Source organism: Ovis canadensis, chromosome 14 (genome assembly GCF_042477335.2).
Source record: "Ovis canadensis isolate MfBH-ARS-UI-01 breed Bighorn chromosome 14, ARS-UI_OviCan_v2, whole genome shotgun sequence".
Lineage (NCBI taxonomy): Eukaryota > Metazoa > Chordata > Mammalia > Artiodactyla > Bovidae > Ovis > Ovis canadensis.
This window is the reverse complement of record NC_091258.1, coordinates 58,893,809-59,032,096: the sequence shown is the minus strand read 5'-3', so window position 1 is coordinate 59,032,096 and position 138,288 is coordinate 58,893,809. Positions and strand designations below refer to the sequence as shown.

General features: G+C 51.1%; 7 protein-coding genes, 1 long non-coding RNA gene, 2 other non-coding genes and 1 pseudogene across 22 annotated transcripts; all 11 read right to left on the bottom strand.

The window, feature by feature from the left end:
• Positions 1 to 12,849: 12,849 nt before the first annotated feature.
• On the bottom strand, positions 12,850 to 14,401 carry LOC138419526 (free fatty acid receptor 2-like; annotated as a pseudogene).
• A 25,243-nt stretch (positions 14,402 to 39,644) lies between these two features.
• Positions 39,645 to 41,849, bottom strand: FFAR3 (free fatty acid receptor 3). Its single transcript, XM_069550607.1, has 2 exons — positions 41,473 to 41,849; positions 39,645 to 41,203 (listed from the first exon to the last, which is right to left on the bottom strand). Exon 2 carries the CDS (start codon positions 41,196 to 41,198, stop codon positions 40,218 to 40,220), a length of 981 nt encoding a protein of 326 aa, XP_069406708.1. The 5' UTR covers positions 41,199 to 41,203; positions 41,473 to 41,849; the 3' UTR covers positions 39,645 to 40,217.
• Positions 41,850 to 45,201: 3,352 nt separating this feature from the next.
• Positions 45,202 to 46,107, bottom strand: FFAR1 (free fatty acid receptor 1). The gene has a single exon (XM_069552405.1). It carries the CDS (start codon positions 46,105 to 46,107, stop codon positions 45,202 to 45,204), a length of 906 nt encoding a protein of 301 aa, XP_069408506.1.
• A 1,387-nt stretch (positions 46,108 to 47,494) lies between these two features.
• TRNAG-CCC (transfer RNA glycine (anticodon CCC)) lies at positions 47,495 to 47,567 on the bottom strand. The gene has a single exon. It is a non-coding gene; the product is annotated as a tRNA-Gly (tRNA).
• Positions 47,568 to 50,468: 2,901 nt separating this feature from the next.
• On the bottom strand, positions 50,469 to 81,396 carry CD22 (CD22 molecule). 10 transcript variants are annotated; one of them, XM_069550365.1, is made up of 14 exons: positions 81,208 to 81,396; positions 62,239 to 62,292; positions 61,176 to 61,556; positions 59,280 to 59,573; positions 57,407 to 57,667; positions 56,994 to 57,257; positions 55,633 to 55,887; positions 55,163 to 55,426; positions 54,818 to 55,081; positions 52,915 to 53,011; positions 52,684 to 52,759; positions 52,168 to 52,292; positions 51,726 to 51,810; positions 50,469 to 51,416 (listed from the first exon to the last, which is right to left on the bottom strand). In XM_069550365.1, the coding sequence occupies exons 1-14, from the start codon at positions 81,269 to 81,271 to the stop codon at positions 51,285 to 51,287; spliced, it is 2,616 nt and encodes an 871-aa protein (XP_069406466.1). In that variant the 5' UTR covers positions 81,272 to 81,396; the 3' UTR covers positions 50,469 to 51,284. The 10 variants fall into 10 exon arrangements, with proteins under 10 accessions (XP_069406466.1, XP_069406467.1, XP_069406469.1 ...); XM_069550366.1 differs by lacking the exon at positions 81,208 to 81,396 and adding an exon at positions 64,387 to 64,502; XM_069550368.1 differs by lacking the exon at positions 81,208 to 81,396 and adding an exon at positions 64,387 to 64,450 and having other exon boundaries at positions 62,239 to 62,402.
• On the bottom strand, positions 64,773 to 73,014 carry LOC138418827 (uncharacterized). The gene is made up of 3 exons (XR_011248737.1): positions 72,777 to 73,014; positions 66,331 to 66,376; positions 64,773 to 66,152 (listed from the first exon to the last, which is right to left on the bottom strand). It is a non-coding gene; the product is annotated as an uncharacterized lncRNA (long non-coding RNA).
• Positions 74,095 to 74,166, bottom strand: TRNAG-CCC (transfer RNA glycine (anticodon CCC)). Its single transcript has one exon. It is a non-coding gene; the product is annotated as a tRNA-Gly (tRNA).
• On the bottom strand, positions 80,028 to 96,485 carry MAG (myelin associated glycoprotein). Of its 2 annotated transcripts, XM_069550467.1 has the most exons (11): positions 96,049 to 96,197; positions 94,562 to 94,621; positions 93,868 to 93,935; positions 93,343 to 93,711; positions 91,420 to 91,716; positions 91,042 to 91,299; positions 89,307 to 89,567; positions 82,777 to 83,064; positions 82,356 to 82,452; positions 81,512 to 81,611; positions 80,028 to 80,544 (listed from the first exon to the last, which is right to left on the bottom strand). In XM_069550467.1, exons 3-11 carry the CDS (start codon positions 93,911 to 93,913, stop codon positions 80,380 to 80,382), a joined length of 1,881 nt encoding a protein of 626 aa, XP_069406568.1. In that variant the 5' UTR covers positions 93,914 to 93,935; positions 94,562 to 94,621; positions 96,049 to 96,197; the 3' UTR covers positions 80,028 to 80,379. The 2 variants fall into 2 exon arrangements, with proteins under 2 accessions (XP_069406568.1, XP_069406566.1); XM_069550465.1 differs by lacking the exons at positions 80,028 to 80,544; positions 96,049 to 96,197 and adding an exon at positions 96,417 to 96,485 and having other exon boundaries at positions 81,381 to 81,611.
• A 5,746-nt stretch (positions 96,486 to 102,231) lies between these two features.
• HAMP (hepcidin antimicrobial peptide) lies at positions 102,232 to 103,789 on the bottom strand. The gene is made up of 3 exons (XM_069550687.1): positions 103,525 to 103,789; positions 102,530 to 102,589; positions 102,232 to 102,439 (listed from the first exon to the last, which is right to left on the bottom strand). Exons 1-3 carry the CDS (start codon positions 103,609 to 103,611, stop codon positions 102,338 to 102,340), a joined length of 249 nt encoding a protein of 82 aa, XP_069406788.1. The 5' UTR covers positions 103,612 to 103,789; the 3' UTR covers positions 102,232 to 102,337.
• Positions 103,790 to 106,328: 2,539 nt separating this feature from the next.
• USF2 (upstream transcription factor 2, c-fos interacting) lies at positions 106,329 to 116,509 on the bottom strand. 2 transcript variants are annotated; one of them, XM_069550603.1, is made up of 10 exons: positions 115,848 to 116,509; positions 115,531 to 115,577; positions 115,302 to 115,420; positions 115,043 to 115,162; positions 114,391 to 114,541; positions 114,170 to 114,257; positions 113,826 to 113,884; positions 107,333 to 107,427; positions 107,062 to 107,190; positions 106,329 to 106,965 (listed from the first exon to the last, which is right to left on the bottom strand). In XM_069550603.1, the coding sequence occupies exons 1-10, from the start codon at positions 115,907 to 115,909 to the stop codon at positions 106,876 to 106,878; spliced, it is 960 nt and encodes a 319-aa protein (XP_069406704.1). In that variant the 5' UTR covers positions 115,910 to 116,509; the 3' UTR covers positions 106,329 to 106,875. The 2 variants fall into 2 exon arrangements, with proteins under 2 accessions (XP_069406704.1, XP_069406703.1); XM_069550602.1 differs by having other exon boundaries at positions 114,962 to 115,162; positions 115,848 to 116,491.
• Positions 116,510 to 117,078: 569 nt separating this feature from the next.
• On the bottom strand, positions 117,079 to 132,754 carry LSR (lipolysis stimulated lipoprotein receptor). Of its 2 annotated transcripts, XM_069550463.1 has the most exons (10): positions 132,062 to 132,538; positions 130,516 to 130,860; positions 124,528 to 124,647; positions 122,438 to 122,494; positions 121,754 to 121,900; positions 118,651 to 118,812; positions 118,434 to 118,493; positions 118,205 to 118,336; positions 117,294 to 117,922; positions 117,079 to 117,208 (listed from the first exon to the last, which is right to left on the bottom strand). In XM_069550463.1, exons 1-10 carry the CDS (start codon positions 132,168 to 132,170, stop codon positions 117,173 to 117,175), a joined length of 1,797 nt encoding a protein of 598 aa, XP_069406564.1. In that variant the 5' UTR covers positions 132,171 to 132,538; the 3' UTR covers positions 117,079 to 117,172. The 2 variants fall into 2 exon arrangements, with proteins under 2 accessions (XP_069406564.1, XP_069406565.1); XM_069550464.1 differs by lacking the exon at positions 122,438 to 122,494 and having other exon boundaries at positions 132,062 to 132,754.
• Positions 132,755 to 138,288: the final 5,534 nt, after the last annotated feature.

Genomic DNA, 138,288 nt, shown 5'->3' with positions numbered 1-138,288 from the left:
CTCAAAGTGTGGCCTCTGGGCTAGCAGCGTCAGCATCACCTGGGAACTTGTTGGAAATGCATGATCTTTATTAAAAAATTTATTTATTTATTTTTGCCGTTCTGGGCCTTCACTGCTGTGCGTGGGCCTTCTCTCATTGTGACGAGTGGGGACTACTCTTCGTTGCGGTGCACAGCTTTCTCATTGTGGAGGCTTCTCTTGTCGTGGAGCACTAGCTCTTGGGCGTATGGGCTCAGTACTTGCGGCTTAAGGATGCTAAAGCTCGAGGTCAGTAGTTGTGGTGCACAGGCTTAGTTGCTCTGTGGCATGTGGGATCTTCCCTGACTAGAGATCGAACCCGTGTCTCCTGCATTGGCAGGTGAATTCTTAACCACTAGACCACAAGGAAAGCCCAGAGATGCACATTCTTGACCCCTCACCCTAGACCCGCTGAATCAGAAACTCTGGGGGACCGGTGGTCTGGGCTTTAACCAGCCCTTCAGGAGATTTCAGTGCACACTAAGGGTTGAGAGCCACTGTCACAGAGGGGCTGTTGTGGGGTTGCGCAAGTTCACAGTCCTGTTCTGGGCACCTGGCGCTCATGGGAAACTCTCAGGCTTGATCGCGAAGACAGGGACCAGAGGCAGAAGAGTAAGCAGACAGGGAGCCAGCCGAGCTCTGTGAGTGCCTTTTAGCCTGGTTCCCTCCTGAACCTTCCAGAGGCAGAGCTCAGTGATGTCAGCCAGGCGGTTGGGAAGACAGCCTGGATTCCCACGTGGGCTCTGTCTTGATTAGCTGTAAAGTCTTGTGGAGTCACATAACCTCTCTGGGCTTCCTGGTGGGTCGTAACCCTCTGTGAATAGAGCAGGATTGTTTGGGGAAATAAATAAGGTAACATTTGCGAAAAAACGTGTGTGTGTGCATGCGCTCAACTGTGTCCGACTATTTGTGACCCCATGGACTATAGCCCACCAGGCTCCTCTACCCATGGAATTTCCCAGGTAAGAAATACTGGATTGGCTTGCCATTTCCTCCTCCAGGGGATCTTCCCTACCCAGGGGTCGAACCCGCGACTCTTGCACCTCTTGTATTGGCAAGCAGGTTCCTCAGCACTGTACCACCTGGCAAGACTGAAAATACTTCTGTACGGTAAATTGTAACCAGACAAATAAACTCTTTACTGGAGCGAGTCTCAACTTTTCCCCAGTGGCCACACATGGGACAGATTATGCTCACATGCTGGACAAACTCCCGGAGCATTCCAACTGCAACTTCTCCCATTCGTCTCCTGATCAACAGAGAGAATGTTGACAGCTGAGTCAGAAGTTCCAAGGGGACAGAAGAGACGTCTCTCTGCCCTGTGGCCTTGGCCTTGTCTGACCCCTCTCCCCTGGCCTCCAGAGCCCCATTCAGCACTGTGCTGTCTCCCCACTGGCATCTCTCTAGCCCTTTCCCAGAACACAAGCAGTCAGCTAAGAACTTTGCTTTGTACTGATTTGTTACTGAGCAAGAGGGTGACTGCCTCCTAAAGGGAGTCTCCAGGCTCCTAGTGAGGCAGCAGAATTGGCGCTCCCTCTCCTCACCCGACTCTGCTCCAGGGTCAGGCTTTTACCACGATGGCCATGTCATCAGCAGAAAGTTGATGACTTCTCCGTCTTTCCTCGGAAAGCCCTGGCAACCCCGTCTAAAGGAGTCCTCTCCTCCTTGTTAAGATACTGTTTGATTTTCTTCATTGTGTCTTACCAAAATCTGAAATCATTTTGTTTATGTTTATGGTCACCAGTTCTTGGTGACTGGGAGGTGCTACTCAGGCCACAGTCTTGGTTTTATATTGCTCCCAGTAAAAGCTTTTCATCAGCTCAAAGGACATGAGTTTGAGTAAACTCCGGGAGATAGTGGAGGAGAGGGGAGCCTGGCATGCTGCTGTCCAGGGGGTTGCAGAGTCAGATACGACTTAGCGGCTGAACAGCAAATAGAAATGCATACCCAGGCACACTTTTAGGTCAGGCAAACAAGGATTTTTTGTTTTGTTTTGTTTTTGTTTTATTTGCTGCCTTTCAACCCCCACCCTTGGCTCGGAAACAAGGAGGAGGAAGCCACACTTATGCTACCAAAACAACTTCATTAACTATCTGGAGACCTCTATTAGTTTGGTCACATAGTAATCATTTACAGTTCGTCTCATCCCGGGAGAGTCCGCACGCTAGACCAGAAGGGATCCTCCAACTCCATCGCACTTCTAGAACATAAACCTCGTGCAAGCTAGTAGCTTCTCTGTCTCGTTGACAATAGCATTCCCCAACCTTGAGCAAGTCCTGAATCGGGGTAGGTACTCTGTAAATACAGTTGAATGAGGAATGAAAGGCAGACAAATAAGAATGTGGGCTGCTGAGGCTGCTGTTAAGTCGCTTCAGTCGTGTCCGACTCTGTGTGACCCCATACGGCAGCCCACCGGGCTCCCCCGTCCCTGGGATTCTCCAGGCAAGAACACTGGAGTGGGTTGCCATTTCCTTCTCCAATGCATGAAAGTGAAAAGTGAAAGGGAAGTTGCTCAGTCGTGTCCGACTCTTTGCAACCCCATGGACCGCAGCCTACCAGGCTCCTCTGTCCATGGGATTTTCCAGGCAAGAGTACTGGAGTGGGGTGCCACTGCCTTCTCCGAGAATGTGGGCAGTTGTCTCCATCTCTGAAGAAGGAAGTGGTCCTTTGTCTTCCCAAAGCCCTGAAGCGAGAGCCTTTGGGGGAGCACATGAGACTTTTAGAACAGTGCCAAGTCCACAGAAAGTTCTTCATCATGCTTCCTATTGACAGAGGCCTCAGAAGACTCAGTTCCCCTCCCAGGATCCTAACATTCAGCCCCCAATCCTCTTTTTCTGGCCATGCCCCAAAGCATGTGGGATCTTAGTTCCCTGACCAGTGATAGAACCCGTACTCCCTGCAGTAGAGGCAGAGTCTCAACCACTGGACCACCAGGGAAGTCCCCAAACATTTAGCCCTATAGTCTTCCTTGCACCATACCAAGCTGCTTTTGAACAAAATTCTGTACTCCTGTCTCTGAGTTCTTCCCAATAGCTCCTGACTTTTCAGAAAGCTGGTGGAATAAAAGGAGCCCTGGACATGGAGGATCAACCTAGATTCTGGTCTAGGCATGACCACTGTCTGGCTGTGTATCTTTGAGGAAGGCATCTAGCTTCTTTGGAACTTGGAGTCCTTGCTTATGTAGGAGGCATAAGAAACCAACTTCAATGATTATCATATGAGTTGAGCCATAGAAATGCTTTTAAAACTACAGAGCACATTTCTTCTAATTTTAGTTCTTGTTGTTAACCAGGCATGTGACCTGTGAAAGCAGCTAAGGCAGCCCCCAACATACCTAGAACTACATGCCGTTCCTTGTCCATACACTGCCCCTCTAACCTTTGCATGTCAAAATGCAAATGAGTTGGTGAAATTATGAGATATAGCCTCAAATGTCCTCTAATTTATTTAAAAATATCATAAAAGATATATTTCAGAAATATTCCTTATTATTAGTTACAAACTGTTTACTGTTTGTGTTAATATCTTGATTCCAGGTGACAGAAACTTGCCCAGGCTGATTAAGCAAAAATGGGAATTTGGGGCTGTAGAACTGAAGAGTCTGTGGCAAAGTAGCTTCAGAAATGGCTAGACCCAGGTGCTTAAATGAAGCTGCTGGTCAATTGCCTCCAGGTTTCAGCTCAGTTTTCTTTGCCAGCTTCATTCTCAAGCAGAACCTTCCCAAAGACAGCTCTCTGAAACTCCAGGATTACATTTTTTCCAGCCTAACAACGCTGTGGAAAGAGTGTGCTTCTTTCCAAATCACTCTAGAAGAATCTAGAAATGATTGACTCTGGATGGACTGGTTTGGGCATGAACCCGAGTCTGGGTGACATGCTCTTCCCTGCAGCCTGGTTGGGGCTGGTCTTTTTTTCCCCCAACCCCCTACCCCCTGCCACATGGACTGAGAGTGGAGAAGGAGTGGTTGACTAAGAAAGAGTGGGGTGTTGTCACCAGCAGAATGAAGGAAGGAAGCTTGGCAGGCCAAACTCCAGGGATCCACTCACAGATGACCACAGGAAACAGGCTCAGCACAGAGGCGAGGACTGTTAGATCAGTTAAATACCAGGGTGTTTCTTTCAGACAAGGAAGCCCAGCTCTGCTTGGGACCTCCCCACCTTAACTTGTGTAACCCGTCCACCAGTTTATGTCTTCACTCAGTCACTCAGTTTTCTTGACCTTTACTCTTCTGGCATCACCCGTTCACTGGCCATGAACTCCTCACCTTGGTCTCCTACTGGGTGACCCTGCAGTCACTTAAGCCTCTCATCTTCTTCCTTTTCTGGATCAGATTTTATGGTGCCATCTCTTAGGGCTTGCTTGGTGTTTGGGGTGATGAGCCTCATTCCATTCCCAAGCAGATGTCTCTGAGTTCAGCCCTGGAGGGACATCTCCCAACTAGTGGACTAAGGCGCAGAGACACAGGTGCTTCTGCCCTCTCAGGATCTCCCAGGACATTTACACTTGAACTTGTGATGTGTCAGGAAGAGGAAGGTCAAAGGTTGAGCTCTTTCTCAAGCCACTCAGCCCTCTCTATTTCCCCCAAAACTCTGTTCCCACAAATCTCATTCATCTTTTCAAGCCATGATTATTCTTCCAGATGTGGCTCTGCTTTCATAGTTCAGGTGTCCTGTTTTACATATTTTCCTGAGCTAATCATTTGAAATGAACTTGCATATGAGTTTGTTCATGTATTGGAGAAGACTCCTGAGAGTCCCTTGGACTGCAAGGCTATCAAACCAGTCCATCCTAAAGGAAATCAGTCCTATTCATTGGAAGGACGATGCTAAAGCTGAGGCTCCAACACTTTGGCCACCTGATGAGAAGAACTGACTCTTTGGAAAAGACCCTGATGCTGGGAAAGATTGAAGGTGGCAGGAGAAGGGGATGACAGAGCCTGAGAGGGTTGGATGGCATCACCAACTCAATGGACATGAGTTTGAGCAAGCTCCAGGAGTTTGTGAAGGACAGCTAAGCCATGTGCTGCAGTCCATGGGGTCACAAAGAGTTGGACACAATGGCATCCCACTCCAGTACTCTTGCCTGGAAAATCCCATGGACAGAAAAGCCTGGTAGGCTACAGTCCGTGGGGTCGCGAAGAGTCGGACATGACTGAGTGACCTCACTTTCACTTTTCATTTCCATGCATTGGAGAAGGAAATGGCAACCCGTTCCAGTGTTCTTGCCTGGAGAATCCCAGGGATGGCAGAGCCTGGTGGGCTGTCGTCTATGGGGTCGCACAGAGTCAGACACGACTGAAACGACTTAGCAGCAGCACCAGCAGAGTGACAACTGACTGACGTTCTCCTTTCTCTGCTCCTGGCCACACTCCCTGTTTTGTTATTTTCCCTAGACAGAATCCAGTTGAACTGGCTGTTCTTCATCCCTGTCTCACAAAACCACTCTAGAATCCCTAGACACATACGCACCTAAAGAAGAAAGTGGGGCCATGTGTCGAACTGTCCCCCAGAGGGCTGGGGTCGTGACACAACCTGTCTCTGTGTGCAGGTAGGGCTTCTGATTCTGACTCCCAGTGTCCCATCTCCTGACTCCGTACGACCTCTGCCTTTTCCCCACCTCTTCTCTGCTTCAAGCATATAGATCCAAGGTGACTCCAGTTTCCTTGGAAGCCATTTGACAAAGACACATAAATACATGAGCGACCATGTGGTTCTATTGAAAATATGCCTGGTCATAGCCCACGTCATATAGTCTAGAACCAACAGGCTGCATTCTCATCCCCATGAACCAGGACACTTGACCCCCATCCCCACGCCCTAGATTCACCCTCAGAGTCCCAGCATCTTATTTTCCTTTTACTCCATTGTCAACCTGGACCAAGATTTTCTTCTGGGCACCATTTCTTCTCAGATCAGATGTACCTCCAGTATAAACAATGGAATGTGGGAGAAACACCTCTCTGCTACTATTTTACAAATTCTTGTATTTATTTAGTTTTGGCTGTGCTGGGTCTTCTTGGCTGCCCTCAAGCTTTTCTCTAGGTGCAGTGAGTAGGGGCTACCCCAGTTGCAGTGTGCAGGCCTCTCATTGCAGTGGCCTCTCTTGTTGCAGAGCGCGGGCTCCAGGCTGCTTGGGCGTCAGTAGTTGTGCCCTAGAGCACAGGCTCAGTACTTATGACCCACGGGCTTAATTGCCCCGAGGCCTGTGGGATCTTCCCAGATTAAGGATTGAACCTGTGTCTCCTGCATTGGCAGGCAGATTCTTTACCACCGAGCCACCAAGGAAGCCCTCAGCTACACTTTAAATTTTTTTTTAAATTGAGGTGAAAGTTGCATAATATAAAGCATAGTATTTTAACCATACTTAACTGTACAGCTCAGTGGCACTAAGTACATTCACATTGTTGTACAACTCTTACCATCATTCATCTTCCAAATTTTTCACCTTCCTAAACTGAAATTCTGTCCCGGTTAAACACTAACTCCTCCTCCCCCCTCCCCACCCCATCTCCATGCCAAGGATCCTGGCATCTACCAGTGTACTTTCTGACCCTATGAATTTGACTATTCTAGGTACCTTGTATAAGTGGAATCAAACAGTGTTTGTCTGTGCCAAATGAAAACTGGAATACATTTTTAAAGTTAACTTATGTCCTACAAACAGGTTGTACCTGCTTTTATTTCTCATTCCCTCTGTGCAATACAGTAGGCCCTCACCAGCCATCCACATTTAACTGTGTTGTTGTTGCTGTTGTTCATTCATGTCCAACTCTTCGCAACTCCATCGACTGCAGCACTCCAGGTTTCCCTGCCCTTCACCATCTCCCGGAGCCTGTTCAAACTCATGCCCATTGAGTCAGTGATGTCATCCAACCATCTCATCCTCTGTCATCCCCTTCTCCTCCTGCCCTCAATCTTTCCCAGCATCAGGGTCTTTTCAAATGAATCGGCTCCTCGCATCAGGTGGCCAAAGTATTGAACCTTCAGCTTCAGCATCAGTCCTTCCAATGAACATTCAGGACTGATTTCCTTTAGAATGGACTGGTTGGATCTCTTTACAGTCCAAGGGACTCTCAAGAGTCTTTTCCAACACCACAGTTCAAAAGCATAAATTCTTCAGCGTTCAGCTTTCTTTATAGTCCAACTCTCACATCCATACATGACCACTGGAAAAACCACAGCTTTGACTAGAAAGACCTTTGTTGGCAAAGTAATGTCTCTGCTTTTTAATATGCTGTCCAGGTTAGCCATAGCTTTTCTTTCAAGGAGTAAGCATCTTTTAATTTCATGGCTGCAGTCACCATCTGCAGTGATTTTGGAGCCCAAGAAAATAAAGTTTCTCACTGTCCCCACTGTTTCCTGGTCTATTTGCCATGAAGTGATGGGACCAGATGCCATGATCTTTGTTTTTTTGAATGTTGGGTTTTAAGCCAGCTTTTTCACTCTTCTCTTTCACCTTCATCAAGAGGCTGTTTAGTTCCTCTTCACTTTCTGCCATCAAGGGGGTGTCTTCTGTATGTCTGTGTTATTAACTGGGTTATTTTACCTTTTTTTATTTGTTTTTTATTGAAGGATAATTGCTTTACAGAATTTTGTTGTTTTCTGTTAAACCTCAACATGAATCAGCCGTAGGTATACATATATCCCCTCCCTTTTGAATCTCCCTCGCATCTCCCTCCCCATCCCACCCCTCTAGGTTGATGCAGAGCCCCTGTTTCAGTTTCCTGAGCCATACAGCAAATTCCCACTGGCTATTTTACATATGGTAATGTAAGTTTCCATGTTACCCTCTCCATACGTCTCACCCTCTCCTCCCCTCTCCCCATGTCCATAAGTCTGTTCTCTATGTCTGTTTCTCCACTGTTGCCCTGTAAATAAATTCTTCAGTACCATTTTTCTAGATTCTGTATATGCTCTCCTGTAATGTTGCTGAAAGTCTGGATTTGGTTAAGAAAGATGAGGAATGGGGAGACAGACCACTTCTTTACCCTAAGGGCCTGAAGAAGTTCTCTGCCCCACCTTGCCCATGCTGTTGCTGTTTAGTCCTTATGTCCAATTCTTTTGCAAATACATTGGAGAAGGAAATGGCAACCCACTCCAGCATTCTTGCCTGGAGAATCCCAAGGATGGAGGAGCCTGGTAGGCTGCCGTCTACGGGGTCGCACAGAGTCGGACACGACTGAAGCGACCTAGCAGCAGCAGCCCTCTAGCCTCCTCTGTCCATGGGATTTCCTAGGCAAAGATACTGGAGTGGGTTGCCATTTCCTTCTCCAAGGGATCTTCCTGACGCAGGGATTGAACCTGAGTCTCCTGCTTGGCTGGATGATTTTTTTTTTTAAACCACTGAGCCACCTGGAAAGTCCTGCCCATGTGTAAGATGTACAATATATGGACATACACACCTAGTCCATTTACATGTTCCTGCCATGTGTATATCTGGAGCATCTGCCACTCCACGGGGTCACTTTGAGGGTCTCAGGCCTCATTTGAGCTCATTTTCCTCTTGGCAAGTAGCACATACCTGGTCTGTTCCCTCCCACTCCCGACTGTGTGTCGACTACAGGGCCAGTGTCAGAAGAAGAGCTGCTGGGAAGGTGGTCCCGGTAGCAGGGGCTTCTGCCAGCCTTTTCTTTGAAAGAGCTGGCTTTATGCTATCACTTTGGAGAGAGTTTGGCAGTTTCTGCTGAAGCTGAAAATGCAGATGCCAATGCTCCCAGTGTTTCCTTCCCTGGAGGAATGTTCCCACAAGCGCACAAAAAAGACACGCACAGGGATGTTCAAAGTACCATTGCTATGCTGATGGAAAGTCGTCAAGTCCACAAATCATTTTGCTCTTCCCTGCCTCCCTCTTATCACTCTGCGCCCGGCCCCTGTAGCGGAGTTTCCTCCTGGCAGTGAAGTTGTAAATGCTAGACCTGGGCTCTTCGGTGGACTTCCGTAAGCCAGCAGGTCTCCACCCAAGTAGGGGTGGGAGCAGAGCCTCTGCCAGGTGAGCAGGTGAGAATCACAGGATAGTATGAAGGTAGGATGGCGTGGATGGCTCGAAAATACGTGTTTAATATAATTTTATCTTTGCAAAACAGTATTTGTTTAATGTGACACAAATGACAGCAGTTAGCAAGGTATTATTGTCAAAACGGCATGTGTTTCAAGGTCGCAGAGTGCTCGTCGTGGGGGTGGTATCTTGAGCCCAGTTCAGAGACAGAGCTCTCACAGGAGTTTACATAAACCAAGTGACCTGATTTCCTTTCCTGTGGAAGCACACCCTCCGCACCATTAACCTGAAAACCGGAAAGGGCTGAGATATGGTATTGCTAATGGTATCTTCAAACCTTCCCCTTAACACAATGCTCCAGGAATTATTTATCAGCAGGCGCAGCAGTCGTTGCATTGAACTAGATTATATGAACCAGATGTTGCTGAGTACTCTGACTGCAAAACGGGGCTCTAACTGGGGCTCTGTGAACCCCCCCCAAATAAAGGACACTAAATGTGCTCAGGACTTTTACCCTGATGAGCTTTCTTTAATCTTTGTTGACCAAAAAAAAAAAAAAAAAATCAAATGTACAGTTTTTTTTCAGGAGGACACTGGCAAATAGAATTAGTATTGAGCCTTCCCTTCCTCCAGTTACTACAACTTCTCAAATCAGAAATCCTATCTATAGTTTAGATCAATATAGTGAAAGTGAAAGTCACTCAGTTGTGTCCACCTCTTTGCGACCCCATGGACTGTAGCCTGCCAGGCTCCTCTGTGGCATTCTTCAGGCAAGAATACTAGAGTGGGCAGTCTCTCCCTACCCTAAGGCACTCTTAACATATGAAAACATCTGAAATAATCAGTACAATAATAAAGACAGAGCATATAATTTCAAATCAGTAATGTGAGAAATCAATATGAGAATGATATGAGAAACGAAAGGAAATAAAACAAAAGGAAAAAACCCAACTTAATCCCAGAGGAAGGCAAGGGAAGATAAAAAAAGAAATATTAAAATATGAGGAAAACAGAGAGCACAAAATAAGACGGTAGGTGGTTTTTTTTTTGTTTGAATATGTTCATGGTGACAATTCATCTGGCCAGTACACTTATTATCAGGCCATGCGTGATATGCACGTATGTTTCAGTATGTATGTATACTTCAATGAAAGTGTTTAAAAATAAGATGGCAGAAGTAAATCCAAATATATTGGAAATTAATTATGACATAAATATAAATGAATGAAGGGATATAGTTAAAAGACAAATACTTTTGAATCATAGGACTGGATCACAGAAAATCCAACTACTATATGTGTTGCTTATAAAGGACACATTTAAAACATCAGGATATTGAGAGTTTGAAAAGAAAAGGATGGGTAAAAATGTACTAGGCAAATACTACTAAGAAAATGCATATTGGTGTGACTGTATTCATATCAGACAAAATAGATTTTAAGGCAAATTAATGTTGAAAGACATTCAACATTCTCAGAAGACTGAACTACAGGGAGAAATAGACAAATTCACTGTCATAGAAGGAGTCTGTAAGCCACCTTTCCATGCAACTGATAGATCAGACAAAAGTAAATAAAGGTGATAAAGATTTGAACATTCCAAATTAACAAGTTTAATCTAAAGTGTATAGAGAGAACTCATCAACAATTTCAGAACCTTTATTCTTTTCACAAATGGAACATGAGATAGACTATATTCTAGACCAAAAAACAATTCTCAACAAATTTCAAGGAACTGGTACTATTAAAATAGTATTCTCTGATGGCAGTGTGATTTACTTAGCAATGAGTAACAATAATAATAATAATAATAATAATAGGGTCAATTAAAATTCATATGCTTGAAAATTAAGAATCATTTCTAAACCTAGGAGTCAAAGAAAAGAAAATTAGGTGGGAATTAGAGCCTATTTATAACCCAAAATAATGAAAATTCTGCAAATCAGAATTGCGGCATCTCCCTAAAAGTGCTCTTAATGTGCCTGCTAAGTTGCTTCATTCGGCTCTTAATGTGCCTGCTAAGTTGCTTCATTTGTGTCTGACTCTTTGTGACCCCGTGGACTGTAGTCCACCAGCCTCCTCTGTCCATGGGATTCTCCAGGCAAGAATACTGGAGTGGGTTGCCATTCCTCTCTCCAGGGAATCTTTCTGACTCAGGGACTGAACCTGCATCTCCTGAGGCTCCTTCATTGAGGGAAATTAATAACCTTATATGGGGCTTCTCAGGTGGCACTAGTGGTAAAGAACCTGCCTGCCAAAGCAGGAGACATGAGAGACGTGGGTTTGATCACTGGGTCGGGAAGATCCCCTGGGGGAGGGCATGGCAATCCACTCCAGTATTCTTAGCAGGCTACAGTCCAAGTCCACAGGGTCACAAAGAGTCAGACACAACTGAAGCGATTTAGCACACATGCAAGCAATAGCCTTATATACTTACATTAGCAAAGGACAAAGGCTGAAATAAATGAGTATCCAACCTTAAAAAGTAAGAAAAGGAACAACTGAAAAGACTCAATAAAGTACAAGGAAGGAAACAATAAAGATAAAATTAAGACATTAATGAAATAGAATACAGAGATAAGTGTCAGAGAAAAGCTGGGTTTTTGGAAAAGACAAATTAATAGACCTTTGGCAAGACTGATCAAGGAAAAAAAGCATATAAATACACCGTTTGGGGATTGAAAATAAGACATAACTACTAAGAAGTATCCTGACCCAAGTTTCTTCACACCACCACCGATTTCCTCTCAAGGACATTTTTTCTTGCCCATTATAGATGTGAGCCCTCAATTGCTTTAGTCAGGGCTCACAGGCAGCATCTCATCCTGCTCTGTAGACCTCTGCCTGTGCTGGATGTTTAGACCCAACATGTGGAAATCACCCACTTTTGATTCAGGGCAAAAGATAAAGCTAAAGAATTCTGTAGTAGATACAGCATACCTTGGCAATGTGGCAGGTTTGTTTCCAGACCGCTGCAATAAAGTGAATGTCGCAGTCAAGTCAGTCATGAATATTTTGGTTTTCAGTGCCTGGTGGCTCGGTGGTAAAGAATCCATCTGCCAGTGCAGGAGATGCAAGAGATGTGGGTTCAATTCCTAGGTTTGGAAGATCTCCTGGAGCAGGAAAATGGCAACCCACTCCAGTATTTCTTGCCTGAAAAATCCCAAGGACAGAGGAGCCTGGCAGGCTATAGTTCACAGGGTCATGAAGAGTTGGACACAGCTGAGCAGACAGACAGACAGACAGACACACACACACACACACACACACACACACAAGCTTATACCGTACTTTAGACTGTAAACTGTACAATAACATTACATCCCCCCCCCCCAAAAAAAAACCCACTTTTAAAATTTAGAAATACTTTGTTGCTCTTTGCAAAGTATTGCTCTTAGAAATACTTTGTTGGCCATATAAAGTTGCCACAAACCTTCAAATGGTGGAAACCACAGTATCTTGGAAGTACAATATAAGGAGGTATGCCTATTACTGAACTCTGCCATCTTACAGACACTGGCAAGGAATTCCACGGCTCTGATATTCCAGGATAAAAGGGCTTATAGCTTACCACAAGCAGTACTAGCCACGAATGAGGAAATGTCATAAACCGCAGGGAACAAAATGAAAACCCTCACCCAGTGGATGAGTTGGATTTAAGAGATCCACTGCTCTTTGCCCCTTAAGCTACCCAGTGGATGAGTTGGATTTAAGAGATCCACTGCTCTTTGCCCCTTAAGCTCGGCACAGGAGAACTTGCCCTGGTTCTGTTTCATTGTTCCCCTTTTTGAGCCCCCTTCTCCCCAAAACATCGTAACCCAGGCTGGCAAATCTAGTCTCATATGGCCGCACCTAAGCCCCCATTTCCTCTCTCCGCAGCTGGCTGTCCAGCTCGCCTCCTCCAGTGCCCTACCAGGGAGGCGCCCCGCTCTGCAGCCTCAGTAGCCGTCTATCAAAGGCTCTGCGCACAGCTGGGAGGAGAAATAGAAAATCAGAGGGTCAATGCAGGCACTGAGAGCGAGCATCACGGCGCAGACCCGCCACCTTTCGCTGGTCTTACGGAAGAACCCCACCACGTGAGACACATTGTAGGGCCCGAAACAGACCAGGAAATTGAACAGCGTCGCAACAACCAGCGCCACGGCTCTCCAGCGCTTCTGGGTCGCCCCTTGCGGGTGGGAGAGAATGATTCGCGCCGAACACCAGTAACAGAAGATGGTGACCTCCATGGGGACGAAAAAGAGGAGGCGGCACAGTTCCAGCCGCACCGGAAGCAGCACGCGCAGCTGCTCTTGAGTGAAGCTGTCATAGCAGACAGGGCGGCTGTTGGCCTCCCGCGAAGAGTTGGTTGGTAAGTGCTGGACAATGATCACAACGCTACAGTGTCCGAAGGACAAGAGCCAGATGGCCACGGCAGCGATCACTCCGTACACGGGCCGGCGGTTAAGCTTGTGCTGCACGGGCAAAGCCACACTGCGGTAGCGCTCCACGCTGATGCCCACCAGCAGCCGCGTGCGGCAGGAGATGCCGCAGTAGAAGCCGAAACCTGTGAGGGCACAGAGCGTGTTCCCCAGGGGCCAGGTGAAATCATGCGCAGCCTCAGCGGTCCTGAAGGGCAGCAGCAGCAGCAGCAGCAGCAGCAGGAGGTCGGCCAGCGTCAGGCTGAGCAGGAGGATGTGGATGGGTGCGGGGTGAGGCTGGCGCACGCGCCCCACAAAGGCCCACAGTGCCAGGATGTTGGCAGGGAGACCGAAGAGGAAGGATAGAAAGTAGACAAGGAGAAGTCCCAGGTTTTGGGGACTTGGGGCCATCCTTCCTGAAGAGACAAAAGATGCTGTCAGAATTCTCACTGAGTCTCCTAGCCCCAAACCAAGGTGAATCAGACTCTTTACATCTCCTCTCTGTTTCACTAAGGGATTATTGCCTACCCTGCAGAGGGAACACTCTTCTTCTTCCTGAGTGTCAGGGAGAAAGAACTTGTCCTTCTTCACAACAAAATTGTGCTTTTTTGCTTCACAACAAAATTATTTCTTTAGAATCTACACAACAGAGTTACCCAAGAAAATTACTTCTTTAGAATCTTCCTCTTCTCCATTTCCACCCTGCAAATTGAGAGAGAGAGAGACAGTCTTAAGAATTTTGATGTCTCAGAAGCTCCCACAGGAAAAGTTTTGAGGTCTCCAAGTCCCCAGTAGAAAGGGGGATGTCCCTGGTGGTCCAGTGGTTAAGAATCTGCCTGCCAATGCAAGGGACACGGGTTCGATCCTTGGTCTGGGAAGATTCGCCAGCCTCCGGGTGCTCCACAACAAGAGAAATCACCACAATGAAGAGTCGGTCGCCCCCACTCGTTGCAACTAGAGAAAACCCCCTCACAGTGACAAAGACCCAGAGCAGCCAAAAACAAATAAACAAAAAAAAAATTTTTTTTAAGAAAGGACATTGTGTGAGGGTCTGTGCGGTCCTCTGTTTTAAGTACCTAGAACTGTGCCCGACACATAGCAGGGGCTCAATCAACTTCTGTCAGTCAGTGAATGGCTGGGTGAACTGTGGCTCCTCACAAAGACTGGGTAACCCCAAGACTATCTATGAATATTTCCAAATTCTACTTGACCTGCTTGTGGCTTTTTCCTCTCCTAATCTTTGACCTCTTTTCTTTTTTCTCTCCCCGAGTCACAGGGCTTGAACACAAGATTCTCAGCTTCAGCTCTGAAAATGGGAGTTTGGTTGAGTTTGAGGGGAAAGCAGCTCAAGCCCGAGGTGAGCCTCAGATGCCCCGCTTCTCAGTTCTATGCAGAGCCATTCAAAGACAACCTGTAGGTTCCGGGTAGGATAACAGAGGGGCCTGACTGGGACCAGGATTCCAGTCCAGGCCATGCCATGGATCAGTCATGTGACTCTGGGAATCATTCTAAGTCCTCCCAGCATCGGCTTGTTTGCTTCTGGTTTACATATAGCTAGTGATTTCACCAGAACCACCACAGTTCCCATAGGCTGCCAGCCAGTTCACCCTTCTCCCCCTTGAAGAAAGCATATACGTGAGATGTATGTCAATCAAGAATAACCTTTAATCTCCTTGTACACACTGTTATGCGCTTCGTAGGTGGCTCAGTGGTAAAGAATCCCCCTGCCAATGCAGGTTGGATCTCTGAGCCTGGAAGATCCCTTGGAGAAGGAAATGGCAACCCACTCCAGTATTCTTGCCCGGAGAATTCCATGGACCAAGGAGCCTGGTGGTCTGCAGTCCCATGGGATAGGAAAAGAGTCAGACACTACTTAGCAACTAAACGACAAGAACATACTGCTATATCTGAGATGGATAGCCAACAAAATCCTACTGCATAGCACAGGGAACTCTGCTCAATGTTAGGCAGAAACCTGGATTGGAGGGGAGTTTAGGGGAGAATGGATACAGGTATATGTATGGCTGAGTCCCTTTGCTGTTCACTTGAAACTATCACAACATTGTTAATTGGCTATACTCCAATATAAAATAAAAGTTAAAAAAGAGTAACGTTTAATCTCCTTTCATTCATCATTAACAAGTGTACATTTAAAATTAAACTTGAGTCCTTAACCTGTTACTGGTAGCATATTACTGGTGGCCCACCTGTATATCTCACTTCTAAATTGGAAAAATCTCAGAAATAGAGGGACCTGTGAAAAGGGAGATGACCCAACTCATTGAGCTCACCTTTTCTGTTCCTTCTGTGCTTACCTGTGCCCTGGCCCTCACCAGCACCCTCTCTCCCTTGACTCACCCTGGCCCCCTTTCATTTCCATGACCTTCTTCCCTCCCCTCCTTCTAGAGTCAAGTTCATACTCTTCTCCCTCTTCCTAAGTTTATCTACCCAAACTCCTTCCATCTCCTTTCCACCTACAGTTGTGATCCCAACAGCCTCTTCCCTGAGCCCAAGCAAAGTCAGGAGCCTTGCCTTTTCCTGGAAGCGGATGGATGGCTTTGAAAATATGTCAGGTCTCAGAAGCAAGTGGAACCTTGTCTAACTGGGCCACCTTCCACCTCCCCCAAAAAACAAGTGTTTTTTTGTTTGTTTGTTTGTTTGTTTGTTTTTACCTAGAGGAGTCACGTGGTCAAAAAGAGGACAGTCAATAGTTGAGCTCTTGCCAAGGCAACTCAACCTGGATCCCCCACCAAATTCTGCCCCACCAAACATATTTCTTCCAGAACCCAGATCGTTATTGTTCTTTCGAGCGTTCTCCTCCTTCTGCATTCCAAGTAATCTCTTCTCTCTCCTTTCTGTGGGCCATTATTCCAAACAATTTTGCACACGCATCCACTCCCTGCTCCCTCTGCTCTTTCCTCACCTGTCCCCCCACTCCCCCAGGCCCCATCTTTTCTCTCAAGGCTACTGACCTGATCAATTTCCTGTTCTCTTTCCAGGCAGCTCTGGCGGAATCTGGTTAGCATCTTGAGCATTGCCTGACTTCCTCTGGCCCGTTAGGTCCCTTCTTAACACATATTTTCTTCCTTGGACTCAGACTATCCATGTAACACATAACATGGACCCAGTCCATGCTGCTGCCAGGCAACCTGTTTCTGGCTCTTCTCCTCTCCCTTCTTCTCCCCTCTGGAGTCATTCCCCTCCCACCATGATCTCGGTCCTGCTTGGACCACCCTCTCTTCTCACTGTTCTCTCATCAGCCTATGCAGGACCCGCATTGCTCCCTGCTAGCATCTCAAGGCAGACATGCAAGATGCTTGTCTCTCCTCAGGAAACGTGCTTGTCTGTCCACTGGCTGCCCGACGCTCCCAACAGAGGCTCTGGTTCTCTTCCCATGACCCAGGAAACATGACCCTCAGCTGTTTCTCCTCCAGAAAGGATCTCACTTAGCTCATCACTCCCCACCTTGGTGCTCACGTGGTCTCTCTACATTTATGCAGCCTGCCCTTTGTAACCCACATGGTGTGTATCCTAGAATGGGTACCTAGGAAGTGCTTTTGATGCTTGATACACAGGAGACGAAGGCAACATAATTATCTTTCATTCTCTACCAAGGTATTTTGTGCTGTTTTACTGTCTGCCTGTGATTGAGCAAGAGAAACTTACTGGAAAGGTGAAGATTGCTGGATAAGGATAAGGCTGCTTTCATTAGCTTAAAATGCTAAGAGAGGGAACTCTTTTCTCCACCCTTATCCCCCAGCCATGTAGACCGGCAGAACCCTCTCTTCTAGCAGGTGCCAGGACCCTGAGCCATTTCCGAAGCCTCAGCAATCTCTTAGGAAACCCCCTTTTGGCTTGGAAAATGGCAGTGCTTCATGAAGAGAGTCTAGGTAAGGTTGGTTCTTCTGGAAATGACTGTTTTGAAGCCTGTCCTTAGGAAAAAATAGCTAGTACAGTCCCTTGATTGTGATAGGCACTTGATCGTTGTTGTTTAGTGGCTAAGTCAGGTTCAAGCATTTTGCGGCCCCATGGACTGTAGGCCCCCAGGCTCCTCTGTCCATGAGATTTCCCAGGCAGGGATACTGGAGTGGGTGGCCATTTCCCCCTCCAGGAGATCTTCCCGACCCAGGGATTGAACCTGCATCTCCGCTGAGCCACCAGGGAAATCCAGGCACTTGATTACTTGTGGCTGGGAGTAAAAGGATTGGAGTTGGATATGCCTGTAAGAGCTTATTAGCTGATGATACTAGCAGAGTGAGTCAGAACCTGTGCTTTTTACCTTCTTTTAAAATCTCCATTCTCTTCTCCAAGTCACCAGTATTGGGACGTCCTTGGTGTCCCTAAGACCCCAGCCTTATGGGCATTTAGACTAAGTTGTTAGCTAAATCACAGAGCTTCAGTGACCCCACCCAGTGGCATCATAGGAGTGGGCAGTGCAGCATCTCCAGTCCAACTCAACTAAGTTTACCTCGGAGTGAGTCACACTGCTCCCCACCATGCCACACCTGTCAGCAGCACCCCGCTTCCCAGCCCTGTGCAAGGCGTGGTTCTGGATGCTGGGGACACAAGTGAGCAAGACACAGGGTAAACAGGTAAACACACAAAGCAGGTGATTTCAAGTGAAGGAAGGAAGCAAATCTAAAGAGAGTCTGGCACAGGGCTTTCTTTAGGTAAGGCTCTCGGTACAGGCCTGCACTGAAGAGGGGTATTTGAACTGCTGAGAAGGAGTCAGCCATATGAAGGGCATCCCAGGTAGCTGTTCAATCGCTCAGTCAGTTGTATCTGACTCTGCAGCCCCATGGACAGCACCATGCCAGGCTTCCCTGTTCTTCGCTATCTCCCGGAGTTTGCTCAGACTCGTGACCATTGAGATGATGATGCCATCCAGCCTTCTCAGCCTCTGTTCCTCCTCCTCCTCCTGCCTTCGATCTTTCCCAGCATCGTTTCAGGTAGAGGGGATGGCAAAATCCAACGCTCTGCGCCAGGAACAAGCCCGCAGTATCAGGGGAATTGAAAGAAGGCCAGTGTGGCTGGGCCTGCAAGATGTGCTGGGCCATACAGCCTCTGGGCCCCATGAGCACACGGGGTGATTCTGGGTGTGTTGGTTCATCTGGAGTCGTTTGACCTTGGATGACAGTGTCTCATTTGTTGATCTGATCTTCCTCTCTGAGGATTAGATACGTCCCCGGTAAAACTCTGTGGCCAGTCAGAATCTGATAGCTTCCTTCTGGTTCAGTGTCTTCCTGACCTCTTGACAACACAGAGCCACCACTGTCCTCTTCAGCTTCCAGCGACAACAGGTGGGGTGATGATCAGAGGTAGGGTTGCAAAAAAAATGGAGTGACTTGGAAATGGATTTTTTTTTGATGATGCAATTCTTTTATTTTTTGTTTCAAATTAATTTTTATTGGAGTCTAGTTGCTTTACAATGTTGTGTTCATTTCTGCTGTACTTTTTATTTTAGTTTTTGGATCTAGTTCCCTGACTAGGGATCAGCTCATGCCCTTTGCACTGGGAGCGCAGAGCCTTAACCTCTGACCTGCTAGGGAAGTCCCGTCTGCTGTGCTTTTTAAAATGATAGAGATGGAGGTGTGCAGCCCAGCACGTACCAACAACAGAAGTAAACAGAAAGGAAGAACGTGGGCCTGACCCGGGAGCTAGGCTAGAGTTAGCCACTAACCTCATTCAAGCTGGGGCCCTGACAGCTCACCTCACTGCATTTCCCTGAAACCCCTTTGAAACCACACGGTCTAAGATCAGGAAACCTTATCTCTTAGGAAGTTGAGGTTCACCAGATGCCTCCCCCACCCTCACTCCAGCTGCTGCCTGTCCACACCCTCATGTCCAGCACCTCAAGAATGGACTCCAGGCACATGGACCTTACCACTCCATCCTTCTGGTTGGACAGACCAAAATCCTGAGAGATCCCTTTGACTCTTTGAAAATATCTCCCAGGATCTGACTTCTCCATCAGCAAATCCTCTCCACTCTATCTTCAGAATATATTCTTAATCCAATCCCTTCTCACCACATCTCCTGTGCCACCTGGTCAGGCTGGCATCACCATCTCTCACCTATGTCCCTTTGTTCTCTCCTGTCTGGCCCCTTTGCATCTGCTGTCCCCTTCAGTCTGTCCTCCACACAACAGCCAGAATGATCATTTAAAACATGAGTAAGTCTGTCTCTCCTCTGCTCAAAATTCCATGGTCTCCCTATCTTACTCATCAAAGCCCTGGTCCTTACAATGGCCTCCAAGTTCAACTGGTTTGGCTTCCTGCCCCTGTCACACTCTGACCTCATCTGCTCTGCCTCTCTCTCCCCTTGCTACTTGGGACACGTCTCCATGGGGTGCAACTTGATGACATCTCTCAAACTTAAAAATTTGATATCATCTGACCCAACAAGTTGATATTCATGAGTTTATTGTGTGGATATACTTTCTCATGTGCACAAAGAAGTGTATTCATCACAGTGTTTTTTGTTTGTTGGTTCTCTGAGAATAAAAGACTAGGGACAACCTCTGTCCATCAGCAAAGGGTCTGGTTAATTAAAAACCATGGGGCATCCAATCAGTTGAAATACTGAGCATCTGTTACAAATAATGAGGCAGACCTACATACGCCAGGGTAGGCGAAAAAGGGTAGGAGAAAAAGCAAGTCGTGAGACTAGTGAGTTGTAAGAGAGAACAGACCTACACCCTCATATTCACCCAATGAGTTCTCTCTGAGAGCCCCTAGGTAACAGTACTGGCTGTCACTGGGGAATCAGCGGTGAACCAACCTTGCCTCCCAGAGCAGATGTTCCATTGTGATAAGCCAAGAATTAGACTGATCAGTTTAGTTCAGTTCAGTCGCTCAGTCTTGTCCGATTCTTTGCAACCCCATGAATTGCAGCACACCAGGCCTCCCTGTCCATTACCAACTCCCGGAGTTCACTCAGACTCATGTCCATTGAGTCAGTGATGCCATCCAGCCATCTCATCTTCTGTCATCCCCTTCTCCTCCTGCCCCCAATCTCTCCCAACATCAGAGTCTTTTCCAATAAACAGATACATAACCTCAAGTTGGGGGCCAGGCTGGTGCTAAGAAGGAAGATGGAGGTTGGAAAGGGGCAGAGAGCTAGGGCAGTCCAAGAAGGGCTTTCAGAGGAGGTGATATTTGAGCAAAGCCCTGCAAGAAAAAAGGGCTTCCCTGGTGGCTTAGATGGTAAAAACTCTGCCTGCAATGCAGCAGACCTAGGTTCAATCCCTGGGTCGGGAAGATTCCCTGGAGAAGGGCATGGCAACCCACTCCAGTATTCTTGCCTGGGAAATTCCAGGTACAGAGGAGCCTGGCGGGCTACTAGTCCACAGCTTTGGAAAGAGTCAGACATGACTGAATGACTAACACTATACACTGCAAGGAAGAAGAGCATGAGGGTGAGACTGTCGGGGGTTGGTCCAGGCAGAGCATGGCCATCCCTGAGATAAGCCACAGTATGTCAGAGGAGGTCAGGGAGGCCAGAGCTGCTGCAAGAGGGCTGAGGGAGAGTTGCGGGAATAAGGTCAGGGAAGTAGGCAGGGCCCAGAGTGTGTGGGGCCCTGTGTCTGAGGTCGGGATGTAGAGTGACATCTGAGGTCTGATGGGTAGAAGTGTGAGGGAACTGGGTCCACATTTCCAAAGGATCCCTGGAAGCTGATGGGTGCGGAGCAGATTGCAGGAAGGGATGCCCATGGAACTGTTCACAGTGGTGTGTCTCTGGGAAGGGGAACTGGGTATTGGAGGGGCATTGGGGTAGAAGGGAAAGTTACCAATCTCCATGTATCTTTTGTACTATTAAAAAAAAAAAACTTTTTTCTGAGTGCGTGTGTTTAAGTTTACTCAAAAAAATAAAAGCAAGAGAAAACATTCATAGCTAACATTTGTTGGGCATGTATTATGAGCTATACTGCTTGTCACAGTGAGCCCTTAGGCTTAATTGAGCTGAGACAGTCCATGTAAGTGGCCAGTTGTGTGGTCCACACCACCCAGCCACAGCCTTTTCTTCAGTTGTGCTGTTCCAGGTGGGAGAGGGGATAAACCCAAAGTAGACATAAAAAACAAAAAGGGCAGAGCTAACAGCCTTGCAAACATTGGATCTCTGAACCATATCCCCAGCGAGACTCAGCTTTATCCAGTTTCCGTGTTGTTTTGTTTTTTGCCAGTTGAATGGATTTCCAGCAGTGTCTCCTTGCTGCTTTAATGCAGCTCCATTCTTCTGATTAAGAATAGGCTGAGCACCTCTCAAGAGAATGCAGGCTTTTTCAGCCCATAATCATTATGCCACCCAGTGTCTAAGTGATGGCTCTTAATTGAAGCAACAGAGGTCAACTCTGGCTAATTTAGGGATTATCTAATAAGATGTTGGATAGCTTAGAGACTTGGCAGCAAGGCTGGAGAACCAGGCTTACAGAAAGCGTCTGTCTACAATGCGGTAGACCTGGGTTCGATTCCTGGGTTGGGAGGATCCCCTGGAGAAGGAAATGGCAATCCACTCCAGGACTATTGCCTGGAAAATCCCATGGACAGAGGAGCCTGGTAGGCTACAGTCCGTGGGGTCACAAAGAGTCGGACACGACTGAATGGCTTCGCTTTGCTTCACTTTCACATGTAGCCAGGACCACCATAAAATCATGCCTCAGATCCAACCCAAAGAGGATCCAGTAGCCCTTCCCTCACACACACACCCCCTGCCCCCACTGCCACACACACACACTACACTGAACCTTGGGCCCCAGAGCCTCATTCCTTCTCACCATGACTTCCCTCCTCTGTACCACACTGCAGCCTCACATTCAGAATTGGGGCAGGTGCACTTGATGGGCCAAACCTAAGAGGGCTGCTCAGAAAATAGGCTGATGTAGGCCCTGATGTAGGCTCACATCAGGACCTACAACTATCAGCTTCTCCAGCGGGAGCAGGGCTCTGCTTCTCACCAAGATTCAAAGTTCACATGTGGGCAGTTTCTTCAACACAGGAAGGGTTTCAAATGCTAGGCAACCAAAGGGTGACCGGAGGCCCACAGTGGGGCCTCTCAAAGGTCAGGACAATCCAGATCATTGCCATATTTTGAGGTTCCCAGTATATGAAAAAATAAGTGATGAAATGCCCAAATGAGATTTAATAGTGGGGTGGCATTCCTAACAAGAAAGAAATAGAACCGGACCATAAAGAAGGTTGAGTGCTGAAAAATTGATGCTTTCGAACTGTGGTGTTGGAGAAGACTCTTGAGAGTCTCTTGGACAGCAAATTCAAACCAGTCAATCCTAAAGGAAATCAACTCTGAATATTCGTTGGAAGGACTGAAGCTGAAGCTCCAGTACTTTGGCCACCTGCTGCAAAGAACCAACTCATTGGAAAAGACCTGATTCTGGGAAAGATGGAGGGTGGGAGAAGGGGACGACAGAGGACGAGACGGTTGGATGGCATCCCCACCTCAGTGGACATGAGTTTGAGCAAACCCGGGAGATAGTGAAGGAAAGGGAATGCTGGTGTGCTGCAGTCCATGGGGTCAAAAATAGTCAGACACAATGAGTGACTGAACAGCAACAACAACTCACAAAACAGTTTTAGAATTTGGTTTTTTTTGATGGACTTCTTTACAGATGTAGAGCTGGAAATGGGCCACAGGTTCAAAGTCAGATCGTGTCAAGATAGTCCTGTAACTTTACATTTAACCTTATTAAGTGTTCACATCAGAAGAGTGATGCTGAGCCCTGGGCCAATTGCCTTCCAGGCCGGCGCTTTCACGGGCCCTGGTGTGGGCAGATGGTCCAGGGTCCGCTCCCGGGCAGCAGCCCCTCCCTGCACGGGCAGTCCGGTCCAGCTGGCCTCAGCCAAGGTCTGCCTTGGATGTGTAGGTGCCGCATACCACAGAAGATATTACTGCACCCTGAGGCCATCTGAAATGAATGCACGCATGCACAGTTGCTTGAGTTGTGTCCAACTCTTTGCAACCCCATGGACTGTATTTTGCCAGGCTCCTCTGTCCATGGGATTCTCCAGGCAAGAATACTTGAGGGGTTACCATTCCCTTCTCCAGGGGATCTTCCCCACCCAAGAATTGAACCCGTGTCTCCTGGGACTCCTGCATTGCAAGCGGATTCTTTACCACCAAGCCACCTGGGAAGCCCCTAAAACGAATATAACCATGTTATTCAGTGGACTGGGCTGGGCAGGTTCAAGTAAACCTTAACTTTATTTTCCCCTGCATCTCTTCTTCCTGCAGCTTGCATGGATCCTTGGGTGCCAGGGCTTCTTCAGACACTCAGACAACAAAAAGTCCAGTCCAGTTAAATAACCACATAGCTCCAGGCCAGTATAACATCAAAATTCCTAATTCTATTCTAAGTAGAGCTTCTCCCTGAAGTTCTGCAGTGCCTCGGGCTCACAGCCTGGAGAAGAGGGTGGGACACTGTCCGGTTTCTCTTTCTTTGCTCCACTTTGTCTCATCTCCTCTCCTGCATGTTAATTTCATTTTGGATCCACTGATGGTCCCACACTGTGGACAGAGAGGAGGCGGAATGGGCAGTGGATGTCAGGCTGGCCTGATGCATTTACAGCCTGGAGCCAGTGCCCTCTGAATGGGACAGACATCTAGTGCCAACTCATTCTCCCATGGGGACCTTTCGCTGACTGTTGGACTTCCCCGGTCGGCACTTTTCCCTTGGATGTGGAATACCTCCTCCCCTTGGCCACTTTTGATCCACCCTCAGCCCCTGGGCATCCCTTCTGTAGGTCTGCATGGCTCCTCTAGGCTGCCCCCTTGGATGGCATCATTTATAAAATGCCTTTAGGCTGGCTTCTCAGCAAAGTGCCCCTTTTTTGGTACAAGGGAGCCTCATACGTTTGTCCCATTGTTGGTGGAGCAGCAGCTCACTCCAGTGTAGCTTCTCTCCCATTTTTGCCTGCCAGTCCCAGCAAGCTCTTCAGTTTTTATTTCTCCCAGCTAGCATCTGGCACCAGCCCTTGCTTCCCTAAACTTCAGGGGTAGGTTCAGTTCTGCCAGCAGCTGTCTTGACATCCCTCTAGGGTTATCTCATCGGTGAGCAGGAAGCTCCCTTGCTTCTTCCCACTGGGATCAGAACACAGCACACTCACAGCTCCTCCCTGCCTGCCTCTTCCACTTGCCAGCTTCTTGGATTTGGCCAGAGGTGAGTCTTGAGCTTACGTTCGCAAAGCCAGTTTCCAGAGTCTGCATCGAAGATCTAACACCATCACGTGGTCGTACCAGAGTCTGCAGAGTCTGCGTCGAAGATCTAACACCATCACGTTGTGGTTGTACTTCGTGTCTGTTGTTTGACTTTAATGCCCTGTGTCCATTCCACAGACCTGATCCTCTGTTCTGTCGTCTGTCAAGAAAGCGGAATGATGCCAACCCCTCAGAATTATTTTACAAGGTAGATCATCCCTGGGGAAGAGCTTTACCAAACTGTCAAGCCCTCCACCAGCTCTGCTGCTGTGCTTCTCCGGCAGACAACCTCATGGGCTGAGGCAATGGTCCCCATCCTTTTTGGCCACACTATGCAGGAGAAATGACACCCCTCCCCCCCACCACCATGTGCATGTAACACCTGCCTTCAGGGAGTACAGTTTTGAGCAATCTCAAGTGTATCAGTTATACCTTCACCTCTCCCCCCTCACTGAAAAATGTTTGTGAGCCAGAGTCTTGCCACCCAAGGCCAACTTTGGCTCTGCATTTTTTTCCCCCTAAGTAACTGTTTTGAAATTCCACTTTCTAGCTGTGGTGATAGGACCCTCCTCCCTACAAAGTATGACACTGTACCTCATAGGCTGTTGCCATGCATCTCAAGTCATTCATGGGAGCCCTATAATTTGGGGGAAATCTCATGCCTGCTCTTTGAGGGAACCTGGAGACCAGTCTGGGAAGAGATCGAGAGGGCATGCCAGAAATCTGACTGCCTTTTGAACTCATTTCTGATGATTTCCTGTGACTGGTTCCCTGGAGACAAGCAGACAGTGTTCTGTCTGGGTGTGATTCTCCTGATACCCTGTGGGTGCATTTTTTTTTTCTTTTAAAGTCAGTTTTATTGAGTTGTATTTTTCCTAGAACTTTGCCCTTGTAATCTTTAAAAAAAATTTTTTTATTGGAGTATAGTTGCTTTACAATGTTGTGTTACTTTCTACTGTATAGCAGAGTGAATCAGCTATACATATCTATATATTCCGTCTGCTTTGGATTTTCCTTCCCATGTAGGTTGCATTTTCTGTATCTCTGGGAGAAATGGTGGTGTCCAAGGGCATGCATGGATCGGCCCCCCGCACAAGAGGTAATGATGCTCCCAACACACATTTCCTGTGCATTCACCCTGGTGGTCATTATTTGATGACCCTCCCTGCTTGCCACCCTCATTTTTCTTAAAGAAGCTCCTGCCTTCCCTGCTTTAGGTTTGATGGCAGTGTAGCCACCTCACCCCTCCCCAGCGCTAGGGGGTGGACCCTTGGAGTCCTGAGTGGGTGGCGTGATTCATCCCCGGTCTCAGCTGACCTCACAGTGGCCCGTGCGAGTGTTCAGGCTTGAATCTCTGTGCTCTGTTCTCTGATCTAGCTTGGTCAGATCAAAGTGAGGAGTGTTCCTCCATTATTATTTCTGTATTTTAAAAAATTGCATAATCATGTTGGGTTGGCCAAAAAGTTCATTTGGGTTTTTCCATTTTTCATTTTTCCATTTGAACTTTTTGGCCCACCCAATACATGAGTATATTCTTATTCTAAAAGCATCCAACAATACAGAAGTCAAATGTGAAAGGCAACTTCACTTCTCCCTGACATATCTCCCTTCCTAGTAAACATCTCTTTTGTTTATACCCATATATGTACATATATAAATATATAATTTAAGAATGGGCAAATGGAATCATACTATATACAATATTCTGAAATGCTTCATTTTTTTACCATAAAATCTGCCTTGGTGATCTTTCCATGTTAGTACACATAGAGCTACTGTATTCTTTTCTAAAAATATTTGTTTATTTGTTTTTATTTTTGCCTGTGCTGGGTCTTCCTTGCCTTGGGCTCACAGCCTGCAGAGGAGGGTGGGACACTGGTTTCTCTCTCTTCGCTCCACCTTGTCTCATCTCCTTTCCTGCATGCTAACTCTGCTTTGGATCCACTGAGGGCTTTTCTCTAGTTGCGGTGAGCGAGACCTCTTGTTATGGAGCATGCGTTCTAGGGCACTCTGGCTTCAGTGGTTATGGCACATGCGCTCAATAATTGCACGCGCTTAGTTGCTCTGAGGCATGTGGAATCTTCCCGGACTGGGGACCAAACCCATGTCTCCTGCATTGGCAGACAAAGTCTTTACCACTGAGTCACCAGGGAAGCCGTACTGTATTCTTCCCAATAGCTGCATGGTATGGTTTTTAGGACCATCCTCGGGCTTCCCTGGTGGCTCAGAGATTAAAGCGTCTGCCTGCAATGTGGGAGACCTGGGTTCGATCCCTGGGTAGGGAAGATCTCCTGGGGAAGGAAATGGCACCCCACTCCAGTACTCTTGCCTGGAGAATCCCATGGTGGGAGGAGCCTGGTAGGTTACAGTCCATGGGGTCACAAAGAGCCGGACACAACTGAGTGACGTCATTCTCACCCTCACTGTCTCTAATGTACGCGGTCATTTAGGGCCCATTTTCACTTTTCTGTTCCTTTGTCATAACAAACAGTGCTTTGCTGAATAACAATCTCTCTGTCTGCCTAGACCTGTGTGAGTATTTTGGTTAGATCGATTTTTTAGAAACGTAATTGATATAATTCCTGGGTCAAAGAGATGCACTTTCAAATTTTTGGTAGATATTTTCATATTACCTTTCTGAAAATGTTTAGTAATGTACATTTCCACCAACAGTGTATGAGAGTACCTATTTTCATACACCTTCTCCAATGCTGGATTTTTTTGAATCTTTAACATTTTTGCTTATAGCATGGGTAAACTAAAGTGATCCAAGTTCATTTCTGATAACTATGGGAAAGGATGGGGTATTTAGTAAGTAATGTTGGATTGGTTGACTGCCTATTTGGAAGAGTTGCAGTTAGAGAGCGAAAGTAACTTCCAGTGTTTTAAAGATCAAATGTATTTTTCAAAAATACAGAAATGTGGCGGATGGCCTTTGCCACGTGGCTGGTGGCGCTGCCATCTTGGCGTTTCTTGAGTTAGAAGAGTGGAGCCTGGCCGGGAGGTGGGGAGGGGTTGCTGGCTCCATTACTATGGACAGTTTTTCTTCATCTGTGAGCTCCCAAGCCACACCTGCTCTTTCATCTTCAAGGCAGAGAAAGAGGATGGTGCCGAGCACATTCTGGTTTTGACCATGCTCTGCCTCACCAGGTTGGGGGTAGGCAGGGCGCAAAGAAGAGTGTAACATTGTATAAGTCATGGCTTGGAACCATGATCACCAGAAGATCACAGTACCTGTGGCCAGCCTCAAGTTGTCCTGCCAACCTATGCTGTTTGGATGACTTCCAGCTCCAGCCACCTGTAACCTTCCACCTCTTGTCGAGTTCTGGCTCTGTGTGGATACTGGGCAGCACCAGACTGTTATTATAAGCAATGATGTTTCTGAAGAAGAGAGCATAGGAGAGGGGAGTGAGGAGGAGGAAGCTGAGCTGTTCACCATCCTGCCTGCCAAGAAGCAGGGGGATAAGCTCTAGTCCTCCTGGTCAGCTAGCTGCTTGCAGCCTGAACCATGTTCCGTGTTCCTGTACAAGTTTCGATAATTTTGTGTGTTCTCTGTTGAAGAGGATGGACAGCCGTGGGGTGGAGTGGGCGAGGTCTTAGTCTGGTGACAGGAGAAAGAGGGTCCCATTCTCCATCGGGCCCTGGTGTTCTCATCCTGTGCCATACCCGTAGCTTCTCTTTGCTCCAGGAAGGGGAGGCGCTCTGACCTTCTTCTATCCTGACCCTCTCTCTCCACTTGCTTATGAGGTTGGAGGTCAGTATCGGATACTCAGAACTACACATTTTTTACATTTTTGGATAAAGGTTGAAATAACGTGGTGCGGAGAGTTTTGTGGGGTTTTTTTCTTTTGCAAATATTATAGAGAAGTTGCATAGATCTTATATAGGTTTTAAGTTTATTTCCTGGCTGCACTGGGTTTTCCTTGTTGCCTGCAAGCTCTCTCTAGTTGTGGTGAGCGGGGCTACTCCTTCTTGGCAGTGCTTTGGGCTTCTCATTGACGTGGCTGCTCTTGTTTAGAGCATAGGCTGTAGGCACACAGGCTCAGCAGTCGTGGCACTCGGGACTTAGTCGCCCAGAGGCATGTGGAATATTCTGGGAGAAGTGATCAAACCCACGTTCCCTGCACTGGCAGACGGATTCTTAACCACTGGACCACCAGGGAAACCCTACAGTTTTTAAGCTTTGTAAATGAGATGACTTTTTCCTAGTGTGATATAAACACAGAAGTCATCAAAGAAATGACAAATATGAGCACATAAAACTATAAAGCTGTGGAAAAAAATATCGTTAACAAGACTATCTACATACGTAAAAAGGGTTTATGTACTAGCATTCAAAGAGCTTCTACAAATCAAATAAGAAAAAAAAACAAGTATAGGTAGATAAAAAAACAAATTACTGTATATAATATAATATTCTCTACCTCAATTTTCATCCAAAAAATTAAAATAGTACTGATTATGATGTTTAATTTTATGTTCCACTTTTCTGGACCACAGTGCTCCTATATATATTTGATCAAACATTGTTCTAGATGTTTCTGGGAGGATATTTTGGAGTGATATTTAGGTTTAAATTGGTAGACTTTGAGTAAAGCAACTGTCCTTTTGTTAATGTGGGTGGGCCTCTTCCAATCAGTTGAAGACCTGAATAGAACAGAAGGTTGACCTCCCCTCAGCAAGAGGGAATTCTCCACCAGACCTCATCTGCTCCATAGCTCTTCCTGGTTTTCCAGCAGATGGCCTCTGGACTCGAACACCGAGTTCATCCTGAGTTGCCAGCCTCCTGTCCTCCTCTGTCAGGTTCTGGACTCACCAAACCACCGCAGTCTTAACTGCCCTAAGCTGAAACAACTCAATGTCCTTCATGGGGTGTACGAATAAGCAGGTTGTGGTGTAGTCATACAGTGGAACAGAGTACTCAGCGAAAAAAGAAAACAAACCATGATAGTATCAAATGAGATGAGTATCAAAGGCCTTATGCTGAGTGGAAAAGCCAGTCTCAAAGGTTAAAAACTATAACCTACAGGGTATCATTTGTGTGACAGTCCAGAAAAAGTGACACTGATGACAGGGATTAGGTCTGCAGCTGTCATCAGTTAGGGCTGAGGGGAAGATGTGACTCTGACTGCTCTTTATCTTGATCGTGGTGGTAGTTAGAGGAACCTGTGTGTGTAAAATTCACAGAACTGTATGTACATCTCTCCCTGAAAAAAATTCCTTTTTATAGTATGATTATTTTTTAACAGAAAAAAATTAAATTGTTTCTTTAAAAAATGATGCCTGGGTGTCTGGCATGGGCAGAAAAGTAGAGTTCACCATTTACAGAGGTGGGATAGGCTGGGTGGTGGGGCCAGATCTGGGGGGGGAGGCGGTGAGGAGTTCAGTTTTGGACTTGGGAAGCGGGGATGCTCCCTGGGCACAGTTGGGTACACAGGAGTCTGGGGCTGGAGATTTGGGAGTCAGCAATGATTGACGCGGTGATGAACTAGAACACCTGGGAAGAGGGTATAGAGCAAGGGCAAAGGGGAAGAGCCTTCCAGAACAATGTTTTTGGGAGAGTCAGGGCAGGAAGAGGAGCCGGGGTCGAGATGGAGGGATCAGGGGATGGTGGGGTATTAGGATCGCGTCTCCTCTGCCTGACTGTGTCCTCCAGGGGCCTTCCCTGGGAGGAGGGCTGGTGGTGTGAACAGGAACTTCTAAATGAGAACGAGGGGCTGGTAAGAATGGTTTTAGAAAGTCAGTGGTCGTCTTTGTGATGTTCTGCCCTCAGATCTAGGCAAAATTCTCTCTGAGCATTGCTTCCTCCTGCTTTCCTCCCTACCTGTCCATCCCCAACATTCTCTGCAGCAGAGGCCACCGACTGGAAGCCCAGGAGCCAGGCCACCAGCCTCAGATCTGTTTTGTTTTCACCACACACAGTCCTTTCACATTTTGAATTGGTTATCAGCTTAAAAGAATATAAAATTTCAGAAACAGTAATTTTTTTTTTTTTAATTTGGCTATGTTGGGTCTTGGTTGCAGCACTTGGGATCACAGGCTCTCTAGCTGTGGTGGGCAGACTTAGTTGCTCCAAGTCATGTGGGATCTTAATTCCCCAGCCAGGGATCGACCCCATATCTCCTGCATTGCAAGGTGGATCTTAACCACTGGACCACCAGGGAAGCCCTCAAAACAGCAATTTAAATAGCTGTATTTCCAACTTGAAAAACTAGAAGGTATGGCAGCATGGAGCCCACTGCCCTGCATGATAACTAGACAGGAATTGAGTTCAGATGAGCCGTGGACTCTCCACTCAGCCATAGTCCCTACTACTTACTCCCTACAGTGGCCAATACTTTGGCCACCTGATGCGAAGAGCCGACTCACTAGGAAAGACCCTGATGTTGGGAAAGATTGAGGGCAGGAGGAGAAGGGGGAGAGAGAATGAGATGGTTGGATGGCATCATCAACTCAATGGACATGAGTCTGAGCAAACTCCAGGAGATAGTGAAGGGCAGGGAAGTCTGGCGTGCTGCAGTCCATGGGGTTACAAAGAATCAGACACGACTGAGCAACTGAACAACACTCCCTACGAATGTCCAGTACTGAGAGCTGGTTGCTATTTATTACTGTTTTGAGCTATGGTTTCTGCCCTTTTGTGTAACTTCGGTGGTTCCACAGCTGTCCCAATTTCTGCAGAGTGGTCCAACAAAAGCAGAGACTTGCTTGGATTATTGAAACTTGGGAGGATTTTCTCGACAATGGTGAAAGTGAAAGTTAAAGTTGCTCAGTTGTGTCCGACTCTTTGCAACCCCATGGACTGTAGTCCGTGGAATTCTCCAGGTCAGAATACTTAAGTGGGTAGCCTTTCCTTTCTCCAGGGCACCTTCCCAACCCAGGGATTGAACCCAGATCTCCTGCATTGCAGGCAGATTCTTTACCAGCTGAGCCACACAATGGTATGTACAACCAATCAAAGGCACCTGAGGTGAGGTGTCACATTTTCAGTCAACTGTTTTTGACTGAAGCTTAATTTGCATATTAGCCCTTTTTAAAAAGATTCATTTATTTATTTGTCTGCATCGGCTCTTAGTTGTGGCACATGGCATCTTTGTTGCATCATGTGGGATCTTTTGTTGCAGCCCATGGACTCTAGTTGTGGTGCCCTGGCCCCAGAGCACACCGGCTCAGTAGTTACCGTGTGCAGGCTTAGTCACTCCTCAGTATGTGAGATCTCAGATCCCAGCCAGGGATCGAACCTAAGTTCCCTGCATTGCAAGGTGGATTCCTAACCACTGGAGCACCAGGGAAGTCCCAGTAGTCACTGTAATCAAAGAGTTCACTAAGTTTTGATAGATCTGTGTAACTCCCATCCAAATCCAACACCATAAAATGTCCCTCTGGTGTCCTCTCAGCCAATCCCCTCCCAGTCCCATCCCCAGTCCCTGACAACCACTGATACGTTTTTTTGTCACTTAAAGGGGTTCTGGTACCAACTCCAAGCTGGGGTGTCATTTCCTCTGCACCACCAAGCCACTCTCCCAGTACTGCTGAGTGTCCTATAATTCAACTCAATTCTGACCCCATCTACCCAGAGGTAGTGGGTCACTTCCACATCCACTCCCAGCACACCACTTTTCCCAAGTCTCCATGTGTTCACCAACCTAGAAGCTCTCCAAAGTCCATCCCTTTGGGTTTTTATGGAGGCTTCCATAGGCATGATTGATTAAATCTTTGGCCATAGGTGACTGATTCAACCCCCAGCCTCCCTCTAGTCCCTGGAGGTCAGCAGGGGTAGAACTGAAAGTTTCAATCCTCCAATCACATAGTTGGTTCCACGCACAGTCAGCCCTCATCCATCGAAAGTCACCTTATTAGCATAACAAAAGATAGCTTTATTGCTCTCATCACTTAGGAAATTCTAAGGATTTTAAGAATTCTGTGCCAGAAATGGGGATGAAGACCAAATATGTATTCATTATAAATCACAGTGTCACAGTCAGAGGGTATCCTGTTACCCATGTGACCAGTTTGTTACTTTTTACTGCCAAGTAGTGTCCCATTGCACGGCTACATCACAGCTTTAAAATCCATTCTCTTTGGATGGACACCTGGGCCACGTCCAATTTGGGGCTATTATGAATTAAAGTTGCCCTGAATATTTGCATGCAGTCTTTGTTTGGACAGGATGCTCTCATCTTCTCGAGTAATAGCTGGGAGGACACCGCTGCTCATAACCTCAGAGGTCTTGTCTCCAAAGCCCTCCTGTGCTTCTTGTCTCACGGAGCTGGGCGATTCCTCACCAGGTTGGTTGGCTTGCCATCTGCGTGCAGCGGCAGGAGCTTGCTGGCCTGTTTGTTCGGTTCACTCTGCAGTGAGCTTTTCTGCTTACATCTTTTTTTCTGGCTGACCTCTTAATTTACAGCAAATAATCTGATTGTTTTCCAAAGGATAAGCAAACAAGGAGTAATTTCAGTGGAGGCTTCTATGGTGTTAGGAAGAGAGGGTTGTGCTCTAAGCAAAGAGAACCACTAGAAAACAATTATTAGAAAGGGGGAGGGGACAAGCGAATCAGTGAACCGCAAGCCCATGACTGCATATCAATTACAAGTAAATTATGCATCCAGGAACACATATCCTCATCTTCATATGGGCAGAGTATGTGTGATGGTGACTTTATGGACACAAAGACTGCGTAGCTCTCCTGTTTCCAAGAACATACGCAAGGCCAAGTACCCTTCTATAGGGCAGTATCCATCATGATCTCCACCCTGCTCATTCAACACTGTCTTGTTTTCACTGCAACCAAGATTCCATATTGGAGAACAGTATGGAGGTTCCTTAAGAAACTAAAAATAGAGCTACCATTTTAATCCAGCAATTCCACTCCTGGATATATATCCAGAGAAAAACATGGTTTGAAAGGGTACATGAACCCCAATACTCATCATAGCACTATTTACAATAGCCAAGATATGGAAGCAACCTAAATGTCCCTTGACAGAGGAATGGATAACGATGATATGGCAGATATATACAATAGAATATTACTCAGCTGTGAAAAAGAATGAAATAATGCCTTTTGCAGCAACATGGATAGACCTAGAGATTGTCATACTGAGTGAAGTGAGTCAGATAGAGAAGGAGAAATATTGCATGACATCACTTATATGTGGAATCTAAAAAAAAAGTACAAATGCACTTATCTACAAAGCAAGTGGAGTTACAGAGGTACAAAACAAACGTATGGTTACTGTAATTAAGAGATGGGGACAAACTGGAAAATTGGGATGGACATACACACACTACTATAAAATGGGCTTTCCAGGTGGCTCAGTGGTAAAGAATCCTTCTGTCAAGCAGGAGACATGGGTTCTATCCCTGGTTGGGAAGATCCCCTGGAGAAGGAAATAGCAACACATTCAGGCATTCTTGCCTGGGAAATCCCATGGACAGTGAAGCCTGGGGAGCTATAGTCCATGGGGTCGCAAAAGACTCAGACATGACTTAGCAACTAAACAATAACAACAGATATACAAAAATAGATAACTAATAAGAACCTACTGTATAGCACAGGGAACTCTACTTAATACTTTGTAATGACCTACATAGGGAAAGAATCTTTAAAAAGAGTTGATACATGTGTATGTATAACTGATTCACTTTGCTGTACAGCAGAAACTAACACATTATTAGTTGATATATATTTATGTGTAACTGATTCACTGTGTTGTACAGTAGAAAGCAGCACAACATTGTTAGTATATCAGCTATACTCCAATATATGTATTTTTTAAATCCCATAATAAGCTTGGGAAATTTCATCAGTAAAAGGAGGAGAGCTTGCAGTTGAGACTGTCAGTCAGATGATATTCAACCTTAGAAAGTGTCCATCTTTGTCAAAGTTTTGCTCTTTGTCTCATAGTGCTGAGTCCATGCAGCCCCAGTCAGCTCTCAAAAGCCTCTTTCTAAACAAGGGGGATCCCAATATCTTGATGCCAGAGCTACTGACTGGAACCATAAGAAATCTCCCCTGAGTCCACTCGTAATAGGTAGAATAAACACTAAGATTTCATAGCTCCTACAAAGCAAACAGAGTTTAGAAATTCCAGGATCATAAAATAATTTAAAATAAGAGAAGACGTCATTGGATAGGTTCCAATAGGATACAGGATGCTTTGGGGTACAGGCTTATCCATTAGAGTTAAGATACGTTTGGCTGCAAGTTAGAAAATATCTTGCCTATAGCAAGTCAACCATAGGGTGTTTGGAGGTGGTGATCCCAGCTCAACAAGCTCAGCAAGGACCCAGGCTTGTTCCATCCTTCTTCTCCGCCACCTTTAACTTATTACATTTGTTCTTCAAGTATGTGGTCTTATGGCCCCCAAAGGGCTGCTGTAGCTCCAAGTATCACATCTTCACATAAAAGTTTCCAAATCAGGAAGGGAGAGGGCTATTCCTCACGCATCTATCTCCTTTAATAAGGAGGAAAGTCTTTCCCAGAGACCTTCAGCAGACTTCTTACCATTTTTTGGCTCAAAATGGGTCATGTGTCCATCCTGAGACCAGTCACCCATAAAAGGGAACAAGATTGTCATGACTAGTTTTAATTGTGAATCACCCCCTGGGGCTGGGCGATCTGCAACAGGGGATAATTAATTTAGTGCTCTTACTAGTCTGAATGCAGTGAAATCACTCTTTTCCAAAAATATTTCTAATACCCTGTTTCCTGTTTTGTAACATGTCCTGTCCCCTAGTTCCACCCCTCCATGGGAGTCAACTCCATGGCCCTTCCCACTTCCAACAGTATTTATCAGATTTCATTCCTTCTAGCCCATTCTTCTTCTGGTATGCGACCCCACCATCCTTTTCCCAGAACATGGACCACCATCTTGATACCTTGATCTCCCTCCATGTGGTTTTTCAGAACTGGCCTTAAAGGGAAGTCAGAAGGTTTCCCACTTCTCTTCATGATTTTAGGGGCCACAACTACCTGTATTTCTTGGGCCTTTTTTTTTTTTCAACCTGAGGTATCATGTCAGAGATAGGAAGGGAAAAATTGAGCACTCTCACATTATTTCACTCTATTTGTTCCCCCACCCAAGACTCTGTCTTCCACCTCTGATTCTCCTCTCCCAGAATCAATGGCCTAACTCTTCTTCCATGTCACTTGCTACTTTTTATTGCTGCTCTGCTTTCTCCTTTTGGATGATTCTTGCAACTAGTTCTGCAGACTCCCAGGCTTCTTACTCCTACTCTCCCTCCCCAATCTGTTCTTCACCTCCCACCTCCCTGCTCCCCCAAACACAATCGGGTCTAGTTTTTGCCCCATCCCAGGGTTCAGGGGAAGCAGACTTACCTCTCCTGCTTTGCATCACAGCTTCCCTGGTCCCACCAGGCACAGACACACAGTGGGAGGCTACTTGCTAAACTGTCCACAGGCTCTGGTCACAGGTGATGTATTCAGCTCAGCAAAAGGCCTGGCTTCCTCCCTGCTCCCTGTCTGGCCCTCTGCCCTCCTCTGACTGACACAGGTTCATGGGCAGTCTGAGCTGCAGTGGTTTCACCACTCGCTGCCTTCAGTCAGGCCGCAGTGAACCATCTTGGCCAGTTTCCTCATGACTTCTTCGGTGGCTTCCCTAGATTTCTGGCCACACTTGGCAATTTAAAGCTCCCAGCCTCCTCCCATTCCCCTACGAGCTGACGCTTGGGAACCTATGACTGAGATGAGTCAAGCCTACTCTTCCTTTCATCCCTCTGGGTTGCACTGCCCCAGGTCTTTCTGGGGTTAGGGAGAGGGTGACCTTTCCTTCTAGGAAGGAAAGTTTCCTACCCTTATGGCCACCAGTGACTCCCTTTTGTAAGCCTTTAAAAACTTGTTTTGTTAATTAACAAAATTTTACTGCTAAGAAATCTAATTCTTAAAATCACAGACTGGGAATTCACTGGCAGTCCAGTGGTCCGGGGCCCAGGTTCAATCCCTGGTCAGGGAACTAAGATCCAGCAAACAGTGTGGCATGGCCAAAAGAAAAAATTAAAATCACAGACTCTCAGACACATGGCTGTTTGAAATCCCCTCAGTGAGAATGGAACATTCCACTGCTGCCTAGAGGCACTGGGCAGGAGCCTGTGACACAGAGAAGCAGCCTGGCTTTTCAGCCTCCAGAGCGTCACGTGAGTTTTCAGACACAAAATTCCACCTTTATCTTTATTTTGTGTTTTCCAGAGAAATAAGACCCTGGGTCTGCTTCTTGGCGCAGCCCTGAAATTGACCTCTTTCCATCCAGGCCTGCTGCGCTTTGAGCCTATCAAATACGGTGTCATCAAAACATCACCTAAAGGTCACCCTCATCCCAAACCTCTAAGAACCCAGTCTCTTCATTTGTGAGATGCCCCACGCTTCCTCTGGAGTGTGTGTGGTCTCCTTTGCTCCAGCAAGATAATGAACCTAACTTTGTAGGGCTGATGCATGAGACAGGCTTTCTCACTCTGTGAGTGATGAGACCTGTGCTCATGCGTTCTCCACAGGGGCAACAATTGTTCCCAAAGACGTGAAAAATGTAGTTCTGGGGGAACCAAAAAGTCTTATAGTGGTTTATGGTCTTCCAAAGGGCTACACACATAGACAGATACAGAGTATGTCTGTTGTATTAAAATGCCATGGTGGCGGGGGAGGGGGAACTTCCCTGGTGGTCCAGTGGTATAAAATCCCCCTCGCAAGGTAGGGTAAGTGGGTTCGACCCGGATCAGGAAGCTAAGATACTACATGCTGCAAGGCCAGAACTGCTGAGGCCACGCAACCCACCAAAGATTCCACGTGCCACATCTGAGACCCAATGCAGCCAAATAAATTGTAAAAATTCTAAAAAATAATCATAAGAATTCATGGGCAGGGAAGGGAAGGTACTGAGTAGGAGGAAAATAACCAGAAAAGGTCCCTTGAGGGAACAGTGGTACAGAAGTTTGAGAAACAGTACTTTAGCTTTCATGCATTGGAGAAGGAAATGGCAAGCCACTCCAGTGTTCTTGCCTGGAGAATCCCAGGGACGGGGGAGCCTGGTGGGCTGCCGTCTATGGGGCTGCACAGAGTCGGACACGACTGAAGCGACTTAGCAGGAGCAGCTGATACTGACTAGCTTTGGGTGCTTGCTGTGAGTCAGGTCCCCAGTTGCTCTCTTTTGCAACTGGAATTGAGTTCTCTGAGCTCTGTCTTTGACCTCTTGCAGCACCCGGAGAACTGCCCCCTCCCCGCCCACGTGCCTGCCATGTCCTCACCCACTGGGGCCTCACACCCGCCGGCTCTGCCGAGTGGCGAGGGTCCGTGATGCGCCGTCACGCACACGCATGCGCCCACGCCATCTCTCCACCCGCCTCTCTCCCCTGCTTTGAAGGGCACAGGACAGCAGCCCCAAACCCACCCTCTACTGCCTGAGCACCCCTCTCCCTCGACTTCCAAGAGACGTGGAAACACTTTCACTCTACCTTCACCCCCACCCAGCCTCTGATGACTCTTCATCCTCCCTGCCCCTCAGTCTTTGGTTTATACAGACTGGAGTGGGGGTGGTGCTGGGTGATGCTCAGCCTGCTAAGCTGCCTCTTCTTCCTCAGTGTAAACGCTGAGGGAGGAGTCACATTCCTGTTCTCCACGGTTCTCTCTGGAATGCTGGGTTTCCAACTCCTCTTTGTCCTCAGACTTGGGTCGTCGCTACCACCCCTGGAGTTGCAGGATTCCACGGCACCTTTGTGCCCTTTCCGAAGCATGTATACCCATGTTTCCATGAAGGCCTGAATGCCTTGGGACAGACAGATGAACCATGGGACAGAAGGACAGCTCATGCCTTCATCTCTGCACAGAGATGATGTCTCTCTCCTTTCACCCAAGACTCAATCCCCACCCACAGCCAGTCCTCATTCCCCAGTGACCCCGGAAGAAAGCAGATGCTAAAGACATTAGTAAAGGGCTTCTCAGGTGGCTCAGTAGTAAAGAACCCTCCTGCCAATGCAGGAGGCGTGGGTTCAATCCCTGGGTCCAGAAGATCCCCTAGAGAAGGAAATGGCCACCCACTCCAGTATTCCTGCTGGGAAATCCCATGGACAGGGAGCCTGGCAGGCTACAGTCCATGGGGTCTCCAAAGAGTTGGACACGATTTAGCAACTAAACAACAACAACAAAGACAGGAGTACTGAAATCCCTAAAGTTCTGAGCCCACCCATCTACATGCAATACAGGCACAATGAATAATTTTGAGCTCAATCTGACTGGGTGTCAACAGTGCCAGCATTTCTCTGGTTGCTTTGCGGGGCAGTGGGGGAGGCCCTGATCAGCTCTTTCTCAGGTATCACCCTCCCCTCTGTGGAAAACAAAAATTTACCACCTGATCACAGTTTGATAAAAGTAGCTCTTAAGAACACACATTTGTCTTTTCGGTAACCTGAAGTCAACGTGCTGACTAATTCTCTTATTTTTTTTCAAGGAGGTTTCTTTACTGGGAAGAGGATGTATGCTCACAGATAGTCCATCTGCTTTGCATCCAGTTCTGTTTCTCTTCATGATCTGTTTACATTTGTCCCAGTCAGTCTGCCTTGGCTGACTCTGGAAGTCTGACTGGGCCTGCTTACCAATGACACCCAGCTAGTGGCAGAGTGGCTCAGGGACCTGGGTTTTGGAGTCAGCTAATTTCAGCTTCCAGTCCTGCTTCAACCGCTTGTGGGCTATGGGGTCTTGGGTAAGTGACTTCACCTATCTGGGCCCAGTCTCTCACCTGTAAAATGGGAAGAGTCATAGTACCTGCCTCATAGCGACAGAGAAGATTGAAGAAGACAGTGTCAGGCCAAGCTCTTAAGATAGGTTAGTTATTGTTCTTATTCTTCCAGCTCCAGTCCTCTCTCAGCATCTAAGCATCTTCTTGTCCATCCTTTTTCTTTCAGCGTCTAGGTGTTTTATCCTTCCATCCATCAATTCCACCTAAGATACACTCACATATACCAATCACATGGACCATTAAAAAAAAAAACAAAACAGGTTAAGAAAAAAAAAATTCTCTTTTGCTTGCTGCCAAATTTATTAAGGTAATGTTCCTTTGCCATTTTTCATAAATGTCCCTGAAGATCTGAAATTATTGAACAGTGGAAACTTTCTGGAAAATCCACGTGTGGCAGCAGAGTGCTCCCTCCCACCTGGAGTCCTGTGTCCCTACCCCCACCAGCTTCGTCAGTAATTCTGAGGGATATATTCTTCCTGTCTTCTGTCCCAAGTCACTGGGCAGCTCCCTGGGCCCCTGAACACTGCTCTCAGCTCCTCTTCTACCTTCAGCAAAGTTCAGGAGCTGGCCTGCTGCCGTGGAAAGCTCCTGTTTTCTCCATAGCTCTTCCTCACCTTGACCACTTCCTGGGCACGTCAGGGGTTGGGAAGGGAGGGCAATGTGTGGTGAGATCAGGAGCTGGGCTTGGGCACATCCTAAGGAAGGCGGGGTGCCTGCTCTGCCCCGGATGGTGCCAGTCCCTGGTCTGCCTCTCCAGGGTCCTGCCTGACTTGAGCTTGGAACTGCCCCGGGGATGATCCCCCTTGCAGCCCAGTCCACCTGCCTCCAGCTCCAGAGCGCCCACCTAGAGTCCGCTAGCTGGCCTCTATATTGAACAGCTCTTGCGGTGGCCCCTCTCCCTCGCTCTTCTTCGAGGTGACGCCATTCTCCTGCCGCCAAGGGCCCCAGGACCCAGTCAGCCGCCCCAGCAATCCCTGGAAGTCAGCTTGGAACCCAGATGATGAGAAATAGTAGACGAGGGGGTCGAAGCAGGAATTCAGGGTGCTGAGGAGCAGCACGTAACTTCTCCACGTGGGGCTTTCACCCTGGATGTAGCCCACGATGTGGGACACGTTGTAGGGCCCAAAGCAGACGAGGAAGTTGAGCAACGTGGCGGCCGCCAGCCCTGCCACTCTCTTCCGACGGCGATGGCTTGCTCCACTCCCGAGTATGCAGACCAGTCGGCTGTAGCAGTAGCTGCTGATAAACAGGGGCACCCCAAAGAGGACCACTGCCATCTCTAGCCGGACAGGCAGGAGAAGGGCCAGCTGATCCTCCCGGAACTCCAGGTAGCAGGTCCCGTTGATACCCTGGCTGGGGGAGGAGTCCCCTGAGAATTCGATGACGTAGACCACGCTGCAGTGAGCAGCGGCCAGGAGCCAGCAGGCCCCACTGACCAGGCCAGCCTGCCCCGGCCTCGGCCGAGCCTTGTACCAAAGTGGGTAGGCCACGCTCAGGAAGCGCTCTGTGCTCACAGCTGCCAGGAAGAGGGACGTGAGATAGATGGTGGTGAAGAAGAGGAACCTGGAGAAGGGGCAGAAGACGAAGGGCAGGGACCAGTGCATGGCACTGGCCGCCTCCACCATGCGGAACGGCAGGAAGAGCAACAGGACCAGGTCCGAGAGGGTGAGGTTTAGCAAGAGCACGTCCACGGCCACCGGGCGGCGCCGCAGCTTGCCCACGAAGATCACCAGGGCCATCAGGTTGAGGGGGAGCCCCACGAGGAAGGTGAAGAGGTACACGGAGAAGAAGAGCCAGTGGTTGCCGAGGAAGAAGGAGCGGTCTGGGCTGGTCATGGCCACTAGTGAGAGAGAGAGAGAGAGAGAGAGGGACAGAGATGGCAGCCCAGGTGGGGGTCTCGCACCATCTGCTTCCCAGCTGTCGGCCGGGAACACCCCCACCCCCAATCCCTCACGCTTTCCAGCAGGGAAAAGCCTGCCTCTCTTCCTGGTCACACCCGGGCTCCTGCCCCTTCCCTGTCCCTCTCTTCCTGGTCGCCTCCTGTCTCCTGTTCCCTCTCCCTGAGCGCCAAGATGCCCTCCACAGAGCCCCTAAGGACCCCATGCTCACCTGCTGCTTTGAGACCCTGAGGGTCTGCCGCTCAACACCTTGCTGGCTCCTCCAGATCAAGTCCGGTGAGCTATTATCTGGCAGAAGTGATAAAAACCTGGCAGTGCCCATGACGTCACTCGCTGGAGAGCAACGGCACAAAAGATGCCTTTAGCTCCGTTAGCAGCGCCGCCGGGCCAGTATGCAAAATGAGGAACAAATTCCACGACTGCCTGCACGCCTTGCTCCTCCGTGGCCTCGCAGGGGATGTGCAGGCTTTGTCTTCTCCCTGACCCTCCACTTGAATTTTATCTGCTCCTCTAGAATGGCACTCCTCCAGTTTGCCTTGTAAGGGCAGGAAGTGTGACACAGCCATTCAGAGCCTGGGCTCTGGATCCAGGCTGGGGTTCAGTGCTAGCCCTGTCACTTGCTAGCTTCATGATTTGGGGCCAGTGACTTAAGCCCTCTGTGCCTCTGCTTTCTCATCCATATAGAACAGGATCATCAGTCTCATAGGCTTATTGTGTAAAGTGTTAGTTAATAACCTGTCAAAGGCTAAGTTAAGTGTGGTGAGCACTGAACAGATGTCAGTTGCCCTCACCCCACTTCCTGCAGTGGACTTGTCTCTGGGCTGATAGTAATATTAATGTTGGCGGAGATGATGGAAACAAGTACCTTTTAGGGGCCACATAATGCATAGCAGGGGCTTCCCTGGTGGCTCAGTGGTGAAGAATCTGCCTGCCAAGCAGGAGATGCAGGTTTGATCCCTGAGTGGGGAAGATCCCCTGGAGAAGGGAATGGCAGCCCCCTCCAGTATTCTTGCCCGGAGAATCCCCATGGACAGAGGAGCCTGGTGGGCCACAGTGCATGAAGTCGCCAATAGTCGGACACAGCTGAGTGACTGACACTAACTATTGACTTAAGAGAAATGAAAGCATATATCCACACAGAGACTTGCTCATAAATGTTCATAAGAATATTAGTCATAATAACCAAAAAGTGGAAACATTACCTGGTGTCCATCAGCTAGTGAGTGGATAAACCATGTGGCATAGCCAGACAGTGGAATACTATTTGGCAACAAAAAGGAGGGAAATACCCGGGCATGCTGTAGCGTGGATGCCCCTAAAAACGTTGTGCTGGGTGAGACAAGCCAGACATAGAAGACCATGTAGGTTTCCATTTTTATGAAATGCCCAGAGTAGGCAGATCTGTAGAGACAGAAAGTAGATGACTGGTTGCCTGGGGACTGAGAGTGGAAGTGGGTTAACTGTAAGTGAGCATGAGAGTTATTCCATTGTTATAAAAAAATGTCCTAGATTGCTTGATAGTGATAGTTGCACCCCTTGGTAAATGTACTAAAAATCACAGGATGGTACACTTAAAATATTATGATATGTAAATTTTATCTCAAATAAGCTGTTAGAAACCGGGCAGAGAACCAAACAAAGTTTTTGCTGTTGTGGGGCTTACATTTGGTGGGAGGGGATGTCCTTGAGAGGGACTGAGGAGGAGGACAATAATAAAGACACAAATAATACAGAGGCCAAGAGCCCCCAGAGGAAACAGTGCAAGCACAGGTAATGGGGGTACACAGGTGGGCCTTCCGGGGCCACTGGTAGCAGGTTCACGGCACAAGGGGAGAGGATAACCAGAGGATGCTGGGGGCGGGCTCTGCGGGGCTGCGGGGAGGAGCTGAAATCTCCCCTAGGTGGAAGAGGTACCAGTAACCGGAAGAGGTGGCCCAGCAGCAGCACGTCCTCTGGTGCAGTGGGAGGGAGCGTAGTTGTCACTTTATGGGAGGGTCACCTGTGCTGGAGTTCAGGCTTTGACCAAGATTCTCTGGTGTCCCCACTGCACAGACAGCAAACTTGTCTCTGGCTTCAGTGGAGCCTCTGACCAGTGACTTCACTTCTCTGGCCTGTTTCCATATTTGTTTGCTATTGCTGTTGTTTAGTCGCTAAGTCATGTTGAACTCTTTGCAACCTCATGGACTGTAGCCCACCAGGCTGCTCTGTCCATGGGGTTGTCCAGGCAAGAGTACTGGAGTGGGCTGCCATTGCCTACTCCATGGGGTTTTCCCGACCCAGGGATTACCTGCGTCTCCTGAATTGGCATGCAGACTCTTTACCACTGAGCCACCATGAAAGCCCTCCATCTTTATAAACAGGGGTAATAAAACTGTCTTTGGAGGGCTGTTACAAGCATTCACTCACTCAGCAAATGTTTACTGCAAGCCTACTATGTGCTTGGCTCTCTTCTAATTGCTGGGGTTATATCAGCAAATGAAACAAGAATTCTTGCCCTTGTAGACATTTGTTTTTCTTGGCCACACAATGCAGCATGCAAGATCTTAGTTCCCTGACCAGGGAATCCAATGCATTCCCCTTGTAGTGAAAGCGCAGAGTCTTAACCTCTGGACCATTAGGGAAGTTCCCCCTTGTAGACATTTAAGCATGAAAAGATAACTTGTGTAAACCACAAGTGCAAGTCAGGCACGTAGCTACCAGTTTTTTTGCTTCTATGTGTTCACATCTTTGTCATCATTAGAGGAATAAGTCTGCTCCCTACACCTCGTCTCAGAGCAGACGCCCATGCGTGTGTCTCTCTCTACCCCTGTCCTCTGCCCACTCTCTCTTGGGTTCAGGGTGTTACCACTCACCTTCACAAAAGGGACCACAAAAAGAGGCATACCCCGATACCCCTAAGTTTTCCAGATGTACCCTGACCTTTTGGGGTCCTCCTCAAAACATCACTTTTTATGTCCACCGCTCCATTGCTGTAAGGCCTTGGGCAAATTTCTTAATTCCAAGAAATGAAGATGATGATCATACCTGGTTCCAGGACCAGAGCAAACTCCTGCAGCGCCTTAGTGCAAATTAGGAAAAGGCACTCCCTGCGGAGCACAGCCTTGCACCAGGGAGCGTGCACTGCCCGACAAAGTGGGTAGTGTCTTTGTTCAAATTAGAGTAAGTCACTCCTTCTCCTGGGTGGGAGCAGCCCCACACCAGGCTCGTGGCTTGGTGAGCAAAGCGCAGTCTAGAACTCAGTCGGCGTTTGCCCCTGTGCCTGACTCCCTTGTGCAGTGAGCTGCCTGCTCATCTGTACAGCAGCTGCACGGCTAAATCAAAGGACTGTGGGAGGATGAAATGAGACAACGCTTGCAAAACTCTTGACATGGTGACTGTCACGTATATTTGTTTGCGACTATTTCCGGTGCTGCTAGTATTTTCCCTTCTCCTTGCCCAAGCATCTGTTGCCTACCAGCTTCCTGTTCACAGTTCTAATGCTGCCCCCTTGTGAACCCTAGAGGGCATCACAGTGTCATGGTCTTGCCTCCTGCTTCTTCTTGAGAAATTTAAATGTACGTTCCTAGGAAATGATTTTGGAGTAACATCTCCCCAAGGGCACCATCAGAGTGGCAGTGCTTCTGGCTTAGAAGCAAACGTCCTCCTCCTCCACATGGCACGCTGGCAGTCGAGGCAGTCAGGATTCGAGGAGACGAGAGACAGGGGAGGTGGGAAGTCCTGTGTGCCCAGGGCAGCTTACCTTCCTCTTGCCATCCGGCTCCAGGCCTCCATCCTTCTCTCTGACTGCAATACTCTCTTCTAGGCTCAGTTCTCCCCACAAATGGCTCCAGGGATGCTCCCAGGTGAGGCCGCCCCGCCGTTCCTTGAAAGTGGCCCTCGCCAGGAGCCTGGAGAAGCAGCCAGGCTCTCCTGCTCCCTGCCCCTTTTCCCCCAGCAGCAGCTACTGTTTCTGGGTTGCCCCTGTTTTTGTTTTTGCCACACAGACTGTCCCCCGGCCAGGGCGCCCTCCCAAGTAGCCGGTCACCAAAGGGTTGAGCACCACGCTCCAAGCACCTGTGATAAGCCCAAGCTGCCGCCACTGGCCTCCGATATTGGGGTGCAGGAAGCCAGCCACGTTGGAGGCATTGTAGGGTCCTAAGCAGAGCAGCAGCGTGAGCAGGGCCCCCCCGGCCACCCAGGCCGCCTTTAGCTTCCGTCTGTGGCTCAGGCCCGAGCGGGCCAGTGCCCGGAGGCAGCCCACGTAGCAGAAGGCCGTGATGACCAGTGGCAGAAAGAAGAGCAGAAGCGAGATGCTGAAGCGAGCAGGGCCCGCCGATGCCGGGTCCCAGGCCTCCAGGCAGATCGGAGAGCCATTGACTGGCGTGCTGATGCCCAGGGAGCTGGTGGAATTGCCCAGCCAGCCCCCTGGGGCCTCCAGCCCAAAGACCAGCCCCAGGTGACAGAGGACGATGGCCCATATGGCCACACATACACCCCAGGAGTAGAGCGGCCTCCGGGCAGCTTGGTAGCCCAAGGGGAAGGCAGCTCCGAGGTAGCGGCCAACACTCAGGGCGGCCAGGAAGCCCCCGCCCGCATAGAGCGGAGCGAAGTGGACCAGGGCAAAGGCAGGGCAGAGGGGGGCCGGCAGGGGCCAGGCGCCCCCAGCCAGGGCCTCCACCGCCTTCAGGGGCAGAGATGTCGCCAGCAGGAGATCAGAGCAGCCCAGGTGGAGGGCATAGACCAGGCTGGGGGTGAGGCGCAGCCGGGCGTGGGACACGGCGCCCGCGATGGCCAGGGTGTTGAGTGGAAAGCCCAGCACGAAGGCAGCCACATAGAGAGCAAAGGAGAGCTGCGGGGGCAGGTCCATGGGACCCCTTGTTGCCCCACTCCCTGATCTCAGATCTCCCGGGACCAGGGAATGGGGGCTCCTGGAGTCACAGACTGGTCTCAGCACCGCTCAGGGCACTAGACGCCATCTAGTGAGACTGGTAGAGAGATGGATGCCCCATAGAGGGAGGTGGCAGCTCTTTAGCAGTCTAGCCTGGATTTGAGCAGGGACCACTCGCTGTCAGCCCTCCGCTTTCTCTCCACCACGTGCCCCCTTAAAATGGAGCGAGCGATCGCTGGTAACAGGGGGGAGATGGAACACAGGTGAGCAGGTCCCAGGAGAGGCAAGACCTCCTGATTCCTGAGCCTCTGGGAAAACAAAGGGTGGAGAGAGTTCAGAACCAGAGTTAAGCCCGAGAGGATGTTTTTCTCAAGAGAGGAATCTAGACTCCTGTGTTCATGCCCCTTTCCCAATTCCCTGGAAAGAGAGGGCCCTGTGCCCCCTAGCAGGCAGTGTGGGTCAGGTGGCAACTCCCAGTTGAGGGAAGGAGAAGTCAGGGTATGGGGAAGGTGAAGACTGTGGCCAGGGGCAGGAGAAGAGGGTCACCTGAGGAGAGTCCAGGGGTAAGCCAAGTCCCCTCGGTGTAGGGGAATGACTTTAGCTGACTTCAGGGGTTCCCCCTGAGCGGGGGCATCTGGGGTTCTGGACAATCATTCTTGCAGGGATCTGGGGAATCATTTTTATGGGGAGAGAAGCCACAGAAAGAGGGACTCACCTCCTGGTGCTGCCAGATGTCTGAGGCTCAGGAGTCCCCCGAGGGAGGGCGGCCAGGACGGGCAGTGAGCCGGAAGGGAGGGAAGGGCGGGGTAGCAGGGCCATTAGCCTGAAGCACTCACAGCCTGGATGAGCAGCTAATGGACCATCTCTGAAGGAGGTGAGGGTCCAGGGTGATGCGAACACAGGAAGGGGAGAGGTTTGAGGTGTGGGCTTTCGTTGGGTGGAGGGAGGCATGCCTGGCCAGCACCTTTAAAGAGCAGGGTGGGTGGGGTACAACCAGCACCCAGTTTTATTCCGCCCCACCCCCAACAGTCTGTTTGAACCTGCCCTGGGGGCTAAGTCTTCTCTACTCTTGGACGGGCTCGTGGGCAGGGCCAGGCTCACTCTCAGAGACTAAAACAGTCCTTCTGGTCACCATAGTACCTCCACTTGGCACGCAGTAGGTGGGGCAATGTGGGGTCATGAGATCACCATGCCTAGCTGGAGCTTCCGCTCTCCGCGTACCTGATAACAGGCCTTGGGCTCCCCCGTCCTCCTTCTCCTCTCCCCTCTGGCCTGATGACTGTGGCTGGGTTTTTTCATATTTATATTTATTTTTTCTACATTTATTTGGCTGTGCTGGATTTTAGTTGCAGCATGTGGGATCAAGTTCCCTGACCAGGGTTTGAACCTGGGTCCCCTGCATTGGGAGCACGGAGTCTTAGCCACTGGACCACCAGGGAATCCCCCGACAGTGGTTACTGACCCTCCCCATGTCAGCAGGCATAGGAGGAGGAGAGACCAGGAACAGGCACAGTTGAGATGGATGGCACCGAAGTACTGGCCGGTGGTCTGCCCTGCCCCTCTCTGAGCTGCACTGATGGCAGAGGGGACCCCTCCTGGGGGCACTTGTAGGGATGCTGGGTGGCACGTGCCTCCATTTGGCTGCTTACCTTTCGTCTCAGCCTCTGGGAACTCGGTCGTTCACCTCCCTGTTGGTGTCATCCTCCCTATATGCCTGCTTAGTCATTTCAGTCGTGTCCAACTCTTCACAACCCCATGGACTGTAGCCTGCCAGGCTCCTCTGTCTATGGGATTCTCCAGGCAAGAACACTGGAACGGGGAACTTCCTGACCCGGGGGTCGGACTCGCATCTCACTGCATCTCCTGTGTTATAGATGGGCTCTTTAACCCACTGAGCCACCTGGGAAGCCCCATCCTCCCTAAGTGAGATTTAAATGGCCCCAGGCTGTCTCCGCGGTCCTGTCTCTCTGTCTCTGACTAAACAGGTGTCTGTCTATCCATCTGTCTCTCTCCTGCGTGAGACTGACAATACGGCCTCTCTGGACTTCAGCTTTCTTGGGCGTGTGTGTTGGTCACCACGCCACTATGTCCTCCCCGAATTCCACGTCACCCTGAATAAGCTTCTCCGAGTGGCTCCCTGGAAGTGCTGCCCATCAGGCTTCAAGTGCGGGCAGCATGAGATTCCCAGCGGATCCACAGCTCCCTCCAAAGAAATGGTCATATCTCCCTTTGAATCTCAGGTTCTCCATCACCTCCCTTCCAAGTCCTGCATATGTCATCCAGCACCTCCCCTGGGATACAGAAGAACTCACTACCTGCTGTTTAGGGTTTTGTCTTTTGGAAACACTCAGAAATGGACAGGGCTGGGGAAAAACCTCGAGGAAAGTGCCATTTTACCTGTTGTGATGCGTGTTTGGGAGATGAACAAAGCTGGGTGCCAAGGGAGACAGCGGGTTTTCAAGCTCTTCTCCGCTGGCTCTCCCACCTTGCAGTTCAGGTGTCTGCCAAGCATCACAGAGAAGCCCTTGGTCCCTGCATCCTGTGGGCTCTGCCTCTGCTCCAGCCCTTCTGCTGTCATTGTGTGTTGTTTATTCTGAGCACCTGAAACTCTGCGACATCAGATTTGCCAACTCCTCTGCTAAAATGTACGGCTTCCCTGGTGGCTCAGTGGTAAAGAATCTTCCTGCCAATGCAGGAGATGCAGGTTCCATCCCTGGGTCAGGAAGACCTCCTGGAGAAGGAAATGGCAACCCACTCCAGTATTCTTGCCTGGAGAATCCCATGGACAGAGGAGCCTGGCGAGCTATAGTTCATGGGGTCCCCAAAGAGTCAGACACGGCTTAGCGACTAACTGCTAGAATGTTGGCCAGTGAGGGCGAAGCTAGCTGTCTGGTCTGTCCACTGCTTGTTGCATACACAGCAGGGACTCACTGAGTCGGATGAATGGTCTATTGTCTGGGCTCCGGGAGGACGGTGAGGTCTGGGGCTGGATGCGGGGCTGCGTGTGTTCCTGCCGCAGGGCTGCCCAGTCTCTGCTGAGCACATCTCAGTGGGGCCTCATGACAGCTACATCTCCTGGGCAATTGGTCATGAAGTAGGTTGATATCAGCAGCCAGGCATGGGGACAGGATGGAAGTCACCAGCTGGTTGCCAGGGAACCCCGTGCCAGGCCTCCTCAGGCTGCCTCCAGCCCCTTGGGCGTCTAAAACCCTCTGGGCAGCTAGACCAGAGACTCCTAAGTTAGGACCATGCTCTATCTTTTTTTTGGTATCCCAATAACTGGTTCTGTGATAAATGGTTGAATGGGTTCAGTGATTCTGGTTCCCAAGCCCTTCTCCTCTCATTTCAACAGTCCTCAAAGCCTTCTCTAAAAAAGCATATGGTGCTCACAAGAGGTTAACCGGAAGTTCCCTGGAAATCCAGTGGTTAAGACTCAGCACTTTCACTGTGAGGGCCCCAGAACTGAGATGCCCCAAGCCACATGGTGTGCCCAAAAAAGAAAGAAAAAAGGGGAAGAAGTCAAACTAGGGATAAAAAGTTCGACGGGGAAATCAGCGCCCCACTCCTCGGGTATCCCAAGGACAACCTTGCAGAGAGCACCTGGTGTTGGACAGTGGGGAATGTTGGGGGCAGGAAAGGAAAGTGATGTCTTCAGAACACCCATCACAGGCCAGGAATTTGCTGGACACCTTGATGATTGATGAACCATGCCTTCCTGCCCCGAAGGAGAATGGGCTTTGGCCCCTTGGGAGAAGTGGAACCGGTAGAGAGAGAACAGATGGAGAAGCAGAGGGCAAGTCAGCCAGGAAACGTACTAGAAAACGAGTGGGGGTAAACGAAGGTAGAAAGGGTGAGAGGTCCCTCCAGGTCTTCGAAAAGCCATGCAGCTGTGGGTTGCGAAAGAACTCAGCAGGGGCACTTTTTGAGAAGTGCTGTGAGCAATGAGTTGGCTTCCCCTTTTCACAGTCTTCAAGAGATGCAAATCAGATAGAAATTTGATTCTTAGGGACTTTTGGCTGCTGTGTTAGCCTTCTTATAATATGACATAAGACTCATTTCCTATCTCGAACCACCTGCATCTTCTTTTTAACAGATGAAGAAACTGAGGCTTAGAGAAGCCGGTGAACTCTGCCCAAGCTCACTTGGCTGGTCAAGTGGAAGAGTCGAGACCCAGACTCTGTCTTGTGATGCCAGTGGACTCTCGGCAACCAGGAGATGGGCTCTCCAGTCTGGTGGTTTGGTCATGACCTTTCCCTTCTTCCCAAGCCCCAGGATGCCTGCCCCACCTCCCTGTCCCCACTCGCACTCTGCAGACTGGAAATCACTCACTGGCTGCTTGATGCCATATCTGAGTCAGGTTTATTGTGCAGCTCTGTGTCTGTTACATGCGTATCCACATCGGTGTACATCTCAGACCCCGAGACCTCCAAGGACAGGGGCCACAGCAGCATAATCCTCTCTGTGGAATGCCTCCTAGAGGAGGAACTGGCCCAGGGCAGTGCCTCTCTCTACCTTGTTTATGTTCCTCATTTCCTGGGCTTTGTCCCGGAGGCAAAAATTAGGCATTATATTAGTGAGTGAAGTTATCAGAGCAGGGGTCGCTTGTCAAAGGAATGGGATGAGAGAGAAATAAAAATAATGACCAGCTGATCCCAGCGGGGACACAGCCATCTAGGGGATGGGGTTTGGGAGGGGGCAGATGGTGGCTCAGATGGTAAAGGTTTGGCCTGCAATGCAGCAGACCCGGATTCAATCCCTGGTTTGGGAAGATCCCCTGGAGAAGGGCATGGCAACCCACTCCAGTACTGTTGCCCGGAGAATCCCATGGACAGAGGAGCCTGGCAGGCTACTGTCCATGGGGTCACAGCTGGACATGACTGAGCGACTAACAGACCACACACACACAGGTGGTGACCGATGGCTGGGGAGGGCCAGGGGGAAGATTTGTGCAGTTCAGGGTAGGTATGTAGATGAGCCGCTGAGAGGAAAGGACCAGGAATGAACCCTTTGGCAGGTTACCAGTGCTAAGAAGGGAGACTGTGTCTGGGCCACGTACAAAGTTCTCTGCACCAGCTGGGCTGCAGCAACCTTGCATGCGTGTGTGCATGTGTATAACGCCCCAGCAGAGCAGCAGGGGCTGAGAAGGTTTTGGCCCATCAGTGCTTGAGGGTCACGTATTCCACTCCTTCCTGGGCCAGGGCCCGCTTCCCATTCCCAAAATGGACCAGCTCCGAGTAATGAATGCCCTCATCGTCTAGGACCTCCGGAGTCACGTTCTCATAGTCGGCCTGAGGAAGCCACAGTGTGGTGAGCAGCTTCCCACTGTCCACTCCCACTGTCCCTTCCCTCCTGGCTCCCCCTACCCCCACCCCAGGGTCCCAAGGGCCCAGGACGAAGCCCTCTTGTCTGGAAACTGGATGCAGTTGACCTCTCTAACTGGGAGGCGCCTGCCCAGGCTCTGACCATGCCAGGGCCTGGGCAGCCCTCCCCCTGCCCAGCCTCTGCCACCACGGAGCCCACCGGGTCCTTCCCATCTGGGACACAGGGACGAGGCCAGGTTCCCCCTCCCCCCGCCTCCCACAGCCCTGCCCTCTTACCACTTGACTGTTCTGCACCACAGCATAGGTGACCCTGTCGTCCCTGCTTGGGGGAATTTCCCGCATCTCTGAGCTCCCTGCGTCTCTGAGAGGGAAGGCAGATAGATAACCACAGGTGAAGACTTTTGCATGCAATTTGCTCCTTTTTCCAATTCCCCCAGCCCCTAAGAGCACCCCCAGCCTCTCAGCCCCTGTGTGTGATGCCCAGGGTTCATAGCAGGAGCTCAGGTGTCCACCGAGTGAACATATGTGTGTCTATTTTGTGAAGCCTCAACCTTGGTGAGGGAGACTGGCCCTTGCTTGAAGGCATAGATCCAGTTCCCTAGCCCATTCTCCAGGGGGTCGTTACAGAGCTGGAATGAGAAGATGAAGCAAAGAGGAAGGCAGGACAGGAGCCCTACCCCCATGTCCCTCCCAGGGCACGGGTGTCACCCCCTGGTACCTAAGTCTCTGCGTGTCAGTCTCGCCAAGAGGAAAGCTCAAGGTAGCATAGCTGACTGTATCTTCCATCACCGGGTTGTAGCACCCCAGGGAGTGGGGGCGTTCGGCTTGGGGGGTCCTTCTAGCCTGAGAGAAAGACAAAATTTCAGCTCTTATCACTCCTCTCCCCATCCTAACTCCCCCACCCACCCCCACAGTACTCTATCACCCATGTCCATTGCGTTTCTTTTTAAAGATTTTTTTTTTGATGTGGACCATTTTTTTAAAGCCTTTATTGAATTTGTTACAATATTGCTTTTGTCTTCTGTTTCGGTTTGTTGGTTCTGTGGCACGTGGAATCCTAGCTACCTGACCAAGGATGGAACCCAACATGCCCTGCATTGGAAGGCGAAGTCTTAACCACTGGACCGCCAGGAAAGTTCTTTTTTATTTGTTAATTGACACATAGTTGATTTTCCACTTTGCTTCTTTCTTGACTTCAAGACCTGCCCTGCATTCCCTCTTTCTGCCCTCCTACCTTTATATTCCTCACAAAGAAGCTCTGTCCACTGGAACTTTCCTGAAGGCCCTGCTGTCTCTGAATCCTCTTCCAACTGAGAAATAAAGATGTGATCAGGGAGGACGAAGGGCCTGGGGAGAGTGCCCTGAGGACCCAGCACGCTGGGGGCTGCAAGGCTGCGTGACCAGGGACCCACTCCCTGGGATGGGGGAGGCAAAGCAAAGGAGTCAGGTGGTAGGAGGCACTCACTTCCGCTGAAGCTTGACTCCCCAGATGGCCAGAAGGAAGATGGCCAGGCAGAACCCCACTCCCAAGGCCGCACGCCGGCTGATGGTGGCAGCACTGTCTGATGGAGAAGGGAGGTACGTCAGTTGACGACACAGCCTCAGCTGGGGAGCAGGCCTGCTCCACTCTTTGCCTGGGAGGTATCCTCGGCTTCTCTCTGAGAGGCCACTGTCCTTCTGGCCTGCAAAACTCCTCCGTGCCCCAGGCATGTGACTCAGAATAAGAGGGAGAAGCCAGCCCTGCCCTCTGGACATCTATCTCATTAGGAGGGAAGTGCAATCGGTTTTCAAGAGAAGCGCCTGCTTTGTGACAGACTCAGGCACACGAAGAGCACCCAACCCTCATAAATGGTACTGTCTCATCAGAAGGCCTCTTGAGTATGAGTGTGTGCTAAGTCGCTTCAGTTGTGTCCGACTCTTTGCGACCCCATGGACTGTAGCCCTCCAGGCTCCTCTGTCCATGCGATTCTCTAGGCAAGAATACTGGAGTGGGTTGCCATGCCCTCCTCCAGGGGATATTCCTGACCCTGCATTGGCAGGTGGGTTCTTTACCACTAGTGCCACCTGGGAAGCCCCAAGGGCCACTTGGCTTTACTTAAAATCACTTGTCCTTCAACCCAGCAAGTCCAGGCAGGAACCTAGCCTACCATTGTCCTTGTGGGTGTGCCCGGAGCAGGAGACTGTGCCCAGCCTTGAGGAGGGCACTGGGCACATAGTTTAGCAACATTGCACCCTGAGGAAAGGAGGCAGGTCTCAGGGTGTCTGTGGAGGGGAGGCCTAGGGAACGTGGTATTAAGTTACTTTTCCGAATGACACAGTGAGGTTGGCTCCCTTTAGCACCAGCTTTACATGGTGATGGTCCTCTACGTTTAAAGTCCTGGCTTCGGTCACTAATCTGAGAAAAACACAATAAGTAAATATTCCCCCCTATGTTTCCAGACTCTTCAGACACCTGTTTATGCACAAATCTAGAACAATCTCCAAGTGCCTTTATTACATGGAAAGTGAAAGTGTTAGCCGCTCAGTCGTGTCCGACTTTTTGCAACCCCACAGACTGTAGCCTACCAGGCTCCTCTGTCCATGGAATTCTCCAGGCAGAAGTACTGGAGTGGGTTGCCATTCCCTTCTCCCCGGGGGTCTTCCCGACCCAGGGATCAAACCCTGGTCTTCAGCACTGTAGGCAGATTCTTTACCATCTAAGCCACTAGGGAAGCCCCCATTACGTGAAGAAAGGAAAATTCAAGGCAATGTGTGAGCTCTTCCAAAGTCTAAGTAACAAAGAAGGGTGTATGGACCCAGGTCTCTAGAGGCCTATTGTGCATGAACAGAATATTTCTGCAAGGAGACATACCCAGCCAACAGCAAAAGCCTTGAGGGAGGAGAGGAGGCAGAGTTCTCAGGGAGCAAGAAAGAAGTGACTGTCCTTCCACTGTTTACCCTTCCATGCTGTTTCTTTTCTTTCTTTTTTTTTTTTTCTTTTTACCATGTACTTACATTGTCTTAAAGGAAAAAAACACTGCTAAAAAAAAAATCAAAAGATAGAAACAAGCAGCCTTTCAAGTGTTAGACAAAGAGGGAGAGGCAGAGAGAGGGAGCCAAGAGGCGCTCAGGGTGTCTGGAAGGAGGGAGGCAGGCAGAGAGGGAGTCCTCCTTGAGTCTGGAGAGACTGAGCAGGAGAAGGAAGGTGGAAGAGCTGTGTGTGGAGCAGGGGCCTCTGAGCGCAGGGTTCCCCAAACCCTCGCCCGCCCCCTGCAGGAGAGGGAGGGTGCACAGGGCAGGATCAGGGATGTGATCTGAACACACAGCAGCACAGCCGAGGAGAAAGCCCCAGGAGTGGCCAGGGCCAGAGAAGAAGCAGGGGGCCTTACAGTAGACAGTGAGGGTGGTCGGGGGCGACTGGCTCTGGCCCAGATGGTTGGTCCCCCGGCACCAGTAGCTGCCTGCGTGCTGCAGCTTCACCGGCTCCAACCTCAGCGTCTGGCCGTAATGGTGGAGGTCTTGGTTATTCCCATCAAACCAGTTGTAGTGGGAGGTGGGAGGGTTGGCGTCGCTCTCGCAGGTCAGGACTGCCGTCTTCCCCTCCACCACGCCATCTTTTGGGCTGATGGACACACGCAGCCTTCTGGGAGCATCTGCAGGATGAGCAAAGTCAGGATTCAGGTCACTGGTCCTCTGCCCATCTCTGCCATCTGCCTCCAGCTCCAGCCACTCACACATCACTCGGAGCTCGCGGGCCTCAGATGAGGTCTGTCCTATGGAGTTGTTGACCAAGCAGTGGTAGGTTCCCGAATCTTCTGGAGAGATGGGGTCAAAGGTAAGTGTCTTCCCTGCCTTCAGAAGAAGGCTTCCATCTTTCTTCCAGAAGACATGGATGTCCGCGGGACGGCTACTTGAGAACTCACACTGGAGGAGGATCCGCTTCCCAGATCGAATCTCTGTATGAGGGCTGATCTGGATGCTGACGTCCTTGGGGGCATCTGGAAAGCAAGGGCCTCAGGCTGACCTCTGAGATCCCTTGCCCTCCTCCTGTCCCCAAGACTCCCTCTCCCCTTGGCTCCGAGGCCTGACTCTCATCCCTCAGTTCTCTGTGAGGACTGTGGTCCAGGCTTCGGGCTCCTCACTCTTAGAACCCCGTTATCCCGGCTGGGCCACCCCCCAGTTCCCGCGGGCCTGGGGCACTCACAGAGGACGTTCAGGTTGACGGAGGGAGACCACGAACACCACTGGTTACAGGCTTCGCATTTGACTGGCTGTGCGTCCCAGGCGACTTTTCGAATCGTCAGCTTCTGTGATGTCTGGTCCTGGGAGCCTGGACTGTTCCAGTTATATCGAGTAACTGTGGGGTTACTGGAATTGAAGGTGCAGGACAGGGTCACACTGTCTCCTTCTCGAATTGGTGTGGGGCTTTGAATCACCGTGGTGACCCCCTTGGGGGGATCTGGGAGAAAACCAGAGAGATGGATGAAGAAAAGATAGCTACCTCTAATATCAGTATTCCTTCCAGCTTCCTCTCTGCTCTCCCCATGCCCTGCATTGACACAGTTTGTCAGTTAGCTGAGGGAAGGCTTGTGCTTCCCGCTTGCCCTGGCCATTTGGCCTGATAGTGGTTTGAGATAGGATGTTGCAGTGGTTAAGAGAACAGCTCTGGGCAGAGTACGTACGTATGGTGCTGAGCAAGGAGGGGCTGCTGTTTGCGGATCTCTGCATGGGTCTGGGGGCTGTCAAGGCTTGGTCATATAGCAAGGGCGTTCATTCAAATGAGAAAAAGCATAGCTCTGGAGCCAGACTGCTGGATCCTGCCACTTGGAGGCTGCAGACCTCAGTTTACTCATCTGTCAAATGGGGTCCTGTGAGTAGCTAACCTTGTGGAACCATTGTGAAGACGGAGTGAGAGGAGGCCATTAGAGCCCCATGGCAAGTGGTAAACACATTGCTGCCACTAATGTAAACCATATCCGTTGTCTAGATTCCAGGATTTGGGTATCCAGCGTATTTGAAGGAAATGGCAACCCACTCCAGTATCCTTGGCCTGGAAAATCTCATGTACAGTGGAGCCTGGTGGACTGCAGTGGAGCCTGGTGGGCTGCAGTTGTTCATGGGGTCACAAAGAGTCGGGCACGACTGAGCGATTAACACCAACACTAACGTGACACCCCAGGGTCCAAGGATCAGATATAGGGACTCTCTTTGTCCCGGGCTCTGCTCAGTAACAAGACTCACTGGTGCTAAACAGGGCCAGATGACAGAGAGGTAACAAGACATTTTGCCCCGGTTCTCAAAAACTTCGGACCCCTCCAGGGACTCAGTCGCTGCATAGTGGTGCCAAGTCTCTGTGTCCCTCATGGGACCCTGGCAGCTTGCCATTCATTCAGTCAATAAACATCTACTGAGCACCTCCCACGAGCCAGGCCCTGCTTTGTTGCTGAGGGCATGACTGTGAACTATAGCACAACACCCGCCTCCCAGGAGCTAATCTGTCGGAAGCCCCTGGTTTCTGCTTGCTGTCCCTTCTCGGACTCTTCTATTTCCTCTGCGACTACTCACACTGGACGTCCAAGTCAGCTTCCTGGCCAACAGATCCAGGCCCGAGACTATTTTCTGCCAAGCAGGAGTACTTCCCAGCATGCTTGATGAGGACTTGAGGGATCTGGAAGGTCCTGCCGTTCTTTCCAGGCAGTTCTTGCTCATTGAAATACCAGGTGTAATTCACTGGAGGAGGATTGGCGGCTGATATACAAGCCAGCTCTACTGTAACTCCTTCTTTAATTGACGAGGGGGAGAGCTGAACCCTGGAAGGTTCTGGAGCATCTGGAAGAAGGGGCCGAGGAGGGGGGTGGGGTGAGCAGAGGCCTCTATGGGTCCCCTCCTGAGGGCCTGGGTGGGTCCCCTCCTGAAGGCCTGGGTGGCACCCCTGCTGACTCCCAGCCTGCCCCTTTTGCAGCTCCCGGGAGGCTCACAGTGCACCTGGAGATCCACCGCATCTGACTGTCTTAGGCCCACATCATTGGAGGCCTGGCACGTGTACTGCCCGCTCATCATCCTGGTCACTTCGGGCAGAGTGAGTGTTGTCCCCTGCTCCTCCAGTTGAGTCCCGTCCTTGAACCAGGACACACTCCAGTGCGGCGGGTTGCTGGTGACCTGGCACCTCATGGTCACAGACTCTCCCTCTGTGACGGTGGCTTCTTCGGGGCTGACCTGGATCTCCAACTTTGGTGCGTCTGGAGGAGCAGAGGACAGTGCAGAAGGGGTAGGGAATTTTCCGAGGGTGTTAAGTGCTGAGAAGTTGCAGCCCTTTAATTCTGATAAAGTAGCAGCCTACATAGAGTGGGGTGAGAGTCTGGAGCCACTCCTTGTTGCCCTTGTCAACAAAGGTGGGCTGGTCCAAGCACCAGGGGACTGTCACAGCCTCCCGACTCATCTCTCTGCTCCCCCTAAGCCCAGTCCCCGAAGCTCTGGTCTCTGCCAGCAGCCAGCTGCATTCCCAGGAGGGTCCATCAGAGCTTGCCACTCCCCTGCTTGAAGCCGTTCGCTGGATTCCACACTTAGAGAAAAACCCAAAGCCCTCCCTGCAGCCCCTGAGATCTAGCGTCCCAATCCCTCTCAGCCTTCCTTTCCTACCATTGGGGCCCTTGGACATAGTGCCAAGGTCAAGGGCCCCTTGCTCTGATGCAGACATGCCAGGTTCCTACCTCAAGGTCTTGGACTTGTTCTTCCCTCTCCCCGGGTTGCTCTTCTCACAGAGATACTGTGTGCCCGCCTCAGTCCCTCCCTTCACTGAGTCTCAGCTTGAGTTAAGCCTCCACCCCTCACTCTCTCTGTCCTAGCCCTGATTTCCTTTTATATTCTCTCTTTTTAAATATCTATTTATTTGGCTGAGTTGGGACTTAGCTGCAGGACAGGGTCACTGTTGCATCATGTGGGACCTTCCGTTGCAGCACACAAACTCTAGTTGTGGAGCATGGGCTTTCTAGTTTTGGCACATGAGTTTAGTTGCTCTCCAGCACGTGGGATCTTAGCTCCTTGACTAGAAACTGAACCTGTGCCCTCTGCATTGCAAGGCAGAGTCTTAACCACTGGATCACCAAGGAAGTCCCTATTTTTTCTTAACTACACTTAGCACCACCTAAAATTATGTCCTGTATTCCCCTGATTATCTATTTGCTCTCCTATCCCCCACTGCAATGCTAGTGCCACGTAGGCAAGAACTTTGCTTACTGCTCTATGCCTGGCAGCCATAATACAGCTTAGCGCCGAGTAGGTTCACAATAAATATTTATTGAATGAATGAATGAGGCTCCAATAATGATGTGAAAAAATTCTTCATCCCATCCCCTCAAGGGAACAAAAACCCCTTAGCCAGGTGATCCCCAAATCATGTCATGGCTTGAGGATCGAGTAAATTATTTTATTCTGTTTGGCGTGCACGCATTCTCAGTAGCTTTAGTCATGTACAACTCTTTGTGACCCCATGGACTGTAGCCTGTCAGGCTCCTCTGTCCAGGGGGATTCTCCAAGTAAGAATTCTGGAGTGGATTGTCATGCCCTCCCGCAGGAGATCTTCCTGACCCAGGGATCAAACCTGCATCTCTTATGTCTCCTGCTTTACCACGAGTGCCACCTGGGAAGCAGACACTAACATGAATCTGTGCCCTGAAACACCAGCGCTGATGATGGGAAGGACACAGCGGGTGCTGAAGCTCTGCCTGGACCATTCCCATCTGCGAGTGCCCACAGACCCATCACCCTTCTCTGAGCTCCCCATGCCCCTTTGAGGGGGTGAAGAGATGACAGGACCCTCGTCCCTCCCACAGGAGCGTCGGGGAGACTCACGCTTCACTTCCAGCAACACCGTTTTCTCCGAGAGTACCCGCTGTTTCATGGGGTCCCAGAGCTGGCAGGTCAGGTTCTTGCCATCATGAGTCCACTTGGGCTGGAAACGGAGGCGGCTCTGGGTGGCGACCATATCAGGGGAGAGGATGGTATTGGTGGTCACAGACCCCTCCAGGGACCACTGCAAATGGATCTGGTAATCATGGCAGGCGAAATTCAGCGAGCAGGTGACAGTGACTTCCTGGTCCTCGTAGATTTCCTGACGGAGCTCTATGTGGGGCTGAGGAGCCCTCTCTGCAAAAGAGCAGGGACTCAGTGGGAGGAGAGGGTGGGTGATTTGAAAGAGTAGCGCTGAAACATATACACAGCCATGCGTAAAATAGATAACCAGTGTGTGTTTGGTGTGTGAAGCAGGGCACCCACAGCAATGCTCTTTATACGACCTGGGTGGATAGGGTGGGGAGGCAGGTGAAAGCGGGGTTCAGGATGGAGGGGACACCTGTATACCTGTGACTGATTCATACTGATGTATGGCAAAAACCATCACAGTATTATAAAGTAATTATCCTCCAATTAAACAAATAAATTTTAAATAATAAATAAAATAAATATTAATCTTATCTAAAAACATCTTCATAGAAAATCCAAAACAATGTTCGATCATATTCCAGGCTACTGTAGCCCAGCCATTGTGAAGTGAAGTCGCTCAGTCGTGTCTGACTCTTTGCGACCCCATGGACCGTAGCCCACCAGGCTCCTCAATCCATGGAATTCTCCAGGCAAGAATACTGGAGTGGGTTGCCATTTCCTTCTCCACGGAATCTTCCCGACCCAGGGATTGAACCCGGGTCTCCCGCATTACAGGCACACGCTTTACTGTCTGAGCCACCAGGGAAGCCCCGGCCATATCTACACACAGATTAGCCGTCACAGGAGTGACAGGTGAAGGCGCTGCAGTTCTTTCTGTGCTGATGTAAATGTTCTAGAGTTGACTGTGGTAATGGTTGAACATGTCTGTAAACACACTAACAAATACTGAACCGAACAATTTTAGTAGGTGAGTTGTATTAGACTTATCTCAATAAAACTGTTTTTAAAAAAAGAAAAACAAAAAGAGCAGGGACCACGCTGGAAGCCTGAGAGACGGACCCACTTTAGACACCCTGCCCCCAAGTAACCCATCAGGAATCCCCGGCCACTCCGTCCACCTCTGTCTCTGGGCCCGCCTTTCTCTGCTCAGCCGAAATACCCTCTGAAAGGGCTTGTGAAAGCTGATCCTCCTTAGGAACTGTGTCTTACAGTCTATGCTTGCTTCAGTCACACGCCCTGGTGTTTGCCTTCTCAGCGGTGACTCTCCTTTAGTGGAGAGGCCTGTTGGGCAGCCAGTCTCCGCTGTCCCCGGGGCTGGGCCATCCTCATATTGTGGCATCTCTCACCCCAAACATAAGGCTGCATGGAACCACCCACCAAATCCACAGGCTATGGAACAGAGTGAGCATGCCGCCTGGGGTGGGGGCCCCACACCTGTGTTTTGTTCACACCCTATCCGTGTGTCAGGTAGCTGCATAGGGCTAGTTAGAATTAATCCCTCACATTAACACATTGGCAGGTTTCCCTTGAAAATTCAGATCTCCATGTTTTCTGGAAAAATCAGGCAACCCAGAAGCCAGATTCTAGAATGTACAGGAGCTGAGTGGCAGGCAGTCTGCTCAAGGAGGGGTGAAGGCCCACACTCCAGTTTGCCATGGGCACCACGGGGTCCTTGTGCCACCCTGGTCTCTCTGGCATCCTCGTCTGGCCTCTGCAGGCAGCACAGTTTGTGATCGTTCCCAGGAGTCGGAAGTTTCCCCACCTTCCTCCTTGCTGAGACAAAGGGACCCATCCTCAGGGCCTTACCAGAAATGTTGAGGGCTAGAGGCTCCATCCATTTGTCAAGCCCTGATGTCATCCTCAGCCCCAGAGGGCCGCTGTCATTGACTTTGACAGGGTTGATGAGGAGGGTACAGTTGTTTCTGTTGTTTCCCAGGAACCGTACCCTTTCCTGACTGGGGGTAGGCTCCTTGGCTTTCAGGTTCGTATTATAGAGGATGGTCCCCTTGTAGTGCTTGGCCTCCTTGTCATACGTAAAATTGTGGTACACAGTCAGGTTATCTAGGGTGTGTCCACCACCTTTTAGCAAATTGTATGTGCAAGGGATCCAGACGCAGGCTCCATCCCAGGCATAGAGGGTCTCAGGATGCTTAAACTTCCAGGTTGAGTCAGAGAAAGCCAAGTATTCTGGAACCCACCAAAGTGAACAGAAAACATTAGTGAGGGACACAGAACTTTCAAAGGAATAAAGAATTTCCCCTGAAGAGACAGGGAGGGGGAGGGAGAGGTGTGTGTATACACACACACACACACACACACACACGAGCTTCCCTGGTGGCTCAGATGGTAAAGAATCTGCCTGCGATGCAGGAGACCCAGATTCAATCCCTAGGTTGGGAAGAGCCCCTGGATATGCACGTGCATGCGTGCTAAGTCGCTTCAGTCGTGTCTGACTCCTTGAGACCCTATGGACTACAGCCTGCCAGGCTCCTCTGTCTATGGGGATCCTCCAGGCAAGAATACTGGAGTGAGTTGTCATGCCCTCCTCCAGGGCATCTTCCAACCCAGGGATCGAACCCGCGACTCTTATGTCTCCTGCCTTGGCAAGCATGTTCTTTACCACTAACGCCACCTTGGAAGCCCAAACACAAGCACACACACAGATATGTATATATGTATCTATCTATATACATATATATATATATATATATATATATACACACACATATATATATATATACACACACGCACACACACTGCCTGTCCCCACCCTGCCCCACATTTACTCTTCTCTTCCCCTGTCTTTCCTCCTCCTCTGGCTTCCACCATCAGCCCAGACCCCAGGACCCACCGAGACTGCCATCCTTACCGAGAAGCAGGAGCGAGGGACCAAGGAGATGCATGGTGCTGTCTAGGCAGGAGCCTGGGCCAGGAAGAGTTTGTCTTTGAGCCACCTGGTCGCTGACATCTTCCAGACAGCTCTTCTTGCGCACATATGCCAACCCCTTTTCCCTGATCCCCGGAGGACAGTGACTGGTTGCACAGCAGGATAGGGGATTCCAGAAGCTCATGGGCCTTTTCGGGATACACCATGCCTCTCCCATCAGCCCAACACCACGTAGGACTAGCACTTTTTCCTTGCTTCCAACCATCCATCCATCCAATCCATCATCCATCCAAACTTCTATAAACTTGCTGGCTAGCTCTCAAGCTTTGAGTGGCACCAAACTGCTGAGCACCTCAAATGTCAGGCCCTAGGTGACTTGGAGCTTACCTTGGGGCAACCAGGGAAGGGTTTCACATAGGAAAGAGACAGGGCCAAACTCTGATTTTAAAGACCAGGAAAACAACAACAACAACAACTCTAAAGCCAGTCATTAAGCGTGATGCCAGGAGAGCATTTAGATGGATCTGAGAGGACTCAGGAGAATGTGGTCCAAGGGACCATTCAGAGCACCGCCCCCCTGCCCCATACCCTGGGTTCGGTAGGAAACAAATCAACCAGGTATTGACACTGGCCTTGAGTAAAGGCCATGCCTATCTCAGTTCCAGTCAGGTGGGAATGTGGGCCCAGTACTGCCCTATCTTCTACTGTTTTCAAAGCTGCAAGAAGCCAAAATTTCGTGTCTTGCTTTGAAACAAAACAAAACAAATAAACACCATGCTGGTCAAACAAAACCTGTCTGTGGGCTAGAGGTGATCCAAGGGCCACCCATGTGCAACCACTGCCTGTGTGTGTGTGCACACACACAATGAGCTGGACAGCTAACTCGCTAGACTTTTACACAGAGTTACATTTACATAGAGTTAAATTTAAGTCCCAATTTGCATGGTTGCACCCTTCAGGCCTGTCCCTGGGTGGGGGCAGGTCACCAGGACAGGCCAACAGAGTGTGTCTCCTGTCTCAGCCCAGACCTTCGTCTCCTTCCCACCCCCTCCCTGCCCAGCTAACAGTTCCCACACATCAGCACCCCTGCCCCCAGCCGCTCCAGCTGTTTATCTCCTCCGGTTGTGTGGCTTAGGCTAAGGACTGTTGGGTGTCCACAACCAGCATGGGGAAAGCTAGGCTGCCGGCTGAAAGTAACAAGGAGTCTTGTTCCCAGGCCCAGAAGTCATGCTGCTCTGGCCCCAGGCATGGATGCGGTAGACACTCCATGCAGGGACCGTACAGCTCTGCAGGTGTTAATCACATTACACAGAAAAAAGTCTTTAAGGTCAAAAGCTGGATTAAAAAATGTGAAATGGAATTCTTCAGCGTAGACCTTTTCAGGCCCTTTAACCAGCTGTATATGCCTTGTGCCTTTCCCAGCATGGAGCTTAGAGTACAGCGCAAGACCCCAGCTTCTTTAGCCAGGGGAACTATTTTACACGCTTTAGTCCCAGGGTCAGTATTCCAAGGGATGCACTTTGGGCCCCCGTTGGGTTTCCACAAGGGCCGTGGCCAGGGCCAGCGTCCATTCCTCGTGGCAAAGACTAGCCTCCAGGGTTTGGGCAAGAGTACCCCTCTGCCAGCAGCCACCAGTCACACCCTCATTGGGGACCCGCTGGAGGACACCAGGCCTGTGGGAGAGGGGCGCTTCTCAGAGCAGGGCTGTATGCTTATCCCCATGGAGCTTCAGGCGGTCTCTGGGGCACAAAGTGTGGGCCCCAGGCCTGAGATTGGAAGGCTGCTGAGGTGGGACAGTGCAGGGAGGCTGGGGACAGTCGGCCCTGTGCGCAAAGGCTCCAGACATGTGCTCTGCTCAACACCAGCCTGCATAGAGCCTCACAGGACCTCGGAGCTGGCCTCCCTGGGTCCACTATCCCCTCCTGGGCACTCCGTGAGGGCAGGGCACCCTCCTGCTCTCAGATGACTTGCCAGAAAGATGCTCAAAGACAGGGGACTGCCACCTGTTGTCTACTGGCAGGAGAAGGGAAGAGAGTCCCCACTGTGCTCCCAGCCCCCGAATTGTGCCAGCTTTCAGCGGCTGCTCCATGTGTGCTTGTCTAATGCAAAAAAGAACGAAATAGTTTTTACCTGTTTCCTCATGTGTCTTCCCTCTTCGGGGACCCTGGCAGCATCTAACAGTGAAAGGGGAAGCACAGAGGAGTCGCCAGTGACCTATTTTCACTCTTCTTGGCCACGCCCCCGGCCCCAGCTCCCTGTGACAGCAAGGCCACTTCTGGGTATTTCTCTGAAGGAAATACAACCCTAACTCGAGAGGGTATTGGCACCTCAATGTTCCCTGCAGACATGGAAGCAACCTACGTGTCCATCAATGGAAGTGTGGATAAAGAATATGCACGCAAAGGAATATTCTTCAGCCATGAAAGAAGAGTATCTTGCCATTTGCTACCACATGGATGGGACTGGAGGGAATTACCCTAAGTGAAATAAGCCAGAGAAAGACGAATACCGTATGATCTCACTTACAGGTGGAATCTTTACTGAAAATGAACCCACAGATACAAAGAACAGTTTGGTGGTTGCCAGAGGCAGGGAGTAGGGGGTGGGCAAAAGGGGTAGAAGTGGGTTAAAGGTACAAATTTCTGGTTATAAAATAAATAAATAAATCCTAGGGATGTAAGTTATAGCATGGTGACTATAGTTACTATTGCTGTATTGTATATTTGACAGTTTCTAAGAGAGTAAATCTTAAAAGCTCTCATCACAAGAAGAAAAATAGGAGCTATTCCTGCTGATGAATGTTAACCAGACTTATTGTAGTGATTGTTTTGCAGTAGATATAAATATTGAATCATTACATCCCACACCTGAAACTAACATAATGTTATATGTTGATTATATCTCAATTTTAAACAGAAAATAGGAGTGGCTATAATACAGGTGGCTCAGTGGTAAAGAATCTGCCTGCAATTCAGGAGGCCCAGGTTCCACGCCTGGGTCAGGAAGATTCCCTGGAGGAGGGCATGCCACTCCAGTATTCTTGCTTGGAGAATCCCACGGACCAAGGAACCTGGTGAGTTGTAGTCCATAGGGTCGCACAGAGTTGGACACAACTGAAGCCTTCTAAGCGGCAACAGCATAGTAGATTTCAGAACAAAGAAAATGATCCCAGACAGAGAAGGATATTATGCAATAAGGAAAGGGTTGATCCAGCAAAACATAGCACTCTAAATGTGTAAGCACCAAACAACAGAGCTACAGAATGTGTGAAGCAAAATCCAATAGAAGTGAAAGAATAGACAATCCACAGTTATAGTTGGGAACTTCAACACTCATCCTCAACAACTGATAGGAGAGCTAGACAAAAACAGCAAAGGACAATACCATCAACCAGCAACATCATCAACAAACAGTATCTAGCTGACATTCACTGACTACTACTCCACCCTAAAACAACAAAATACACGTTATTTTCAAGGGAGCGTAGAATGTATACCAAGATCAACCAAATTTAGGGCCATAAAACAAGCCTCAAAAAATGTGAAAGAATTGAAATCACGTACAGTATATGCTTTAACCACAATGGAATCAAACTAGAAATAAAAACCAGAGGCATCCCCAAATACCTGAAAACCAAACAGCACACTTCTAAATAGCCTATGGATCAAAGGGAACATCTCAGGGGAAATTTAATAATACATTGAACTGAAAGAAAATGAAAATAGAGCCTATCACACTTTGTGGGACACAGCTAAAACACAAGGGAGAAATTTATGGCACTGAATGATTCCATTAAAAAAGTAAGTCTTGAGAGTTCCCTGGTAGTCTGGTGGTTACGACTTGGTACTTTCACTGCAAAGAGCTGGGGTTTAATTCCTGGTTGGGGAATTAAGTTCCTGCAAGCCAAAAAAAAAAAAAAGTAAGCCTCAAATCAATAACATAAGATTCCATCTCTAGAAACTAGACAAATAAGAGCAAAACAAATCTAAAACCGGCATGAGGAAAGAGATAATAAATATAAAAGCAGAAATCAATGAAATTGAAAACAGAAAAATAATAGAGGAAATAAAATGCCTGGTTCACTGAAAAGATCAAGAAAATTGATGGATCTCCAGCAAGACTGACAAAAAGAGAGAGAAATTGTTAATATCGAAAGTGAAACAGAGAATATTTCTACATACCCTGCAGATGTCAAAAACATAATAAACATCATGAAAAACTTTATCTACTTAGAGTAAACGGATCAATTCCTCAAAAAGTACAAGCTACCACAACTCAATCAATATGAATCAGATAATTTGAATAGCCCTATAAATACTAAAGTAATTTAAAACATGCAAAATGAGCATTCAGGTCAATATGGTTTTACTGGAGAATTCTATCCATCATTTAAAGAAGAATTAAAACCAATTCTACATAATCTATTTTGTAGAAAATGGTAGAGAGAATGCTTTCCAACTCATTCTATGAAGCCAGTATTACACTGAAACCAAACCAAAACAAAAAAGACAAATACAATACAAAACACAGAGACTCTCCTGGGACTCTGTGGGGCCCTCGCAGACTCCGGGGATCCTCCCAGAGGACTCCACAGGACTGGAAAAGGTCAGTTTTCATTCCAATCCCAAAGAAGGGCAATGCCAAAGAATGTTCAAACTACCGCACAATTGCACTCATCTCACACGCTAGCAAAGCAATGCTCAACATTCTCCAAGTCAGGCTTCAGAAGTTCCAGATGTTCAAGCTAGTTTTAGAAAGGCAGGGGAACCAGAGATCAAATTGCCAACATCCACTGGATAACAGAAAAAGCAAGAGAATTCCAGAAAAACATCTACTTCTGCATTATTGATTACACCAAAGCCTTTGCCTGTGTAGATCATAACAAACTGTGCAAAATTCTCTGAGATGGGAATACCAGACCACCTGACCTGCTTCCTGAGAAATCTGTATGCAGGTCAAGAAGCAACAGTTAGAACCAGACATGGAATAACAAAATGGTTCCAAACTGGGAAAGGAGTGCATCAAGGCTGTATATTGTCACCCTGCTTATTTAACTCATATTCAGAGTACATCATGTGAAATGCTGGGCTGGATAAAGCACAAGCTGGAATCAAGATTGCCAGGAGAAATATGAACAAACTCAGATACGCAGATGACACCCTCCTTATGGCAGAAAGTGAAGAGGAACTCTTGAGTGAAGAGCCTCTTGATGAAAGTGAAAGAGGAGAGTGAAAAAGCTGGCTTAAAACTCAACATTCGCAAAACCAAGATCATGGCATCCGGTCCCATCACTTCATGACAAATAGATGGGGAGACAATCGAAACAGTGAGAGACTTTATTTTCTTGGGCTCCAAAATCACTGCAGATGGTGACTGCAGCCATGAAATTAAAAGATGCTTGCTCCTTGGAAGAAAAGCTTTGACCAATCTAGACAGCATACTAAAAAGCAGAGACATTACTTTGCCAACAAATGTCCACCTAGTCAAAGCTGTGGTTTTTCCAGTAGTCATGTATGGCTGTGAGAGTTGGACTATAAAGAAAGCTGAGCACCGAAGAATTGATGCTTTTGAGCTGTGATGTTGGAGAAGGCTCTTGAGAGTCCCTTGGACTGCAAGGAGATCAAACCAGTCACCCCTAAAGGAAATCAGTCCTGAATATTCATTGAAGGACTGATGCTGAAGATGAAACTCCAATACTTTGGCCACCTGATGCAAAGAACTGACTCACTAGAAAAGACTCTGATGCTGGGAAAGATTGAAGGCAGAAGGAAAAGGGGATGACAGAGGATGAGATGGTTCGATGGCAATACTGACTCGATGGACATGAGTTTGAACAAGCTGCAGGAGTTGGTGATGGACAAGAAGCCTGGCATGCTGCAGTCCATGGGATCACAAAGAGCCGGACACAACTGAGCAACTGATCTGAACTGATAGTATGAAAAGATAGTATGAAAAAGAAAACTACAGACCAATATTCTTTGTGAAAATGGGTGCAAAAGTCCTTAGCAAAATGTTAGCAGATAGAATTCAGCAATATATCAAAAGAATTATACAACTATAACCATGTGGGGGTTATTCCAGGGATGCAAGTCTGGTTCAATATTTGAAAATCAGTCAATGTAATCTCACATTAATGGGACAAAGAAGAAAACTCACCCGATCATATAAGTTGTTGAATAAAAAGAATTTGGCAAAATTCATCACCCTTTTATGATAAAAACTCTCTGAAAACTAAGAATAAAAAAATTTCAACTTGCTTACCTACAACTAACCTACAAAACATACTTAATTCTTAACAGTGTTAATACTCTCTCCTTCAAGCTTGGTAGCAAGGCAAGAATGTTCACTCTCAGTTACTCCTATTCAATATAGTTCTGGAAGTTCTAGACAGCATAAGATATAGAAAGGCAATAAGAAGCATATAGATCTGAAAAGAAGCAATAAAATCTATTCACAGATAACATAAAGGTCTGTGTAGAAAATCCCAAGGCACCTACAAAAAAATTCCAAAATTAATAAGTGAATTCAGCAAGGGTGCAGAATACAAGATCAACACAAAAATTAGTCACATTTCTTTATATTAATAATGAATATTTAGAAACTGAAATTTAAAGTACAAGTCCAGATTTCTTGGGCTTCCAGTTCCAGAGGACGGAGAAGGATGCATGCTCATCTCCTTCGAGAGCACCAAAATCACAACTAGCTGTTGAACAACCGTCAACAGGAGGACGCTGAACCTACTGAAAAAAGACACCCTATGTCCAAAGACAAGACATGACAAGACAGTAGGAAGGGCACAATCAAGATTAAATCAAATCCCATACCCCCCAGATGGGTGACCCACAGACTGGAGAACAATAATACCAAAGAAGTTCTCCCACTGTTCTGAAGGTTCAGAACCCCAGGTCAGGGTTCCCAGCCTGGGGACCTAACAAAGGGACTGGGAACCTCCAGGGATCTGACCTTAAAGGCCAGTGGGGCTTGATTACAAGACTTCCATGGAACTGGGGGAAACAGAGACTTCAGTCTTGGAGGGCACAAATAGAACCTTGCAAACACAAAGACTCAGAGGAAAGGAGCAGTGACTCCACAGGAAACTGAACCAAAACTGCCTGCTAGTGTTGGAAGGTCTACTGTGGAGGTGTGGGTTGGGTTGGCCGGGGCTTACCACAGGGACAGAGGGACCAGCAGCAGCTGTTTTGGAAGGTACCTTTTAGAGTAAAGTCACTTGGAGTTTGCCATTAATCAGACCATAGAGCCCGTGGACCCCAGGGCTGGGTCAGTTTAGCCACTCAGCCGTGTCCAGCTCTTTGTGACCCCATGGACTGCAGCATGCCAGGCTTCCCTGCCCATCACCAACTCCCGCAGCTTGTTCAAACTCTTATCCATTGAGTCAGTGATGCCATCCAGCCATCTCATCCTCTGTCATCCCCTTCTCCTCCTGCCCCCAATCCCTCCCAGCATCAGAGTCTTTTCCAATGAGTCAGTTCTTTGCATCAGGTGGCCAAAGTATGGGGGTTTCAGCTTCAGCATCAGTCCTTCAATGAATATTCAGGACTGATTTCCTTTAGGGTTGACAGTTTTGATCTCCTTGCAGTCCAAGGGACTCTCAAGAGTCTTCTCCAATACCACAGTTCAAAAGCATCAATTCTTTGGTGTTCAGTTCAGGTCAGTTCAGTCACTCAGCAGTGTCTGACTCTTTGAGACCCCATGAAATGCAGCACGCCAGGCCTCCCTGTCCATCACCAACTCCCGGAGTTTACCCAAACTCATGTCCATTGAGTCGGTGATGCCATCCAACCATCTCATCCTCTGTCATCCCCTTCTCCTCCTGCCCTCGATCTTTCCCAGCATCAGGGTCTTTTCCAGTGAGTCAGCCCTTCACATCAGGTGGCCAAAGTATTGGAGTTTCAGTTTCAACATCAGTCCTTCCAAAGAACACCCAGGATTGATTTCCCTTATGGACTGGTTGGATATCCTTGCAGTCCAAGGGACTCTCAAGAATCTTCTCCAACACCACAGTTTAAAAGCATCAATTCTTCTGCACTCAGCTTTCTTTATAGTCCAACTCTCACAGCCATACATGACTACTGGAAAAACCATAGCCTTGACTAGATGGACCTTTGTTGGCAAAGTAATGTCTCTGCTTTTTAGTATGCTGTCTAGATTGGTCAAAGCTTTTCTTCCAAGGAGCAAGCATCTTTTAATTTCATGGCTGCAGTCACCATCTGCAGTGATTTTGGAGCCCAAGAAAATAAAGTCTCTCACTGTTTCGATTGTCTCCCCATCTATTTGTCATGAAGTGATGGGACCGGATGCCATGATCTTGGTTTTGCGAATGTTGAGTTTTAAGCCAGCTTTTTCACTCTCCTCTTTCACTTTCATCAAGAGGCTCTTCACTCAAGAGTTCCTCTTCACTTTCTGCCATAAGGAGGGTGTCATCTGCGTATCTGAGTTTGTTCATATTTCTCCTGGCAATCTTGATTCCAGCTTGTGCTTTATCCAGCCCAGCATTTCACATGATGTACTCTGAATATGAGTTAAATAAGCAGGGTGACAATATACAGCCTTGATGCACTCCTTTCCCAGTTTGGAACCATTTTGTTATTCCATGTCTGGTTCTAACTGTTGCTTCTTGACCTGCATACAGATTTCTCAGGAAGCAGGTCAGGTGGTCTGGTATTCCCATCTCAAAGAATTTTGCACAGATTGTTGTGATCTACACAAGCAAAGGCTTTGGTGTAATCAATAAAGCAGAAGTAGATGTTTTTCTGGCACTGCTTTATTCATGATTCAAGGTAAGTTGGAGGGCTGGGTCACCTTAGGCCAAAAACTACCAGGGAAGGGGCCCAATCCAATTATCAGCAGATAATTGGATTAAAGCTTTACTGAGCAAGGCCCTGCCCACCAGAGCAAGACCCAGTTTTCCCCACCACCAATCCCTCCCATCAGGAAGCTTATAAAAGCCTCTTGCTAAGTTGTTTCAGTCGTGTCTGACTCTGTGCAACCCCATAGACGGCAGCCCACCAGGCTCCCCCGTCCCTGGGATTCTCCAGGCAAGAACACTGGAGTGGGTTGCCATTTCCTTCTCCAATGCATGAAAGTGAAAAGTGAAAGTGAAGTCACTGAGTCGCATCCAACTATCAGCGACCCCATGGACTGCAGCCTACCGGGCTCCTCCATCCATGGGATTTTCCAGGCAAGAGTACTGAAGTGGGGTGCCATTGCCTCTTAAAATCCTCTTAGCCTCCTCCATGAGAGGATAGACAGAAGGAGGAAGAAAAACCACAATCCCACAGCAACTAAAACAAAACCACATTACAACAAGTTAATCAGCATGAAAATGCAGGAATTTATGTCCCAGATGAAGGGACAAGCTAACCTCCAGAAAAACAACTAAATGAAGTGGAGACAGGCAACTTTCCAGAAAAAGAATTCAGATTAATGATCGTGCATATGATTCAGGATCTAAGAAAAAGAATGGAGGCAAAGATTGAGAAGATGTAAGAATTGTTTACCAAAGACCTGGAAGAACTAAGGAACAAACAGACAAATAAAACTCTAGAAGGAATCCATAGCAGAATAACTGAGACAGAAGCATGGATAAATGGCTTGGAGGACAGGAGGGTGGAAATCGCTGCCACAGAACAGAATATAGAAAAAAGAATGAAAAGCAATGAAGACAGCCTAAGGGACCTCTGGGACAACATTAAAGGCATGAACATTTGCACGATAGGGGTCCCAGAAGGAGAAGAGGGAGAGAAAGGACCTGAGAAAATCTTTGAAGAGATAATAACAGAAAACATCCCTAACATGGGAAAGGAAATAATCAACCACGTAAAGGAAGTGCAGAGTCCCAGGCAGGATAAACCCAAAGAAGAACACACTAGGGCATACAGTAATCAAACTGAGAGAAAAATTCAAGACAGAGATAAAAGATTAAAAGCAACAAGGGAAAAATGACAAACAACATATAAGGGAACTCCCATCAGGCTATCAGCTGATTTCTCAGCAGAAACCCTACAAACCAAAAGGGAATGGCATGACCCATTGAAACTGATGAAAGGGAAGAAACTACAACCAAGAATACTCTACCCAGCAAGACTCTCAGATCTGATGCAGAAATCGAAAGCTTTCCAGACAAGCAAAAGTTAAAAGAATTCATTATTACCAAACAACTTTACAACAAATGCTAAAGGAACTTCTCTAGGTAGAAACCAAGAGAATAAAAGGCCCTGCCTATAGAATATAAGCCCAAAACAATTAAGAAAATGGTAATAGGATTATGCATGGCGATAATTACCTTGAATGTAAATGGGTTAAATGCATTAGTCAAAAGACTGGCTGAGCAGATGAAAACATGCACATACGCACTTCCACTTTGTATATCTTATACTGTTAGGTTAATCATGTTCCCATTATAGCTTGAGATTGTAATTTTCTTTTATTGTTTTGTCTGGCTACTGTTTGTGAAAAGTGATAACATCTTTTACTATCGTGATTATGTAACTATTACTCACTTAATACATTGTATCATAATTGGTCAACAGTGCTCCATGGAGATGAGGTGACAGCCCCAGCTCACAGGCAGGACACAGCCAAAGACCCCACTCTTACGCCAGAGCTTGGTCTGCCTGGAACATCATCTCTGGGGCACTGGCGGGGAACCACGATTTGGTCTCAGAGAGCCTCTCTATCAAAATCAAGCTAGAGATGAGCAGCCAGAGGTATCTGTGAAGTGATGTCACCATGGAGTATCTGTCAGGCAGAGCAAGGGAATATCAGCAATAACGACAGCACTCTTTTACAGTGATGCTCATTTCATGCCCACCACCGTGCAAAGTGCTTTGCATGCTCCTGATCGCTCACAGCACACTCAGGAAGTCAGAACCACCCATGTCTGCACCATCCTTAGAGGGGAAACTGAGGGACAGCTCACAGTTGACAGGTGGCAGGACTGGGATTTGAACCCAGGTCTGTTCACCAGGTGCTCATCACATGTCGTATGTCATAGGCAGCTGAGTGCAGCGCATATGTGACCTCACTTAACCCTGTGAGAAAGGTGCTGTCGTCCTCATTGTTCAGGGCAGATGACACCCCAAAACAGAGACCACCTACCTCTTTGGAGGAAAAGATGTGAAGGCACCAGAGCTGCGTTCTCAGGAGTCCTGATTCCTTAGCCCTGCCTCTTCCGTGCAGCCCTTGACTTCCAGAAATCAGGGAATGCCCTTGAACTCCCTGACCAATTTCCTCCTGTGACCATCAGCAATTTTGGAGCTATGCCAGCAGACACTCCTAGCTGGTGAGCCAGAATATACATCCCCAGTCGGTCCCCTATTGAAGACTGGATCTTGTCCCCTGGCCTGGGAGTCCCCCACTGAGATCACTGGGTTGTTTTCTGGTTTTTTGGGTTTTTTTTTTTTTTGAACTTTTTATTTTGAAATAATTATAGACTCAAAGGAAGTGACAAAGATAGAAAAGTCTGGTGTGCCCTGTGATGAGTTTCTTCTGATGGTTACTTCTTACATAATTAGGTGTAGTACAACCTAGATGTACATAGCCATTGTAGACAAGATACAGAAATATTCCATTATCGCCAAGATCACCCTTGTAGTCACATCCACCTCCCTTTCCTCCACTATCTCTAACCAGTAATCTGTTCTCCATCTCTACCATTTTGTCGTTTTGATAATAGTACATAAAAGGAGTCACATGGTACATGATCTGTTAGGACTTTTTAAAGATTTATTTCTTTGTCTGCACTGGGTCTTAGCTTGGGCGTGCGATATCTTTAGTTGCAACCATGGCAACTCTTAGTTGCATCATGTGGTGATCTAGTTCCCTGACCAGGGATCGAACCTGGGCTCCTTGTATTGGGAGCACAGTGTCTTACCGCTGGACCATCAGGGAAGTCCTTGGACTGTTTTTTTGTTTGTCTGTTTTTTTAACTCAGTATAATGCCCTTCAGAATTTTCCAAGTTGATGTCTGTCCCATATCTCATTCCATTGCTACATAGTACTTGCTACATAGTACTCCTGGATATATAACAATTGTTGGCTGTATCCCAGGGAGTTGTGATACATCCACAGAGTATTATGTAGCAGTGGAATGCATTATGTACATTGTACTGTGTAGCACATAGATGTATCAGAATCGCTGAACCATTTAGTATTGAGGCACATGTAGACTGTTTCCAATTTGGGCTGTTACAAATAAGGCTGCTTTAAACCACCGTGTACAGGTTTTGGTGTAGATATGAATTTTTACTTATTGGGCATCAATGCCTAGAAGTGCAATTGCCAAGTCATATGGTAGGATGATTTCATTCGTTTTTCAAGAGCGGCTGTACCATTTTCCATTCCCACCAGCCATGTATGAATGATCCAGTTTCACTGCGTCCTCACCAGCATTTACTATCATTATTATTTTTAATTTCAGTTGTTTCATTGGTATGCAGTGGTTTGCACAGTCTTGATTTGCATTTCACTAATGGCTAGTGGTGCTGAACATATGTTCATGGGCTTATTTGCCATTTGTGTATCCTCTTTGGTGAAGTATCTTTTTAGGTCTTTTGCCCATTTTCTAATTGCCCATACAATCCACCTACTTAAAGCATACCCGTCAATGGTGTTAAGTGTATTCACGGCATTGTGCAAACCATCACCACAGCCAATTTTAGATCATCTCATCACCCCAAAATGCTCATCACCATTAACAGTCCCCCCCTGTTTCCTCTCGACACCTGCACCCCAGCCCTACGCAACAATGAAATCTACTCTGTCTCTACAGATTGTCTTTTCCTGGTCATTTCATAGGAATACAGTCATACAATCTGTAGCTTTTTGTGATTGACTTCTTTCACTTAATGTTTTTAAGTTCATCATTTTGCAGGACCTGTACAGTGCTCCATTTCTTTTTATTGTCAAGGAGCGGTACTTCATTGTATGGATATATCGTATCTTCTTTATTCATTCATCACTTGGTAGACATTTGGGTTGTTCCCATGTTTTGGTTTTTATGAGTAATGAGCTATCAACAGTTGTGTGCAAATTTTGGGGTGGATGTGTTTACATTTCTCTTGGGTATATACCCTAGGAATAGAATTCCAGAGGCAGATTGGAATTCTAGGTTTAACCTTTTGAGAAACTGTCTTGAGACTGTTTTTCAAAGTGGCTGGACAATTTTACATTCCCACTAGCAATGTATAAATGCTTTCATTACTACACATCCTTTTAGCTGTCTAGTAGGTGTATGAGAATGATAGTTCATTGTGATCTTAACTTGAATTTCTCTAAAGGTTAATGATGTTGAACATCTTTCTATATGATTATTTTCTATCCAAATATCATCTTCAGTGAAATGTCTCTTCCTGCCTTTTGCCCCCCACCCCCCACGTTTATTTTTTTTTTTTTTGCTCATTTTTTAGTTGTTTGATGTTTGATGTTTTTGAATGTTGAGAGTTCTTTATATACTCATTCTAGACATGAGTTCTTTGTCAGGTTAAGTGACTTGAACTATTTTCTCCTATAGTTTGTCCTTTCATTCTCTTAAAAAAAACTTTCCCAGAGCAAAAAGAAATTGATTCTGAAGTCCAGTTTATACCAGGGGTCATGTTTTGCAGAGTGAGGAAGGTGGGGAAAGAAGGAGGCGTGGCTCCTCCTGGGCAGAGCCGTGGGGTTCCTCCTCCCACCCCCAGGGGAGTCGTCAGCACATAGCCTGGAGCCCTTTCTCCTTTGGGTATGCGCAGCTGCCTGCCCCAGGCACTAGTTCTCAAGATAGGGTGGGAGACCCTGCTGGCCGCTGTGTGGAGCGTGAGCACAGGGGATCATGAGGCCAGGGGCTGTGGAAGCCAAGATTCCTGTCCAAGAGAGATATTCGGGAATGGCTTTTATCAATCAGGAATGACCCAGGAGTTTGGTGGGAGAGGAGGGACAAAGCGGTCCTTGTTGACATGCCCCGGTGCCTGGCCCCTTCTTCACCAAGTGGCCTCTCCCTCCTGACAGGTGCAGCTGCGAGACCAGCCTGGCCCGGCTAAAACTCTTCTCCTGCTTGTGTCCCCAGCTCTGAGTCACTGTGTCACGGGTGCTGACTCTCCCTCAGCTTGATGAGTCCTGAGAGAAGAGTCCTGTCAGCCTTGCCTGTCCTTGAACATACTGAGGGCTGTGCTCTCCACCCAACTAGCTCCTCCCTGCCTCTCCAGCGTCTAAGGAAGTGGCCAGCATCTCGGGCTCCTCTCTTCTTCCCCTCTGTATCAGCCGGTCTCCTCAGGGCCCTCTCTAGAATAGGTCTCTTCCCTCTCACCACCCACTTCCCCCTCTCTTGGACAGGAGTCATGGCCTCCGCAGCCACTGGCCTAATGATCCCCTGTGCTCACTGTCTAAACAGCTGCCAGCAGGGTCACCAAAACCCCTCCCTAATGCTCCTCTTTGTGTAAGTCTCCAGCAGCTCCCCAGTTCACTCATAGTCCGAGTCCTGACTGTGGCCTAAAACCCTGCTGTGATCCAGCTCCCCTGGGCAACTGCTCAGGCTCCTATACACAACTCCAGGCATGCTGTTTGGCTTCCTTCTTGTTCCATGACCACTGCAAGTACATTCCTGCGCTGGACATTTGCACCTGATCTCGACTTTCCCTGGACCCTCATTTCCCAGAAGTCGACTGAGCACCCTCCCTCCCTCCCTCCCTCCCTTCCTCCCTCCCTTCTTTCCGGTGTCTACTCAGTTGACTGCTTTCTAAATCAGCCAACTTGCAGGCATATGCTGTCCTTCTATCTCTCTTAGCTTCCTTCTTAGCCCACTCGCTATCTGACCACACATTTATCTGGTCTTTTTCTATCCCTCCCACTTGATGTCAGTCCCAGCAGCCAGAGTGTGGGTCTTTTGGTCTGTGCAGCAGCCTTAGAGTCCAGCACAGGCTTGGCACAAGTAAGTGCTCAGTAACCTCGTGTTGATGGAACAGGTGAATTCTGGGGAGTCCAGGCGCTGGGCAGAGTGTGACAGCTGAGTTGAGTGTCATCACTAAATGTTAGCCTAAGAGACGGTCTTTGTGTCAGATCACATCACTGTAACCCAAACTTTAATGGTTTGCCTGTGACCTTTAGGACTTTTGTCCTATCTGTGAACCACCTGAAGTATTGTTATCTCGTATGTTTCTTGAAATCAATTCACTTGATTGGTTTTTTAACTTACTTCTTCCTAAGCTTTTAGCAAAAAAAAATCAAATTTCCAAATATCCCTTTGGGGATGGGCATGTACACACTGCTATATTCAAAGTGGATAACCAACAAGGACCTACTGTATAGTACATGGGACTCTGCTCGATGTTATGTGGCAGCTGGATGGGAACGGGGTTTGGGGGAGAATGGATACATGTATATGTATGACTGAGTCCCTTCACTGTTCACCTGAAACTACCATAACATTGTTAATCGGCTCTACTCTAGTATAAAGCAAAAAGATTTTTGAAAAATTTAAAAACAATCACATTTGGCAAGCTAGTTTCCTTTTGCTCGGACACAGACTAAGTGAAGTATGACTATTCACCTAAAAGTCCCTCCACACTGCTCCCTGGGACACCCAGCCCACCCGGGTGGCGCTCTGGCTGCGCTTCAGGCAGCACAGGGTTACTCTGATGGCTGCAATTATTGACATTGCTCTGCCTCGCAGGGCGAAGTCCTTAGGGGCATTCCTCCCCAGCCAGACCTGCTGGAGCCAGGGGCTGTTGTCAGGGGACAGGTGCGCCAGGGCAGGTTCCCACACATGCACAGCAGAGCTGGTCAAAATGTCTAGTGGGGCTGCCTTGAAGTCCCTGCTGTTCTCTGCCACCCTCTCCGGCTTCGGTTCAGCTCCTGGAACTTTGCCAAATGTGTTTCCACTTGGGGACTCACACAGGGCGTCCCTGAGTGACATTCCTTCCACACAGACACTCCCCCAACCCTGAGACCCTAAGTCTCCTTTCGCTCTAGTCTCTGCTAGCCTTCCCTGTTGGGAGCAGGTGTCGCATGCAGGGGCCAGGTGTTCTGTCTGATGTCATTTATTTAATGTCCTTCTCCCTGAGTGACTGCCAGCAGCGGGAGGAAGGGGCAGGCCTTAGGGTAGGGTCCGCCGCTACCACCCGCCTCTCTGCCTTTCTCCTGCACGGGGACAACCCATTCCAGCTAAAGTAGCCTTGTCCCCTTCCCACTCAACATAGTTTAGTTATTTCTGCCCCTAGATCTTGACTTTGGTCTCTGATGTACCCCCCACCTTCTCCAAAAAAAAAAAAACAAAAACAGGGCCCAGCCACCTTCCTTAGGAATCGCCCAAATCCCCCATAGCCCTGCAGCTCTATTATTACTGCCCCTTTGGCAACGTCATACTCAGAAGCTCCTGCTGCTTCTCACTGAAACAGCAGTGATGTACAATGGTCAGTGCAGGGGAGGGGGGTGGGGCTCTAGGGCCAGGTCCCAGGTGGGTGCTCAAGTCAGGGCTGCACAGTCCTCAGGGAAGTCATGTCACCTTGTTGCCTCGGCCCCTCCAGATCCTCCACATCAGTGCCCAGGAATCACCAGACGTGTATGTGAGTGCTGAGCCACTCAGTTGTGTTGGACCCTTTGCAGCTCCGTGGATTGTAGCTCACCAGGCTCCTCTGTTCATGGATTCTCCAGGCAGGAATACTGGAATGGGTTGCCATGCCCTTCTCCACCAGGAAGAGTCATGAAAACACAGACTGCTAGGCCTGGGTAAGTCCTGAGAATCTGCCTTTTTGGCAGGTGCCCAGGTGAGGCTGATGCTGGTGGTGCCAGGACCCCACTTGGAGAACCATTGTCAGAGTTGTCAGGGAAGGAGGACAGAGATTAAACCAGGTAGAATCATGGGGCACGTAGTAAGCACTCAGCAAAAATGTTAGTTGTTGATACCAATTCATGCCAGAGAGTCTGGCCTTCTTTAACTTCAAGAAGACTTGAGTCCAGGGTCTGGCCACACGATTTCCTGGCTCTGGGACCCTGGGAAAAATCACGGGGCTTCTCAGAGCCCCAGAGTTCTCACAGGGTTGTCCTGCAGGAGGTGGGGGTTCCCTTCCCAGGATAGCCCGAGCTTCCTAGAGGGGTTCAATACAAAGCTGGTGCCTGATGGATATTTCTTGAGTCAAACGAGGTTTGAAAGATTGAGAATTCCCTGGTGGTCCAGTGGTTAAGACGCAGGGCTTTCACTTCCGGGGCTAGAATTTGATCCCTGCTGGGGGAAACTAAGATCTCACAAACAACATGACGCAACCAAAATAAATTCTTCATTTAAAAAGAAAGATTGAAGCTGCAGAATGCAGCATAAATGTGAGGCATGGCAGTCAAGCTGACGCAGGCTCAGGAATCACTGAGACCCGGGGTCCCCCTGGGACCCACGGGGGGAACGTCAGTGAGTGAAGCCAACCGGGTGGGGGACAACAGGGAATGGTGGGCACTGTGGCAAATCGGGAGCCAGGCTCCTTCCGAAGAAGAAGCCGCCATCTCGGTCAGTGAGACATGGTGGTACGGAAGTGGGAGCCTAGGGCTGTTGGTCACTCTGACTGTAGCACAAGCAGGAATGAGGGTTGTTAGGTGAAATCACCCAGCAGTCAAACATGACCTCCCGTGGATCAAACCCAGCCCACAGCTGCCAGATCAGAGCAAGAACAACTTAAGAATGGCTGGCCTGGGTGCCGGGCTAGAATCCCAGAGGACCCAGCGGGAGGGCAAGGGGGTGAGTGGCAGGCTTCCCAAGGATGTGTCAGAAATCATCAGGAACTAGGCGGGTATTTGGTTTCAGGGCATTTATTTCACATCCCTCCGTACAGGTCCTGGGGCCAGGTGTGGGGGTAGGAGACCAGGCAAGGGGTAGCAATAAATAATGTGGACAGACGGAGCTCCCCTCCAGACAGATGAAGTTAAAGGAGGTTAGAGGGGAGCCACAAGGTGGAGGTGGGTGCTGGCGGGGCGGGGCAGCTGGGAAGGAGAGGGAGGCCAGGCCCCCACAGCTCTCCGTCACCTGCCCCGGCCCTTCCCTGCCCCAGCCCCCATGACTTTGGGGAGGAAGGGAGCCCGCAGCCAGTGGGGGCCAGCGAGGGTCTTGGAGGGGGTGGGTGACCGCACAGAGTGCCCCCGGCTCCCTCACTTGACGCGGATTTCAGCATACTCGGCTAGCTCCTCCGTCAGGGTATAGCTGTCCTTGGTGGGTCGTTTTCCCAGGTCCGAGTGAGAATAGCTTAGGTCCAGCTCCGGGGGTTCTCCCCGAAGACCCAGGAGCCTCCTCTCTGATCCCAGGTGCCTCTCACTCTATGAAGGGAGCCAACCCATTAGGCGGTCCTGTCCCACCTTTCCCAGCTGCAGATGCTGGGGTTGCTGGCACACCCGTGGCTCCAGAGCATGTGAGCCTCCTTCCTCAAGGACCACCCACCTAGCCTATCCCACAGTCCTGGGTCACCCTTGGGAGCCCTGCCCGCACCAGTGCCCCCTACACAAAACAACCTCCTTGCTGCTAAGCCTGAAAGCTGCCCACAAATTCATTGTCTCCAAGAAACCTTCATCAACCTGGGAATTTGAGGGGCACCCAATTCAACCCATAACGCCTTTCTAGATGGAAGCTCCCTGGTCCGGAACCCACTTTTCCCAGTTGTTGTAAGTGCCTGGCTCAGCAAACTTGGGTCTGGAGTTGTCCCTCCTCAATCTGGGACATCCTCCGGGTGCAACTTCAGCTTCCCCATCACGCCTGCCATCCTTGACCTCCCTCCTTCACATACACACACACAGGACAGTGGCCACAGACAGACAGACGGGAGCAGTAGTGGGACAGAATAGACAAGGCCAGGGGGTGCTGGGCAAGGCCACACTGAACTGGGGACCAACCTGGACGCTTGATGGGAATGCACACACATGCACGCCAACCCCAAGGCCCAACACGGGCCCAGAGGTGGGCACACCGAGGCCCCCGGAACCTACCTCCTGGGGTGCTCATTCCAGGGTAGAGACCTCTCTGGACTATTGGAGAAGGAAATGCAGTCATAGACCCAGGCGGGGAGGGTCAGGGCTTCTCGTGGACCCCGAACTCTACAGCCCCGCTCACAGCCTCAGCTGAGCTCCCTGTCCCAGCCCAGGGCCGAGTCCGTCTCAGCAGATCCTTTCCTCCCTGTCTTTGGGGCCAGCTCCCCCTCCACCCAGGGCCTCCCAGGCCCCTCCCAGACCCTCAGTGTCCCCGGCACCCAGGATCTCCAGCCAGCTTGGCGCCGCGGGGCTTTGGCCTCACCTCATATTTCTCTGGCGCCCCGGAGATGCGGAAGTCGCTGCTGAACACGACGGGGGGATTGTCCCCCCCCGAGAAGCTGGGGCTTTCCGTCACGTTCTTTCTGCAGGGCAGGACATATCAGCCCCAGTGTGGCTTTTGGGTTCCCTACTCCTCTCTCTGTCTGCAATCCCCTCTACCCTAGGAGTTTGGCCCAAGGGACTCTGGAGCTGCTCCCACCCATCTCTAAGACAGGGTGGGCGGCCGCTTCGGTGAGCAGCCTCTTTCTGTCCATCCTAGCCCATCCCTCTCCTGCTAAGACGAGCCACACCTGGGCCCCAGTCTCTGCCACCTTCAGGACCCCTGCCTGGCTCCTCTGGGTTCTCTGGGGCCATCTGTACCCCCTGGCTGCCAGGATGCGGAATGGGGAGATTAATTCCTTGTTGGGAGTGCTGATGTGTGTGTGATTCAAGGAAGAGAAATAGCAGCAGGCGGGTGTGACTTGAGACTGGGGAGCGTTTATTGATACCACAGATTATGTGTAGTTGTTGGAACCCACTGTGACTGATGCTGTGGCCGCAAGCCAGGGTACTGGCTCTCCGCATCACAAGGGAGGGGCAGGAGGAGACAGCAGAGAACGTGGGGCACCCGTGATGACTGGCGGGAAGGGTCCCGTCCAGGCACCGACACCTGTGACCCAACCACGGCGGCTCCTGTTAGCCGCTGAATTCTCACAGTGGAAGCTGCCCTCTCTTACCCACACTCAGCCTCCAGCTGGTCTGCCCTGCCCCGCCCTTGGAGGCTTCCTGCACCCACCCCCTGCCCTCCCACCCCACCACACTCCAGCTCAGCCCCATAGGCCACTCACTTTCTGCGCGTCTGGGTGATGTAGCACACGATGGCGATTAGGATGGCAAAGGCCACCACGGCTCCCACAGGCCCGATCTTGGCCCACATGAGGCGGTCTGAGGAAAGAGAAGACCCAGGCGCCCTCAGGGCTGCTGGTGGGAGGAGGACACCAGGGTTCTTAGGAGACGGGCTGGGGCAGGGGTGGGAGTGAACGTATTTACACAGCAGGCACACCCTTGCCCTGACTGGTTAGTTGAGCTGTTGGAGGGGCCCACGAAGTGTCAGCAAGCTTGGGGCAGCCTCTCCTAACTTGACCATTCGATCAACAGCATAGCGGGACCATCGCTCAGCGGCCGATAATCAGCCTCGGCGAGGGAAGCTTAGATCCAACAGGGGTCCCAGCTGTCCCCTGACTCCCAGCCCCCGGCCACATCACTCACGGGCTCCCTGGAAGGGCAGCTCCAGGCTCTTGGTGCCGTAGAGGTTGTGGGAGGTGCAGATGACCCGGGGTGGGGCCTGGGCCTGCCCCCGCAGCGTCAGGATGCTGGTGAGCAGGAGGCCGCTGCGCTCTGAGTACACGAACTCGCGCTCCGTCTCGTTCACCGTCACGTTGCGCAAGGGCAGCTCGAAGGCCACGGAGGGCTCTGGGTTGGCTTTCACCACGCAGAGGCACTGCACCGTGTCGCGGGCTGCCGCACAGTGGGACTCCAGTAGGATCACAGGAGCAACTGCGGAGGCGAGACCAAGACCCGGTAGGCTGGAGATGCGGCCTTGGGGGCTTCTGGGCTGAGATGAGCTGCCTGTGCCCCCTGCACTCTCTCTTGCGTGTGCTCGCTCAGTCCTTTCAGTCGTGTCCGACTCTTTGCGACCCCGTGGACTGAAGCCCGCCAGGCTCCTCTGTCCATGGGATTCTCCAGGCAAGAATCCTGGAGTGGGTAGCCGTGCCCTTCTCCAGGGGATATTCCTGGCCCAGGGACTGAACTTAGGTCTCCTGCATTTTCTGCATTGCCAGCTGATTCTTTACCACCGAGCCACCAGGGACGCCCCACACTCTCTCTAATGCCCTCTCCAATGCTGCTCACCTTGTAAAATATAAATCAGATCATAGAGACTTCCCTGGTGGTCCAGTGGCTAAGCCCCTGCACTCACAATGCAGGGGGCCAGGTTCAATCCCTGGTTAGGGAGCTAGATCCCACGTGCTGCAAACGAAAACATCTCACATGCCGCAGTGAAGATCTCGAGCGTTGCAACCAAGACCTAGCCCAGCCAAATAAATGAATATATATTTTAAAGACATGAGGGGCTTCCCTGGTGGCTCAGTGGTAAAGAATCCACCTGCCAACACAGGAAACACGGGTTCGATCCCTCACCCGGGAAGATCTCACATGCCATAGAGCAACTAAGGCTGTGCTCCACAACTACTGTGTGCTCTAGAGCCTGGGACCTGCAACAAGAGAAGCCACCGCCATGAGAAGCCCAGGTACCGCAACTAGAGAAAAGCCCGTGCAGCAACTGAAGGCCAGCACAACCAAAGATAAATACAATTTAAACAAAAAAACCTGAAATAAAATCTTTAAAAAAGTGATCAATATAATATAAATCAATCAATCAGATCACGGTGCTCCCTGCTTAAACTCACGCCCTCCAACTGCTCCCCACGTCCCCTAGAATAAAGCCCCAATACTTTGCCTTGGTCTGCAAGGCCCTGCAGGACTTGGCCACACTCAGCTCCTCTGCTTTCACTCTGGCTCACTGTCTTATGGCCACACCAGCCTCCTTGCTGTTTCTCATACTCGCGGAACGTTTTCCCACACCCTTTTCCCACACCCGAAGGGCTTCCGTTTCTCCCTCGGCCTTGAGCACTTCCCTGACACCTGCAGCACTCACACCCTCACTCCAGGCAGCTTCTGTGCAGACCACGCTCTTTCTCTGACCACACCATGTAAGCGGCACCTCGCTGCACTAACCATTCACTCGTGTTTGCTCCTCAGCACTTACATCTACCCGGGTTACATACTGATGTGACTGCTCTCTTATTTCCATCCTGACAAGCACTTGCTCTGTCTCCACTCTGTCCCCACTGTTAGAATATCCTTTTCTTTTTTCTCTTTTTGCCACACTGAGAAGCATGCGGGATCTTAATCCCCTGACCAGGTATCAAACCCATGCCCCTTGCAGTGGAAGCTCAGAGTCTTAACCACTGGAAGGTTTCCGGAACATCCCTTTCACCTGGCAGGAACTCTGGGAAGACTCATGGGATGAGCGACTGAGTTCAGCCAGCTCCACCTCCTGGCCATCCTGCAGATGCCCCCACTCACTCCCCAGAGACCCTGCGTCCTAACCCTCCCTCCCTCCCTCATAGGACACACCAGACACCACCCTCCACCCAAGATAATTTTGTTGAGGTTTGTTGCCATTTGAATTACAAAAGTGATACTGGGATGGTTTTTCCCCTTTCATTTCCCAATAAGAGATTATAATAGAACATTGAATGTTACTTTTTAATCTATGTTCTCTTTCCCTCTGAGAGTTTGGCACTTGCCTCTGCTTACTCTAGACGACCTTCAATTTCCATACAAAAAGAATATGCAGGTAACAGGGATGGGGCAGGGAGCCATGAGACTTGGGTATTTGCAATAGGGATCATTCCACTTGGAATGGGTACATATCTCTGAGTCTAGTAAATTAAAAGTTTTCCAAATTCTGTTTAGGTAGACATGTATATGCTTGCTATGTTGTTGTTTAGTTATTAAGTCATGTCCAAGTCTTTTGGGACCCCATGGACCATAGCCTGCCTGCCTGTCTCCTCCCTCCATGGGATTTCCCAGGCAAGAATATTGTAGTGGGTTGTCACTTCCTTCTCCAGGGGATCTTTCCAACCCAGGGATTGAACCTACGTTTCCTGCATTAGCAGGTGGATTCTTTACCACTTAGCCACCAGGGAAGCCTGATGCTTACTATAGTAATAACAAATTAATACACCACAGAGTAAATTAGTAATGACCAACCTGAACTGACAGTAATTATTTTAAAAAGTAAAAACCTTTTCATGCTTGACTGTACCGCTAGTACAGCTGTGACAAGGCTGCGGGAATGCTGACACCCTGCTGTGTGCTCAGCATCTTTGCAGAGCTGCCAGCAGCCCCGAGACCTGTGAAACCCTGCCTGACACCAGACAAACCCCAGGTCCCACAAAAGATGGGAGGTCTGGGGTGTGAGACAGCTTTGGCTTGAATTCCAGCTCTGCCATCTACTGGCTGGTGGCCCGAACGAGGCCACTCAGCTTCCTGGACCTACAAGATGGACTTCTCATCTGTGCAAACAGGGGTAATGGGTGCTTGACTTGCCAAGGGCTACGGAGAATACACTCTGAAGTGGGAGTACGAGTGTGTTGAAAGGAAAGCTTAACATCCCACCTAGGGATTTAGGATTAGAGAAAGCGACTGAGCACGCACGTATGCACATAGAACTATTCCAGCAGAGGGCGCAAGTGAGCAACGCCTTGGCAGCAGGAAGGCAGCGGATATCCAGCCAGGAGTTCAGGGAGATAAGTGGGAAATTAAGAGGGTCTCTAAGACTTACAGGGCACGTGGGCTCCTTGGTGTAAGATACTGTCACACTCATTTTTCAGAGAAGAGAATCAGAGATCAGCAAAGGCGAAGTCACTCGTCTGGGATCACACAGCAAGACGTGTGTAATCCAACAGAGCTTGGATTTAGACCCAAGTCCATTCAGCTCTGTCGGGTGCTGGACACCAGTAACACTTCCACTTCTTCATATCAAACTGGAGTGACGAGCGATCCCTACCCCCAGTCACATTGTTGTGAGGACAAAACAGGTCAATATGTCCAAAGGGCTCAGACCTGCTCATCACAAGATCTCGGTGAGGGTGAGTGCCCTGCAGGTCCCCTGCTGGGACCCCCTCTTCAGGAGCACCCACTGTTGTCAGCGAGCATGGAAGCCCCAGTACTAGGAGACACAGACTTCGGGGACAGAGATGAGACTGAGGGATGGCTCTGCCCAGCAAACTGGGGCTGGACTCCCAGAGCTCATGCACTGTGACCCAGACCTCGGAGCCCAGCGACGGGCTCAGCAGGGGTGGGGGTAGGGGCATGGCTGCTTGTCCCCTCTGGCACATTGAAGGCCTTGAGTCCTTGGGTACCAGGGACTTCAGGGGAAACTGAAACAGCCAGAGGTTTACGAACTGGACAGACAGGGTCCAGAAGAATCTTGACACTGGCCAGCCTCCCAGCTGCATGGCCTTGGGGAATTCTGTCCTTCAGTTTCTCCTCGGTGAAGGGAGATGATGACAATATGCAGCTGCTTCAAGAGGTGACCAGAGAGGGGGAGGGGGACTCAGTGTTTAATGGGGACAGAGCTTCAGCTTAGGAAGGTGAAAAGTTGGGGAGATGGGTGATGGTGAGAGCTGCCCGAGAGTATGGATGTACTTAGTGCCACTGGGCTGTACAGTTAAATATGGTTAAAGATAGTGTGCTTCATATTATGTGACTTTTACAACAATAAAAAAACACATTTAAAAAAAAAAAAAAAGGAAAGAGGCCACCACAATCACGCATGCTGGGATGCAGTGCTGGGATGCAGCGCTGGTGCGGGGCAGCCCCTCAGCGTTGTTTGCCGCTGCCGCTCTCATTGTGCTTCCCTGGTTGCTCAGGTGGTAGAGAATCTGCCTGCAGTGCAGGAGACCAGGGTCCAAACCCTGCTGGGAAGATCCCCTGGAGAAGGAAATGGCAGCCCACTCCAGTATTCTTGTCTGGAGAATTCTATGGACAGATGAGCCTGATGGGCTACAGTCCATGGGACAGGATGGTCTGCGACTGAAAATGTACATGAGGTGGAGTTGTGTGCACGTTCAGGGGCTTCCATCAGGTTCTCAGGGGCTTCTCTGACTCCTACACCTAAGAAGCTCTGATTAGGGAAGTAGACATAACGGGGAAGACCAAGAGGAAGAAGGAGGGGCATGTATGAAGAAGGCAGAGTATACACAAACCATTCACATGATCACAATTGATGCTGGGAGGGAGCAAACTGGGAGGAAAGATGTCTCCAAGATGAAAGGTCAGCAGAGCAGTGATGGCCATCACCTTGCCCTGGAATAATCTGTCTCCACTTTGCTGACAGAGCCATAGTCAAAGCTATGGTTTATCCAGTAGTCACGTATGGATGTGAGAGTTGGACCTTAAAGAAGGCTGAGCACCAAAGAACTGATGCTTTGGAACTGTGGTGCTGGAGAAGACTCTTGAGAGTCCCTTGGACTGCAAGGAGATCAAATCAGTCAATGCTAAAGGAAATCAATCCTGAATATTCACTGGAAGGACCGATGCTGAAGCTAAAGCTCCAGTACTTTGACCACCTGATGTGAAGAGCTGACTCATTGGAAAAGACCCTGATGCTGGGAGAGATTGAGGGCAGGAGGAGAAGGAGACGACAGAGGATGAGATGGTTGGATGGCATCACTGACTCAATGGACTTCAGCTTGAGCAAACTCCAAGAGTTAGTGAAGGACAGGGAAGCCTGAAGTGCTGCAGTCCATGGGGCTGCAGAGTCAGACTCGACTTAGCAACTGAGCAACAACTGACTGTGGCCACTTGCAGACTATTGAGTATGGACTGTGCTCAATACCTTCTGACAAACTTGTGTGGTGGGGACCACAGTAGGTGGAATAAGTAAGTCTGGAAGTGGTGACTTTGGAGACAAGTGCCAGAGGCCAGGCTGGGGTTGGGGAGGAAGCAGAGAGAGTGGAAATATGGAGGTGACATTCCAGAAGGAGGTGCTGGAGGAGGGGAAGTGGAAACCATGACTTCGGAGCTATGACCTGAATGATGGCTGGGGTGGGAGCGGGGTGTTGGCAGTGCTGTCCAGAGAAGGGAGGTCAGGAAGGGGACTGGTTGGCAGCGGAACAATGAGCTCCATTCCCAAGACAGTTAGCTTTTTATCTGCATCCGTCTCATCTCTCTGGCTGTGCTGTATCTGTTAACATGCTTGGTGTCCTCTCGATCCTATCCCCCACCTCCCACTGAGCCACACAGCTCGTGCACATAACAAAGGCTTGATCAATGTATTCTGATGTCATAACTCAGGATGAGGTCAGCTTTGGGCATTACAGAAGAGTGCAACCAGACTCCTGCATCTGAGTCTCAGTTCTGCCTGGGTGACTCGGGGTGAGTGACATAACCCCTAAGGGCCTCAGTTTCGTTCTCTGGAAACTGGGGACAGTAAGAGAATCTCCCTCACTGCGATGTCAAAGAGGTGAAAGAGTAGGCTCCTGTCAAGAGCTTCCAGCGGTGCCTGATTCCTGGCGATGCTCTGCAGGGTTAGAGGTTGTGGTTTCTGTTTTAGTTAATGCACGTGTGCTTCCCCGGTGGCTCTGACAGTCAGGAATCTGCCTGCAGTGTGGCAGACCCGAGTTTGATCACTGGGTCAGGAAAACCCCCTGGAGAAGGGAATGGAAACCCACTCTGGTATTCTTGCCTGGGAAATCCCACGGACAGAGGAGCCTGGTGGGCTACAGTCCATGGGGTCGCAGAGTTGGACACGACTGAGGGACTAACACTTCTACACTTCAGAGAAGAAGTGGCCACAGGATTCAGAAATATCCTTGGTCAAAAGCCCATCCCAGGGTGTGGGAATATTATATTCTCAGGTGGGACTTTTTTTTGGCCAACTTGCACGGTATGTGAAATCTTAGTTCCCCAACCAGGGATCAAACCCATGCCCCTCATTGGAAGTGTGGAGTCTTAACCACTGATTGCCAGGGAAGTCCCTTAGGTGGGTCTTTTCTTGCTGTGGATTTAGCTTCCCCACCCCCATCTGCTGGAGCAAAGCTGACCCTTGGTTGGGATGCTGAGTGTCCCCCATTGAGCTCCACTGCAGGGGTGGGTGGGCAGGAATCAAGCCCACCTGCTCTCATCAGAGGAAGAGGGTCGAAGCGGTGGGGGTGGGGGGTACTCACACTCCACAGACAGGTTGAAGGCGGTGGCCCTCTGGCCATACTGGTTCTCGGCCACACACCAGTACTCTCCGTCGTCCTCGGGTGTGACGGCCGGCAGCTCCAGCTGCAGCTCACTCTCATAGATAACCGTGGCCAGAATCTGCTTCTCCTTGAAGATGGTGAGAATAGGATCCGGGTTGCTCTGTGTGGAGCACAAGATGGAGACTGTCTCGCCCTCCACGGCCACCACTGTCCCGTTCACTGTTGGCTTCCAGGGTGCATCTAGGGGGCAGGACAGGGGGCCAGTGGTCAGAAGCCAGGGGGGCCTCTTCTGCCAGCCAGCTCTCACCCCTAAATGTGACCCTCAACACCCCAGTTGGAACACACCACCTCAGGACAGCCCGGGTAACGCCAGGCCTGGCTGTCTCGTTTACAGAGATTCTGCAGACACGGTGCTTGTGTCTGAGTCCCGGCTGTACCCCTTCCCAGCTGTGTGTGGACCCATGTCTTAACCCTTTGGGGCCCAATTTTTTAAATCTGGAAACTAGACTTAAAAATATTCCCAGCTTCATAGGGGTCACTGAGAATAGACTATGACTTGCGCTGCTTTGGCCTGAACAAGGCAGATGAAGATCTCTGTCCATGTGGACAGATGCTGTTTAAGGAAATCAAGTATATAGTTGGCAAGATGGGGAGGAGCACTTTGGAGAAAAATAAAGGTGGGATGGAAGTCAGGGTAGTTAAGGCTTTAACTAGGATGCTGAGGGAAGGCTCCCGTGAGACTAGAAGGGAGCCGGGAGGAGGCAGCCAGCCATGGGGATGTCTAGGGAAAGACCATTTGTGTAGGGCACTCAGAAACTGCTGAGTAAATCAAACGCTGCCTGGCGCTGTCATTTTTATTATCCCCAGTCCTGGGCACTTTGCCTCAATAAATATTTGTGAGTGAATGAATGAATGAATGACCTCTCCTTGGCTCCTAGCCAAGAATCCTGTTTGACCCGCCGCCTCCTCCTGAAGCCCACAGGGGCTGGATCAGGCTTGGGTTCCCCTCAGCCCTCCCATTGGAACTGTAATAGGGCTCATTTTAAAATGCAGATTTCAGGGCTTCCCTGCTGGTTAAGAATCCACCTTGCAATACAAAGGACATGGGTTTGATCCCTGATTGTGGAATTAAGATCCCACCTGTGTGTGTTCAGTCGTGTCCAACTCTTTGTGACCCCATGGACTGTAACCTACCAGGCTCCTCTGTCTGTGGGATTCTCCCAGAAGGAACTGGAGTGGGTTGCCATTTCCTTCTCCAGGGAATCTTCCCAACTTAGGGATCAAACCTACGTCTCCTGCATTGACAGGCAGATTTCTTATGACTGAGCCGTCTGGGAAGCCCCTAAGATTTTAGGGCCACATGATGCAGCCAAATAAACAGATATTAAAAAATAATAATAAAATGCACATTCCTGGGGCCAAGCCCAGCTCTACGCCCCAGGAAACTGAATTTAACAGGCTTTCCTGGGTGCGCAGGGACCACCTCTGATTCTCTCTTCCGATCTCCATCTCCTCCTAGCCAGGAGACAGGCGCCCAGCAGGTGTTCAAGAATGAAAGAACTCTTTAACCTGAAACTTCCTCTCCATCTTCATCTCAACTGCAGGCATGGACCTGACCGCCATCGCTACCCTCAACCCCGGCCCCCCAGCACTGCCCTGGGCGAGGCTGGTTCCCCAGCGCGCGGTGTGCGGGGCGCACAGGGCGGCGACTCACACATGACGCTGAGCTCCACGGTGCGGTTGTCCTGGCCGTAGGTGTTTTCAGCCAGGCAGAGGTAGACGCCGTCTTCTGCAGGGGTCACTTCTTCCACCTCCAGGGACAGACTCTCGGCCACGGCCTCCCTGAGCACCGTGCCATCGCGCATCCAGGTCAGCAAAGGCGGCGGGTTGCTGTCGGCCCCACAGAACAGGCTGACGCGGGAGCCCTCGATGGCCTCGACCGTGGAGTTTATCTCCACGATCACCGGGGGGTCTGCGGCGGGGTGGGAGGACGCAGGACCTCAGGGGGCGCTCGCGCAGGCCCCGCCCCCTCCCTGGACCTGACCCCGCCCCGCCCCCCCCCGCCCCGCCCCTGGCCCGCACCCAGGCTCACACTTGATGTCCAGGCTGGCGTAGCCCTCGAACTGCAGGGTAGTGTTGGGGAACGAGGCCTGGCAGCCCAGCCGGTGGCCGTTGGTCTCCCTGGTGGGCACAAAGTGCAGCAACGACACCTGCACCCAGGTACCCTCCTCCTCGCGCAGCCGCCCCAGCACAGTCGGCTCTCCGAGCCCCTCGTGGCCCAGCCAGCTCAACTCGGGGTGCAGCTCCGGGCAGTTGTCAGGCACCATGCAGCTGACCTCCACTTCTGTGCCAGCCATCACTTCCGGGGGGACCACGATGTTGGGGGTGTCTACATGAGCCCGGGAGATGGAGGGTGAGGAAGCAGCGTTGCCCACCAGCCATCCCTCACCCGAGGCTGCTGTCGGACTCCATTCCTGGCTGGTTCCCTCCCCGCCCTTGGATGCAGAGTTCCCCACAACCGGCTCTTCTCCTGGGTACCGTTCACCCAGAAGCCCTCCACAGATCCAACGAGGGATATAATAATAATGGAAACAACAATATAGTGTTCTGAATACTCCACTGGTGTTTGACTTGCCAGTCCTTCCAGCCATGCTGAAACTAGAGGCTGGGTAATGTTATTTTGCTCATTTTACAGATGAGGAAGCTGAGGCTACAGCTAGTACCAGATAAAACTGAGCTTCAAACCCTATTGCTCTTGCTTCATCATCTGTGCCCTATGTGTGCGTGCTCAGTCACTTTCAACTCTTTGCAAGTCCATGGACTAGGTAGCCGACTAGGCTTCTCTGCCCATGGAATTTTCCAGGCAACAATACAGGAGTGGGTTGCCATCTCCTCCCCCAGGAGATCTTCCCAACCCCGGGATGGAACCTGAATCTCCTGCATCTTCCTTCATTGACAAGCAGATTCTTTACCAACTTTGCAACCTGGGAAGCTCCGTGCCCCAGACAATATATTATATTCCTCAAGAAACTTTCCTTCTTCCCATGTTTGCTTTGCTTTACCTTCCACGTGTGTGTGCGTGCGTGTGTGTGTGTGTGTGGTGTGTCCTGGAGCTGTGTCTGTCTGTGCCAGTTTGGAGTTGGGGGTGGGGTCTCTTTTGCATCAGGGCTGTAATTTGGCTCCTCACATGGTCTCAGAGCTGATGGGGAACCTGAATCTAAGGATTCCATGCCTCTCAGGGCCTCTCAGAAATGAGGCAGTGGACCCTACTCTGCCCAAACTGGCCCAGAGCTGCATTTTATTTGGTGTGAACTTAAGACATTAAAAAAATATATATCTGAAGTAGCAGCCTATGCTGAAAATACACAGCTCTGGTTCCCCTGGAAAATTCAGGGAATTTCCTGGCCATTCAGTGGTTAGGACTCCAAGCCTCCACTGCAGGGGATACGGGTTCGATCCCTGGTCAGGGAACTAGGATCCCCCATGCCGCTTGGCATGGCCCAAAGCAAAACAAAACAACAAAAACTCAGACTGCCTGAGATATATGGCCCTACATTCTCATGCTACCCCACTTAGCTCGAGCCAGGCTCCATGTGCCAGGCACTATTTTGCGCACTTGACAACTATTCCCTTATTGAACTTTAAGTGCTGTTCGTATCCCCATTTTACAGAAGAGGATAACAAGGCCCAGAGAATTTCAGCAAACTGCCTACAGTAGCCCAGCTAATAGAGGGATGCAGAGGCTTTACCGCAACCCCAGAGCCCCACTGCCTTTCGCCCGTGTGTCTCTGAAGAGTAACAGCACTGCTTTCCTCTGGGGAGGACAACACAACTTGGGGCCCTGCTTTGCCCCTTTCTGTCATCTGCCTGGTCATGTGGGCCGGAGGGTTGGCACCCCTCCCTCCAGCCAAACCAGCAAGTCCTTGGTTCTGGCGACCAAACCTCCCCAGAAGGGCACTGGGAGGGCTTCCTCTTTCCCACGCTCCCCGCCCCAGGCACAGCCCCCGAGACTCACTGATGATGTCCAGGACGCTGTGCTCTGAGAAGGTGTACTGGTTGTAGCCCCCCAGGTCCCCTCGAAAGTAGTATTTGCCGCCCAGCTCGGGGCTTAGGTTGCTGAGCAGGAGGGTGCAGTTGCGCAGGCCCAGGTCTCCCAGGAGGCGGCTGCGTCCTTGGAAGCTCTCGTGTACCACCTGCGTGCGTGACTTGAAGACCACCGGAGGGTAGTTTTTCGGATAGGGGCTATTGAAGTACCAGACGCCATGCACGACGGCCGGCCGCAGCTCATCGGGAAAGCTGAAGCGGCAGGGGATGGAGACGCACGTGCCCTCAAAGGCCGAGATGGACGATGGCATCCAGGCGCCCCACTGACCCCCACGAGAGGCTGTGGGTGAGCAGGACCGCTGAGGCTGAGAGACACATCCTGCCCGGGTGCCCCCAACCCCCACTCCCATCACCTCCCATCACCTGAGGGGTCCAGGGACCCCAGCCTGCTCAGGGGCCAGGACCCACAGACCCCCAGATCCCCAGGCATTATTACCTGAAATCATAATCCAAAACAGAGACAGTGCCGTGAGGAATATCATTTTGTACAGCAAGTGAGCAGAGCTGGAGAGGGGAGAGGAGAGTGTTCAAGGCCCAAGGAAGTGAAAAGTAAGACTTCTGGTAAGATTTTGGGAAGCAGCCCATTCAGATGTTGGCTGCTGCTGCTGTTAGTATTTATGATCACAGACACATCTATGGCATCAACCATGTACCACCCGTGGTACTCTACTATACAAATTCATCTGAGGTAGGTGCAATTATTATCCTGTTTTTGTAGCTGAGCTCCAGCAAGACTGAGTAACTTGCCCAAGGTCACACAGCCAGCAAGCAGCAGAGCCAGGATTCAGGCCCTGTCTCCCTGTCCAGGGTTGCAGACTTCACCACCAAACTGTCCTGACTCTTTATGGGTTTGTTGTTATTCAGTTGCTCAGTCACGTCCAGCTCTTTGCGACCCCGTGGACTGCAGCACGCTAGGCTTCCCTGTCCTTCACTGTTTCCCGGAGTTTGCTCAGATTCACGTCTATTGAGCCAGTGAAGATATCTACATGGTCAGTTACATGCTAATAATTATCTTCATCACCATTATGCCCTTGGGGATCTCCAGAAAGTAAGGATAGAGCCAAGTTTGGATGAGCAAGAGGAAGCAGGAAAAGCCAGGAGGAAGGGAAGTTGGAACCCTCCCCCCTCACCTCCGTCTCCCTGAGTTGGGAACGCCTTCTGGTCCCACTTGCAGCTGTCAGCCGGCCAACCTGGAGCAAGAATCAGACAGGTGCAAGGAAGTGGGGGCCCGAACATCCCCCACCCCCGCTCGCAGGATCCGCCACGACTCGTGGCGGTTGTCAGGCTGCCCACGCAGTCTCTGTTGCCCATGGCCTCTGGATGTTTGAGACCCTCCCACACAGCCTCAAAGCTACTCTGCGGTCGCCTCCCATGGCAAGCCGTGATGGAGAGCTCCAGGGAAGCAAAGGGGAGCAGCAGCACTTTGGGGTGGGGGGAGGCGAGGGGTGTGAATGGGGCAAGGGAGCACTTGTCCCACGGCTGAGGCCTGGGGGTGGCAGGCAGGGACCCAGCCCCATCAATGACTGGGTTTCACAGCATCAGCATTCCCAACATGCCGCGGGAATTCCTGCCGCCCTCTCCCGCCCCACAGACGGCCCCTGGTGTCCTCACCCTCCGGAGGCCAGAGCCCAGTTACAAAAGAGGCCTGTTCCCTCAGGGTGAGGGTGCCTCGTCCTGGGGGGCTTCTGAGGTACGTGGGGTCAAGAGAAGAGCTGGGAACGCCTGGCTGGGCTCCGAGTGGAGCCAGGAAGGACCAGGGACTGGGGTTAGTGAGTCCCTGGCACCCGGCTCCTCTGTGGGTTGCCTCGGATTGGAGCCAGGGCTTCCAAGTGGCTGCTTTTTTGGCCTCTGACACTGTCTTCCCACGGACAGATGCACGTAGTCAGACACACGCAAATGCTGGTATGAAATGTTACCGATCTGGACAAAACCAGAATGAGCCGGCTCACCCCAACAGCACTGCCCAGGACCCTGCACACCCCAACAGGCACTGGGACCCACGCGCAGCAGATGCTCACACACACCTCATGCTCCTGCCCACCACACCCCTGGACAGCTACAGGCATGGCCATCAGGCACACACTCTGCATGCCGTGCTCCCAAAGGCACTCGGACTGGCACACACATGGAGGTGTGGCCGTGGCCAGACCCACCCAGACCCATGCCGGAGAACACGCGGCAGATGCCGTCTTTGCACCTGCCACAGGGAGGTCCTGCGGGTAGACACAGGTGAGGGCCACGGGCCCAGACTTATGAACCAAGCGTGTAGACCGTGCCTTCTGAATAAGGATGAAAACTGTTTTGGGGGGATGGGGTCCAGAAAAGCCTGAGTTATTATGATGGTTTGTGGCTCTCTAAAGGGCTGTAGTACATAAACGCAAACAGTCCATCCATTATCTTAAGCTTTCATGGAGGAAGTGGGTTTAGGAAAAGCAAGTCTGAAAGGTGTCCTTAGTGAGATGTTGAAAAAAAGATTGAGAAACACGGACCTGGATTAAGGCTCACTCAGAGAGGTGCACGCGCCCGTGCACACACACCCCTGTCGCGTGCTCAGTGTTGGAACTTGCCCACTCAACCCCCCCAACCCCGATCCCCTCCCAGATGGCAGGATACAGACCTGTGATCACCTGGGCATCCTTTCGGTCTTCTCCTGGCCCTGGACCACTTCCACCCCAACTGCCACAAACCTAGGAGCCCCAGGGCAGAATCTCCACCGGAGGGGTGCCGAGGAAGGTGCCTCATTCTCTCTCTCTCTCTGTGGTTTCCTCCCAAAGCCCAGTCAGTGTCCTTGCCATGATCCCAGCCCACGCCCAGAGCGATCCTGAGCAGCGCCCTCCCCCATCCTAAATTAGTGGCAGCTCACAGCCACCATCCACAGCCCGGAATGCCCCGCATTGCACCCGCCCTGGGCGACCCTGCCCGTGCTCTCAACCGGGGTCCTCTGCTCTCCTCCCCATCCCCAGCCCTCTCAGCTGCAGTACTCACTTGATGCTCTTGCTTCTGCACCCTCTGCTCCGCCGGCCCTGCTCGCAGTCCCCTGGCCTCCCAGGGTCTAGGCCCCCACTCGCCAGCCCCTCCCCTCCCCCCGGGTGCCAGGGGCCGCCTGCCTCCAGGGCCCAGCTCCTCCCTGCCCCCGGGGGAGGGGGGCACAAAGGGCCCTTGTCACCACAGCTCGAACTGGGCAGCCTGACGCCTGGGTTCCACTAGCTCCTTCCTGGAGGGGCTGGGGGTGGCTGCCTCACTCGCTCCCTGCTCCATCCCCGCGCACCCTAGTTCTGGGTCCCTGGGAGGAGGGTGGGGGTGAGGGCAGGCATCTCTAACATCTCTAGAAGTCTCAGGCTGAGAGGCAGAATGTGTTGGCCTCAGCTTCTGGGGGATCTTGGTGGCAATAGCCTTAGGCCCAGGAGGCCACAGAGGCCAGTGTGACCAGAAGGAGGCAGGCTCCAGGGCTCGCTCTCGGCTTTAGTCCCTTCCATCTGCCCTAGAGGATGTTGTCTTTGGTGCCCACACCCTGGTCTATTCTCTTCCAGGCTCTTCTTGCCATCAGAAATGACTTATGTATTAACTGTCTCCTCCCTTGAGAACATGACCTTCAGGAGCACAGGGCTTTGCTTCCTCTCAATCTGTCCTGTGGGGAGATGGACGCCTGAGTTAAACTTCCTAGACACAGAGTGGGTGCACGAGTGTGTTCCTCAGATACCCTCACCGGAGGCCTTGGCGCTGTTCCTTCCTCCTGGAAACTCCCCTGCCCTGTTCCACTTCCAGAACCGCTGCTGACCAGCCCCTCTCCGCCAAGCCGAGCCCCCCTGTTTAAAAGCTGCCCTGGAAGCGTCCCTTGTGACTCAGTGGTAAAGAATCTGCTTGCCAACACAGGAGACATGGGTTCGATCTCTGGTCCAGGAAGATCCCACATGTCACGGAACACCCACATCCTTGTACCACAGCTACTGTGTCTGTGTTCTAGAGCTCATGCTCTGCAACAAGAGAAGCCACTGGCAAGGAGAAGCCCTCATTCCACAACGAAGAGCAGCCCCCGCTCGCCGCAAGCAGAGGAAGCCCGCGAGCAGCAGTGAAGACCCAGTACAACCGTAAATAAAATATTTTAATGCTGCCTGGCCCTTCCATGGCCCTTAGCAGCTCGTTCACCCACCTGCACCCTCAGTGAGCTGCTTCCCCACTGGCATCTGAGCTCAGGCTTCTGCCTGTCTGTCTGTCTGTCTTGTTCACCCTTGTGTCCCCTAGCACAGTGCCTGGTGCGCGAGGGTGCCCAACCCGGGCTGTGCTGACTCTCTGAGCTGGGTGGAGACCCTCTGTGTACAGATTCCATGGGGATCCTCCTGCCGCCCCAGGCCCAGTCATGACCTTTGCATGGTGGTGGTGTGACTAAGCATTCAGTTCAGTTACTCAGTCGTGTCTGACTCTTTGAGACCCCATGGACTGCAGCAGGCCAGGCCTCCCTGTTCATCATCAACTCCCAGAGTTTACCCAAACTCATGTGCAGTGAGTCGGTGATGCCATCCCACCATCTCATCTGCCGTCCCCTAAGTGGAGCAGTGGCTTGATCGTGAGCTGCTCAGCCACACTAGGGCGTCTTCTGTCCTCCTTCAGGTCAGAGCAGTCAGGGGGAACGGAGGGAGGGAGGGCCCTTTCTCCCAAGGGAGAACCCGGCCCCGAGGCACAGGGATGGGTCGAGGCGGGGAAATCCCCAGACTGGGGAGTGAGGAGTCAGAGAAGCCTGGGGGCAGAGGGGATGAGGAGTCCCACCCCCACCTCAGGCTTCATGATGTCAGACTCTGCCCGTGCCTTTCCCAGGCAGGGACAAAGGCCCATTGAGAGTGGGGTGGGGCCTGAACGCCTGGGTCCCAGAGAAGAGAGGGACCTGGTGCGTGGGCTTTGGGGGAAGACACAGAGATCTTGGAGGACTCAGATGTCACAGCCTTCCACATCAATACCAGCCACATTGGAGTTGTGTGTCTAGTTTGGGGGGTCCACCATCTCTCTGGGTGTGAACCGAAGGCTGTCCCTGGGGGCGGGCTGCACAGGTGAGTGTGTCCCACAGAGGGTGCTGTTGCTGAGATTTCCCCCCAGGTCCCCAGCCCACAGGAGGACTCAGGGACCTAAAAGCCTGTACCTGCAGAAAGGTGAGGTGCCACTCAGATCCAGCTACCAGTGCTGCTCAATCACCGGGTCTTTCCAGGCAAGGCAGGTTTGCTAGGGTGACTGTGACAAAGCCTCATAAATCAGGTGGCTTAAAAAATAGAGTTTATTGTCTCATGGCTATGGTTTCACCAATAGTCACGTACGGATATGAGAGTTGGACCATAAAGAAGGCTGAGCGCCAAAAGACTGATGCTTTTGAACTGTGGTGTTGGAGAAGACTCTTGAAAGTTCCTTGGACTGCAAGGAGATCCAACCAGTCCATCCTAAGGGAGATCAATCCTCAGTGTTCATTGGAAGGACTGATGCTGAAGCTCCAATACTTTGGCCATTGATGCTAAAGCGCCAACTCACTGGAAAAGACCCTGATGCTGGGAAAGATTGGGGCAGGATGAGAAGGGGACAACAGAGGATGAGATGATTGGATGGCATCACTGACTCGGTGGACATGAGTCTGAGCAAACTCCAGAAGATGGTGAAGGAGAGGGAAGCCAGAATCAGACACAACTCAGCACTGAACAACAGCAACAGATGGTCTCATGGTGCTGGAGACTAAAGCCTCCACATCCACGTGGTGCTCTCCTATATGTGGGTCTCTGTGTCCAAGTTTCCACTTTTTATTAGCACACCAAACCTACTGGATTAGGACCCACCTAATGACCTCATTTTAATGTGATTATCCCTGTAAAGACTCTATCCAAGGACATCCCTGAAGGTCTAGTGATTAAGACTCCGCACTTCCAACACAGGGGATGGGGATTTGATCCCTGATGCAGGAACTAAGATCGCACATATTGAGCCAAGCAATCAAAAGAAGAAAAACCAGACCTTATCACCAAATAAGTTCACACAATTGCATTGGCGGTTAAGACGCCAACATTTACGTTTAATTAATTAATTTATTTATTGGCCGTGTGGCTTGCAAGATCATAGTTCCCCAACCAAGGGTCGAACCCAGGCCCCAGCAGTGAAAGCACTGAATTGAGTTCTAACTACCAGACTGCCAGAGAGTGAAAGTTGCTCAGTCGTGTCCGACTCTTTGCGACCCCATGGACTATACAGTCCATGGAATTCTCCAGGTCAGAATACTGGAGTGGGTAGCCATTCCCTTCTCCAGGGGATCTTCCCAACCCAGGGATCGAACCCAGGTCTCCCGCATTGCAGGCAGATTCTTTGTTTCATCTGAGCCACCAGGAAAGCCCTGCCAGGGAAACCCCAGCATATAAATTTCAGAGGGACCTAGTTCACTCTGTAACAGCAGGAGTTCAGATTTCTATGTGAAATATCTCAGTCTTTAGGTATTTGCCCAATTTTTACCTAAAACATTGTACAGGCTGAGCAAAACTCACCTCAGGACAGAATCAAGCCTTTGCGCCCCCTTGCTCCACATGCTCTTGACTGGGAGCAGGTGGTTGGTCTAACCCAGAGGCGGGCGCTCTGTGCCGTCAGCCAACAACAGGAGTGTCCGAAGTCTGGCCCCCAGGCCAGCAGCAGCAGTATCAGCTGGGAGCTTGTTAGAAATGCTCATTCCAGGGCCCCACCCTGGACTTGCCAAGTCTGTCTTTCACTAGGCCTTCTGGGAGGTTTGGGTGCACACTGATGTTTGGGTACCTCTGCTTCCCATCACTAGGACCACCTGGAGGACTGGCTAAGCTGAGAGAAGAGCACTGGTGTGGGGATGATCCTGGTGGTCCAGTGGCTAAGACTCTTCGCTCCCGATACAGGGGGCCCAGGTTCACTTCCAGGTCAGGGAACTAGATCCCACATGCCGCAGCAAAGATTCCGCATGTCACAATTAATACCCGGTGCAGCCAAATAAATAAATAAAAATAAATATTTTTTCAAAAAGCCTTGGTGTCATCAAATGAAATCAGCGATTTCGAGTTTCCCACCTCCGGGGTATTTATTTATGAGGAGGGTCTGAGAGGCCCCCACCTCCTCTGTCAGTACGAATGCTTCCCGTTGATGAGGCATTGGTCGGTTCCAAAACCGCTTCACACTCCTCTGCTGCTGAGCATCATGACAGTCCAAAGAACTGAGGACTCTAGAAGCTTCTCTCCTTTTACACATGAGGAGGTGGGGTTGCAGAGTGGGGCAAGGACGCCTGAGAAATCCCACAGCTGAGAGGTGCAGCCAAGCTCCCCACACAGCTCTTCCTCTCCCTGTCCTTCCATCTCTGTTTAGGAAAACCTCTGGCAGAGGACGAGCCTCTTGTGACTTCCAAGGCAGAAGCTGATGGTGTGCAGAACCAATCTGGCTCCCAGCTGGGTTTAGCTTGGCTCCCAGAGTGTTGATTTTTTAAAAATTGGATTCCTTTCATCAGTTGCCAAGATTTTAGGAATCAGGAAATTTCACATAAAAATAAGGATCGCCACCTTCTTTTGGAAAGTAGCTCTAGTGATGTTTGGCCTGCCAGTGGGCTCGGCAGCCCTCACTGAAGGGGGCCCCCAGCCTCCCCACTCCCTATCTTCACACGACACTGAGGCCAAGCGGCTGAGGCCCTTTATCATCGTGCGAGCGCCAATGTGCTCTCACGGGCTAAGATAATAATGAAATGCATCTTGCATCTCCTCTTCTGTCAAAAGTGGGCAAATCACATAAATTGAGAGGAATGCAGTTTTCAAGAAGAAAGGGAGGGAATTCAAGCCCTGTGGAGGTGAATGGTATTGTCCTATGGGTCCTAGGCCAAGCGTGTCCTAACTGAGAGCATACAACTGAAGACGCTCCTGTGAAACAAATCCATCAGGCCTCACTCATTACTGCTCCTGTCTGCTCCCTGAAGGCCAGTGGTTCTCAAACTTTTTGGTCTCAGGACCCCTTTATACTCTGAAAACTTGTTGAGAACTTCAAAAACCTTTTGTTCTAGTGAGTCATCTTTATAGTTGCTTTATCTATTAGAAATTGAGACTAGGTGTTTTTTATCTTTTATTATGTTTTTGGCTGCACTGGTTCTTCGTTGCTGCGAGTGAGCTTTCTCTACTTGCAGCCAGTGGGGGCTACTCTCTAGTTGTGATGTGCAGGCTTCTCATTGCTGTGGCTTCTCTTGTTGTGGAGCCTGGGCTTAGCTGCCCCACAGCGTGTGGGATCCCAGTTTCTGTAGCAGGGATTGAGCCCGAGACTCCCAGATTGTCAGGCAGACTCTTAACCACGGCATCACCAGGGAAGTCCCGAAACTGGGACATTTTTAAAGCACCAGACGCAAAGCACACCATCAGCTAGCTGTCAGAAGGATAAGATCAACACATGTCATGGGGCCTCTGGAGAGCTCCACAGTCTGTTCTCAAGAGAATGAGTGTGAGAAAGATAGGTAGCATCTTTAGTTGTCTCTACTTTGTGGGGCCCTGGAGGAGTCCCCAGACCTTGCTCTGAGAACCTTTGCTAGGGATCTGAATTTACCCCTGTTTTTTAAGAAGATTTCAAAAAGGAAACTTGAACTTTCACTCCCTGCTGTTGCAAAGTAAATTCAAGGTCTTTTGAAGTGGGGGAAGAAGAGAAAACATATCCTTCACCAAGCTTCCTTGCGACCTCCCAGTACACACAGACCCTGCACACCCCACTGAGGAGGACTGGCCCTCCGAGACAGGGCCCAAGACAAGCCTCTGGGCTAGACCTGGGCAGGGAGCAAAGAAAGCAGAGACTCTGGTTTGGAAAACAGGAGCTAGAACCAGACTTTTTATTTCAAGACTATTGTTGGAGGGCAGCAGGAATAAATAAAGGAGGAGGGCACGGGGGGTGGTTTGGGGGGCGATCTACGTCTTGCAGCATATCCCACACGTGCCTTTGCGACAGCAGCCGCAGCAGAAGATGCAGATGGGAAAGTGGGTGTCTCGTCTCCGCCTCTGGAGCACGGGCTGTGGGAAGGAAGGGCAGTGAGCCGGGCGTAGGGGGCGCAGGAACGGGAAGGTGGGCGAGGCTCAGAGGGGAGTCCCAGGGGCTCTCACCGTCAAGCCAGCTGCTGCTCCAGCTGTGTGCTGAGTTTGGAGGTCTGTGAGCTGTTGTGTCTGTGAAAAGCGAAAGGGGGTACTGAGGACGGCAGGGCCCTGGCAGAGCTCTCAGTCTAGCTCCCCCAGAGCAGTGCCTCCCCAGGGGTTGGAATCTCCTGGCTCAGCTGGAGTCCCAGGAGTGGCCTCTCGTTTGAACCTTTCCTCTCCTTCCCACGGGCGGTTCTCCTGTCTGCAAACACCCCAGATCTGTCCCCTTCTCTCTGTACAGCTGCTCACTCTTCCATAGGACCCTCGGTGGCCCGGAGGCCCATCCCCACCTTGTATCTTGCTGTTCCCCACGTGTTATCAGTCAGATCTCAGCTTTCCCCATTCCCCAGGCCTGCAGGGCTTCCTCTGCATTTGCCTACAAGACTTGGCACGGCCACCCCTTGGTCTTGTCCCCAGTTACCATCTCCTTCACTCACCCAGCCCTCTGCTCCTCGGGTCCACCATGCTTGCCCCCACCTCTGTCTCTGCTGGCTGCCCCCTTCTCTTATCCTCCCAAACACAGGTCAAATCACATTTTCTCACAAATAGCCAACCCCCACCATCACTCTCCCACCATCTTTTACGTTATTCATGGAATAGCATTTCCTAAACACAAGTATTTCCTTGTTTTAAGTTCATTGGCTGGTTTCCTGCCCAGGATGTATGAGAATATTCATGAGAACATTCAAGCTCCATGAGACTATTACAGCTCGGTCACCGCTGTCTAGAACAGGACTTACTGCTGAACAGGCACTCAGTAAATCACTGTGGAATTAGATCAGGGCTCCCCAGACCCTGCCGCCTGGTACCCCATCTTGGCGCTCTGAACAGCTGCCTGTCCCCACTTCCCTTGCCCTGAGCTCCGCCCCCATGCTGGGGGTCTCCCGCTGCCCTCTGCAGTCGTCTCCCAGGGGCCGTGGCGATTCCGGCTGCCCTCCGGGGCCCCAGGCGCTGTGGGCTCTCACCTGGGGAGGGAGAACAGAGCCGCTGGTCAGGCTGAGCAGGACAAGGAGCAGAAGGCAGGTGGCCCGGGTCTGCGTGCTCAGTGCCATTGTGCCGTCTGTCTGGCTGTCCTGCCGTTAGGTCTAGGACCTGCTCTGGAGTCTGGGAGCCCAGTTACAGATGCTTTTATGGGTCCTCCTGGGGGAGGCGGGGATGCGAAGCCCTCTCCCCTTTGGCCCGACTCATTTCCAAGAAGGTGGTGGCGCCGAAAAGGCGGGAGAGATAAGCGGGAACAGAGGTGACAGGGAACAGGGTTGTGTCACCCTCGGCCGGCAGAGGTGTGTCCAGGAGGTGGGGCAGACACGACCGCTGACACACGCCTCTAGTCAGCCACCTGGGAGACACTTTCCCCAACATGACATCACCTTGTTGACTTCAGGAAAAAAAAAAATTCCCTTTTGCCCCTGCGGTAGAACGGATCGAAGGGCAGGAGTAAGGTTTCTTCCGCCCCCACCATTCCTGACCTCGTCATTCGTGAGCAGTATGACTGTCACTCTCCCACCATCTTTTCTATTATTCGTGAGCAGCATTTCCTAAACACAAGTGTTTCCTTGTTTTTAAGTTCACTCATTCCCTGGCCAGGATACCAGCTCCACGAGAGCATTCTTCTCTCATCTACCTTGTTCACTGCTTGGTCACCACTCTCTAGGCTAGGACTTAGTGGAGAGCAGACACTCAGTAACCCAGTGGCACTGGATAGATGTTGGCTTCTGGGAGGGAACCCTGGGGCGCCCATGTGCAGGAGCTCATGTCCACAGGAGCCCCCAGCACACATGGGGTTTCTCAAGGGTCAGAACCTTAAGACGTGGCCCTGTGGATCTGGAAAATGTTCCTGTGAAGTTTTGGCCAAAGAGGACAGTGGTGACGGTAACAGCAAGCATCCGATGACTGCACCTCACAAGCCAACAGATACACTGACTCATTTCTGTGTTAACTCAGCCCGCGCGACCTTGCCTCTGAGCAGCTCCTGCCCGCCCCATCCCCCGGCTCTGCTGCTTTCAAGCCCTAACTGCCTTCTCAGCCACCAACCCCCCGGCTTCCCAAACCCTGCTCCTGGGAAAGGAGCCCACCATGCCCACCTAAGACTTTTTAATTAAAGATTTATTATTTGTTTATGGCTGCCCTGGGGTCTTTCATTGCTGCACATGAGCTTTCTCTAGTTGCAACGGAGTGGGGCTAGTCTTCCTAGCGGTGCCTGGGCTTGTTGCAGTGGCTTCTCTTGTTGCACGGTAGGGGCTCTGGAGTGTGCGCGCTTCGGTAGTTGCAGCGCACAGGCTCAGTAGTCACGGAGAATGGGCTAAGTTACCCCGTGGCATGTGGATTCCCAGACTGGGGATCAAACCCATGTCCCCTGCATTGGCAGGTGGATTCTTAACCACTGGACTCCCATCAGGGAAGTCCAGAGACTCATCTTCTTTACTTTTTAGGGGGAGGAGCTGAAGGCAAAGATTTAAGACACTGTCAAAACTTGGTCAGCCAGAGGCAGAGTTGGGCCTCCACCCTGGGTCCTGTGTCCTCATCACCAGGCTTTCCTGCCTACAGAAAACACAGGAGGGCACAGTGGGTCTGCTGGACCATGTTTGTACTGGCTCAGTGAGCGCACCGTGTGCGGCCCAACTCGTCGGGAACATCATGTTGGCACCTTGAAACCCCCACTGGTGGGTGTACTTACACCACAGACACTGGCAAACACCACAAATCAGGCTTTCCTTTGGAGGGCTGGCTTCCTGCATACGATGGAAGAGGAGCTGAACCAAGGATGCCTGGCTGTGGCAATCTCATTGCTACAAATGACCGGAACCATCTTAGGGTGCACACGGCCCAGGGGAACAGCAGATCGTGACTCCAGAGATAGGCCCTTGGCCATCTTCTCTCTCTCACTCCTGGGCCATCCAGTGACAATGCTATGAGCCTGGGGATGGTGCTGCCAAGGAATGGTCTCTTCTTCCTGGCCCTGAACTGCTGCCAAGGCCCACTCGAAAAGCATGAAAACGGGGGACCCTGGGAAGTAAGTTTCCTGCCATCTGGTAGGCTCCCCCAGCTGCACACAGCCTCACGCTCCTACAGAGGAATGGCCAGGACAGGAGACAGGGCTCTCAGAGGGAAGGAAGAAAGCAGCCGGGGGTATCTGGGATGGGTGCGGGGTGGCGAGCTCAGCAAGGTGACCAGACCTAGATTCTGGGAGTGGCTGGAGTTGCATGGGGGCTGCATGCTCACCCACAGGGATACATAGCAGCACCCCCCAGGCATCACTGCATCATCTCAGCTCAGGCCAGGTTTCATCATCAACCAGGGGCAGGGGTCACAGCACAGGCGCCAGAGTCGCGGTGCAAGGCGACAGGCTGACGGGCCAAGCCTGGCTTCCTGGCCATCTGCCCTCCCTGAGGGTGGGGGGCTCAAGGCCAGGCCCCACCATTGGCTGGTGCAGAGGGGAGGGCGTTAGCCCAGAAAGGCAGGGTCAGGAGATAGTGCTGATTTTAGGAACCGGTGACATGAAAGACCCCAGCCTCTCCTCCAAAAGCACGTGGCATATCCTTGACCCTGGCTCCCCCTGCCCCCCACACCACATATGCACCACCTGGGGCCTCAAAGACACTATTCACTCCTTAATTCCTCCCTCTGCACAACCAACAGACGGGGTCCCGGGCGGCGCAGGATGGCCAGGACTGGCGCACAGCCACGGACAGCAGAGCGAGGCCCTGTCCCCGGGAGCCCTGCATAGACCCCGGACCCCTCCCCACATCTGAGATGGACAAACACGCAGACAGACAAGGCGGGGCCACATGGGGCCAGTTTATTGCAGTTAAATACCTCTCTCTCTCTATTTTTTTTTGTCCATTTTTTCCATAAAGAAAATTAGAACACACTCACACACCCAGAGGGGAGCAGGGTTCCAGAAACAAGAGGTGGGGTGGGACGTGGCCTCCCTGCTTGGATCCAGGCCCCCCGCAAGACCCCCTCCTCCCCATAAGCACCCTGGTCTCAGTACCTCGAGAGTCCGAGGAGGCAGCGGGGTGTGGCAGGGGCTCTGTCCTCCTCCCTCTGGCCTCCAGGTGAGACCACTAGAAGTGCTGGGTTGAGTGGGGGCCGGGAGAAGGGAGACAGACAAATGGGGGAGGGGATGTGGTTTCCAAATTGAGGAGGGCGGTGGGCGCTTATCCACAGAAATGCATTATTTCTCCCCATTTTTTTTTGTTAAAAATCTACTATAAAAAACGCAGCTGGGGGAGGGGCGTCTGTCCCTCTCTGTGCTAAGGGCTGGGGAAGGGGATGGTGGGGGCCCGGAGGCGGCCCCCGCCGCACGGTAGGTGGTGTCACTGCCGGGCGCTCTCGCCCACCATCTCCAGGTTGTGCTGCTGCAGCTGGGCACGGAGCACGGCGTTCTCGTTCTTCAGCTCCTCGATCTGCCAGACACAGGGGACAAGCAGCCAGAGCTGGTTCTCTGCGTCCTGGGGTTCCTGGGCACCCCCTGTCTCGGCCCTCGCAGCCCTGGGGCTCACCTGTTGCCGCAGGAGCTCATTGTCCATCTGCAGCCGCTCGGCCTCCTTGAAGGTCTCCTGCATGCGCTGGTTGGTCTGGCGCAGCTCCCGGATGTAGTCGCAGGCCTTCGACAGGATCCCTCCTTTACTCTGGGGGGTGGTGGGCATGAGTATCAGTGAGCACTGCCTGGCAGCCGATGCCCACCAGTCGTCTCAGCCCGAGACGACCCCCATGCCCAGCACTCAAGACGGAGTCTCTGCAAGGGGGTTGGGGGACCAGGGGGACACTCACCGCTCCCGTCTTGCTATTATCTGCATTACAATCTGGAATGATTTTTGAAAGCTGGACGATCCAGTTGTTGATCTTGTCCCTCCGCCTCCGCTCCACTGTGGCGAGAACAGTAGGAACAAGGCTATGTCCACAGCGCTCCCTCTGTGCCCGGGCGAGTCACCTCCCGAGGCAGATGCCACGAGAGCCGAGGCTGCCGAGGCACAGCCGGGCCCGCCTGAGGTCACATGCCCAGCAGTGCAGGGGCCCGACCAGAACCCAGGCAGCCGGCTCTAGCCCGCTCCACATGGCTCCTCAATAGGAGCCAAGAAATGCAAGTGCCACCCTCAAGTGCCACATGTACCCTCAGGGAAGCATCGACAGCTGAGGGGCTGCGGGGTTTGTTCTGTTGGTTGACCCAGCAGGTTTTGAAAAATTTGAGTCAACGTTTAAAAATTAGAAAAGTTCACGTAACAACTGGCCTCTTTTGAAAAAAGGAGTTGTGGTGTAGTGGGCACATGTCCCTGGGAGGCAAGAAGGGGCCAGAGTCCGTGCACACAGGACCCGGGTGACCCTTTCCAGTCCCCACAGCCCCTGAACTTGATTCTCCATGGCGGTACTCAGGTATTCCAAGTTCTGGACCCCACAGTCCTATTTTCCTCTTCATCATTAAAACCCCAGTCCGACCACATCTCACTCCACTTACAATCCTCAGCTTCCCTGGCTGGCACTGCAGTTCTCAGGGGCCTGGCCCGTCATCAGGGTACTCACTGGGTCACCCAGAAACACCGCGAACCCTATCTTGAAGGCCAGGTTTGATAAGCTACTGGCAGATTTTACTTGGAAAGTCCAGATGTGTGATTTATAATACACTACTGTCTCTGTCTGCTGAGTCGAGAGGCAGCTGCCCCCTGCAGACAGGGCTTCTATGCATCCCTGCTGTGGCCTGTCATGACTTATGACAGTGGCCTGGGGGCTGCCTGCACTGCAGCCTGAGACCCCTGCTTAGGGGCTCACTGAGAAAGCTGTCCCAGCCTTTCCTCACCTTCTAAGCACAGTACGAGGCACTGCTAGGGACACACAAGAAAGCCCAGTGGGCCCCACACTCTCACCTACTGCCAAGGCTGTCCACAGACAGATGCAGGTAGGGAGGGGAGACTGTGGGTGGGGTTTGGAAAGGAGGGTAAAGGAGGGTATTTTCTCAGGTTTGGGTGACTGGGGAAGAGGGTCGGGATGCGAGTGAGAAAAGTGGGGTGGGCCAGAAGGCTGTCCCTGACCCCCTCTCCTCCTGAGACCTGCACTGCCCCTCAGCCCAGCTGTTCCCTCAAAGAACGTGCCTGGCCACTAGAGGAAAACCTGACTGTCTTCCCCCGGCGCTTGCTTTTGTCCACTCGCTGCTGACCGGTCCTTTCAAGTGCCCCCACTCTGGCCTGGGTGACAACACCCCCCGACGTGGACTTGCTTCCTCCCTCATTCTCCTCTCTTGCCTCCCACAACCTCCCTTTACCACAGGAATAAGAATACTGCCCGGTATCAAGCTTCACCTGACCCTGGCCCTGAGGTAGCACACAGCCATGTGCCCCATCACTACCCTGGTGAGTGAACCTTCCCAGCCAGGGCGGCCATGTCTTACGGTCTTTGGGGATCTGTGGCCCCAAACAGCAGCTGAGCTGAGTCCGCCCTGGCCTCCACATCCATTCTGAGGTGCCAGCTGAGGAGCTCGCGAGCAGACAGCTGCCTTTCGCTACTCTCCTGCAGTCTGGCACCCTTGAGCCTAGGCCCCATGCTGCAGCCGCATCCCATGTCCACTCCTTGCTTCCTCACTGGGGGCTGGGCTGGGGGCAGGGGACACCTCTAGCTCATATTCACCTCTTCAAAACTTACTGCTTGCCCTACTGTGTGCAGAGCACTCGGCGAGGCCAGAGTCCATGGCGGACTCAATCGCTGTTGGACTGGCACTCACAACACCAACGTGAAATTCACGTGAATGGGAGACACTGACACGACAGACTGGGAGTTACAACTGAAGACAGCACCCAGTGCCTGGGGAATGCCAGGGCGCAGTACTGCTTTCCGCGAGGAGTGGGGGGGACTGTCTCTTCAGAGAGAGGTTCAGAACAGAAAGATGGGGGCTGGGTTCTGAGAGGAAGGACCATAGGCAGACAGGCATCATGAAACCCAGAGAAGGCGACATGGAAACACTCTGGCGGGCGCAGGAGTTGGGGCAGGGGGACAGGAAAAGGTGGCAGAAATAGGTTGAGAAGGCCCTGAATGCCCTGTCAGGGGTCTGGACCTTGTGTGCTCTTCCCCGAGGGGTCTAGCCCTCGAGTCTGGGGCCCCGCTTGGCCTATGGTCAGGCCTGTGGCATGGGGAGACTACTTCAGCACAACCGAAATGGAGGAAGACCAGTCAGAACCGAGGCCATGCCTGTTCTTCAGAAGGCGTAAGCCACAGCCGTATAACATTCAAAACACAGCTTAGAGCAAAACCTGCCAGGACTAATGGGAGAGATGGGCAAATCCACGAATGTAACTAGAGACATCAACACTCCTCAGTAACTGACAGACCGAGCAGACAAAAAAACGAAGACAGAAAATCTGAACACTGTCAGCCAACGTGACCTAGTTACCACTGATGGAACACTCCACACACACCCGCAGATATGCCTTTTCAAGCACACACAGAAACTTTCACCAAGATAGACTGTATTTAGGGCTGTAAAATAAAGTCTCAGTAAATTCCAAAGGACTTAAGTTATACACAGAGTATGTTCTCTGATCACAACAAAACTCATTTACAAATCAGTAACAAGAAGATACCAGGGGACTTCCCTGGTGGCCCAGCGGTTAAGAATCCGCCTGGCAAACGCAGCGAGGTGGGTTCAACCCCTGCTTGGGGAGCTAAGACCCCACGTACTGTGGAGCAGCTAAGCCCTCACACCACAACTACAGCGTCTGGGCACCGCAACGAAAGATCCCACATGACGCAACAAAGGCCCAACGCAGCCAAATAGATAAATGTTCAAAAAAAAAAAAAAGATATCCAGAAAACCCATAAACATTCCTAAGTTAAACAACACATTTCTAAATAATCCCATGGGTCAGTGAAAAAATAATCAGGAAAACAAGAAACATTCCAAATTGAATAACAAGAAAACACAACGTATCCAAACGGCACGACGCTAAAGCAGTGTAAGACTGAAATCTGCAACTATGAAGGCTTATGCTGAGAAAAAAGAAAGGTTTAAAAATCGTCTTAAAAAGCTGGGGGAAGACACCCAGCAAACTAAACCCCAATTAAGCAGAACAAATAAATTGGTCACAGTATGAGTAGGAACCAATGAAATAGAAAAAGCAACTAAGAAATTAGTTTTCACGTAAAGACCTGGATTTCTGGCTTCTTCTGAGGTTCTGGTAGCAGTGAGCCCAAATCCTGACACGGCAGCAACGGCAGGCACTGTGAGACCACCTTTCAGGCAGGACAGACACATTGGCCCCCAGTCACTGCTGGGGACCACCACTCCCCTTTCTGCCACACCAAGTGTACTGACTTCCTTGGGGGCCCTGAAGACATCTGCCTGTGGCCCAGAGATGGGCCCCTGTGATATCAAGAAACATGGGAAAGCGGGAAAAGCAGAAAAGGTCGACTGGAGGGACACTTTGGCACAGCGTCTCGGGTCCTGCAGCTGTGAGGGAAGAAGAGGGCAGAGTTGAAGTGGCCTGGCTCTCGGGTCTGGCTGGGGTAGTCATGACAGGGATCCCTCTTGCTGCTCTGGAAGAAGGAGGCTTTGGAAAGGAGGGACAACAGCAGGTTCGGTTTGGACAAGTTGAGTGTGAGATGCTTCAAGGACATCCAGCAATAGAAATTTGGAACAAATACCCCAAAATATGGGTCCATAGGAGCACGAGAGAGATGGAACAGAAAGACAGCTGTCGGCAGTGCACGGGGTAGGGGAGCCCTGGGAGGACATCAGGGAACAGTCCCATCTTTTTGGAGTCACATACTTTTCTGGAGAAAGCCCGCAGACCCTCTCCTGGGAGAAATGACACACACCAACATCTGGGGATAGGGACTAGGCGAGACTGACCATCGCCGGGCCTGATGTTTCACTCTCCTGACCACTGGACCCCAAGAGGTACTAACAGCCAAAGCAGCTTCCCAACTGTACCCATCATCAAGAGTCACCTGGGGAGCTTGTTTTAGCGCAGACTCCCAGACCCCCTCGGACCTACCCATTCAGCATCTTGTGAGGACAACCTAGACATGGTGACCATTAACAAGCTTTCCAGGTGACCAGGAAGCCCTGCCCTCAGGAACAGGCTTGGAAGGAGAACCAGGGCAAGGAGAGTAGAAAGGAATGTTCCCGAGAGGAGGGGAACGAGCAGGGCCAGATGCTTGGAGTGCAGGCAGGAAAGGAAGCTAGTGGATTCGGCAATGAGGTCGTCATGGGTGACCTTAAATGGAGCCATTTTGGTAGAGAAATGAGCCAGATTGCCAAGGGTACAGGGAGGCTGCCGGGCAGAGGGTGGGTCAAATGTTCTGCAGGTTAGGAGAGAGTGGGCTGGCTGCACCTGGTCAGAAAGGGCAAGGTCATGAGCAGGACTGACTTTTTTAGGATGAGGAAGAGTCAAGACTTGGGAGCTGGATTAAGCCAGTGACAGGCAGAGTGACAGTAGGGTGGAGAGTGATTGGCTCATCTTCCAAGAGTTGTTTGCTGTGGTCTTACCAGGTAGCACGCTAGCCTGCGGGTAGCTGAGGGCTCACGTCTCCAATGCGCCGCACCCTCACTATAAGCCTCATGTTAACACATTCATACATAGGACTAAACAGGCACAGAGATGAAGAACCAGTCCAAGGTCACACGACGGGTATGTAGTAGAGCTGGGACTGCCCGGGAGCCAATAGGAGACCCCTCAAACCCACCACACCCCAAAACCAAGCTCACGCTCACTGCTTCCCTTTAAATGAACCTGACCCCATCATAAAATCCTGATTCTTCAGCCTTGGCCTCTTCTCTCCTACAGCTTGTCCCCTCCCCTGACCCTCTTTCATGCCCTGTCCTGTCTGAGGCCCACAGCTGCAGTCACCTCCTATTTTCCTAGCTTCTGGCATCCCATCACCCTTAGTATCCAGTCTCCATATACAAGCCCTCTGCGGACTTCCCCTCGAACCAGCACAAAGATCCAGGAGTAGGGGCCCTGGGAGGGCCTGTGACAAGACCCATGTGATCTGGCCCTGGCCAGTCCTCCCATGATTCTGCCAACTTCCTCTTTTCTTTTCTGTATTCTGCTCTTCTTCAATCACACCGAGTCTGTTCCAGCTTGGGCTGGGTGTTTGTACTTGCTTATCCCTTGCTGTCTGGGACTCTTCCTCAGGATTGTGGCCAGCCCATTCAGGCGCCTGCTCAAGTGTCACTTCTAGAGGGGCCCACAGAGCTCCCTGCCGCCATAACCCTCCAAGTCCTTACCAGCCTTATCTCCCTTCACGTGACACGTGACTTACGTTCCCTGGCGTCTTATTGCACTTTTGTGTAGTCTCTGTCTCTCCCACCAGAATGAACAGCCTCTGAGAGCCAAGGTGCCTGTTTCATTATCTGGGTGTATCTGAGGCCTAGAACAGGGGCTGGGACCCAGCACACATATGCTGAGTAAAGGTCTGAACTCACCGAGCCGCTCAGAGCATAGCTGCGTCAGCCACCCCTCATCAAACACAGTGAGGACTCTCAAGGCCTCACCCTGACATTCAAGGCCCTCCTTGGCCCTCCCAAGCACTCCATAAGGAACCTCTGCTACAACCAAACCAGCACCCGCAGAGCAACCCTTCACCCTGACTTCCTGTGCTTCCCTCTGCTGGACAGGCACTCCCAAAGGCCACCTCCCTGGGGAAATATCACCTGCTCCTCCAGTTGGTGTTCAGTCACACACTATCTTGTGCCACCCCGAGTTTCCTAAACGCTCCACGCTAGGTCCCATGCCTAGCACAGGGCATATACTGGCCAGCCTAGAATCCTCCTTCAGGAAGTATCTGCCAAATGACGGCTACTTGAGTGGAAGTGTTCCCTGGACATGTTCATGCTCTGGCCTAAGCCAGAGACACAGACTTTCTGCAACTTCATTTCAGATGCACTCTCTCTCAGATCAGAGCTACTTCTGGAAACCAGGCTGGCAGTGGGGTGGGGGGCTTGAGCAAACCAGCTGCCACATGGGAAGGCAGGTCCGGCTGCACCAGAGCAGCCCAACTTTCCCAGAAGAGTAGAAAATCCACACATGAATGTGAAACTCGCCACTTAAACTGCTGGTCATTACTTGAGAGTCCCCAGCCAGGATGACAAACACACTACAGCTCATGCCTCCTGCCTATATCTGCTCCTGACAAGGAGCCTCTCTGCTTCTGCCTTCCCAGCATTCAACCAACACCTCTTGAGCACTTGGATCAATAACCCGGCCACTGATCTATGACTCCAAACACCCAGCTGGGGTTGAGCCCATGAGGCCCAGCAGCTCCTGCGTGACTTTACCTTCATTATGCTGAGCTCTCCTTCTCTCATCCCGTGGTGTTCTCGTTCCGTCAATTTTCCTAGAAGAGAATGGAAAAAATGGGTACATGTTACCTCCAGCCCGTGTGTCCAAACATTTATTACAGAGTCAGACTGAAAAATGATCTCTGCAAGACAAACTGATGTGTAGAGACAGAGAAAGGGAGAAAACGGTATTTTCTTTACTTAAACTAGAAAAGCAGAAGCTGACCAAAAAATATACCAACTGCCTGGTTCCCATCCCAGGAAAACCTCCTCTTCCTTGGGTGCCCACAATAGGCCCTCCCAGCGTTCCCTACTCCTGGGACCAAGTCTCCTGCACGTACGGGGAGTAGGGGTGTGTCCGAGGTGCAATTGTCCTCTGCGTTCCTGTCTGAAGCACGTCCTGGGGCGTCATCATGACATAGAACTGGCCTGCAGGGAAAGCGGGGGTTAGTGCTAAAACTGGGGGCAGAGTCAGAACTGGCTAGGGGTTGGGGGGGAGCTTCCCTCCCTGCTAGGCCTGTTGCCTCCCCTGCCTTCCGCCCTGGCCCCTTCCTTCCTTTACCTCCAGCCTGTAAGCTCTGGTCTGTGGTCTGTACGGACACAGCCGTGGTATCTCCCACACTGGACGCTGGGAAATAGGCAAACCGGGCCTCCCCACTGACAGCCTCAGCAGCCGGGCTGCCGCCATTGCTGAAGGGATTTTGGATAACAGCCTAGGGAGCAGGAGGACAGAGGCCACCCTTAGCCATCTTTGCTTCCCAATCCCTCCCCTAGCCACCATATGTGATGTTTACTGCATTCTCTACAGAGAGTGGGGAACCCCCGTGTCCCACTCTGCCTTGTGTCTCACAGCCCTGGAACTTGACAGATACTAAGCAATCACTTGGGGGAGCTGACCCACTTTTAACTCTAAGAGAGTGCCCTGTGACCATGATTCCCATTTCACAAAACAAACAAAAAGAGATGTTCCGAAGGTCTTGCCCCAGGTTTCACCGTGCAAAACAAGAGATCTGACCTGAAGGCCTGAAGGCAGCATCTTAGTTCCACGTGCCCCACCCCCCTGGCGCTCCCCAAGAACAAAGTCAGTGGCCAGTACCCCTTCTCCATTCCCCCAGAGGATGCTGGGCACCTACCAGTGGGAAGGGCGCTGCGGGACCTGAGGGCACAGAGGCAGCAGCGGGGCCGGGGCGCTGGGTGGCCCCATCCACACCCACCTGGGTCACAGCCTGCTGCCCCCCTGTGAAGGCAGCCGCAGACACGACGCTGACGGCGCCTGCTGTGTCGCCCTGGCCGTCCAGCTGACCATCAGTCACCTGGACTACGCGGTACGTCACCTGCAGGGGGCGGCAGAGCAGTGAGACCCGCGCTGGGGCCCGGGCAGGGGCCAGGTCCGAGCCCCTCCCAGCCCGCCAGCCCGCCGGCCCGGGACTCAACCCTCCACTTGCCCGCCGGGCTCCGGGCCCGCAGCCTCACCTGTCCTCCATTATTCTCTGTGCGGAACTGGTACTGGATGTTGTGGTCGCCGAACGCCGCCTGCTGGACGCTGGCAATGGCCACCGCCGTCTGCTCCTCCGCCCCAGGCCCGTCCCCGCCTGCGGTCGGAGGAGGGTCGCGGGGATGGTCAGAGGTGGCGCGGGCCAGGGCGCCCCCAGTGCCCTCCCGGGCGCAGGTCGCGGCCCCGGTGGGCCCCGCGAGCACTCACCTTCCTGCAGTTCAACACTCTCCTCTGCCTCGGGTCCCTTGTCGTGACTGCGGGAAGCACAGGAAGAAGAGGGGATCAGACCTGCCCGCACCCCCGCTCCTTCGCCCAGGTGCAGGGCCCCCATCCCGCCCGGCCCAGTCTGCGACGGCAGCCTCTCGGGGACCGGGGACCGGGGGTATACGTGCCGGTTCCCCCTCCCTCGCGGCCTCCATTTTGAGCTGGGCCGGGCGGCCGCTCGGGATCATGGCGGCCCGGTCGCCAGGCCGAAGGGCCGGGACCAGGGCGCGCGGGGGCACGGGCCGGCCGGGCTCCCTTACCTGGCGGCGGCAGCAGCGGTGGCCGAGGCAGCGGGATCCAGACCCGGGTCTAGCATGTCCATGGGGGGGTGGGGGCGGGGGGGGCGCCGGGCCCGGGGGGGAGGGGAGGGGAGGGGAGGGGAGGGAAGGGAGGGGAGGGGGCGGGCGGCCGGGGGGGCCCCGAGCCCGGCGCTCACGCCGCGCGGCAGGAGGGGACGGAGGAGACACGGGAGCCGCTCGCGCTGATCACGGGGACAAACAGTGGGGTCATGTGAGGAGGAGATGCCGCCGCCGCCGCCGCCGCCGCCGCCGCTGCTCCAGCAGCCGCGTCCACCCGCTCGCCCGCCGGCCGGCTCCCGGTGACTCTAGGCTCCCGGACGCCTCGCAGCCGCCCCCCGCCCGCTGCACGCGGCCCTCGGGCCTCCTTCCCTGAGTAGCCGCCGCCGCGACTTTTTTTTTAAACCCGGCCCGCCCTGGATGGCCGCCGCCTCTCCCCTGGATCGCCGGCTTGCGCGTCCGCCGCCCGGCCTGGCCCAATACGGCGGCGGATCGCTGCTGCAGCCGCGGCCGCTTTCTATTTTTTCCCCCTTTTTTTTTTCCTCCTTTACTTGAGCTGCGCGCGCGCGGCGGCGGCGGCGGCGGCGGCGCGAGCCCGGGGCCGACGCGCGCGAGGGGGGGAGGGCAGCCCCTGGGGAGCGCGCGCGCTGTCTGTCTCCGACGGAGGGCGGGCGCGCGGGCTCAGGTCTCGGCTGGGAGAGAGGTTGCCGCCGCCGTCTCCGCGGCCGTCGCCCGGCACCCGCCGGCGGGCCGCCCGAGTGGAACGTGGGCCCGGATGGAACACCGGGGGACCTGGAATAAGGCCTCTGGTCGCCGAGGACGAGGCAGGCAGCTGGGTTTGGAGACAGTAAAGTAGGTCGGGGGGGAGGGGCGGGGGAGGGGGCGTTGGGTGGATGGAAGGGAGCGCGCACGCGCGCCCCCGTCGACCGGACTGAAGTGCGCGAAAGCGGATGCCCCGGGCGCATGCGCACGTCTGGGCGGGGCCGGAGCGCGCACGCGGGGCGGGGCGGGGCGGAGCTAGCGTGGGGCACGTACTCCCGGCGGTGGAGAGTCGGCCGAGCCGGTCCTTTCCTCCTGGCTTCGGACACGGGTCCCGTGAGAGAAGTGGACGTGCGGCCTTTTGCAGACACCCACAGCAGCTGTCTGGGCTCCCCACCTCGCGCGGCAAAACAAATGCTTTCCTCCAGACTCAAGATTTGTGATCAGATGTTTTATTAGTTTTACGAGATCATCAATAATTCCTCCAATTAAAAAAAAAAAGTACAAAAACTACATACAAAATGTTGAGATCAGACGACTAAACTTTCCCGACTCAGGGCCAAGTTCTGCAAGGGAGAAAGAAAGATGGATATGAGCCAGGGAGGACTGGAGAAGAGGGTCCAGGAAGGCTTTCAGGGCCTTATCACTCACCTTCCTAAGCCTCCGCTCCCGGGAAGTCTGAGAGTCAGTCTCAGAGTAAGGGGGAGGCGCTGGAGGGTAGTAGGCCTCTTCTTCTTCCTCCCTGTAAGGCCTCCTCTCCGCTGGCCCCTTTTTCCTCAAGGCCTCTTCTAGTAGCCGCCCGTCATAGGGGGGGTCCCTGGATCTGGAGCCATCATCCCGAGGGTCCCGGGAGCGCTGGTAGCGGGCCCGAGGGTCAACATGAGGTTGGTCCCTAGGCCTGAAGTCATCGTAGTGGGGATCCCGGGAGTGTGGAAAGTGCCTGGAGTCGTCTTGGTCTTGGTCGTAGAGATCATCGCGGCTGCGACTTCGGGGAGGTGCGTAGCCCCGGCCTCTCCTCCCACTGCTTGGGGGAGATGTCCTCCCTGATTCAGCAGAACCCGGCCGTGTAAAGTCATCCAGAGCATCCACAGAGCGGGCTCGGGGCCGCCCCGCACCCCGGCTGTTCCTTGGCCGCTCCAGGGGGCCCTCTTGCTCCCACCGCCTGGAACTCCGGGGGGAGTGGTGACCCCATTCCTCATCCCTGATGGGGGTGAGGGCAGGGCCCCGTGAAGGCCGGGATCTCCAGTCGTCCTCGTGGAGAGAGGTGACTTCACTCATGGCTGTAGGGAAGGAAGATGTCTGTTACTGGTGGGAGGCGGTCAGGACCTAATGTCAGGGGCCCCGGGGCCCAGCAGCATCACTCACTTGGCTCATACGCTCTCAAGGGAGCCCCAGGCTTCTCACCTATTTAGTGATGGTCTGCAGGGTTCTGTACCCTTCACTGTGGCCATGGTAGGGAACGAGGGATTGTGTTCAGGACGTGGAGCAAGCGTCCCTGGGCAGTTATCAGGGAGACCTGCTTCCCCCGGCCCCCCAAGAATCCCTCAGATCCTGAGGCTTACCTCGTTCTACACGGCCACTGGGGGGCCCGGGTCGAGAAGGGTCGAAGTTGGCCAGCTCCTTCTCCATGTAGTATAGGACCCGCATGGAGTCGTCCTGCTGGTTGGCCTGAATCCTGTAGCCACTGCGGATCTCTAGGGACAGGAGTTGGAGGTGATCAGTTCCAGAGGTTGGATGCTGACCACCACCCGCCCCATAGGCATGTCCAACTTTGTAAGGATTGGTTCTCACCAGAGGTCACGCTGCTGTCTGTGTCACGAAGCAGGGGTACCTGGGAGCTGTGGCCACCAACTGGGGGAGATTGGCTGTCAGGAGCAAAACCCTGCATTCCCAGCCCCCTGCCCCCAATTCCCTCTTCCAACTCCAGACCCCTTAATGGCCAAAGGCCCAGCCTCCCTGCACCCCTCCACCTCCCACCACCTACTCCTGGCTGTCCCCAGGGCCTCACCTGAGCTATTCCTGTCGAAGTCTCCAGAGTACCCGTTGTAGAGAGGGCCCATGGGGATCATGGCTGGCGGGGGCGGGGTCTTGGCAGGGGAGAGGTGGGCATAGGTGCTGGGGGCGTAAATGCTTGGGACGCCCGAAGTGGCAGCTTTGCCAGCAGCATATACTGGGGAGAACACACACAGCATGAGAAGGGCCCCAGGGGCCACATGCCTTCTCCCCAGTCCCCTGTTGAGGAGCTTTCCTGGGTGCTTGGTTGTTGCTATAGAGTCCCTGAGGTCAGAGGACATGAGCCGCGTTGAGTCCACACCTCCTGTGCCATTCCTCACAAGAGTTTTAGGATGGGAGGGTATACGCCAGCGGCCCCAGTCAGGAATGCCAGTTTGTTTAACAGTACAATGGTTTCCCAGCATCTGACAAGGTTTTACGTCAAACTCTGCTGCCAGCTTATCATAGGACATGGCCACCCTGGACCTGCGTTCTTCCAGAGCAGCAGGGACAGAGGTGTCTTATAAACACCCATGTGTTGGACCCACAAGCCAGAAACAAGTGTTCCCTTTGACATCTGAGCCCTTGCACTAGAAAAATGGATCATCTGGGGGCGGGGATCCCATGCCTGCTCCCCTTTCATGCCTGCTGGGTCCTCCCTGCAGGGTCTTCCAGACCCCGAGGTGATGGGAAGCCGTCTTGGGAGCCTCAGCATTCACTTCCTCAGCCAACCAGCAAAACATCTCCTCCAGTGTTTCTACCTTGGGGGCCGCACCCATCCTGCCCTCGCCCGGTTCTAGGCTTGACAGCTCAAGGGCACATCCTCCCCAGCACCCTCCTCCCTGGGCAAGAGGCTGGGGTCTGGTGGCTGCTCTGAGGCAGAGTCACAGGCCTAGGGAAGATGATGGAACGCTCTGTGTAGGCCAAGCCCCACTGGGAAGGTGGAGTAGGGCGTCAGGCTCGGAAAGCTCCCTTCACCCCAATTCAGCTGGGCAGCAGAAGGCTCAGTGCTTACCCCCCCACCCCACACCAAAGAAGCCCCTCAGCAGTTGTCGGATGTGCTGCTTTATAATTAGCTCTGGGAGTTGCTGCTCTAGGACGGCTCAGGAGGGCTGTGGCTGTGGCAGAAATAACAGGGCCTCTGGCAGGGAGTTAATGGGATCTCAGTTTCGGGGAGCAGGGTCTCAGGATGGAGGAAATGGGGCCCTGGGACTGGCATTCACAGTCCTGGTCCCTGCCTTAATTAGCGGGGTTAACTGCAAACTTGTTTGCAGCCCTGGGGGGAATCCCACCCCACCTGTGAAATGGACTAACACCCACCCCGCCAAGTAATAAGCAAGACACCCACAACTAAAAATGTTGAGAGGGAGGAGATGGCCAGCGCAGGCCTCCAGAGAGCAGTGGATTTGATTTCTCCAGGCAGAGGTGAAACAGGTTGCCTACTGCTGAGTTCAGTCAGTGACCAGAAAATTAGCCAGCATGGTCTGAGCCATGGCCCCGTGCTGGGCCCTGACACACAGCATTTCCCTTAATGCTCATGACACCCCGTGATGGCAGGACCCTGCAGAGAAGAAAACCAGCTGCTCACCTGAGGTCACATGGTGTGAGTGGTGGGGGCTCTAATTTGCATCCTGGCCCTCGGTCATTACCCATGCTGACAGCAGCGATGTCTGGCAGCTAGTGGGCGTGGAATGCTCTGTGTAGGCCAAGCCCCACTCTAAATGCGGGACACATCAGTTCACCGGATCCTGACTCATGCTGTACAGCGGGCTCTGCCGTGGCCCCATTTTACGGAGGAGGAAACAGAGGTTGAGAGGGGAAGTCCTTCAGTGGACTTCCCAACAGGTAAAGGGGTCCAACCAGGCCTCAAACCTCCACCTGCCCAAGCTTGTGATGACTGCCTATGATTTTAACCTGGACTGTGTTACACTGGAGTCACATCACGTGGAAACCTTAAATGTCAGGATGCTCACATACATCCATCTGAGCCACCTGGGTAATTCTTTCTACCACGTGTTCACTCTTGGCCTAGAAATGAGCAGGTGCCATGAGAGGGGGCGGGTCTGTCCCTCTTCTGGTCTCTCCTAGTCTAGGTGCTCCTAACACGGAAAGTTACTTCTTTCTAGCCGCCAGGGTCATCTGTCTGTCAACCAAAGATATGGTGAACCTGACAATGACGAAGGAAAAGGTGAGAACTAGTAGAGAAGTATGTTTTCACGGCCTACTTTCAGTACAAGGAACAAGAGAGCAGGTACGTCTGGGTCTAGAACTTCCATGTCAGAGTTGATGGAAATTTCCCCATAACTGAGTACAGAGGTGCTCTCAGGAAGGTAACCAGGGAACTGGCAGCACTGACCTCCACAAGCGGGGAAATGGGGCAGCAGGAGGGAGGTGGCGCTCTCTTCCTCTCCCGTCCCTCCTGTTTGCTTCTTCCCCCTCCACCTCGGGTCCCATGTCTAATCCCAGACCCTCTCTGATGTGCTCAGTTCAATTCAGTTCAGTTGCTGAGTCGTGTCCGACACTTTGCGACCCCATGACCCGCGGCACGCCAGGCCTCCCTGTCCATCACCAACTCCTGGAGTTCACCCAAACTCAAGTCCATCGAGTCAGTGATGCCATCCAACCATCTCATCCTCTGTCATCCCCTTCTCCTCCTGCCCGCAACCTGATGCGCTGGATGGTCCTTAAACGGCATCCGTGAAAAAATCCAGCATCCTTATGTGGATGTGGGTTGTTAAAGGGCTTAAATTTGGTGGGGCTGTAAACCTCGCTTGGTTTCTGACCTTTTTCAGTTCAGATTTTGTTTTTAAAAGGACTTTTACTTGCCGGTGAACAATGTTTTGTACTATTTGTTTTTTTTTTTTTTACCTTGTGCATAAATTATACCTTCAAAAGGAAAGACTTGAAATAAATCAAAACTAAAATAAGTGACGAGTTGAAGTATGTAAATGATCATGTAAAGTAGCAGGTCCTCCTTGGCCCACTTTGCCCCAAACTACTCCCCTCATGACCTCCAGAGTGACACTGTCCCAGGAGGCAGGCAGATGGGCGCCTCCTGCCCTTGGACCCAGGACAGACGCCGAGTGGGAGTAGACGCGCGGCGGGTGAGGGGTACTCACGGGCCTCGGGGCAGCAGCACTTTTCCGGGCAGCAGGGGCACCTGACGTAGCAGCAGCAGGTATGGGGGCAGCACTGACACCAGCAGATGCCCAACAGGAGGACGATGAGGAAGGCCGCCAAGCAGACGACAACCACGAACAGCCAGTCTGCGGGGACATGAGAGCTGGCCCTGAGCCAGGAGGCCTGGGAGGGAATAGGGATGTGGGCACTGGGGGCGGGGGGAGGGGAGGGTGACGCCTGTCTGTAAAGCCCATCGGGGAAGCTGCAGCCCCAGCCCTTGTTGGAGTCTCCATGCCAGGGGCTGGGGTGCAGCCCCAGAGGGATGCCCGCTCCACTACAACCCAGGTCAGCCCCAAGGTTAGGGAACCCACCCTGGGCTCATCTGGACAAGGCAGTAAACGAGAGCAGACCTAGCCAGAGAAGATGGGCTGTAGCCTTGAGAGGGGACAGAGCCAGCTGCCCAGACCCCGAGCGCTAGAAGAGCACCACAGGCACCAGTCACGGGAGCCCTCTGTCTACACCCCTGGCCCCTTGCCAGCCAGCCCAGCCCACAGCCCAGAGCCAGGCCGCTAGACGCCCGGAATCGGCGGGGTTATTAGTGGGGTCCGAGCAAACTGTGTTTAGAAAAGGGGGAAGATACTTAGAAGCAATAAGTGGTATGTGGGGGGACTCCACCCCCGTACCTTCCATGGGCCCCGCCTGAAAACCAGGTAAGAGCTCGGCCACCCCCGAGGTCCTGCCTGGAGGGACAAAAGAGAGACAGATTATGCTGACCAGGGCCAGCCCAGGCCATCCCTGCCCTGAAGCCCAGCTCCGGGCTCATTAGGGTGGAGGCGTGCTCTGCAGAAGAGATGGGGTAGGTGCTAGGAGGGTCCTAGCATGCGGTTCCTGCCCTCCACAGCCCCGTCCCCTGTGGGTGCCGTCTTCCAGAAGGCTGTCTCACATGATTCACTCACTCACTGTCCCCACAGAGGAGTCTGTTGCCCAGAAGGGTGCCAGGACACATCCCGTGGGCTCAGGAGGTGGGATCTCAGTTTGGGATTCCATCTCTTCCACACACACACACACAGTCCTACCATCCCAGGTAAAGATAGTCCTAGCCCATGAGGCTCAGGAAGACAGTGCACTAGGGCCCAGGAAAATGTCTTAACTGTATTGTAAAGTCTGAAGAAGAAAAGGTAACAATACTGAATACACAGTAATGAATGGTCTTTGTAACAATCTAACTGTAAGAGAATTTTTGGTTTTAATCTGGAGGAAGAGACCCTTGAAAGCGACAGTGCCTACAGTCCAGGGGGCCTCCTTTGGTGGTCCAGTGGCTAAGACTCCAAGCTCCTGCTCCCGGTGCAGGGGCCCTGGGCTCTGTCCTGGGTCAGGGAACTAGATCCCACGTGCTACAACTAAGAGTTCGCAACTAAGAAAGACCCGTCGCAGCCAAATAAATATTTTTAAAAGTGCCTTACAGCCCATAAAAGTCACAGTATGGCCCAGGTTCACTGCCAACCAAGGTCCCCTGTGCAGGTTTCCTGGCCCAGCTGGGGCCTCCTTTAGGTGCCACCCACCACTCTGTGCCGCACCGGTGCTGCATCTCCAGGGGTGTCCACACACCTGGCTGTACATCAGCACCCCATGTTGCCTGCCCCCAGGAGGAGGGGTCCAGCAGGTAAAACAGTGGTTCTCAAAGTGTGGTCCCATCCTGGAGGCCAAGCCATGTTCCGGATAACTAAGCCACTGCCCTTTCTACTCTCCTTCAGTAGAGATACAGCGGAGCTTTCCTGAGGCTCCGTCACACATGATGATGTCATTTGCTCTGATGGTAATGCTTGTGTGCCAGTTTCAATTTCAAATATGTTAAGCAACTGTAAATGTAACCCACAAAAACTTAAACAAACCTTCTTTGAAATCCTCAGTAACCTGAGTGTAACTGGCTCCTGAGACTAAATTTTGAGACCTGCTGATGTCGACTGTGCATTTTCTGGAAGAACACGCGCGAGTTCTGTGGGCTGTGGATGCATGCGTTCTGTCACCCAGACGTGAACTCTTGTCACGTGATCTGAGCACCCTGGGGCGTGGTCCCCCATCATGTGTGCTTGTTCACACGTGTCACCTTGCATCATGCATATGATGATGGCAATGTGTGGCCCAACAGCATGTCACATATAGCGCGTGCCACATGGGACTATATGTGTCGACTGAGAACACAGCATCTGGCTAACAGCAGCATCCCTTCCACGTGTGGCAGGGGGGCCTCACAGCGGGGCGGGGGCTGCTGGCGGGTATCCCACCCCACTCCTGGGCATGTGGGGGGGGAGGGCTTGCTTGAGGGGAACACGAACTATGCAAGCCACACAGCACCATCCCAGCAGGGCAGAGGGACTCTGGGGTGAGATGTGGCCTTAGGTGGGGGGCGCGGGGTGGGAGTTGGCGGGGGGTGAAGCGGCCTCTCGATTACACACACCATCACCCCTCCTGGCTCAATGCCCATCCACCCTGACCATTTCTGTGCTTTTAAACACTGAGGCCAGGAAGGGGTAGAGGCCCCATTCCTTTCCACTCCTGGTTTGGCTCTGGCTTATTTGAAATGTTGTGGGGTGGGGGAGGGGGTCCCTGTCTGGGGTGCAGGGTACAGATAAGCCCAAGTGACTGGTGGTGCTGTGAGGGGAGAGCGGAGGAGGTGACAGAGCCGAGAGAGAGAGCAGGAGGGCAGAGGGCGGACACACAGCATAGCAGGAGAGGCCCATCCCCAACCCTGTCCCTCGGGGCCCAGACTCACCTAGGACGATGAGCTCTGCGTAGGCCTCGTTGTTCCCCTGGAGGTCCTGGGCCGAGACCACGGAGCAGTAGTACACACCGCTGTCCCCCCAAGCTGTCTGGTCGAAGGTCAGGTCAGCATCTGTGGCAGTGGGCAGTGGGTAGACAGGTGAGGGCCATGCAGGGGAGGGGCGCCTGGGGGGAAGGGGGTGGGGGCGGGGGGATTCAATCCCTCATCCTGAGGGCTTGACACCTCTCAGGCTCTGTTCTAAACCTTTCACATGGGGAACTTCAAGCAGGTTGTGAGGTGGGACTGTTATCTTTCCTGTCTCGGAGAAAAGAGCAGTCTCCTGAAATTACTGATGAACTGTACAGCTGTGGCGAAAACGGGGTGGTGGGCCGGGATGGTCTGATCCTACTCAGCTTACAGCCTCCACCCCACCCCCCCATCCAGCCCCCTCCCCCCGCCCGCTGCTCCCTTCCCCATCCCACCTCTCAGAACAAAAGTCAACCCCCTGACACGACCTGCCTGCCGTGGAGCCTAGGGCAGACCCAGGGACTGGGGCCTGGGTAAGGAGGCAAAGATAAACAGGCCAGATTCCAGGAAGCAGGAGACTCCCGCACCCAGCAGAAGGCGGGGGTGTGAGGGAGAGACAGACCAGTTCCCTCCTCCGTCCAGCTATCAGTCCCCACATTCCAGGTCAAGGCCCAGGGCTGGGGACGCTCCCCATGACACAGCCCCAGGCAAAGGGCCTGTTAATTACGGCGATAATGAAAGTCTTTCCGAACATCCGGTTTCCTCTCTACTCCTCAGGCCCTAATTAGTTAAATCCCTCAGCCATTCTGCAGGGTGGGGCCCTCTGGGCAACTCCACCTTGGGCCTGTGGCGCACAGGAGGTAGGAACCTTATGAACTGGCCAGAGACATCCTCACAGAGCATCCTCACACCCTTTCTCCCCAGCTGCTCTGGCTCCCAGGGACCTACCCACCACCTGCCCCATGGACCTCCAGCCCTTCCCCAGGATGGCTCAGAGGGCAGCCACTGTATGTGCCTCACTCTGTAGTACCTGGGCATCAGTCAGTTGCCAAAAGAATGAGAGAACCAGAGCCTTCTTCCTTCTTTGGAAAGAAGACCTCACATCCATAGTAAGACCTCCTTTCAGTGCCTATCTACACCATCCCAAGGGCTTCCCAGGTGGCTGAGCAATCAAGAATCCGCCTGCCAGTGCAGGAGATGTAGGTTCGATCCCTGCATCAGGTAGATCCCCTGGTGAAGGAAATGGCAACCCACTCCAGATTTCTTGCCTGGGACATCCCATGGACAGAGGAGCCTGGTGGGTTACAGTCCATGGGGTGGCAAAAGGGTTGGACAGAACTTAGCAACTGAACAGTGACAGCATGCCATTCCCACGCCTTACCCTGGCCCACAAGGCCTTTGGAGCCATCTGACCCCTGGTTATCACACCAGCCTCATCCATACCGCTCTCCTCTACTCGCCAGACCCCACACACACCGGCCTGCTCACTGTCCCCCACCATGTGCTGGGCCCACCCTGCTTTGGCGTGCACTCCGGCTGTTCCTCTGGCTTGGCTCTGTGTCCTCAAACCCTCACAGGGCTGGTTCCACCCCCCTGACACAGCTCCCCTGTCCTACTGCTAAATTCTATCAGCCTGCTTAGGGGCTGATTGGCCGTGAGCCCATCCCCAGGGGAAGGTGGGCCCCAGGCGAGCAGAGCCTGGAGTCCCCAGGCCCTGGTCAGTATCGGGAAAAGAACCCCTTTCCTCCTCACACTGACTTTGCTCAGTGTTCTAGACGCGTGGCTGTCCTCAACTAGGCGCATGATACAGTCATTCAGTATTTGAGGCATTGCATGCACCTGTTGCTAGAGAGCAACAGTTCTCAAAAGTGTGCTCCGTGGAGCCTGGGGCTCCCCCAGACGTTTTCACAGGGGGTCCCTGAGGTCAAAGTTATTTTCACCATAATAGTAAGATATTTGCCTTTTTCACTTAATCTCATGAGTGTAGTGTGGAGTTTTCCACAGGTTATTGGCTTGTGTTATCACAATATTCTGAATGCAGAAGCTGCTTTGAGAATCCAGCTTCTATGCAGCCAGACTGTAAGGAGATGTGCAAAAATATAAAAGCAACACCATACATTTTCATTAAAGGTTTTTTTGTTTTGGGAAATATGGTTATTTTTTCATAAAAGTATGTTATTTAGACTAATCTATAGTTTATTAGGGCTTCCCAGGTGGCGTGAGTGGTAAAGAACCCACCTGCCAATGCAGGAGACAGATGAGACATGGTTTCCATCTCCGAGTAAGGAAGATCCCCTGCAGGAGGGCATGGCAACCCATTCCAGGATTGCCCGGAGAATCCCATAGACAGAGGAGCCCCGAGGGCTACAGTCCATAGGGTTGCAAAGAGTCGAACACTTAGCATAGCACGTGAAGCGGCTTAGCACAGCACGCATACTTTATTATCATCATTAAAGAAATTTTTTTCAACTTCTCAATTTTCTAGCTGTAAAAACAAAGTTCTTTGCGGACCTCAGTAAGTGTGTAAAGTGACCCTAAGACCCACATGTTTGAGAACCACTGCTCTAGAGGACAGCTAGGAATCCCCACCCAGACAGGGCTCAAGCTCCTCACTGGAAAGAGAGACAAATAACATCTAAACATATTGTGCTTCAGATGGTGATGAGCAGTACAGAACTCAGACAGGAAGTGCCTCTGTCGTGGAGGTGGTGACTGAGTTTAAAGTGACAGGAAGGTAGGGTGACCTTGGGCACTGACACTCTCCTTTATGGTCAAGCATCCAGCCCCCAGTTATTGATTTTTTACTGTGTTAGGTACCTTTGTCGGAGAAGGCAATGGCACCCCACTCTAGTACTCTTGCCTGGAAAATCCCATGGAGAGAAGAGCCTGATAGGCTGTAGTCCATGGGGTCACTAAGAGTCGAACACGACTGAGCGACTTCACTTTCACTTTTTACTTTCATGCATTGGAGAAAGAAATGGCAACCCACTCCAGTGTTCTTGCCTGGAGAATCCCAGGGACAGGGGAGCCTGGTGGGCTGCCGTCTATGGGATCGCACAGAGTCGGACACGACTGAAGTGACTTAGCAGCAGGTACCTTTGTATATATTCTTTCATGGAATCATCCTAAAGCTCTAACCTACATTCTCCCAAATCTTCTGAATTCTCTATAACACCCTCTAGGCCTATCATTTTTTCCACTTGTATCTTTGAATCAGACTCTGAACGCACCTCTCTAAAACTAGAACCCTAGACCGGGGCCCTGCCCAAAGCTGGAGTGGGGATTGAAGGCAGCCTCTGCCCCCTCCAAGAGCTCCTATGCTGGGAGCTGAAATCTGGTCCTGTGGGCCAGATCTAGGCCTCAATGCGTTTTGTTTGGCCTATATGATGTTTTCAAAACTCACGAAAAACATGGCTTTCCGGCTTCTTTTGATCCGTTCTAAGGCCTGAGTTCACCTCCTTCCTCCCGGCCGCACCCTGTTCCCAGTCTGGGTCTGGTCCTGACATCACCTGGGCTGGGCATTGCTCTAATTGTTTTAGATATAGGGAGAAAATGCCAGGTCTCCAGCTGGGCACAGGAGCTGGGCTTCCCTCCACCTCCCTGGGCCTCTGACTCATTTGCACACAGCAGAGGCGGCCCTCATGATCTCAGAGGTCCCACAAGCTCCCAGGTCCAGAGCCACCAAGTGGGGGTGCACGTGGTTCCCAAGCAGCCTGAAGAGGTAGAAACGGCCCCGATCCAGGCACCCCATCACCCAAAGCGGGGAAGAACGGAAGTGGAAGCGGAACCACCCAAGCTGAGGCACACCACTCTGGCTTGCCCAGGACGACTTTCACTTTTAAAACCTGGGTGGCTGGTGACCCTAGAAACAGTGAAGGCAACTCTGCTTTTCTCCATCCTCAAAGCTGAAATGGAGGAAGCTCCCATGGCTACTGGGCTTCCTGAAGGGACATACACACAATGGATGTTTATAAATCACGGCCTGTATCAAACCCGGGCCCAGGGTTGAAAACCCAGGGCCTGTGGGCCTCTGGAGCAGGAAGAATCTGCCCCAGATGGAGCCCGAAGGTCACTCCAATGACAGACTCAGCAAAGGGGACACGATTCCAGGCAGCCTTCAAGGGCACTCTCAGTACGGGAGTTGTCCTGACAGTGCTGGCCGGTCATACCTGATCCAGGCTGGAGAAGCGCCTGGATTATGGGGTAGGGGCCTATAGAGGCTGAACCACCACCACCACCCTCCCCCGCCCTGGAAGTCTTTTATCCACAGGAACAGCTGTCCAAGGAAATTCAGGGCCAGCAGAGCTAGTCCCTCCCCGAAACAAGACTGAGAGGCTGGGTCCCTGCCCACGGTCCAGACAGACAGGGAAGGGGTGTGCTCTGAGGCCTGGTCTCCTGGGGTCTGCAAAGGGATGCCCCCTTCCCTCCTCTGCCCCCATGCCCATGATTAAAACACTCATCCTTTATCCCTTGCCCGCTGTTGCCCATCACCCTCCTCTCTGCCCACTGGATTCTTTAGGGCCCAGTCCCAGTTCCTCTTCAAATTATATTCACAGCAGTCTCGAATCATGATCACCTATCACCCAGGTGGGGTTTCTTTGTAGCACTCGGCGGCACCCTCTGAAATCCTCTTACTCTTTTGCTACTTGTTGCCTATTTCATCCCATGAAAGTATCACCTCCTTGAGTGCAGGGATCACCTGTCCTGATCACCTCTCTAGCCCCAGCAACTACCATAGCTTCTGGCGCTTAGATGATGCCCAATAAATGCCAAGTGAATGGATCAATGAATGAATCAGTTCCCCACCCCTAACCTGGTCCCAAGAGGCACCTCCTATGAGCAGGTGGCATGACAGTGAAGGACAAGGGCTAGGTTCAAATCTCAGTGCCAGACCTTTACTATGTGTGCACCAGGATGAACTATTTGATCTCTCTGTGACTCAGCTGTCCTGAGTGTAAAATGGGCATAAAGCACCTGGCAAGATATAGGCTTTCTCCAGTAATATCCCTCACTCCTTCGGTTCACTCCTATTACCTCCTCCAGGTGGGTTCTTTGCTGACCTTCCTGGGTAAGGAACCTGAGGGGTTACTAGCTTGGAGACTAGGCCCCAAAGGGCTGACTTATAATCCCACTAGCTCTGTGACCCTGTGCAAGTCACTTTAACTCTCTGGGTCTTTGTAAAGTGAGTGTCACAGAAGCTACTTACTCCATTATTATCATCTAAATGAGCTAATTCACATCAACCTGGATTAGAGCCTGGCACACAGGAGGCCTTTTATAGGTTATTAATTATACGCGTGCATGTGTGCTAAGTTGCATCCTGCTCTTTGTGACCTATGGACTGTAGCCCACCAGGCTACTCTGTCCATGGGATTCTCCAGGCAATACTGGAATGCGTTGCCATGCCCTCCTCCAGGGGATCTTCCCGAGCCAGGGATCGAACCTATGTCTGCTGTAGCTCCTGTATTGCAGGGGATTCTTTACCACTGAGCCACCAGGCAAGCCCCTGTTACTTACATAAATTTTACTTATTGTTGATGATATTACAAGTATTATTACAGAACCCCTGCCTCTCTCTCCATGACCCACTTTTCTTTACCTTTAAGCACTTGAAAGTATGTGTTTATTATTGTTGTTTAGTTGCTAAGTCGTGTCTGACTCTTTCGTGACACCATGAACCATAGCCTGTCAGGCTTGTGTTTGCCTTATTTGTCTGTCTCACCGGAATTCAAGCTCTAAGAGGGAAGGCATTTGATAATTTTGTTTACTGCTGTATTTCCAGGGCCTCAAGTGGTGCCTGGTATACGTTAGGTGCTTGATAAATCTTTGCTGTTAAATAAAGGGATGGATGGATGGGTAGAAGAAAGGATCCATCCCTTGGCCAGTGCTTTCAGGCATCTATGCTGATGAACTTCTAAGAGGGAGTCAACACCAAAACTCAAGCCCACCCTGTCCAATCCCCTGCCCACGTACTTCCTGTGATGGTGATCCTTCGGCCCTGATAGTAGTCTCCCAGGGTCACGGCATTGCCCTGCTTGGTGGCCACAACCCTGACGGTGCGTGCGCTGTCCTGGCACTCCACGTAGGGGTTGTAGCCTGGGTTACCAGCCGCCAGCTGGGCGTTGAGCTGGTTATCAACACTGGCAGGAGAGAAGGCATCAGCGATGCGGTCCCGGCAGAAAGACTTGTACTTCCAGATCACGATGGGTGGCGTGGGGGTCGCGGTCAACTGGTAGGTGCAGGGCAGGGTCACGGGTTGGAATAGGATCACCACGTGGTAGGGGTCTGACACGGTCACCTGGACGGCGCTGGTGGGGGCTGAGGACAAGAAGAGAGTCAGCAGAGGGACTGCTGTGAGCGCAAGGAAGCACTTCAGCAGGAAGAAGCCACCCCACTTGTCACATCACTGACATTTACAAGTGTACGGTTTTAGAGAGTGCCTGGCACGCACTGCTCCTTAATCCTCAAGGCAGCTCTGATAATCATGCCCATTTAAGAGACCCAGGGGGCTTAAGTGGCCACTGCAAGGTCACACAGCCAGATTCCTTGGAACATCCTGTCCATTCCTCTAACCAGAGCGCAGCCTCTGCAGAGCTCAGCTTTCAGTCCCCTCTTCCCTTGGCCACCCTCTCATGGAAAGGGTCTGCGGCCTGTACAGACAAGCCCAAATGGCGCCCCCAAAAGCCCACAGTGCTCGAGACCCACTTTCAAAAACAACCAAGTGTTGCAAGTTCCTCCGGGTTTTGTGAATTGGTGGTGGGGGGGAGGAGAGGGAGGGGGGGCCGGCGGGGGATTCTGGAGTTGTTTGGATTGCTTCCCATACAGTAGCTAAACCCCTAAGTTATGTCACCACCAGCCTTTCACCCTGCTCTACCCAAAGCCATCTCAAATGAATATGCCAAAACTGCTTGCTGAAAGATAAAGTCCCCCTGAAACCCCCTGCCCAAACAAACATCAGATCCAGCAGAAGATGGTTTCCAAGTTAGTTCATAAGGCCGTTTCACCGGACTCTTACTCAGATATTCTTACGACATGACTGGGTTAGGGGGTGGGGAATTTTCAATACCGCACCCACTCGACGCCTGGGCGCTGCTTCTTGATCTCACCCCCTAGGAATCGTCCGATCCAGCCCTCGGGTGCCTTCTCCCTGTTACCCCAAGACTCAGAAATCTCGACCCGCTACCGAATCCTCATCCCCGCCTTTCTCAGTGATCCGGTGGTCTTTCATCCCTACCCCACAAAGGGTCCCATTCTCCCTGCGGCTCCCCGGTTCGCAGTCCCGGGAGTTTCACTTCCTGTTATCTCTGAACAAGGGCGGAGGAGCGCTCTCAGGCACTGACAGAGAGTTCTTCTCCCCCCGGCGCACAGGGATCTCCGGGGACCTTGCGGATCAGGTCTTAGTCTCTGCGCTCCCCCTCCCCCAGTTCTCCTGCCTCCCGGGCGCTGCGGAACTCCAGGCATCGCCCCTCTATAGTGCCCTCCCGGCGTCCCGCAGCACCAGGGTCCCCGCGCTCCGTACCTGTGCACAAGGTGCTCAGAAAAAGCCACACGAAGACCACCGCGCCCCAGCTCAGGGTACCCGGGCAGGACTCCAGTCCCCCGGAGAACGGGCGGGCCAAAGGCGCCATCGCGGCCGTCTGGGCGCGACGCGCCCGCGCGTCCCCTCCCAGGTACCGGGAGGGTAGGGGGCGCGGCCCCCACCAAGACTGGGAGGGGTGCCTGCTCCTCCCCTTCCCGCTTCCGCTCCTTGTCTCTATTCCAAGCCCACTCTACCCTAATCTAGGATTTTTAACTAGAGGGAACATCGTAGATGAAGAGCACGCGTCCAGCTTGCAGGGAGAAACTTGCTTGTCCCACTGGGGCTCTGCGAGCCTCTCCACCCCCCCGTGGCTCCGGGGAATGGATCGGCCCAGGTACACAGGGTGAGAGCCGAGGGCAGGGATCGGGGGTGGGCGGCGGGGAGGGGCTCCTCCACCTCCCTCCCCGGAAGTGGGCTGACCCAGGTGCGCTCCGGCCCAGAGGGTTGGAACCAAGTGACCAGCCCGCCGGGAGGGCGGTTGAAGACCAGGGATCGCGGTCCGGCCCTCTCCTGCTTCGGTCACGCCGAGCAGAGTGTGAATCACGGGAACAGAGACTCAACTGCGTTGATTCACCTGTTGAGAGAGGCGGGACGCGCCGCGCACCTGTTCCCTCCCTTCCCACACCCCTCTCCTCGGCTGGCGATGGACCCGCCTAGGTACACACTGCGGGGCGGGGCGAGTCCGAGCGAGCTTTGGGCTGGAAGAGGCGTGTTAGTTGCCGCGCTTGACTTTGCCACTAGCCCTGGGGGTCCTCGCGTCCCGGGGGACGGAGGCGCCCGCAGCCCTCTCGCGCCTTCCACTTAGATGATATGAACAACCGAGCCAAGTTCTCGGAAAGGAAGCTGCCGCCTTTAGGGGACGCCCGAGGGGAATCGAGCCCAGGAAAAGTTGGAATTCTACTTTGGAAGTTTTCTCCGCCTCTATACTCCCCCCCACCCCATTCCTAACTCTTGGTTTGGCCTCCGGGCGTCCATCGCCCCGGGTCAGGCCTCCGGAAACTATGGCTCTTAAAGGGGCCGAGTGGAGGCTTGGGACTAGGGACGGGTTTCCGCCTAAGGATTCCTAGAGACTGGGCCACCTGCACCGAGGGCGGGGCGGCCGAGGCCAGGCTCCTGGAACGCGAGGCGCTCACGCGGCTCTGTTGCCCCCTGATGGCGGCTAGGGGAAATGCATCCTGGGGAACGAAGAGCTTCTGAAGAGATTCCCGGGAGGCAGGTTAGGTACCCAGGGATGCTTTGTTCGACGGATCTTGTTAAAACCCAAGTTGATCCTCTGCTCAAAACTTTCCCAAGACTCCCTTTCCCAGCAGAAGTCAAGATACTTATAGTGTGGCCTGATCCCTCTCTGAACCTCTGCACTCACCCCGTGGCTTACTCAACTGGACACCTCAGCGTTCGGGAATGACTCTCACCCTCCCACTTCAGGCTCCTTGCCTTCACTATTTTGGGAACACCTTCCCCTCAGTTATCCACCTGATCCTTCACATCCTTTAGGGCTTTACTTAAAGGTCACTTTCGCGGTGACACCTTCCCTAACCACTTCTATAAAATTTCAACCGGCTCACATGCCTCCGTCCACCCACCTCTTGCCTGTTCTTTTATTGCTTTGCAAGGATACAATTCAGTGGCAGTAATTACATTCACATGGTTGTGTACTCATAACCACTGCGTGCATGTTAAGGTGCTTCGGTCCTCTTTGTGACCCTATGGACCGTAGCCCACCAGGTTCCTCTGTCCATGGGATTCTCCAGGCAAGCATACTGGAGTGGGTTGCCATACCCTCCTCCAGGGGATCTTCCCAATCCGTCTCTTATGTCTCCTGCATTGGCAGGCAAGTTCTTTACCACTAGCTCCGACTGGGAAGCCCACTCATAGCCACTAGGGTATACCCTAATCTTTTCATCACCCCCAATATAAATTCTGTATCTGTTAAACAATAACTCCCCATTCCCACCTGCCCCCAGACCCTGGTAACCTCTATCCTACTTTCTTTATCAAATTGCCTATTCTAGGCACCTTATTTAAGTGGAATCAATGACGTTTGACCCCTGTGTCTGGCTCATTTCACTACATATGTTTCAAGATTCATCTACACTGTAGCATATATAAAAATCAAGATTTCTCCCTTTTAAGTTACTGAAAATATGCAGTGTTAATATTAGCAAATGTTAGTAGAAGTAATTTAAATAGTTCAGTTATGCAGCTTAAATTTGAGCTGTGGCTTATATTACACATGTTGTTTGTATGCATTGTTTTTAATTATCTTACATGGTTTAAAAATCCTACCTCTGAAAGAAATTCAGAAAATTCGCCTGACATAGGTGTTTTGACCCCGCCCTGAGAAATGTACACTTGTATCAGTATTGGATTTTGACCAGTGCTCCAATATAAGGAAGTTCTTGTTTAGTCAGTAAGTCCCATCTGACTTTTTTGTGATTCCATGGATTGTAACCCTTCAGGTTCCTCTGTCCATGGAATTTCCCAGGCAGGTATACTGGAATGGGTTGGCATTTCCTTCTCCAGGGGATCTTCCCAACCCCAGGGGTTGAACTTGTATCTCCTGCATTGGCAGGTGGATTCTTTACCACTGAGTCACCAGGGAAGCCCATACAGAAGTTACTACTTTCAAATAAAGCAAAGTTTTATTTTCAAAGAAAACAAAATATTTTTTTCTTTTTATGGCTAAATAGTATTTCATTGTATATACACACACACCCGTCATATATGTATCTACTTATCTGTTGTTAGATACTTGGGTGGTTTCTACCTTTTGGTTATTGTTAACAATGCTGCTGTGAGCATTGGTATACAGATAGTTTCTTTCAACCCTTTTGGATTTATACCTAGGAGTGGGATTACCAGTTCATAGAAAACTTCTATTTTTAAACATGAGGAGCCTCCAAATTGTTTTCCATATCCATGCACCTTTTACATTCCCACCAGCAATGCACAAGGGTTCACATCCTCACCTACACTTGTTTTTATCTTTCTCTTTTAAAATTTTTATTGGAATATAGTTGATTTTACAATGTAAACCAGGCTTCAGCAATACGTGAACCGTGAACTTCCAGATGTTCAAGCTGGTTTTAGAAAAGGCAGAGGAACCAGAGATCAAATTGCCAACATCCACTGGATCATGGAAAAAGCAAGAGAGTTCCAGAAAAAACATCTATTTCTGCTTTATTGACTATGCCAAAGCCTTTGACTGTGTGGATCACAATGAACTGTGGAAAATTCTGAAAGAGATGAGAATACCAGACCACTTGACCTGCCTCTTGAGAAACCATATGCAGGTCACGAAGCAACAGTTAGAACTGGACATGGAACAACACGACTGGTTCCAAATAGGAAAAGGAGTAAGTCAAGGCTGTATATTGTCACCCTGCTTATTTAACTTCTATGCAGACTACATCATGAGAAACACTGGGCTGGAAGAAGCACAAGCTGGAATCAAGATTTCCAGGAGAAATATCAATAACCTCAGATATGCAGATGACATCACCCTTATGGCAGAAAGTGAAGAGGAACTAAAAAGCCTTCTTGATGAAAGTGAAAGAGGAGAGTGAAAAAGTTGGCTTAAAGCTCAACATTCAGAAAACGAAGATCATGACATCTGGTCCCATCACTTCATGGCAAATAGATGTGGAAACAGTGTCAGACTTTATTTTTTTGGGCTCCAAAATCACTGCAGATGGTGATTGCAGCCATGAAATTAAAAGAAGCTTACTCTTTGGAAGGAAAGTTATGACCAACCTAGATAGCATATTGAAAAGCAGAGACATTACTTTGCGAACAAAAGTCCGTCTAGTCAAGGCTATGGTTTTTCCTGTGGTCATGTATGGATGTGAGGGTTGGACTGTGAAGACGGCTGAGCGCCGAAGAATTGATGCTTTTGAATTGTGGTGTTGGAGAAGAGTCTTGAGAGTCCCTTGGACTGCAAGGAGATCCAACCAGTACATTCTGAAAGAGATCAGCCCTGGGATTCTTTGGAGGGAATGATGCTGAAGCTGAAACTCCAGTACTTTGGCCACCTCATGCGAAGAGTTGACTCATTGGAAAAGACTCTGATGCTGGGAGGGATTGGGGGCAGGAGGAGAAGGGGACGACAGAGGATGAGATGGCTGGATGGCATCACTGACTCGATGGACATGAGTTTGAGTGAACTCTGGGAGTTGGTGATGGACAGGGAGGCTTGGTGTGCTGCGATTCATGGGGTCGCAAAGAGTTGGACACAAGTGAGTGACTGAACTGAACTGAACTTACAACGTTGTGTTAGTTTCAGGTATACAGAAAAATAAATCAGTTATACATATATCCACTCTTTTTTTAGATTCTTTTCCCATATAGATCATTACAGAGCATTGGGTAGAATTCTGTGTGCTGTACAATAGGTCCTTATTAGTAATCTGTTTTATATATAGACTGAAGTGACTTAGCAGCAGTATGTAAATGTCCTCCTGATTGCCCAGTTTATCCCTCCTCTTATAACCATAGATTTGTTTCTACATCTGTGACTCTGTTTCTTTTGTAAATAAGTTCACTTGTATCTTTTGTTTTTAGATTCCACATATAAGCCACAGGATATGTGTCTTTGTCTGACTTCACTCAGTTTATCTGTTAATCTGTTTTCTTGATTAGAGCCTTCCTAGTTAGCATGATGTGGCATCTCATCAGGCTTTTGATATGCGTTTCCCTAATGACCTCGAGCATCTTTTCATCTTGGACATTTGTATGTCTTCTGTGGAGAAATATCTATTTCAGACATCTCCCCATTTTTGACTTGTGTTGTTTGGTTTCCCATTGTTGAATTGTAGGAGTTTGTTTTGCCATGCAAAACACAGCTTGCAGAATCTCAGTTCCCTTACCTTGGCCTGAAAGCCCAGAATCCTAACCACTAGCCACCAGGGAACTCCCTGTAGGAGTTCCAGGAGTTCTTTTTAATATTCTGAATATTAATCCTTCATCAGATATATAATTTGCAAATATTTGTTCCTATTCTGTCAATTTTCTTTTCACTTTCTTGTTGGTGTCCTTTGAGTCACAAAAATTCTGAGCTTGATGAAGTTTAGTTTAGCTATTCTTTTTCTTCTGTTGCTTGTGGTTTTGGCGTCATATCTATGAAAATGTTGCTGTATCCAAGGTCATGAATATTTTCACCAGTGTTTTTCTGAGAGTTTAATAGTTTTAGCACTTAAGTTAGGTCTTTGATCTATTAAAAAAAATTTTTTATATGTGGTATAAGGTAAGTGTATAACTTAATTCTTTCGTATGTGATTATCCAGTTTTCCCATCACAGTTAAAAAGATTGTCCTTTACCCACTAATTGTTCTTGACACCTTTGCCAAAAAATCAATAGACCATATGTATAAGGGTTTATTTCTGGGTTTTCTATTCTATTCCAGTGGTCTATATGTCTACACTTATGCCAGAGCCATACTGTTTTAATTTCTGTAGCTTTGTAGTAAGTTTTGAAGTTGGGAAGTGTAAGTCCGACTCTTTGTGACCCCATGAATCGCAGCACGCCAGGCCTCCCTGTCCATCACCAACTCCCGGAGTTCACTCAGACTCACGTCCATCAAGTCAGTGATGCCATCCAACCATCTCATCCTCTGTCGTCCTCTTTCCTCCTGCCCCCAATCCCTCCCAGCATCAGAGTCTTTTCTAATGAGTCAACTCTTCACATGAGGTGGCCAAAGTATTGGAGTTTCAGCTTTAGCATCATTCCTTCCAAAGAATCCCAGGGCTGATCTCCTTCAGAATGCACTGGTTGGATCTCCTTGCAGTCCAAGGGACTCTCAAGAGTCTTCTCCAACACCACAGTTCAAAAGCATCAATTCTTCAGCTGAGCTGGTGTATAAAAACACAATGGATTTTTGAGTGTTAATCTTGTACCCTGCAACTTTGCTGAGTTCAATTGTAAGTGGATTCTTTTTGATTTTCTATATGTAGAATCATGTCATCTGAGATTAGGGATAGTTTTACCCCTTCCTTTCCAATTTGGGTGCCTTTTACTTCTTTTTCTTGTTTGATTGCTGTGGCTGGGACTTCCAGCACAAAGCTGAATAGCAGTGGCAAAAGTTGGCATCCTTGTCTATTTCCTGGTCATAGGCTGAAAGCATTCAGTCTGTAACCATTGTGAATGATGGGTTTTTAAATTTTCATAATAC

Excerpts from the sequence above, each read along its gene's own strand:
- LSR (XM_069550463.1), bottom strand. The coding sequence starts at position 132,170 with ATGGCGCCTTTGGCCCGCCCGTTCTCCGGGGGACTGGAGTCCTGCCCG. Across the intron at positions 130,861-132,061 it reads TCTGAGCACCTTGTGCACAG|CCCCCACCAGCGCCGTCCAG; the intron begins GTACGGAGCGCG and ends TCTTGTCCTCAG. Across the intron at positions 122,495-124,527 it reads CGCAGAGCTCATCGTCCTAG|GCAGGACCTCGGGGGTGGCC; the intron begins GTGAGTCTGGGC and ends TTGTCCCTCCAG.
- FFAR3 (XM_069550607.1), bottom strand. The coding sequence starts at position 41,198 with ATGACCAGCCCAGACCGCTCCTTCTTCCTCGGCAACCACTGGCTCTTC.
- HAMP (XM_069550687.1), bottom strand. The coding sequence starts at position 103,611 with ATGGCACTGAGCACGCAGACCCGGGCCACCTGCCTTCTGCTCCTTGTC. Across the intron at positions 102,590-103,524 it reads GCTCTGTTCTCCCTCCCCAG|ACACAACAGCTCACAGACCT; the intron begins GTGAGAGCCCAC and ends CGCTTTTCACAG. Across the intron at positions 102,440-102,529 it reads GAGCAGCAGCTGGCTTGACG|CCCGTGCTCCAGAGGCGGAG; the intron begins GTGAGAGCCCCT and ends TCCTTCCCACAG.
- USF2 (XM_069550602.1), bottom strand. The coding sequence starts at position 115,909 with ATGGACATGCTAGACCCGGGTCTGGATCCCGCTGCCTCGGCCACCGCT. Across the intron at positions 115,421-115,530 it reads GAGTGTTGAACTGCAGGAAG|GCGGGGACGGGCCTGGGGCG; the intron begins GTGAGTGCTCGC and ends CTCCGACCGCAG. Across the intron at positions 113,885-114,169 it reads CGGACACACCCCTACTCCCC|GAAAATTGACGGAACGAGAA; the intron begins GTACGTGCAGGA and ends ATTCTCTTCTAG.
- MAG (XM_069550467.1), bottom strand. The coding sequence starts at position 93,913 with ATGATATTCCTCACGGCACTGTCTCTGTTTTGGATTATGATTTCAG. Across the intron at positions 82,453-82,776 it reads GCTGCCCTTCCAGGGAGCCC|ACCGCCTCATGTGGGCCAAG; the intron begins GTGAGTGATGTG and ends CTCTTTCCTCAG. Across the intron at positions 80,545-81,511 it reads GGGCGCCAGAGAAATATGAG|AGTGAGAGGCACCTGGGATC; the intron begins GTGAGGCCAAAG and ends CTCCCTTCATAG.
- CD22 (XM_069550367.1), bottom strand. The coding sequence starts at position 62,545 with ATGGATGATGGATTGGATGGATGGATGGTTGGAAGCAAGGAAAAAGTG. Across the intron at positions 59,574-61,175 it reads TCTAGCCCTCAACATTTCTG|AGAGGGCTCCTCAGCCCCAC; the intron begins GTAAGGCCCTGA and ends GCTCTTTTGCAG. Across the intron at positions 51,417-51,725 it reads TGGTGCAGAACAGTCAAGTG|GCCGACTATGAGAACGTGAC; the intron begins GTAAGAGGGCAG and ends TGGCTTCCTCAG.
- FFAR1 (XM_069552405.1), bottom strand. The coding sequence starts at position 46,107 with ATGGACCTGCCCCCGCAGCTCTCCTTTGCTCTCTATGTGGCTGCCTTC.